The 115,017-nt window shown below is 37.9% G+C and overlaps 9 protein-coding genes across 13 annotated transcripts; 8 read left to right on the top strand and 1 right to left on the bottom strand.

Annotated features, from left to right (window-relative positions):
• Positions 1–32,267: 32,267 nt before the first annotated feature.
• On the top strand, positions 32,268–36,888 carry LOC104219552 (rho GTPase-activating protein 5-like). The gene is made up of 5 exons (XM_009770246.2): positions 32,268–33,073; positions 34,987–35,107; positions 35,488–35,607; positions 35,729–35,959; positions 36,055–36,888. The coding sequence occupies exons 1-5, from the start codon at positions 32,622–32,624 to the stop codon at positions 36,616–36,618; spliced, it is 1,488 nt and encodes a 495-aa protein (XP_009768548.1). The 5' UTR covers positions 32,268–32,621; the 3' UTR covers positions 36,619–36,888.
• An 828-nt stretch (positions 36,889–37,716) lies between these two features.
• Positions 37,717–44,270, top strand: LOC104219553 (uncharacterized). The gene is made up of 9 exons (XM_009770247.2): positions 37,717–37,789; positions 37,896–38,005; positions 39,991–40,166; positions 41,005–41,072; positions 41,159–41,260; positions 41,334–41,489; positions 42,319–42,438; positions 43,602–43,731; positions 43,808–44,270. Exons 2-9 carry the CDS (start codon positions 37,905–37,907, stop codon positions 43,915–43,917), a joined length of 963 nt encoding a protein of 320 aa, XP_009768549.1. The 5' UTR covers positions 37,717–37,789; positions 37,896–37,904; the 3' UTR covers positions 43,918–44,270.
• A 248-nt stretch (positions 44,271–44,518) lies between these two features.
• LOC104219554 (putative pentatricopeptide repeat-containing protein At3g11460, mitochondrial) lies at positions 44,519–47,574 on the bottom strand. The gene has a single exon (XM_009770248.2). The coding sequence runs from the start codon at positions 47,522–47,524 to the stop codon at positions 45,590–45,592; it is 1,935 nt and encodes a 644-aa protein (XP_009768550.1). The 5' UTR covers positions 47,525–47,574; the 3' UTR covers positions 44,519–45,589.
• Positions 47,575–49,511: 1,937 nt separating this feature from the next.
• LOC104219555 (signal recognition particle subunit SRP54, chloroplastic) lies at positions 49,512–56,405 on the top strand. Its single transcript, XM_009770249.2, has 15 exons — positions 49,512–49,750; positions 49,842–49,977; positions 50,928–50,995; positions 51,069–51,170; positions 51,486–51,638; positions 51,774–51,851; positions 52,025–52,150; positions 52,230–52,332; positions 53,352–53,452; positions 53,623–53,760; positions 53,846–53,989; positions 54,526–54,601; positions 54,723–54,808; positions 54,909–55,034; positions 56,047–56,405. Exons 1-15 carry the CDS (start codon positions 49,604–49,606, stop codon positions 56,152–56,154), a joined length of 1,692 nt encoding a protein of 563 aa, XP_009768551.1. The 5' UTR covers positions 49,512–49,603; the 3' UTR covers positions 56,155–56,405.
• Positions 56,406–61,261: 4,856 nt separating this feature from the next.
• LOC104219556 (uncharacterized) lies at positions 61,262–63,770 on the top strand. Of its 2 annotated transcripts, XR_011401138.1 has the most exons (3): positions 61,262–61,464; positions 62,516–62,997; positions 63,308–63,770. XR_011401138.1 is itself a non-coding variant. In XM_009770250.2 (2 exons), the coding sequence occupies exons 1-2, from the start codon at positions 61,342–61,344 to the stop codon at positions 62,666–62,668; spliced, it is 276 nt and encodes a 91-aa protein (XP_009768552.1). In that variant the 5' UTR covers positions 61,262–61,341; the 3' UTR covers positions 62,669–63,174. The 2 variants fall into 2 exon arrangements, 1 of the variants encoding a protein (XP_009768552.1); XM_009770250.2 differs by lacking the exon at positions 63,308–63,770 and having other exon boundaries at positions 62,516–63,174.
• Positions 63,771–65,083: 1,313 nt separating this feature from the next.
• Positions 65,084–68,042, top strand: LOC104219557 (FBD-associated F-box protein At2g26860-like). Its single transcript, XM_009770252.2, has one exon. The coding sequence runs from the start codon at positions 65,357–65,359 to the stop codon at positions 66,797–66,799; it is 1,443 nt and encodes a 480-aa protein (XP_009768554.1). The 5' UTR covers positions 65,084–65,356; the 3' UTR covers positions 66,800–68,042.
• Positions 68,043–68,654: 612 nt separating this feature from the next.
• On the top strand, positions 68,655–93,828 carry LOC104219558 (ABC transporter B family member 29, chloroplastic). Of its 3 annotated transcripts, XM_070151076.1 has the most exons (10): positions 68,658–69,373; positions 70,563–70,649; positions 70,746–70,853; positions 71,228–71,494; positions 78,690–78,773; positions 79,470–79,686; positions 79,781–79,866; positions 90,676–90,863; positions 91,436–91,565; positions 93,246–93,828. In XM_070151076.1, the coding sequence occupies exons 1-10, from the start codon at positions 68,780–68,782 to the stop codon at positions 93,390–93,392; spliced, it is 1,908 nt and encodes a 635-aa protein (XP_070007177.1). In that variant the 5' UTR covers positions 68,658–68,779; the 3' UTR covers positions 93,393–93,828. The 3 variants fall into 3 exon arrangements, with proteins under 3 accessions (XP_070007178.1, XP_070007179.1, XP_070007177.1); XM_070151077.1 differs by lacking the exon at positions 91,436–91,565 and having other exon boundaries at positions 68,655–69,373; positions 93,246–93,335; XM_070151078.1 differs by lacking the exons at positions 91,436–91,565; positions 93,246–93,828 and adding an exon at positions 91,187–91,429 and having other exon boundaries at positions 68,655–69,373.
• Positions 93,829–95,312: 1,484 nt separating this feature from the next.
• On the top strand, positions 95,313–98,917 carry LOC104245870 (replication protein A 14 kDa subunit B). Its single transcript, XM_009801567.2, has 3 exons — positions 95,313–95,500; positions 96,396–96,654; positions 98,583–98,917. Exons 2-3 carry the CDS (start codon positions 96,399–96,401, stop codon positions 98,645–98,647), a joined length of 321 nt encoding a protein of 106 aa, XP_009799869.1. The 5' UTR covers positions 95,313–95,500; positions 96,396–96,398; the 3' UTR covers positions 98,648–98,917.
• A 1,103-nt stretch (positions 98,918–100,020) lies between these two features.
• LOC104245871 (heterogeneous nuclear ribonucleoprotein Q) lies at positions 100,021–109,902 on the top strand. Of its 2 annotated transcripts, none has more exons than XM_009801568.2 (9): positions 100,021–100,185; positions 102,941–103,408; positions 103,488–103,604; positions 103,777–103,917; positions 104,144–104,317; positions 104,658–104,865; positions 104,959–105,134; positions 107,813–107,898; positions 109,592–109,902. In XM_009801568.2, exons 2-9 carry the CDS (start codon positions 102,977–102,979, stop codon positions 109,716–109,718), a joined length of 1,461 nt encoding a protein of 486 aa, XP_009799870.1. In that variant the 5' UTR covers positions 100,021–100,185; positions 102,941–102,976; the 3' UTR covers positions 109,719–109,902. The 2 variants fall into 2 exon arrangements, with proteins under 2 accessions (XP_009799870.1, XP_070006541.1); XM_070150440.1 differs by having other exon boundaries at positions 100,049–100,185; positions 102,357–103,408.
• Positions 109,903–115,017: the final 5,115 nt, after the last annotated feature.

Genomic DNA, 115,017 nt, shown 5'->3' with positions numbered 1-115,017 from the left:
GTCGTGTCATGTCCTGCCTGATCACCTCCCTCCAATACTTCTTAGGTCTCCCTCTACCTCTCCTCGTGCCCACCACAGTCAGTCGCTCACACCTCCTCACTTGTGCATCAGTGCTCCTCCTCTGAATGTGCCCGAACCATCTGAGTCTTGCTTCCCGCATCTTGTCTTCTATGGGGGCTACACCCACCTTCTCTCGAATATCTTCATTCTTAATTTTGTCCATCCTTGTATGCCCGCACATCCACCTCAGCATCCTCATCTCTGCTACTTTCATCTTCTGGATGTGTGAATTTTTAACCGGCCAACACTCGGTCTCATACAACATAGCAGGCCTAACCACTATTCTATAAAACTTACCTTTTAGTAACGGTGACACTTTCTTGTCACACAAGACTCTCGTTGCTAACCTCCACTTCATCCACCCTACCCCTATACGATGTGTGACATCCTCGTCGATCTCCCCGGATCCCTGAATAATTGACCCAAGGTACTTGAAACTACTCCTCTTAGGGATGACTTGAGGGTCGAGCCTCACTTCCACTCCTGCTTCAGTCGGCTCGGCCCCAAATATGAATATTAAAGTACGAGTTCAAAAAATAAAATATGAATAATTTAATAATTTTAATTTTTTTAAAAACTACCGAAATTTGATGGTGTCAAACAATTTTGGAACGTTTCAAAATGAAAAAAGTATAATAAGTTGAAACGAAAGGAATATTATAATCTTATGGCTTTACAATTTACAGTCCGTTGCAAAACAAAGTAGACGAAAGAATTAAAGGCATTTATTAGATTCTAATAAAAAGAGGTTTTTTGGACCAAAAAATTGTTTTGTATTGATTTGTTGGTTCAATTGGTCATTGGCCAAGAGACCGTTAATCATCTTTTTTGTATATTTTTCTGCTTCTATTTTTCCATTATCACTAGTAAAGTTTTCCATTCTTGAATACCAAATTTAATGTTTAATACTGAAATGAAATTTATGAAGTGAGAAGAAGAAAGAAAAAAGGCCATAAATTTTTACTTTTAATAGGGTTTTTTTTTTATTTTTAGTTAGCGCCAGAAACTATTTACGTTCGATAACCGAAAAAGTGTATAAAATTTTAATTTTTGTATATATACAAAATGTATATATCGGCTATTATTTTGAGAGCGACTATACAATGTTATTAAGCAACATTCATTTCCACAAATTATTTTTTAACGAGAACACTAAGCTAGAATTCTTATAGATATTCTTTATCATTTATTCATAATAAGTAAAATTTACTTTAGACAGAAAGTAAAATGTTGATCTCTCTTTCTACTATACAATTCAGTTATATAGACTTATGGGGTACCCCCCTCCCCCTCCCCCCACACCCCTCCCCCCCGCCCAGTGATGAATTTGAATTTCAAACAGTGATATTGTAACACAAACCCTAAAAAGTGTAAATTCTTCTTCAATTTCTAATGCAAAAAAGTATTCTCCCGTTGTACCATCTTTTGATGTATCTTTCCTTGTCTTCCTCTCCTTTTTGTCCCTCTGAATTAGACAATTAGGTATGCATAGAGGGTACATAAATCACTTTACTTTAAGCGGTCCTAACTCTATTGTTGTTTACTACTAGGTGGGGAACGGGCGGGTCGGGTCGGATATGGACGGGTCGAAAATAGATAATGTGAAAAAGGATAAATTATGCGGTTCGACCCATATTTAATACGGATAAAATATAGGTTAATCGGCAGACTATTTGGAGAATTCTTAGTAGGCGTTTGGACATGAATTCCAATTTTATTTTATTTTCAAATTTAGAATTTCACTAGAATTTGAATTGAAGATGAAGTTGTGTTTGGTTATAATTTTTGTAACATTATTTGGATATCTTTTTTAAACATATTTTGCAATTAAAAACTAACAACCTTCTCATTTTCAATTGAAAACTTTTCAAATTTGAAAATGTATTTTCAAGTGAGATTGGAAAAATTGTAAGATTTTGATAACCAAACATTGTTTTCAAAAAAAAAAAAAGGAAAAATTTCTTATGTCCAAACGGGCTCTTATATCCTGTTTGGCCAAGTTTTTTTTGGGCCAAAAACGCTTTTTTGGCCAAAAATTGATGTGTTTGACCAAGCTTTTGGAATGAAAAAAAGTGCTTTTGAGGAGAAGCAGAAGCAGTTTTGGAGAAGCAGAAAAAAATAGTTTCTCTCCAAAAGCACTTTAGAGAAAAATACACTTAGAAGCAGTTTTCAAAAACTTGGTCAAACATTAATTAGTGCTCGAAAGTGCTTTTCTAATTAATTAGTCAAACACAAACTAATTCTCACCAAAAACACTTTTTTAAAAAGTACTTTTGAGAAAAATACTTTTCAAAATAAGCTGATTTTATAAGCTTGGCCAAACGGGCTATTAGTCTCTCAAACTTGAGGAACCCCAATTTGAGGCTTTACAGATGTAAAAGTTAAATTCATTAGTTATCCATTGATAATCATTTTTTAAATGGACAATATGGTTCTTATCCATATTTGACATGTTTTTAAATAGTTCATTATACGACCTATCTTTTAATAGATAATATGGATAGATAACTATTTTCTTTTAATAATTTTGCCACCACTATTTACTACAAATCTGAAGGATGTAAACTATTACTACTATTTTCATTGATAGCGGTGTTCTTGATCACTACTCTATTATGGTATCATTTTCTCTTCACTTAGCTCATCAACATCATTGGCTGGTAAGCTAAAGTTTGTTAATGGCTTTACTATTTCCATTATTGGGAGTAGTACTGTGAAAGAAAATCATCTCGTGCTTACCCTTGAATTCGGGAGAAATTTAAAAATAGCCAGATTTATAATTGGTCATTCAAAAATAGCCTAGTTTCAAAAGTAATCGAAACTTAGCCATTTTTCATGTAAAGATAAATCTGAACGAAAATACTGTTCAAAACTCGGAAAATATGTCCGTATATTATACTGGAGTTCCAGCATAAGTATGTTTGAACTCCAGCATATTATACGGGAGTTCCAGGATAACTATGTTGGAACTCCAGCATAATATATTGGAGTTCCAGCATAAGTACACTAGAACTCTAGCATAATATACTGGAATTCCAGCAAGTATAAATGTCCAGTATAATATACTGGAGTTTGGAGCACCGGTGCTCCAGTCTCCCGTATATTATACAGGAGTCAGCAAAGTATATCGGTCCAACATAATATGCTGGAGTTCGTACACAGATGCATCGAACTCTCGTATATTATGTGGGATCGGTTTCTGTTGCAGCAAAATAGTGACTATTTTTCATTGACTTCGTAAACGATGACTATTTTTGAATGACCAGTCCAAAAAATGACTATACCGTACTATTTTAACCTTGAATTCTCTTTTATATATTCCGTCTTTTAATCTCTTGTATGTTAGCTCAATCTCATTCCCTATATTTTTTAGTGCACTGATTAATTGTCTTTTCTCCGTCCGAATTTAAGTACGAAAGGCCTATCCTTAAAAGTAAATAGTATTTTTTTCGCCACGCAACTTAATTTCGACCACAATTTTTAAGGCTAATAATAATAGAGTTTAATGTGGCTCCGCCACTGACTCCATCCGGTCCACAATAAGTGATATTTTCAAGAATGAATTAATTATTTTTTCCTACATTAACCTTGGAATAAATAGTGTTAGGAGTATTTATTTTCCAATGCAATTAAATTCTTCCATATGATAAGATTAACGTTTTCACTTCACTTCTCTAGTAGTCCATATCGTGTCTATGTGTATTTACTCTTCAGCTACGGAGTACTTTTGTTAGTAGAAAACCTAATGATCATTTCATTTTTTTGGCTCTATTTTATATTTTAACGACGTTTTTAAATTGAAATACATGACAAATTGAGATTTCTTGCTGAATTTTTTTGAAATAGTGTTTGAAGCTTACAAAGTTTTCAATGTGAGGACCGTAAAAATCAGTTGTCATACGGAAGCTAGCAAAGCAAATCTTGAGCGACGATAAATCATACAACAAAAGAGAAATATATCAAAAGAGACACAAACATTTAACGTGGTTCGGTCAACTGACCTACGTCCACGTGCGGAGATGAGCAATCCACTATATAAAAAGAGAGTACAAAATATCGAGAGAACAACCTCACAAAGAGGCAAACACAAGTGACACACTAACACTTGTCCCGTAAAGTTCTCCCCCTAAATACGACTCTCAAACCCCATATGATTACATTGTGGAGGCTACTGAATGAGAAGGAAGGATTCTCAATTTATAGAAGTCCAAATCTTTTCCTACAATAGGAGAATTATAATTTTCTTCTACAAAAAGGAAAACTCAATTAAGGTAATTATATTGCTCTTTCTTTCAACAAATAGGAAAACCAAATATGGTAAGAAATTATGGCAAACACCTAACACAATGTTCTGCCGGTTGCTTCGTCTGCCAGTTGCTTCATTCAATGTTTCGTGGGAGTTGATAATATAATCATATCCTAAATCCTAAAATGGTATTATATCAAATATAAAATAAAATAAAAAGTGTGAAAAGATAGTAAATGTTAATATGGTCAATTTCATTGCTAATTAATATGAAAATATGAATTTTTTAATTTGAATAAAAATAACCAAAAAATCACTTATTATGGATCGAAGGGAGTATTAACCAATGTGTATGTTAAACGAAAAGTGGAGAATAATAATGGAAATATGATTATATGGTTGAAATTGTCAGCTCTCCGCGGATTAAGGCCATTATGTTTACCACGAGTGCACTAAACTTTATGGACATAATTAGACAAACACACCTAATTTTTTTTGTATTTTGAGTCCTCAAAAAACTGTAGTAAAAACTAATGGTCCCTTTACTACTTTAATAGGAAATAATAAATATACTAATGGTCCCATTACTATTTCTAGGAAATCCTGCAGCTTTTTTAATAGAAGATTAACCTAAATAGCAGTCCGTTCAATTATTTAAAATAAAAATAATCGGTGAAAGTGCATATATATATATATATATATATATATATATATATATATATAATCATAATCAATGTATAATTTTTGTATACTGGCTTAAAAAAAATAAACAACAAAATATGCCGGCTATTTTTGTAAAGATCTATTTTTAGTAAAATATAGGAGTGAAATGAAGCTCAAGTTTTTTCTCAAAAGATCATTTTCTTGTGCTTTGTGATGGATACCCTACTACCTAAATCTAAGGTTTGATCTTGTTTTCTTTTTTATTTTAAGAGCCAGTTATGTTATTATCAAGTTAGGTCAGTGATAGCTTCAACTGAACCATTAATTCAAAAAAGACCAATGAAGAAAAAACAAATGGTTTTCTCATTAAAATTCAACATAAATCCAAGTCTTACCATAAAAAATTATTAGGTACTTGTATTTTGAAGATAGCCTAACCTAAATTGTTACAAAATGCATAAAAGGAGTAATCATTCTCAAGATCAGCTTGAAGTGTAAGATATACATAAAGATGAGATAGTGGAGTTACTCGGTTTGCATTTTATAATCTTGAAAAAAAAAACAGATACATGTTATAACAATTAAAAGTAATTTGATAACGTAAAAGAATATTAGTTAAGCTAAAATATTATTGTATACGGTCAAAATCAGGTATGCCTGATTACATAGGATCGAGGAGTCGCTTCGAGAATAAGTTCAAAGGGGACCGGGCTCGAGCCCGATGGTGAAATACAGAACCTGAATATCGAAGTGCTCGATGAATGCCGAGGCCGAGTATGACCAACCCTGAGGTCGATGCCGTTATGGTTTTGTAACAGAAAGAGCAAGATTCCTGCAATGGCCCTAAGATCACGGCGTAAATTCCGGAACAAATTTGTACTAGGCGGTTAGACAATTGTCCCAATAAGATTTCCTACTAAAAATGGAAATGTACCTTGTAAAGGACTCCCATATTATATAAATGAAAGCTCATTCATTTGTAACATCATCAATTATTGACAAAGGAATATATATTTTTCACTTTCTTGCTTACTACTCATCAGAATTGTCCTTTTAACTTTATTGTTCTTACTAACCTACCTCGAGGCCACCCTAACTCGAGGTCAAGACTTGACTTGCACACTGGTTTGACTTACTTTATTTTTTGATTTATACGTTTGATTCCTTGATTATAAATTGGTATTGGATTAAATCACATATCTTTAAGATCACAATATAAATTTAATTGTTACTCGGATTTCAGGGTAAACAATTATAAAATGTAATGGGTTGTCCCTTCCCTTTTCCCTTTTTAACTTATGGTGTAGGTGAAGTTGTCAATTCTTATAAATTGTATTTTTGATATCATGAATATGACTATCGTGTCTGAATTTATGTCGGATAACTTGTTGGATATATGCTACATATAAGGTATAAGAATATATTAAGGATATGAAATTATATTGAAAATTTGTGAGAGTTTAACACAAAGCGAACAATGTCATATTGTATAAATTACACTATCTTTGAACAATGCCCTGGGGACTGTCGTCTAATTATCGAGATTTGTGGTCGATGAGGGTCACGCCGAGATAAACTCTACAAGCTTGACCTAGAATTGGAGGAATAAATATATTGAATATGTAAAGAACGAAAAGCTCCTATCGGGCCCTAAAGAGTCAAGAGACCTACGAGCCAAAGCCGCCCGATTCACATTAGATGAAGATGGAACGTTATACAGGAGGACTTTCGATGGACCTTTGGCAGTATGCTTAGGGCCGGGGGACACCAATTATGTTTTATGAGAGGTCCATGAAGGCACTTGTAGGAACCACGCCGGCGCTGATTCTTTGATTCACAAAATCATTAGAGCATGGTACTACTGGGATAGCAGGGAAAAAGGCACTAAGGAGTTTGTTCGAAAATGTGATAAATGTCAAAGATTTGCACCGAAGATCCATCAGTCCGGAGGAAAACTTCATTCAGTCCTATCCCCATGGCCATTCATGAAACGGGGGATGGATATCGTCGATCCTCTATCAATGGCCCCAGGTAAAGCTAAATTCATTTTGTTTAGAACTGGATACTTTTTTAAATGGGTGGAAGCACAGGCCTTCGAGAAGGTTAGAGAAAAAGAAGTTATAGACTTCATATGGGATCACGTTGTGTGTCGATTCGGGATACCTGCTGAAATCGTATGCGACAATGGAAAGCAGTTCATCGGCAGCAAGGTAACGAAGTTCCTCGAAGAACAAAGAATAAAAAGGATCTTATCGACACCCTATCACCCGAGTGCAAACGGACAGGCCGAATCTACGAACAAGACTATTATCCAAAATTTAAAGAAAATGTTGAGCGACGCTAAGGGGAAATGAAGAGAAATTCTACTCGAAGTCCTTTCGGCGTACCGAACGACATCAAAGTCCAGCACGGGGGCAACCCCATTTTCCTTAGTATATGGCTCTGAGGCTTTAATCCCAATCGAGGTCGACGAACCTAGCACCAAATTTCGACATGCAACGGAGGAATCAAATCATGAGGCTATGAATACTAGCCTCGAGCTATTGGATGAAAAACGAGAAGTTGCTCTTATCCGGATGGATGCGCAAAAGCAAAGAATCGAGAGATATTATAATAGAAGGTCCAACTTTCGCCACTTCAGAATCAGGGACCTAGTTCTAAGGAAAGTCACCCTCAATACTCGAGATCCAAACGAAGGGAATCTAGGCCCGAATTGTGAAGGACCATATCGAGTCATCGATATCATTGGAAAGGGATCTTACAAACTTGGCATGATGGAAGGCGAACAATTGCCAAACAATTGTAACGTGTCACTACTCAAACGATATTACTGCTGAGGTATGACTCTTTCCTTTTTCCATTCGTATTTGCTACTAAATTATTGCAGGTGTTCGATCGAGGTGTCGATGAAACTTTTTAACACAAAGATCTTGGATTTTAAAGCACGCGTTGCACTCTTTTTCCCTTAGTCCGATATTTATCCCAAATGGGTTTTTCCGGCGAAGTTTTTAACGAGTTAACAAAAATGTTCTACCTGAGAAAAATTCAACAGTATCCAAGGCTTCTTTTCAATCAACCTCAAATACTGGGGGGCATCACCCTAGGAGGTTATATTTTTAAGAAAAATACTTCATGTCAAAGGGTATTGATAGAGAAATTTTGTAATGGGTCAAATGGTCGAGTGAACCGTGCCCATATAGATTAGTCGAGCCCTGATGGCAAAACATGTACGCATGTATCAATTATTCAAAGAAGCATTCTAATCAAACACTGTGTGTCTCAAAGAAAATTTGCTACTATACTCCATACTTATGATTTTATGAGAAATGGATCAAGGGCCAAGCATAAATACACTTCGAACACTCGGGGGTTGCACGAAGTCACAAGACCTCAAACAGGCACCCCCCGATGTAAAGGCCAATGCCATCATACTCGAGGACTAACATTTCAAACAAGTTCAAAATGTTATTGGGAAATAAGCCCAAGAGGCATACCCGTAGGCTACGGCCGAAATAACAAGGCCCGGAGACGTCTGAATTTCGAAATAAACAACATGCCTTCTAATACTTTGAAAAACCGGTTAAAATAGGCTACCCTCGGCAAATTATAATAGGGATTCGATAAAATCAGGCCTGGAAAAACCTTAAGAGGTATCAAAATTATCTTAACACAAACGTGCTAAGGCACAAAAAGCAAAAGGGTTTCAATCAACATTGAACCCTCAAAAAACCCAATGGGTAAAAGATACATGCTAAGGCATAAATAAATTTTTACTAAGTGTTTTAAGCCGAAAGAGGGGAATAATCCCATCTTATAGAGGCCATAACTGCCCGATCTAAAAAAGTCTAAGGGCTGATACACTGAGGGTTCGAGATATTATTCTCGCCCAATCCGAACCCAAAGGTTCGATTATCCCGAGCCCAAATAAACAATAACTTAATTATGGCTCGGGGACTCACCATTATCCGTCACATGCCCTTAAGGTTTTATGCCCCAAAATTGGAACCTTATTCGAACTCGACCATGGCAATTTCAAGGAAACCATTCGAGGCAAAGTCTCGAACGCATCATTCAAAGCATGAAACTATGCTAAAATTTTGCAAGGCAAGAAACATGTTCATAAAAATTAAGAAGGCATTCAAGAAAGTTTTTCTTTCATATACTGGAGAAAAGGTATGTATAAGAGACCAACAAGAGGTCTTACAAAAAGAAAAAATACAAGAAGAAAAGGAAAAAACCCTAACTATGTCCCTCGGGAGAAGCTTCCTCGTCGGGCCCCTCATCATTGTCAGACTCACCTTTGCTGCCTTCATCATCATCATTATCATCATCATCATCGGAGGAAACGAGAAATCTGGTATCGGCCTCATCCGCCTTTGCTTGAGCTATTTCTGCAGAGAGGTCGTAACCTCAAGCGTGGATTTCTTTGAGGGTCTCCCTCCGGGATTGGCACCTGGCCAGATTATTACTCCGCCTCTCTCGGTCGAAAACTTCCCTTAGTTGCATTTGTACAGTCTCGACGTCCCTAAAATACATAGCGATGGTTTTGCTAGTCGTGACCTTCGTCTTCTCGACCTTGGCCCTGGCCTCGGTAAGCTTGACCTCGAGCTCATCGATCTTTTTGGCTTGGGCCGAACTCTTTTCCTTAACACCTCGGAGCTGGGCCTTAGCCGATGCCAGTTTAGCCAAAGCAGCCTCTTTCTCCGCAGCGAGGCTGTCCATATTCTCCTTCCACCGATTGTAGTCGGCCTTGATCTGATCGAACTCCCCTCGAAGCAGCTCGATCCTCTCAAGTTTTTGTTGCAGTTAAGACACCAAAGTATTAGCCTCCGAAGTTGGGTCGAGTAAACCATACTCTTTCAAAATAACAGTTACCTGCTTGTCCAGCTCAACCTCATCCTTACGAGATTTGGCCAAGTCTGCCCGAAGGTCTTTGAGCTCCTCCTCCTTTTGACTTCAAAAGATATTCAAAGCATTCCTTTTGTCCGAGGTCTTCTGGAGCTCGGCCTTGCATTGGCTCAGATCGGCCTTGAACTTTGCAAGAGCCTACACAGAAAAAACGATACCAGTTAGGGTGAGAGGAAGAAGAAGAAGAAAAAGAAAATTGCAACAATAGGAATTAATACTTACTCAAGTGAAAAGGCGTTGAGCCTCTTCGAAGAGGGTAGATGCATCTTTGAGATCGGAGGCATCATCAACCCCGGTAAAACAATCCCGGAAATGATCTTCTTCTCTAGGGACTCCACTTAAGTCAGGCATTTGTAGAGCCTGAGCCTCCCTTATGGCCTCCTCAAAATAAGCCGGTAGAGGGGCAGAGTGACCTATTGTCGTAGCCCCGAGAAAATCACTTGGGGCGCTCTGTTCAGTCCTGGGGATCTTGGAACCCGTCCTCTTCGGTGTGCTTGTTGATGGCCGAGGAACAATCTCGACCTCGGGCAATTTCAGGGTTTTGCCCGCATCTTTCTTCGGAGCCTCCCCACCATGAGGCAGGGTCTCCGATTCGGAAGGCTTGGCAGCTTCAACCGGCTTCCTGGCTCGGGCCACCAGCGCCGAGCCTTTGCCTTCGTCTTCTTCTTCATCATGAAATTGGTGGACTGAGTCTATGTCTACGTGAATGAGATTCCTCCTGCGTGTTTGAGTAGGAGCCATTTTATTTTGGAGATCTTCGGGCTTCAAAACCCTTTTCCTCTTATTATCTTTCATCGATTTCGGAATCGGGGACTCGATCTCTTCCCCATGCGGGTCCGGCCTCATTTTATAGAAGTCTCCAATGCCTGCATAAATGAAAATTACGTATGAGTAAAGAAATGTCTCGAATAAAGAGGAAAGCATCAAAAACTTACAAGAAGAACTTACCGTGGTGTTTGGCTTCCCATATGCCCCTCGCCAAATTACGCCAGCGACATTCGTCATACACGGAGGTCACAACTAGTTTTCGGACCCAATATTCGAGGTCGAGGACCGCATGGGGCATCTAAACGACCGCTGCAAAAAGGATGAAGGCATCATACAATGCAAAAACGGAATAAAGAAGATTACTAGGGAAAAAACTTCACTTACAATCGGGGTTCCACTCCTCTAGGAATGACATTTTCTCCTCAGGGATGATATAGTTGGTCCTCAGTCGCACAAACCGGCTCATCCATCCCCGATCTTTATCCTTGTCGTTGCTAGCAAAGAAGGACTTGATAGACCAGCGTCAGAGCTTGATCAACCCTCGAAAAAGTTGAGGTCGGTACAATCGGATAAGATGATTGAGGGTGAACTCGAGACCCTCGGCCTTGCTGGAGAAATAGCGGAGCATGATCACTATGCGCTAGAAAAAGGGGTGGATCTGACCGAGGGTGACTTGATACCTTTTGCAGAAGTCGATCATGATTGGATTGACGGGACCCAATGTGAAGGGGTAAGTGTAAACACTTAGGAACCCCTCCATATGAGTGGTGATACTCTCATCGGGAGTGGGGATATGTACCACAACCTCATCCCCCCAGCCACAATCCTTTTTCATGGCCTCGGGGTGTTTCTCCGTTATCAGCAGATATACCTCGATACATGCTCACATCGGAAAGGAATCGCGGGGGAATTTTCAGCTTTGAAGTCTTTCTTTATGACACAGGGGCCGGGAACGATCTCGTGAAGGGTCGATGCTTTGTCACCGACTGAACGGGAAGATGAGGAGGAAGTTTTCTCCTTTTGGGGAACGGTTTTGGAAGTTTTCGCCATTGATTCAGGTTAGAGAAAGCGGAAAGAGACGAAGTTTGATATTTTTTGACACTGAAAGGGACGGAGCAACAAGTAATGAAAGAGAGAGATGAAGAGAAGGAGAGATAAGAGAAATTAGAAGATGGAAGCAAAGTCCTTAATTCAAATAAAAGCCCTGTATTTATAGGAATGCGGTGACGGTTTGGTGACGCTAATGGCCGACAGCCACTGGCAGACATTTAATATTTTGGGGGAGCGAACCGACTGGACGTTTTGGTCACCTCAAGTGCTCGCGTCACGGGAATGACATCATCATCAGGGGCTCCGGATAATCGAGGCTCAAATTGTTTCTTATCATCTTATTCTAAGAAACGGGGGGACTATCTATATACGGTCAAAATCAGGTATGTTCGATTTCGTAGGCTCGAGGAGTCGCTTTGAGAATAAGTTCAAAGCAGACCGGGCTCGAGCCCAATAGTGAAGTACAAGACCTGAATATCGAAGTGCTCGATGAACGCCGAGGCCGAGTATGACCAACCCCGAGGTCGATGCCGTTATGATTTTATAACAGAAAGAGCAAGATTCCCGCAACGACCCTAATATCAGGACGTAAAATCTGGAACGAATTTGTACTAGGTAGTTAGACAGCTACCCCAATAAGATTCCCTACTAAAAATGGAAATGTACCTTATAAAGGGCTCCCCTATTATATAAAGGGGAGCTTATTCATTTGTAACATCATCAATCATTGACAAAGGAATATACATTTTTCATTTTCTTGCTTACTACTCATCAGAATTGCCCTTTTAACTTTATTGTTCTTACTAACCTACCTCGAGGCCACCCTAACTTGGGGTCAATACTTGACTTGCAAACTGGTTTGACTTTCTTTATTCTCTGATTTATACGTTTGATTCCTTGATTATCAGTTGATATTGGATTAAATCATATATCTTTAAAACCACAATACAAATTTAATTGATACTCGGATTTCAGGGTAAACAATTATGAAATGTAATGTGTTGTCCCTTTCCTTTTCCCTTTTTAACTTATGGTGTAGGTGAAGTTGTCAATTCTTATCAAAAGGAAGATAAATTGTCTTTTTGATATCATGGATATGACTCTCTTATCTGAATTTATGTCGGATAACTTGTTGGATATATGCTACATATAAGGTGTAAGAATCTATTAAGGATATGAAATTATATTGAAGATTTGTGAGAGTTTTGTTTGTCTCAAAAGATTTTTAACTTTTTTTAAGCAAATCAATCAAAGATGAAGGGGTAAATTATAGTAAAACTTAATTAATACCATATTGAATGACAACAATTGCATATTAGATGAATAGAGCACCAAAAGATCTTATTCAAAATTGAGCGTTGCCTTCCCTCTCCGTAGAGGGGGAAGAAGAATTACAATTGTTTTGACCTTTTCGGGGTACAGGGATGGAGCTGTGACAACCCGACCCATCGTCTTGTGAGTTACCGCCCTGTTTTCCCCATTTCCTATTTCTTTATGTTTCATTATCAGTGTTGGGTGTGAACGAGTTGATTTGGATTGGTTTTAGTAGGAAATGAGACACTTAGTCTCTTTAAGGAAGGTTTGTTTTGGAAAAGTCAACCGGACGTTGACTTATGTGTTAGAGGGATCGGATTTGAATCTTGATGATTCGGTTAGCTTTGAGGGATGATTTGTTACTTAGGAGTGTGATCGGAAGTAATTGTGGAGGTCCGGTGTAGAATTAGGCTTGAATTGGCGAAGTTAGTATTTTGGCGAATTCCGGTTGATAGGTGAGATTTTGATCCGGGAGTCAGAATGGAATTCCGAGAGTTGTTGTAGCTTCGTTAGGTGATTTGGGATATGTGTGCAAAATGTCAGGTCATTCGGACGTGGTTTGGTCGGGATTTTGATGGAAAGTGTATTTCGGAAGTTTTTAGAAAATTAGGCTTGAATTCGATGAGTTTTGGGTAATTTGATGTTGTTTGAGGTGTTTTGATGATTGGAAGAGGTTTGAATAATGTTATGAATTATGTTGGCATGTTTGGTCGGGGTCCCATGAGACTCGGATAAGTTTTGGAAGAGTTTTTGGAAGATTTTTGTCGTTTGAACATAAGCATGTAATGATCCAAAGGTCAATTTTTAGTTCTAGAGATCGAAATTTTATTTCGAGATTTCCAGAATTTAAATAATGAATTATAGGAGTGATCTGGAAAGTTTGGTCTAATTTCATCAAGTCGCGATTGGGTTTTGACGCGAAACATGAATTAATTATTTAACGAGCGAAATGGGTATTTAACTGAGAAAATGAGCTCCGAATTTAGTTTTGACTAAAGGGCTATGTTCATATTATTATTTGAGACTCATAGGAACAAGAATCATCAAATTCCAAGGTCCCAGGCCCGAGAAATGAATTTTTGGGTAAAAATTGCTTTTTGAAAATATTTAAGGAAAATGGAAGTGAAATTCGATTAGAAAGTGATGGTATCGGGCCCGTATTTTGGTTTCGGAGCCCGGTACAGGTCTTATATATGGTATAAGCACTTTCGGTAAAGTTTGGTTGAAAACGGACGTCGTTTGACGTGTTTCGGACTCAAAATGGAAAATTTGATGTTGTTATGAAATTTGAAAGAATTTTTGGATTTTAAAGCTTAATTCGTGGTATATGATGTTATTTTGGCGATTTGATCACACGGTTAAGTTCGTAGGATGTTATTGAGTTAGTGTATGTGTTTGGTTAGGAGCCCCGAGGGCTCGGGAATGTTTCGGAAGTGCCTCGGAGTGATTTCGAACTTAGTAAAATTGGAGGAAATTGCAGAAATAGTACCCCGTGAACAGTACCGTGTACAGTACCCCATGAACAGTGATTACACACGTGAACAGTAACCCCACGCGTGAATAGTACTTCCGAAAAATTCTGGGCAGTGAGTTTATAAAACAAATCATCCGCGATTTTGGGTCATTTTTCCTCCATAGTTGATCATTTTGAGAGCTTCTTGGTGGAGATTAAAGAGGGATTCAAGGGAGAATGACTTAAGGTAAGTTTCTTGGACTTAGAACTCATTTTTATTGTGAATTCCACCTAGAGATTCATGAAATATAAGCCTACAAATCAAGAACTAGGGCTTGAATTTTTGGAACCAAACAGTTAGGATTTGATGGGTCATTTGAACTCGGATTTGGGAGTTCTTGGTATGTATAGACTCGTGGCGAGACAAGGAATCCGGTGATGTTAATTTTCTGATTTTTCGAGACGTGGGCCCGTGGCTCGGGTTTTGTCAAATTCGTGAATTTTGATATTTTTCGATTGCTTTCGATTGGGTATTCTCTCTTTAGCATAATGCGACATATTCGTTGTGATTTTGGGAAGATTCGTCACACGAGGAGGGTAATTTGAGAGGCAAGGGTATAGCGAGCTAGACTTTGACCGTCTTGAGGAGAGTAATTGATGTAAATGATGTCCTGAGGGTTTGAAACCCCAGAATTTCACATCGTAACGCTATATTGAGGTGACTTACATGCCGGATAATGGGCGTGGGGTAGAGCACCGTTGGGGATTGTGACTTGGTCCGCCCCGAGAGATGTTTTTACAGTGTTTTCTACTTGAACTAAATTGAGAATCATCCTTACTTGGATTTAATTGTTACATTTGGGCTTCTTGCCAATTATTTGAATCCTTCAGGGTTTGATATCACTGCTTTCGCATATTTTGCATATCATTTGACCTCAGTCCAAGGTTTTAAATATTGTTTTGCAAACTCAGCCATCTTTCTAAGATTTGAAAACTTAAATACAACAACAACAACAACAACAACCCAGTATAATCCCACTTAGTGGGGTCTGGGAGGGTAGTGTGTACGCAGACCTTACCCCTACCCTGAGATAGAGAGGCTGTTTCCAAATAGACCCCCGGCATCCTTCCCTCCAAGAACTTCCCACCTTGCTCTTGGGGAGACTCGAACTCACAACCTCTTGGTTGGAAGTGGAGGTTGCTTACCATCAGAGCAACCCCTCTTGAAAACTTAAATGATATTTCTAAATGATATTTCGGGCTGAGAACTACTGTTTTACAAATGCCCAAGGGGCTTATGATGATTTCTGGACTAAGCATGGATCGGGTTGCGTGCCGCAGTAGTGTTATATTGATATTGAGGCCGAGAGTCTGGTTGATTACATTGATATTGAGGCCGAGAGCCTGGGTGATTATACTGAGATTGATATGAGGCCGAGGGCCTAGATTTGATGCCACGAGATGACTTGATATTGCGCTTGGGCTGTAGGAGCCCCTTCGGAGTTTGCACACACCCCCAGTGAGCGTCGTCGACGATAAATAAATGGATGGCTCGGGCTGCACGCCGCAGTGGGTACTAGAGTGTACCATCATATGCATTGCCTTGCACTTATGCATTTGTTTTTATCTGTTATACATGTCTGAGTATTTGGTACTCTGACTTAATTGATTTGTTTCTTCACTATTTGTTGTTCTAAACTGTAAGTTATAGTTTACTTTATATTTTTCCATGATTTCTTATTCTCAGCCTTTATTTATGTTTATTACTCACTGGGTCGGAGTACTCACATTACTCCCTGCACCTTGCGTGCAGATCCAGGTACACCACAGGCTAAGTGAGGAATTGTTTAGCTGAGCAGGCAGTATCCGGGAGTATTGAGGTAGCTGCATGACGTTCGTAACCTTGATCTCTCCCCTCTATCTCTATCTTTTATTCCGTATTTTTCCTATACATACTTGTAATAGGTGGATATTCTGTATTAGAGGCTCATATTCGTGACACCGGATTCTGTTGGGCTATGATGTGGTATTTTAATTGAACTTCCGCAGATTTTATTATTAATTATACACTTGAATGTAATGACTTAGTAAATTCTCTGTGATATTTATCTATAATCTGAATAAGAATTTGGGATAATGTTGTTGAATGGTCGGGCTTGCCTAGCAGTGTGTTGGGCGCCATCATGATCGGGGTTGAGGTCGTGACAAGTTGGTATCAGAGCCTAGGTTAATTGGTCTCGCGAGTTATGAGCCGGTTTAGTAGAGTCTCGCGGATCGGTACGGATACGTATGTATTTATCCTCGAGAGACTGCAGAACCTTTAGGAAAACTTCACATTATTAAATTCTTATCGTGCGTCCTTGATTCATCTTGAAAAGAAACTTTTGAAATTCCTTCCACGCGTTTGTATGCGCGCATGGGCGCTTAGTATCAGATGTGCCTCGATGGCTTGTGATTCCCCGATCGAGGGGCGAGGTGTTATCTCTGTGAGTTTATGGTGGGCCAGTCTGGAGGACTTAAGGTTGGATCTTTGCCTATTGCGGGAGCGCCGCAGTGCTGATTGTGTGAACAAGTGTTTTTGAACTTATATGTTCGATAGTGTCCCTGTAAGTGGAAATGATGGTTGTGGCTATATGATGAGTATGTTAGTACTGCGAGGCGTAACTATATAATTTGGAAGCAACGAGAAGGGTCTGCTGAATGATGGAAGAACTAATAGATGCTTGAAGTCCAGATTCAAGTTATAGCCCGAGTTATGGGTGTGTGAAGAATCTTTTCATGTCTCCTAGTTGGGAGTGACGTAAATTTCATGTTGCGGTATGAGTACAGACTCAGGAAGATCAAGTGACTACGTAATGCTTATGGCGGTGGAAGGTATGCAGAAATGTTAGTTGGGGGAAAAGCAGGTGGGTCATCTCTTGCGGGGTGTTCTAAAGTTGTGTTATCCTTATGTTATCTATTAGAACACCTCAATTGCAAGTGAATAAAATGTATTGAAATCTAAATTGGATCGCCTAAAGAGTGGGCTTAACTGTTGTGTGAGTGAATGCGAGATTTACAGAAGAGTTAAAAATTCTAAATAATTTGTGTTTCCACAAGCTTATGAAGGATCGAGTTTAATCTCACTATGGTATTGAGGCAATAATGGAGTATATGCGTTATGAGTATAGTATGTTGTGATCTATGGCTTCGAGCCAAGTTGGGAAGCTTTCTATTAGTTAGCGGATTGTGCGGTTATGTACTATGTTAGTTTTGATTTGATGCATGCTGGTGAATCAGTTCTGGTTGTGGAAATTGGGCCGAGAATTGCACGAGTGAAGGAAATTTTTTGACAAGATGTCATGAGCTCTGATGAGCAGGAGATAAGTTTCGATGTTTATGGTAAGTTGGTATTGTCTTCAGCGTCACCTAAGATCGGTGTTTTGTATAAAGGGTTTTACGTCATGGTTAATAATTCTTGATCGCTCTTTAGCATTAGTGCGACCGGTGGTTTGGATGTACGCTCCAGATATTGTTGTGGTAGGTTGTGGGAGTATGTCCCACGGGAAGATTATATAAGTGCGGCATGTGATCATTTGATTGATTAAAGATGTAAACCAAGTATGAAGTTTGCAACAGTGTGATGTTGAGTATAGTTGTCTATATGCTATTTTGTATGACTTGCTTCTTGTTTTCTAAGGAAAGTCCGTATTAGTGCGTGGGATTGGTAATTCCTTCCAGAGTTCGTTTTTTTTTGTATCGCATTCGAATTGGTAGCCTGTTGGCATATTGGGGCATCATATGCGGCTTTTGATTATGTCTAGGGTGGCTTATTGCCTGAGCAGTTCGTAATGGGTGAGATGAGATCATTGAATTCGAGATCAGTGCAATCTAAGTATGTGAAGTAAATTAAGGGGTTAAGACCATTGTTTGGTTCAGAATGAGGTGATAGTTCTTGCCAGAAGTGTAGACCCAATGAATTGTTGATTCGGCGGTGTTATGAATTTATACAGATCTCATTCGTCGTATCGGTATTGTATGAATTTGAACAACACCTATGTATGCCATGCAGAGCATGGGATGTGTAACTATTTTTCTTCTAGATGGGATCAATGGAAGTTCTTGACTAGTTGAGTACGTAAACGTTCATGGTTCGGAAAGGAGGTGAAGTCCTCATGTTACCTTAGGATGGTATGGTATATGTGATATGTTGTGAAGGGTTGAGATTTACGTGTGTAAGGCTACAGTTCAGTTCTGAATGAAAATTCATAACATTCTTAGACGGTACGGGAAGCTTTAGGTGATTAGAGAAATGAGCTTCAGATGATTAGGGTGAATGATATTCAGATGATTAAGGAAATGGTATTGCTAATTGGAAGTGATTTGATGAGAGTATATGTCTCAGAAAAAGGTAATGTGATTAAACTGATGATATTTTGGTAGTATTGCGGCATGTTCTTGGTGGGTCCACTGGTGGTATTCGGGTTTGCTTGGTAGCACAGGGAAATTTTGAGTATCTGTCGTGGAATGATTGGGTATCAAAGGTGTGCATGTATTCGCACGGTGGAAACTGGAATCAGGTATGATGATTTGTGTGCCATATGGAGTTGGAGACTGGGAGTTCTCATGTACATACTAGGTTGTGGTAGTGGGTCGTGTGTATTCGGCACCGTTTAGCGGCAATCGGGATTTGGAGGCTCGAGTGGATCTTTGTTTGCTGGTATGTTAGATTTTGGATGTGATGTCGAAATTCAGACTGGTTGTCTTAATGTTGAGTGATTCTGAACTATTGCGCTACGAGCAATACCAAAAATGCCATTGGTTGAGTGATGAAGTGCATTGGATTGTCTAGCAGAGTGGTTTATATTTCAAAGGACCAGCAGACGGTTGGGAAGGATTGCTTTCTTAATTGGGCATTCATGATGGATGTCAGTGCAAAGGTTGCTATCATTAATTCAGTTCCGGTGTTGGGGGACTTTCTAGATGAGTTTCATATGGCTAGGCATGTCGCCGGGCGAGGTTGTTGATTTCAGTATTAATTTGGTGTCGGGAACCGGATCGTCTGGCTCCGATAGGAGTTGTAGTAGTGGAAGTCGAGCGGGATGAGTAATTGGGTGTTGCTCGGAGAATAATGTACCGGTTATGTTCTATTAGGTTTGTGTGTGTGTTATTTGTTTCACCATGGGTGTAATGATTTGCTTTGGCTCCAGACATCAATTGAGCATGGTTATCGATTTCAAGCATAGTGACTTGAGGTATTTCCTGTGGAGTAGTATTTGGATAGGAACGCGCGTTGCAGCAAAGCTGTGTGGAAACATGACATTGCAGGTCAAATTTGTGTGTCCTATTTCTATGATGTGAGACAGGGTCTCAGCCTTATGTTGTGGCAGTACTGGTGAGTTTGAGGTACAACTCTCTCAGTTGAGTCATTTTCATGAATTGAGTATGTTCGGACCGTTTCTTATTGGTGCACGTATTATGCAAGTTGTGGCTTAGGCATGTATTGATGTGTCATGTCACCTGAGTAGTGTGTTTGGTTAGAAGAGATCGTTGAAATCATTACTGAATGCGAACGGATTCGATTTCAGTATGTATGATGGGTAAATATTGAGGTTCGGTTCAAAATTTTCTATGGTAATTACCAGGAGAGAAATGACTTCATGAAAGGTTGACATAGGAAATGGTTATGATTTATTGCGTGTTTCCTTTATCATTGGCAGTATGTGAAAGTGTTGGAATGATGCTTTAGTTGTTAAGAGGTTTCCTATCGATATTCGATTATTATGTGCAACAACTGTGAATAGAAATTATCATTTCGAGTGTTTGAGTTATGTGGCATATCAGATAATTGCACCTGATGTTGCAGGTATGGGTTATTACAACTGGTTCGGGCTTATTCTGAGTATGGATGTGAAGTTCTAATCTTGTGTATGATTTCGGAAGGTGCAGTGTGGTTCTATGGTTTATGGACTAGATGGATTGTGAAATTTCAGCTATGTTGTGTTATTGGACCTATGCGAGATAGGGTAGTGTGGGATCACCCACGGGTATATTCTTGGTAAAGTCGTTCAACTATTGGTTGGCTTCTAGGACAACTCTAGGTACGCTCGAGGACGAGCGTTTGTTTAAGTTGGGGGGGATGTGACGACCCGACCCATCGTCTCGTGAGTTACCGCCCCGTTTTCCCCGTTTCTTATTTCTTCATGCTTCATTATTAGTGTTGGGTGTGAACGAGTTGATTTGGATTGGTTTTAGTAGGAAATGAGACACTTAGTCTCTTTAAGGAAGGTTTGTTTTGGAAAAGTCAACCGGACGTTGACTTAGGTGTTAGAGGGCTCGAATTTGAATCTCGATGATTCGGTTAGCTTCGGGGGATGATTTGTGGCTTAGGAGTGTGATCGGAAGTAATTGTGGATGTCCGATGTAGAATTAGGCTTGAATTGGCGAAGTTAGTATTTTGGCGAATTCCGATTGATAGGTGAGATTTTGATCCGAGAGTCGGAATGGAATTCTGAGAGTTGTTGTAGCTTCGTTAGGTGATTTGGGATATGTGTGCAAAATGTCAGGTCATTCGAACGTGGTTTGGTCGGGTTTTTGATGGAAAGTGTATTTCGGAAGTTTTTAGAAAATTAGGCTTGAATTCGATGAGTTTTGGGTAATTTGGTGTTGTTTGAGGTGTTTTGATGATTGGAAGAGGTTTGAATAATGTTATGAATTATGTTGGCATGTTTGGTCGGGGTCCCATGAGGCTCGGATAAGTTTTGGAAGAGTTTTTGGAAGATTTTTGCCGTTTGAGCATAAGCATGTAATGATCCAAAGGTCCATTTTCAGTTCTAGAGATCGAAATTTTATTTCATCAAGTTTGGTCTAATTTCATCAAGTCGCGATTGGGTTTTGACGCGAAACATGAGTTAATTGTTTAACGAGCAAAATGGGTATTGAGCTGAGCAAATGAGCTCCGAATTGAGTTTAGACTAAAAGGCTATGTTCGTATTATTATTTGTGACTCATAGGAACAAGAATCATCGAATTCCGAGGTCCCAGGCCCGAGAAATGAGTTTTTGAGTAAAAATTGCTTTCTAAAAATATTTAAGGAAAATGGAAATGAAATTTGATTAGAAAGTGATGGTATCGGGCCCGTATTTTGGTTTCGGAGTCCGGTACAGGTCTTATATATGGTTTAAGCACTTTCTGTAAAGTTTGCTTGAAAACGGACGTCGTTTGACGTGTTTCGGACTCAAAATGGAAAATTTGATGTTGTTATGAAATTTGAAAGAATTCTTGGATTTTAAAGCTTAATTCGTGGTATATGACGTTATTTTGGCAATTTGATCGCACGGTTAAGTTCGTAGGATGTTGTTTAGTTAGTGTATGTGTTTGGTTAGGAGCCCCGAGGGCTCGGGAGTGTTTCGGAGGTGTCTCGCAGTGATTTCGGACTTAGTAAAATTCGAGAAATTGCAGAAATAGTACCCCGTGAACAGTACCGTGTACAGTACCCCGTGAATAATAACCACGCGCGTGAACAGTAACCGCACGCGTGAACAGTACTTCCGAAAAATTCTGGGCAGTGAGTTTATAAAACAAATCATCCGCGATTTTGGGTCATTTTTCCTCCATGGTTGATCATTTTGAGAGCTTCTTGGTGGAGATTAAAGAGGGATTCAAGGGGGAACGACTTGAGGTAAGTTTCTTGGACTTAGAACTCGTTTTTATTGTGAATTCCACCTAGAGATTCATGAAATATAAGCCTACAAATCAAGAACTAGGGCTTGAATTTTGTAACCAAACAATTAGGATTTGATGGGTCATTTGAACTCGAATTTGGGAGTTCTTAGTATGTATAGACTCGTGGCGAAACAAGGAATCCGGTGATGTTAATTTTCTGATTTTTTGAGACGTGGGTCCGGGGCTCGGGTTTTGTCAAATTCGTGAATTTTGATATTTTTCGATTGCTTTCAATTGGGTATTGTCTCTTTAGCATAATGCGACATATCCGTTGTGATTTTGGGCAAATTCGTCGCACGAGGAGGTTAATTTGAGAGGCAAGGGCATAGCGAGCTAGACTTTGACCATCTTGAGGCGAGTAATTGATGTAAATGATGTCTTGAGGGTTTGAAACCCCGGAATTTTACATCGTAACGCTATATTGAGGTGACTTGCACGCCGGATAACGGGCGTGGGGTAGAACACCGTTGTGGATTGTGACTTGGTCCGTCCCGAGAGATGTTTTTACCGTGCTTTCTAGTTGAACTAAATTGAGAATCATCCTTAATTGGATTTAATTGTAGCATTTGGGCTTCTTGCCAATTATTTGAATCCTTCAGGGATTGATATCACTGCTATCGCATATTTTGCATATCATTTGACCTCAGTCCAAGGTTTTAAATACTGTTTTGCAAACTCAGCCATCTTTCTAAGATTTGAAAACTTAAATGATATTTCTAAATGATATTTCGGGTTGAGAACTACTGTTTTACAAATGCCCAAGGGGCTTATGATGATTTCTGGACTGAGCATGGATCGGACTGCACGCCGCAGTGGGTACTAGAGTGTACCATCATATGCATTGCATTGCACTCATGCATTTGTTTTTATCTGTTATACCTGTCTGAGTATTTGGTACTCTAACTTAATTGACTTGTTGCTTCACTATTTGTTGTTCTAAACTGCTAGTTATAGTTTACTTTGTATTTTTCCATGATTTCTTATTCTCAGCCTTTATTTATGTTTATTACTCACTGGGTCGGAGTACTCACATTACTCCCTGCACCTTGCGTGCAGATCCAGGTACACCACAGGCTAAGTGAGGAATTGTTTAGCTGAGCAGGCAGTATCCGGGAGTATTGAGGTAGCTGCATGGCGTTCGCAGCCTTGATCTCTCCCCTCTATCTCTATCTTTTATTCCGTATTTTTCCTAGACAGACTTGTAATAGGTGGATATTCTGTATTAGAGGCTCATATTCGTGACACCGGATTCTGTTGGGCTATGGTGTGGTATTTTAATTGAACTTCCGCAGATTTTATTATTAATTATACACTTGAATGTAATGACTTAGTAAATTCTCTGTGATATTTATCTATAATCTGAATAAGAATTTGGGATAATGTTGTTGAATGGTCGGACATGCCTAGCAGTGTGTTGGGCGCCATCATGACCAGGGTTGGGGTCATGACATGAGCTCACTCCTTCTTCTTCATACGGAAAAAAAACCCCTCTTTTCTTTTCCCTTTCCGGTGGGGTTCTGTTCATCTCTTTATTTTGTGAGAATTCTCCCCCAGCCGAAGACCCCCCCTTTGGGGCTTACTTGTGCTTGTATATATAGTCGAAAATCCCTCTTACCCTTGCCACGACCTTGGCGTGCCTGGGGTAGTCAGGTCTCCTAGTTGCTGTTATGCTGAATGTCTTAAAAGAGGGATTAGATTGACTCTATTGGCTCCTTACCCAGTGGCAAAAGTGCGGTCGTGACCCCCTTGATCGAAGTTGTTAGATTTTGACTAATACAGTTAGTCCCTCCATTGGTCGGGGTTATGCCTCATCAGGCCTGACAGACGGATCACATATGCGATGTAGTCGAGAGGAATCTGACCCATCGTTATGTTCTTTAGTTGTGTATCGCGAACGTATAGAAATAACGCCGTCTGAGTTCGAGCAAGGTCGAACCTTTCTGTTTCTTGGATGGCGTAGGCTCTGGCCTTAAAGTCATTTCAAACTTATCGAAATGATGGCGTTTGAGTTCGAGCGAGGTTGAACTTTTCTATTTCTGTTGACAGCGAAGGCCCATGGCCTTAGAGGTTATTTTGAACTTATCGAAATAACGACGTCAGAGTTCGAATGGTCGTAAGAATGTGTTTTCGGTATTCGCAAATTGTCGCGATGGTATCATAATTGAAACGCCGGTAGGTAAACGAAACGTTGCTTCGTGCGTGCCATCATTATGACACACGTTTTTGAGGAACTAAAATGTTTCGCGTCCTATCAGGTTCAAATGACGACTCTTGGGTTTCTAGCTTGGGGGATTTGTGTCTCTTATAAATAGGGGAATCTTGTTATTTGCTTTTCACACTTCAGTGTTCATTTTAAGGAAATTCCCCTGATATCTCCTTTTCGGATATATCGAGTTCTTGCTTACTTTCTTGCTTAGTGCAATCTTTAGTTTTTTTTTCTTTTTCCGGGAAGTTTTTTCCTTTTGGCTAAAAATGGCCAGTGCTTCTTCCCGTGATAATCTTCTTGTCGCCCCTCCGGTAACTGAGGACCTTTTTCAGGCTACTGGGGAATCGGGCATGGTGGAGGATGAGGAGGTTCCTTCGGTAGACGAGATCCTACCCCGCCCTGGGATGGAGGCGATTGACTTCAGTATCGACGGTGGAACAGAACCAGAGAACATTATTCCCGTTATAAGAGAGAGGGGGATCGTGGATTTGAGGGAGCGATGGGGAATCCCTAGCTTCGTCGAGATACAGCCGGCGGGGAGAAACGACTGAGTTCAATACATCCGCCCCAGTTTTTGTATGTTCTACACCTACCCCTTCATTATAGGGTACACGCTCCCGCTTCCTATGTTAGTGGTGGATTTCTGCAGCTACTATGAGGTGTGTCCTACTTAACTCTCTCCTTATTTATACAAGTTGTTTCTCATGCTACTCAAATACGCGGAGCTTGCCGGTCGTGAGGTTATTCTGGGCCATGTGCTTAGCCTTTTTGCTCCCCAATTGATTCGAGGCACGATGATTCATGCGCATCCTCGGGGATCGAAGGTACTAGTGGTGAAGATGGATGATAGAACGAATCATCGCTTTTACGAGAATTGTTTCTACCTACGGACCGAGCACATTATGGCGGACCCGACTGGGTTCCCCGAGAGATGGAATTTTTCCCGTAAGTTTGCATCGCTAATTAATAGAATGTTTGATTTCTCTTTTTCTCTTTTTTTGTTACGTTACGGGTACTGAATTGCCTTATTATTCTGCAGCCGAGAAGTTACCTCCACCGCCTATTGAAGGGATTCGCGAATGGGTAAAGGTCGTTCTTCCCCACACAGTGGGGGTTCGCACCTGGTCGACTTTTCACGAAAGGTTGGGACGTAGGCCCCCTACAGGTGAGATGGAGTCCTTATTTATTGTTCTCCTTTTCGTTTTTCTTCTCGTCTCTTATACCTCATTTGTCGCTGTTAGGGAGAGTGCAGAGAGCCAGGGCTCCTCAATTGGCCTTTCGCCAGCCGGCTGCATCCGCTCGTCTTGTCGCGGTACCTGCTACTCGTCCTTCGTCGAGGGCAGCTTCGGTCGAATCTGCAGCATTGGTTGCCCCAGCTAGGACTGCCTCTCAGGACGAGGTTGGTCTTATGAATGAATCACCTTCAACTGGGGAGGAGGAAGGGCCGTCGAAGAGACGTAGGGTAGAGTTCGAGGTGGCGCCTCCAATAGTGATTAACCTGGACGAGTCTCCCCCGACGGGCTCAGGGGACGGTGTTACTACACCGTCTTCCATAGAGGTAGAGCAAGTCGTTGAAGCAAACGACGGTGGTTGGTGCCTGGAAACTCCGGTTGTTACAATGGCTCAGCCAGAAGTTCCTGATATCACTGGTGATCAGTGCCCTGCCGTAGCAGAGAACCAGACCTCCGATGCCGCTATAGTGACTTCAAACGTGCCCTTTTTGTCTGCGGAAAGTCGGACTCCTCCTTCTGCAGTGGAAGGGGGAAAGGCATAGTGATTGACGAATATGAATCCGAGTCAGACCTGGATCCTGACGACGTTAGAATGTTCGAGGAGGGCCTTACTTATTCGGTGGTTCACACCGGGGGTTCTGCTCGAGTTCTCAGAAATCCTTCCGACGTGAATCTTTTGGTGCATTAGGATAACTTGGTGCCTCAATTTAGCCTGCTGTGCTCGGAAGCGGAGAACAAGTCTCTACGGAGTATCCCTGATGCCGAATTGAGGGATGAGGTGGTCATTATGGGCTTGAGGGTATGATATATTTTTGGCTCTTGTTTTGGACTTTCCCTTTGTTTGAAAGCATTAGTTTAATCGCTTTTATTTTTTTAGACATATATGGTGGAGGTGGAAAGCATTCGTAGGGCCAACACCCGATCGAGGATCTTCTTGCAGATGTTGGAGAAATACCGTCGCTACCGAGACAGGTGTCGTGAATTGCACGAACGGTTGAAGACGGACCCTCGCAACCGGGCTCTAGGCGAGGAGTTGGAGAGGAGGGATAGACGATCTGTAGTAAGAGCGAGCTCGAGGAGCAACTCCGCCTCAAGGACGAGGAGCTCGAATTGGGCAAGGGTGTTGCCGCAGAATGTGAGTATTTGCAGGGCAAGCTGAGGTCCATGCAGTCGGAGATGGACCAGAACTTGGTCCAGGTTAAGACGATAAGTGCAGAATGGAGAGGAAAGCTGACCGCATTGGAAAATAAGGTCACTGGCCTGGAGAATATTGAAGAGATCCTGGTCTGAGGCCTTAGCTAGGGCGGCGGATTTAGAAGAAACTATTCGTGTGCTCCAGTCTGAGCAAGAATTGGAGAGGGTGACAACAACCCTTATGGAGGTGAGGTTCGAGGAGCGGATTGGTATGACTGATCAGGAAGCTTTGGTCCTGTCAGATCGAGTCGCGACCCTGGAGGTGGAGAATGAGAGACTGAAAACTCAAGCTGAATCGTCTTACGCTATTGTTCCCCGCCAGACTCATGAGCTCGGAGCCTATGTCGAAGCTCAGCGTGACATTTATAAGAGTTTGTTGGAAGTGGGCACCGTGACCGAGGCTGCATATGAGGAAGCACGAGCGAAAGCTCATGAGGCTCGCATCAACTATGGTTATGACGCGGCGACGCCCAACGCTAATGGGGGCACAAATGGTGATAATGATGACCCTCGTGGGGACGGTGATGATGACGGCGATGGTGACGCCAAGTGAAAAATATTTGGACTTTGTTTTCATTTTCATTTCGTTGGTAGGCTGGTATCTGTTTGCTCCGTTGTTTTTTTTGTTGGCCTGGGCCTGTTGTAAGCGGCGATTGTCCGCACTCATGACTTTTCAATAAAAAAGAGTTCATCATCATTTGCCTTGTATCTCAATTTTCATTATTAATTATACGACTTTGGCGCGAGACGGGAGCTCGTCTAACGAGTCCCGATCTTTTTTTTTCTGATGACGAATGCCTTGGCCTTAAGGGTATTATTTCGAACTTATCGAAATAATAACCCGTCATGATTCGAGCGAGATCGAATCCTTCTTTTACTTTGATGGCGAAGGCTCTTGGCCTTAAGGGTGTTATTTCGAACTTATCAAAATAATAACCCATTGTGATTCGAACGAGGTCGAATCCTGCTTTTACTTTGATAGCGAAAGCCCTTAGCCTTAAGAGTGTTATTTCGAACTTATCAAAATAACAACCCATCGTGATTCGAAAGAGGTCGAATGCTGCTTTTACGTTGATGGATAAGGCCCTTAGCCTTAAGTGTGTTATTTCGAACTTATCAAAATAACAGCCCGTCGTGATTCGAACAAGGTTGAATCCTGCTTTTACTTTGATGGCGAAGGCCCTTAGCCTTAAGGGTGTTATTTCGAACTTATCGAAATAACAACCCATCGTGATTCTAACAAGGTCGAATCCTGTTTTTACTTTGATGGCGAAGGCCCTTAGCCTTAAGGGTGTTATTTCGAACTTATCGAAATAACAATCCCTCGTGATTCGAACGAAGTCGAATCCTGCTTTTACTTTGATAGAGAAGGCCCTTAGCCTTAAGGGTGTTATTTCAAACTTATCGAAATAACAACCCGTCGTGATTCGAACGAGGTCGAATCGTGCTTTTACTTTGATGGCGAAGGGCCTTAGCCTTAAGGGTGTTATTTCGAACTTATCAAAATAATAGCCCGTCGTGATTCGAACGAGGTCGAATCCTGCCTTTACTTTGATGGCGAAGGCCCTTAGCCTTAAGGGTGTTATTTCGAACTTATCAAAATAATAACCCATTGTGATTCGAACGAGGTCGAATCCTGCTTTTACTTTGATAGCGAAAGCCCTTAGCCTTAAGAGTGTTATTTCGAACTTATCAAAATAACAACCCATCGTGATTCGAAAGAGGTCGAATGCTGCTTTTACGTTGATGGATAAGGCCCTTAGCCTTAAGTGTGTTATTTCGAACTTATCAAAATAACATCCCATCGTGATTCGAACGAGGTCGAATCCTATTTTTACTTTGATGGCGAAGGCCCTTAGCCTTAAGGGTGTTATTTCGAACTTATCGAAATAACAACCCGTCGTGATTCGAACGAGGTCGAATCCTGCTTTTACTTTGATGGCGAAGGCCCTTAGCCTTAAGGGTGTTATTTTGAACTTATCGAAATAACAACTCATCCTGGTTCGAACGAGGTCGAATCCTGCTCTTACTTTGATGGCGAAGGCCCTTAGTCTTAAGGGTGTTATTTCGAACTTATCGAAATAATAGCCCGTCGTGATTCGAACGAGGTCGAATCCTTCTTTTACTTTGATGGTGAAGGCCCTTAGCCTTAAGGGTGTTATTTCGAACTTATCAAAATAACAGCCCGTCGTGATTCGAACGAGGTCGAATCCTGCTTTTACTTTGATGGCGAAGGCCCTTAGCCTTAAGGGTGTTATTTCGAATCTTAGCGAAATAACAACCCGTCGTGATTCGAACGAGGTCGAATCCTGCTTTTACTTTGATGGAGAAGGCCCTTAGCCTTAAGGGTGTTATTTTGAACTTATCGAAATAACAACCCGTCGTGATTCGAACGAGGTCGAATCCTGCTTTTATTTTGATAGCGAAGGCCCTTAGCCTTAAAGGTGTTATTTCAAACTTATCGAAACAATAACCCGTTGTGATTCGAATGCGGTCGAATCCTGCTTTTACTTTGATGACGAATACTTTTCGCAAAAGTCCTAGTTTGGTCAGCATTGCTCGCATCAGATGGTTCAATGCCACGGACACGAGTTGTCAATATTTTGCACAGGCTCGTGTTGCACGCGTGCTGGAGTTTCTCATTCGATTTTGGCCATTTTTTTTGAAGTCGCTGTTGACCGGGAGAGTTTCGGCTGTGCCGAAATGATTTTTGGTTCCTCAATCTAGGTACCCGTGCGCTCGTTCATTCGCATGGATTTCGTATACCCGGTTTGACGGAGTATGGGGAATGAGGATAAGATGTTCCTTGCCTCTGCCTGGCGGCTTTGAAAGAAGGGGAGAAACTGGATTGCAGCACCTTTCGCCTTGTCCGAGATATTCGAAGCCGATAGAGCGGGGAGTTCCCGACCTTGCGTCTGTTTGATTTCTTTTCCCTCAGCGCGCTGCCTCCAAATCTGGTGTGAGTTGGGCTCTCTTCTCGTGTTTCTTAGCTTCGATCCAGGAAAAACTAAGAGTTTTCACTAGGAAATACCCACAGATGTGCCAAATTATTTGTCTCAAAAGATTTTTAACTCTTTTTAAGCAAATCAATCAAAGATAAAGGGGTAAATCGTAGTCAAACTTAATTAATATCAGATCGAAAGATTGAATGACAGCAATTGCATATTAGATGAATAGAGCACCAAAAGATCTTATTTAAAATTGAGCGTTGCCTTCCCTCTCCGTAGAGGGGGACTAAGAATTACAATTATTTTGCCCTTTTCGGAGTACAAGGATGGAGTTCACTCATTCTTCTTTATACGGAAAAAACCCTCTTTTCTTTTCCCTTTTCGGCGGGGTTCTGTTCATCTATTTATTTTGTGAGAATGCTCCCCCAGCCGAAGACCCCCCTTTTGGGGCTTACTTGCACTTGTATATATAGTCGAAAATCCCTCTTACCCTTGCCACGACCTTGGTGTGCCTGGGCTAGTCAGGTCTCCTGGTTGTTGTTGTGTTGAATGTCTTAAAAGAAGGATTGGATTGACTCTATTGGCTCCTTACCTAGTGGCAAAAATGCGGTCGTGACCGTCCTGATCGAAGTGGTCAAATTTTGACCAATACAAGTTTAACACAAAAGGAACAATGTCATATTGTATAAATTAGACTATCTTTGAGCTGATGTGGTAGGGCGACGAGGCTGTTAAAGTTCGACTAGAAGCCTAAGCCAAGAAGGTACCAACGATGTGACGAGCCCCTTTAGAAGATTAGAGTAAGCTTTCTTGTGGTAGTAATTGATACGAGTGTCTCTCCACTTCTTTTAGCGTGCACTGTTTTCTTACATGTCGCCTTACGCATATAAAATAAGATTTTAAAAGCACCATTATCACCTTAATTATCTCTCTTAACCATTTTAAATTATTATAATTTAATATAAACGTCTGGTACAAATAAAATTTTAATTTTTACCCGCCCATGCCTCATTAAGATATTTACTACCTCCGTCTCAAATTATCTGTCATGTTTCACTTTTACATGCCTTTAAAAAATATTAATTAGGAGGGTTGGACTATTTTAACCTTTTTTATGTATTAAAATATAATCTGTCTTAATTGAATATCTATCGTATTTATGTGCTAAATTTTTTTTACCCGCCCCATGCCTCATGTGTCCAGGACATTAATTTAAATAAAAGGCAGTCCGATGAACTAAGCTCTTGCTATGCGGGGGTCTAGGTCCGGGGAAGGACCGGGTCATAAGGATCTATTGTACGTAGTCTTATCCTATATTTTTTTGTAAGAGACTATATTAATGGCTCGAACTCAAGGACATTAATTAAAACATTTATAAATATCTATTCTTTTTCTTCCTTGGATCTGCAACTACCTTACAAGTTGTCATTATGCTAGTTATTAAAATAAAGCCTTCATATTCCAAAATACTAAAGAAACCATTAATAATTCAACTGCTGATATCAAATGACCTGCTAAAGCAATAAATAAATTTAAAGAGTAGATAAGATCTATTCGTGATTAGGTCATGTAAATATTAGATTAGCCATATTAATTCTTCATGATTATACACTGGGTCCCTTTAATTAATTAAACATATCGAGTCATGTGATACAGAAATTAGATTGACCTTTCTTCTTTCTCTTTTCTTCTGCCTATTTGGTAATATGATAAAGCTATAAATTAAAGGTGACCTTCAACTATTGGAATATAGTAATTCTAAACATTTGCATTAGGTACTGTTAAATATTCATTATAATAAGTTCGAAATATTTTAAGGCATTTTATTAAATTATAAATAGAAATATGAAAAAGGACAGAATTCTTTTAAAAGATATTTGAAACTTTTCTAATCAACAGATTCTTGAAACCAACAATAAATAAGAAAAATTAAATTTTATTAAATAAATTTAATCCCTCTATACATAGTATTATTGTATAGAAAATATATTCTATTATCAATTACTCTCGCTGTCCCAAAAAGTTGATATTACTTTTTTGGTTTCTTATTTCCATTAGCCTAATAGCCCGTTTGGCCAAACTGCAAAAATCAGCTTGTTTTGAGAATTGTTTTTTTTCAAAAGTGTTTTTCTCAAAAGTACTTTTGGTAAGAAACAATTTGTGTTTGGCTAATTAGTTTAAAAAGCACTTTTCAGCAGCAATTAGTGTTTGGCCAAGCTTTAAAAAAGTGCTTCTAAGTATATTTTTCTCAAAAATGCTTATTAAAAAAGTGCTTTTGGAGAAAAATTACTTTTTTCTAGTTCTCCAAAACTGCTTCTGCTTCTCTAAGTCAGGGGATCAAGTACCTTTTGGTTTAATTTTTTTTTAAAAAAGTAATGGTGAACTCATCCGGAAATTCTGGATCTGCCTATGTCTGTCATTACTTACAATAGAAATTTATGAAGAGAAAATACATAGAAAGTGCCATGGGTAGAGGAGCCAATTCCAGCTAAAGCTAGCCTTCTTAGTCCCTTTTTGCTCTATAAACTCATTTCTCTTCTTCCTAAAGTTAGTCTCTCCTCTCTTATTTTTCTCAAGCTGCACTAAATTCTCCCTACATAGAAACAATAAATACTCCATAAAAATAGGTCCAAAAAAAAAGAGTGTATCAAATGAGAGAATGTATTGAAAGTGATGATGTGATATTAATATCTCACCTTCCCAAAACCAAACCTTTACTTCAATCCAACTCTTCTTCTTTGGTCTCTTTCTCTCTAATCTACTAATCTACCAAACCCCATTATAAAGAATTTTACACACCAAACTTTTCTTGCTTTTTTTTTTCTCTCATTAAAATCCCACCAAAAAAATTCATTTTTTTTTTGGTTTCTTGAAAATGACTGAAATTATACAAACCCCATCTCAGTTTACTTCATGTTCAAGCTCCATTACTAGTATACCATGTTTAGATAATGATGGGTCTTACCAAGAGAGTGTTATTAGTGGACCCAATGTAGATGTATACAATACAGAGGTACAAGAAGGAGGTATTTTTGGTAGAAAAATTAGAGAGAGAAAAAGGAGAGAAAGAGAAGAGGGAGATCAGCTGTCTCTTTTAACATTATTGGTTACTGGTTTTAGGAAATCTTTGGTTGCTTGTAGTAGCAATTTTGATATTCTTAGTGTTGAAGAACACCAGCTTTCTTCTTCTTTTTCTTCGTCAATGGAGATTAGTTGGCCTAGTAATGTTAGACATGTAGCTCATGTTACTTTTGATCGTTTTAATGGCTTTCTTGGACTTCCTGTTGAGTTTGAACCTGATGTTCCCAGAAGACCTCCTAGTGCCAGGTTTGTTTGTGTATTTTTTTTTTCCTCAAAAAAAAAGAATTTTTTCTCTTAACCTGCAGATTATTATTTATTTTATTGGTTCCCCGCTCGTGAGGTAGACTTGGCGTAACTGGTAAAGTTACTAGCATGTGACTGGAAACAGCTTCTTGGAGAAATGTGGTCCGCCCTTTCTCGGACCTCGTACATAACGGTAGCTTAGTGCACCGCCGAGTTGACTTATTCTTTTTTCGCTCGGTGTTCGGTGTAAATTTTATGCTGGAGGGACGTTTTCACAACTATCGTTTATATTTTAACCCCGTTAAGAATCTTTTTTGAAAAACTAGTCCCGCGTCGGAATTTTGAAGCAATTCTGGTAGTGTGCTTTAAAGTTCTGCCAGCTTGCTTTAAAATTATGGTTGGAGCACGACTAAATCCGGATTCACTTGTATCTGTTTTTAATTTTTTGGGTTCTAATGACATTTGATATTATAGTTTTTATATGTCACATTCATTTTTCAAATAGTTGAATGGGATTTTGAGAGGGGTTTTAGGCTTCTTTTAGATATATTAACATGTGTGTAGGTTCCATTAGAAAAGAAAAATAATTAGTTGTTTAAGACATTGACAGCCATGTCCAGCACATGTTGTGGCTTAAATTATAATGGGAAAGCTAATAATTTATGTTGTAGAATTCACAAGTATTTGATTAATCATGTTTCATGAATTGATGATTGGTGCATCCTTGTCTTCTTTAACAGCCTATATTTAGATTTGAAGTAAGCAACATGTTCTTTTGCTTTAAGTTGGTATTTTCCTTTCTTCAAGATGACTACACTTTCCATCTATGTTGCTCGGACTCTCCGAAAATGTCGATGGTTGCGTGTCGGATCTTCCAAAAGTAGTACATTTTTGGAGGATCCGGCACGGGTGCGGCAGCTGTTTTGGAGAGTCCGTGCAACATAGCTTTCCAAAAATTCGCTCACATATTAGGTTGGCAGGAAAAACTGGCTATGTTACGCATAATTTTCATGAAGTAAATGGAGAAATTATTACATATTAGCAAGTCAGTTTTTTGTTATGTGAAAATGGTTCAGAAAAGGATACAGAGAAACAGATGGAAGCTTAGTAGAGAAAATGACAAAATTTGTCCGTTAAATATGGAGCAATTTTAGCCCTTTATATTTATCAAAACTGAGCACTTTTAGTCTCTGTTGTATTTAAAACACATAGAGGTAGTTATCTTTGACGGAATTGGTTCATGAGAAGCATGTGACCCATTTAAAATGAGGAAACCATCGGGATAGACTTTTCATGATTTATTTCCCATGTTTGGTACGGTTTTCGATAACAAATGGATTGAGAGGTCGAAGGAGACATAAACGTTGATTCATTCGTTGTGTTCATATAGTGGAGGGCAGAAGGAAACGGATGGTGTGTTCAACTAGCTTGACTATGGGTTCTTTTAAGATGAATTGGGGGAAATGAATTGGAGAAGTCCGTCCTATGGTTTCTTCAATCTAAACGGCTTAGGTGCTTCTTACGAGCCAATTCCATTTGGAGATACATCGAGGTCTTCTGAACTTGTATCTTTCGACATAGAAGTAGCTCTTAAGTTTCTCCTTTTTGCTACAATAATAGTACGTTTTAATCTCAAACTAGCCAAGGTCGGCATTATGAATCCTCTATTTCCATTCAACTTCATGTGGACCTGTTACATTCTAATACTTTGCTTTTATTAATTTTTAAGATAAAACTCACCTAGTACTGAAAAGCCATCTCAAATATTGCACATGTTTTGTGATGGGACACTACTTGCGCGTAACTTCTTTTGTATTCCAGAACTTTAGATCATATCCTTGTTTTGAGCTTTTATATAGTGAGCAACAAGATGTTCAGATTGTTAGTCTAATTGATGGTGTTGTTGTTTTCTGCAGTACAAGAGTCTTTGGAGTTTCGACAGACTGTATGCAGCTTTCATTTGACTCCCGAGGAAATAGCGTCCCCACAATCCTTCTGATGATGCAAGGACGATTATATGCTCAAGGTGGCTTGCAGGTGTGTGGAAAACCAACTTCTTAATCTCCGTCATGTTGATCATTTAAACATTGACTAGGCATCAATCCCTTGTGTGTTATCCTAAAGGTTTCATAAGTTATACTCCTTTAGTCCCAATTTATATCACAATGTTTGACTGGGCACGAAGTTTAAGAAATAAAGGAAGACTTTGAAACTTTTGGTCTAAAACGAGCTATAGATATTTGTGTGGCTATAAATCATCTCATTAAGAGTAAATAGGAAAATTTGAAGTTGAATTGTTACTAAATATAGAAAGGTGTCATTCTTTTTGGGACGGACTAAAATGGAAAGAGTGTCGTATAAATTGGGACAGAGGGAATATAACTTTTCAGTGATGAAATTTGGTTGTCAACTTGTAGGCTGAAGGGATATTCAGGATCAATGCTGAAAATGGCCAAGAAGAATTTGTCAGGGAGCAACTAAATAGGGGAATTATTCCAGATAACATTGATGTCCATTGCTTAGCAGGTCTTGTAAAGGTAATAATATTCTGCATCTTTCTCTGAGAATATATTCGTCGACGTTGTCCGGCAATTCTTGAGAGAGCAAATTATTAGAGTGTTCTCTAGTAATTGACATAAAGTGATGATACTTGTATAGGCTTGGTTCAGAGAGTTGCCGAGGGGAGTTCTGGACTCTCTCTCACCGGAGGAGATTATGCGTGCACAATCAGAAGAAGAGTGTGTTCGGCTTGTGAGACTTCTTCCACCAACTGAAGCTGCTCTATTAGATTGGGCTATTAACTTGATGGCTGACGTTGCTCAACTGGAAAGTTTTAACAAAATGAATGCACGTAATATAGCTATGGTCTTCGCTCCAAATATGACACAGGTAGTTCAAAACTTCTCATCCAGTTTAAAAGAAACGCGATCAAAATCATATCGTTGCTCCTATTGCATTTCTTAGATAATCTTTTCTGCCTGCAGATGGCGGATCCCTTGACTGCTTTAATGTATGCGGTTCAAGTTATGAACTTTCTCAAGACTCTAATACTTCGGACCTTGAAAGACAGAGAAGAATGTATTGTAGAAGCTGGTCCTGCACCAGAACTGGAGCCATTCGACGAAAATGGACATCATAGTTCATTCCAACCAGTTGGTCAGAAGTCTAATGAAATTGTGGAGGAGGAGGAGGATATCATTATATCCAAAGGACGACCCTCAAGTGGTACTGCTAACTCTACCACGGGAGAGATTAAAGTTGTGAAGGAATCCCATGCGCTCGGTGATTGTCTCACTGAAATCTCAAACCTGCGTGACAGCAAAACGGATGAGGTCGGAGTTGGTAATGTCAATTTAGCAAGTGGAAGAATTCAACCAAAAATCCGTAGGACTAAAAGCGTGCATTCAAGTAGTTCTAGTCTGAGAGGATCGAAGAAAGGCAACGAATGGCCAATAGTTCATGTAGCTGGGAATGTAGAGAAAGGGAAGGGGGTCAGAATCATCGATAGGTTGAATTCAACGACAGAAAGGGTGGAAGCCTGGCGATGAATGACTCACCACAACAGGCATTGCTTCCTCATCAAGAAGTCAAATGGTTGTGATTTATATTTGAAAAAAAATACAATGTATTATCCAGTTTCTGTTGTAATGGAGTCATTTTTCAGTCTGTGCTTGCATAGTAGTTACTTCATTAGCAGTTCAAACAGGAATTCTGTCACCTTTCCCTATGGGCATGTTTGGCTGGGGAAACTAACAGGATGAATGTAATTTATGTGTTTGCTTCTAAGTTGAATACTGCTGTGGTTTTCAATTTTTCAACATTGTCTTCCTTTTGACGTAAAAGAAGTGACCACCACTCTATAGGGGAAAATTACTTGTGTGATTGCAATAGTGATTTCTGGTTCTTTGTGGCAGAGCTAGATCTACTATTTGAACTTTATGGGTTTGAGTTGGGAATTTTACTATAATTCATTAGATTTACTGGGTTAAAAGGGTAACCCGGTGCAGTAAGCTCCTGGTCGGACCACAAGGGTCTATTGTATACAATCTTACCCTTTGTTTTTGCAAGAGGATGTTTTCATGTCACATGACATCAACTTTACCATTTTTCTCATAACCTATTGGGTTCAAACTTAATTATTTATAGTTTATTAGTGAATTTTCTTAACACATATGCTATATTCGCGTCAAAATTACTGGATTCATATGAACTTATACCACACGTACCGATTAACTCTACGTCCAACATTGCTTAGTGGATATGGATGGTCTGAATGCACTACTAATTTCTACATACACCTAATAGTCACATAATACAACATTTCAAGTTTGATTTTGCAATTGAGTTGAGTTTAATTATAAAGTATAAAATTCATCCTAGTTGCTTAAGTAGTGAATTTTTTTTTGCAATTTTTCTTTTTAGAAAAAGTAACTTTTTCCAATATTTTTAAAAAATAATCTTTAAAAAACAATGTTTGAAAAACTAAAAGAGAAAAATTTGCAATGAAACAAAAAAGAAGAAAAGAAAAATTCAACCAGCTTTCCAACCAAAACGCCAATAACAATTCTTCATGGGTGTAAGGTATCACATCTTATACGCTTTAGGGGGTAAAATACAATTCATTCGAAAAATCCTATTTATCCGGTTCACCTTCTTAAAGAAAATCCGGATTTTCTTCTAAACTTTCAAATTCGTGAAACTTTTTGATTTATTGAATTGGTATGCTTATGGGTTTTTCATATTTAGCTCTTTTGAAATTGCTACATCAGCGTATCTGTAATGTTCATCTAAAAAAGACTCAATTTTTGCACTGTTTTATTTGCAGAGAACTTAAATGCTTAGTGGGTTTTCAAGAATGAGGATCCAATGCTGTATACATGGGAAATATTTCAGTTCTTTACCACCTTTAACTCCTATTAGACCCCCATCTCCAAAGTAAGGTTCAATTCTTCATTTTCTCCTTGTGTTAGTTTTCTGCAGAAAAAGATTACTGTAATGAACTTTTTACACTATCAAACAAGCTTAGTTTACTTTGCCAATTAACGCTATTAAATAGAGTTACCTGTAATTATCTTTTAATGACCTGTGTGCACTGACATTCTTTGTTAAATGATTTAAGTTATATACATTCTAAGTGTAAACACCGTCTTATAATCTAGCATGCGATAATATGTTATTCATCATTTAACTTATGTTACCAATAACAAACCCAGTATGTTCCCACCAGGTGGGGTGGGGTCTGAGAAGGTTAATCTGTGCGCATACCTTATCCCTACCTAACAGGTAGAGAGACTGTTTCCAATAGACCCTTGGCTCAGAAAGGTAATAAGTAGAAGTGGATAGCAAGAAAGGAAGAAAGACGGAAGAGAAAAAAAAAGGGAGAGATAAAGGATAAGTAGTACCAAATACTAGCAACAAGGGATACAATACCTGAGGCGAACAAAACCACATAATGTAATAAAAATCTAAGAAAATGAAGGGACATGCGTGCTACTAAGACTATAGGTGAGCAACTAAAAACTACCCCCTAACCTTCTACTTTAATCCTCGACCTCCATACCCTCCTATCAAAGGTCATGTCCTCAGTAAGCTGAAACAACGTCATGTCCTGTCTAATCACCTCTCCCCAGTACTTCTTAGGCCTACCTCGTCCTTTTCTCAAACTCACCATGGCCAACCTCTCACACCTCCTAATAGAGGCATCAATGCTTCTTCTCTTAACATGTCCGAACCATCTCAGCCTCGACTCTCGTATCTTGTCCTCCACGGAAGCTACTCCCACTCTATCTCGGATAACTTAATTCTTAATCTTATCTCTCCTGGTACACCCATACATCCATCTCAACATCCTCATCTCTGCTACTTTCATCTTCTGCACGTGGGAATTCTTGACTGACCAACACTCAGCCCCATACAGCATAGCCGGTTGAACCACCACTCTATAAAACTTGCCCTTAAGTCTTGGCGGCATGTTCTTATCACATAAAACATCGGAAGCGAGCCTCCACTTCATCCGTCCCGCTCCGATGCGATGTGCTACATCTTCGTCAATATCCCCGTTACCTTGGATAATAGACCCGAGATACTTAAAACTCGCTTTCTTGGGGATAACTTGAGCATCAAGCTTTACCTATACGTCTGCTTCATGGGTCCCGTCACAGAATTTGCACTCCAAGTATTCTGTTTTGGTTCTATTCATTTTGAAACCTTTAGACTCCAAGGTCCGTCTCCAAACCTCCAACCTCGCGTTAACTCCGCTTCGCGTCTCGTCAATCAACACTATATCATCGGCAAATAGCATGCACCAAGGCACCTCCCTTTGGATGTGTCGCGACAGTACATCCATCGCTAAGGCAAATAAAACGGGCTAAGAGCCGATCCCTGGTGCAACCCCATCACCACAGGGAAATGCTCCGAGTCACCACCCACAGTCCTCACCCGAGTCTTAGCATCATCATACATATCCTTAATCACCCTAATGTACGTTACCGGAACGCCACTAGCCTCCAAGCACCTCCACAGGACCTCCCTCGGGTTTTATCGTATGCTTTTTCAAGGTCAATAAACACCATATGCAAGTCCTTCTTCCTCTCCCTGTGCTGCTCCACTAATCTCCTAACCAGATGAATCGCTTCCATATTCGAACGCCCCGACATGAATCCAAACTGAATCTCGGAAATATTTAACTTATGTTACCAATTAATGTTATTAAATAGAGTTACATGTAATTATCTTTTAAGTGATTGTGTAAGTATTTTTTATGCTGTCAATGTACAACTTAGGCTCTTTGTTAAAAGACTTAAGCTATATACACTGTCAGCCGTATACAGAACTTAAACTCTTTGTTTAATTGTTCTTCATAGTAAGAATGATTCTTTGGTGATTCTTTTAATTATTTTGCTTAATGCCTTGATTCTTAGGGAGATACATTTATGGTATGTGCTACCCAATGAGGTTAAGGATGAACACCTTATGAACAAATATATGGAAATTTTATCCCCATGTGAGATTGAAAAAGTTTTGAGCTTTCAAAGAGATGATCTGAGGAAAAGTGCTATGCTTGCTCGTGCGCTTGTCAGAACTACCATTGCCAGATGTAAGATAACATGTTGTCTTTTTAGTATTGAATTGAATTTTCCTGGCGAGGTGTTGTTGCTTAAAAGAATTGAGTAGTTGCAAGAAGATAATTGATATAGTATGAACAGTTTGAATATTGTGTGTATCACATCTATTGTCTCTGTACTTTCTGTCTGCAGTTGTTTTAGTTATGTTCTTTTTATTCTCAGTGCATGCAAATAATGTGGTCGTTTAATGTATCCGGATCGAAATATAGATGACGGGAGAATGAGCACTGTTTCGCATATTAGTTCATGTTGTTGCAATTTATATATATCTGGTTAAAGGATGTATAATTTGGTCGGGATAGAGATTCAGCCGGCCTTCCACAAATGTAGTTATTCAGTTGTTCTTATGGCTGCTATCTGTTTCTTTGTGATTAATTTTGAAGTGTAAATGAAAATGTGTTTGTTAGCTGCTAATCTAGAATTCAAATAAATTGTAATGTCTTTCCATTTCATTGCACTTGTATTCCATTGTTGTTAGATTTAGTATTAGTTGATATTCCTTTCGCTTCATTTTCTTGCTATCTTGTTGTTGTTACTTCTTGGTGTTGCTACTTGTCTTTTCGTGAGCCAAGGGTCTATCAGAAACATTCTCTCCACCTTCAAGGTGGTGGTAAGGTCTGCGTACACACTACCTTCCCCAGACCTCACTTGTGGGATTATACTGGGTTTTTTTTGGTTGTTGTTGTTGTTTTCCATTTCATTGCAATATCACAACTCAGCTCAATTCTCTATAATAATCTGCTCGATTGCGACTTATCATAGCAGAGTAAGAGAATTTTACTGATGGCTGAAGGCATTGGTTTTTGCTAGATCAGATAAATTCTTCAGTGACACCCAAATCCGTCAAGTTTAGGAACAATGTTCATGGGAAACCAGAGGTTTGTCTTTTCATTGGTTTGCTCATGTTTTCCTTCCGGTATGTTTATAGTTGTGTATGATTAACTATATATGGATATATCAATAGGTAGATTGGCCGTGCAGTTACAATTGGGAGCCCCCTCCTTTGCATTTCAACATCTCACATACTTCATCTCTAATAACCTGTGGCGTGACAATAAATTCTCCTGTAAACATTCTTGCTCTCAAGTCAGTTTGTGTATAAATTCAGGTAAGTGGTAAATCACTTATTTTATTTATAGATTGGTGTAGATGTGGAGGAAAAGCAAAGAACTACAAAGCACAATATTTTGACTCTAGCTAGAAGATACTTCTCCAAACATGAACTTGAAGTGTTGACTGCTATTAGAGATCCCTATATCCAGCGCCAGGAGTTTATAAAGTTATGGACGTTAAAGGTAAGTCTATTTTGAGGTCTTGATATTTTTTTTTTCAAATTTGTGATGATATCGACATGTTTACGGTTGAATCATGTTTAATTGTCTACTCAATTATAATAATCTTTGCAATACGATATCCAGACCCTGCGGTGTGGGATAATACTGGGTATGTTGTTGTTGCAATGTGATATCCAGATTTTAGCATTCAGCAGATGCTGCTTGTTTGAACCTCATGCAGTTGCCTTAAATCTTGCCCCACTTTTAACATTTAAAAGATGCAAATAGGTCTAAAGACGGGAGTTCTCAAAATGAGGCAATTAATTTTTCAAAACTTCCATTGTAATCCTTTCTCAGGTGAGACAGGATATAAGAAACTGCTCGCCCAAATGTCTTTCGACCAAATGTCTTTCGATGGGGTGCTCGAGAGCACTTCTCTGACATATAATAAAAACAGATAACTTGAATGGCTCAGAATAATCTTTGGTAGTATTCTACTATTTTATAACGAGAAAAGGTTGAGGACCTTAGGCTATAAGAAGATCTGAAGGAGTTCCTAAAGGAACAGACTTTCTTAAGATGGAAGTATAATCTCTACTTAAGTAAGTGTTAATTGCGAGGGAAGGCATTGAAAATAAGCAAGCTTACTGTAGAACTTGTACTGATCCATTCTTGGGCTTTTATGCCTCATAACTGATCCATATTCTTGAACATGTAGTCTTCGCTGCTTTATCAACCAAGAACAAAGTAATTTCACTGCTTGTATGCTAGGTAAATGTGAAGCATGGATCAATATTTCCTCATAATTATCTGCTATGTTGAGTTCTCTGTGGAAATATATTGCTTGCAGGAGGCATATGTGAAAGCACTTGGGAAGGGTTTCTCCGGTGCACCATTCAAGACGTTTACCATTCGTCTTGGGAATGCTATTGGAGAATGCTTTCATCAGTCTCAGATTTCAAGTGCTGAGGTATGCCACTACAGATACTTTTATTCTAAGTTGCTCCGACATGGCAGTTTAGATGCCGCACCCATGTTGAGACGACACTAGTATTAGTGTGGGTATGAGATCCATATAGGATCTCGTTAAACAATTGTGGGTACTTTGATTATGGCAGACGGAAAAATTTGAAACGAGATATAATTTGATTCCCGAAATCAGAACGAAAACTAGGGTAAATTTGATGAAAATAGCATACCTTATCTAGGAAATTGATCATTTACTTATCTCCAACTTGAGAATAAAAATGAAACCCACACTTTACAAGCTATACGTAAGTATTTCACAAAATTTCTCATAACTTAGAGATATTTTTATTTTTTTGAATTATTTTTAGTTGGATCTCTGTACTCGTATCCGTACTAGGACCTGTATCCCCGAATCTTAGAACTTACATCTCGAAGGATCCGACTCTAGGTCCGCATCCGTGTCGGACACCTGCGACTGTGTCCGAGCAACTTAGCTTTTATTCAACTTTTACCACTACTTCAGAGGGGCTTATGTTGTGTTGGTGCAATATTGATGGTAAATGTCATGTTATGTCAAATTGTAATGGGTTCAATCAGCGCGATAGAGTTCTTTCTATGGGTTTAGCCATGATTTTCGGAAAAAGTGGTCAAGCTGGACTTTTTGAGAGAATTAAATGTGTAATATCTGCAAATATTTCTTCTCCAGAAACATCCAAGGTGCACTCTTTAGCGTTGTCCAGACAGAGCAATTTCCTCTTACTGTTTCTTTTTTCTCTGTTTCAACTAGTTTTTTCCTGAGTATTACTCCGTGTCAACTTGTTTTTTCCTGAGTATTACTCCGTTTAAGTTTTGACGTAACTGGTAAAGTTGCTGTCATGTAACCAGGAGGTCACGGGTTCAAGCCGTGGAAACAGCTTTTTACAGAAATGCAAGGTAAGGCTGCGTACAATAGACCCTTGTGGTCTGACCCTTCCACGGACCCCGCGCATAACGGGAGCTTAGTGCACCGGACTGTCCTTTAAACCCTTTTAACTTCTTAAACAAGTGTCTGCTCCCCCTTCGCTGCTGGAGCAAGTACTAGCTAACTTATACTCGTAGAAGATAGCATACTTTTATCTCAAGGTACATTGGATGCTTTTGTTAATATGCATACTTTTCTTTCAGGCATGTGAAATAGTAGTGGATTCTCTTGACAATCCGAAGGACCTTACAAGTAATTGGCAATTTATGCTCCTGGAGTTGGCTAGTTCTCATTATGCTGCCATTTGCACAGAAAAGGATGTCAAAACCAAAGGTTAGAAAAGTTCTCTTTCTCAATGAATTGAGAATGGCGATGGAGAAGAGTGCTAACCATGTTTAGATTACTTTAGGTGATTGGAATAATCATATGAAGTTGACAGTTTGGAAGACAATTCCATTTGTTGAAGACAGATGTGTTTCTGGAACAGAGGCAGTCCTTACAATTTGCGGCTTGAGATAATGACTGTTACAATGGTCATGGTGTTGACTCTGAGAATGTAACATTAGAATCATTAGAGTGGAGCTCATGCTTCAGAGTAGCAATTCAGCAAGTTTTTTTTTGAAATGGGAAATTCGGCAACTTTTATGATGACAGGTCTTCTTACAATCCAAACCTGTAACATAGTTGTGAACATAGTACCTTTCTGCTAGCATAGTTTCTGGCTGCCATTGGCTATTTTATTCGTCAATTCACCATTCTTGTCTGTAAAATGGTCAGTTCGGTTTTCTTTTGAGGATACCAGTCTTCTGTAATATTGTGTGCTGGGAGTTGCACTACTCTTCGTTCAGTTTGTTATTGATTTTAAGCCGTTATTACTTTGTTCTGTTACACACCTTTTCTCTTTATTTTTTCTTGAGGCAAAAAAGTGAATAAAAAATCTTTTATCTGCGTAGTAAGAGATAAAATTGGAGGAAATTTCAATCCCTCCCTCCCTCCTGAGTTTGTGGATTGTCATTCAGTAGAAGGAATGCTATGCGGCAGCATTCAAGAGTTTGTGCTTACACACATTTATAAGGGTATAACTGAAAGTAAGGCACTAGTATTGCACAAAATAGAACAGAACAAAAACATATATTAAAGATTCTCCAGTCATATTACATTAGAGAGATTAGCAGACTATTCAAACTCATGACACATGTGGCATCACTTGCAAATCTTGTTTCATTTCTCAAGCTCAACTTGAATTGTGCACTGCCCACTTTGATCACGATCAGTCAGTCTTCCTTAGACTTAGCTTTCCAGTAAAACACATGAATTTCATGATCAATGAATATTTTGTAGAATGATGTAACTAATACAGTTCTTTTATCAATGGCTATCCGAAACACTGCTTTTCAATAGGAGGTGAAATAGAGACTAGGGAGGAGAGATCTTGAATGTGATCAAGCATTTCATATTTTCCTTTCAGTTTTCCAACAGTATGTATCTATTCTCAGCCGTATCTGTCCAAGTAGATATTCAGGTAAAGGAATGTGAACATATGCAATCTTAATGGATGTAATCTTTACTCATTAAGCTCCAAAGGTGACTATCTCACACCTGTTAGGATTCTTGAGTTCAACCAAATTCCTGTTCCTTAAAGGTAGACAAGAATAGTAAAAGTCAACATGCTTGCCGCTGATGTCAAACTTGTGCTCAAGGAAGCTAGAAATGCCTCCATCAAACATCCAAATGCATTTCTTCTCAAAAGCTGGTCCCTTGTTTGCCCTTATTTGCTTGTGATGCGAACTTTTGAAACTGGATAGAGTCAATCAACTACGAGGCTTGTATTAATGATGACAGTAGATCACTTTCCTGCTAAGGGCCAGCAGCAAGGAACCAACCTATATCCACTTTCATCTGCTATGACAATTCATATCTCATGGTCACTCTAACTGTTCAACTTTTCAACGTTTGGTGAATGCATGCACTTTCTTATATATGGACAACATAGATCCACTCGGAAGAGGTGAAACCATTGACACATGTTATGATCCCTTGTATGGGGCTTGTAAGTTGGGTTCTTGATGAAAGCAAAGTTGCAGCATACTGCCCACTGGCTTCAAGATTTGGAGAGCATACTTCATTATATTCCATCTCTGTAATGAGCTTCACTGCTAAGTCCTTGTTATCATTTGTCCAGTCTCACAAGTCACCAGTAATCATTACAAGAACATGTACCGTTTCTAAAATGGTGGAAACGAGTGGCATCTCTGACCACAAATAAACGATCCACAATTTTGCTAACCCGCTTCACAAACGAGTGACAGTCACTGCATATTCTCAAGTTCTTTATAACAAGAATGTCAGTCCCTATTTCAGTGTTCAAGAGAGCAAATGCAATTGCCAAACGTTCACTATGCACACCAATAATACTAGGAGGTTCTCGATTTATTACATCTTGACCATTTCTCTTTGCTCCTCCATGCTCACTTACAGTATCCTCCAATCTATTTAACATTTTGTATATCTCTTTTGTTTGAGGATGACCTATATCGCCAGCAACGAAGAGGTGGGTTTTCCCTTTACACTCAAAATAGCTATAACCTGGATCTTTTTTTAGCTTTCGTTCTCTCATCATCAATCGGACTCTTAATATACCTTCTGAATCATTTGCCTCTGTGTAGATATTGGAAAGTAGCACGTAATAGCCTATGTTTGTGGGCTCAAGCTCAACAACCTTGTTAAAAGCTAATTCTGCGAGTTCAACATTTTTATGGATTTTGCAAGCACCCAAAAGGGCACCCCATACGGCACCATCAGGTTCAACTTCCATCGATTCAATAAGTTTGTGAGCTTCCTCAAGTCGACCAGCACGACCTAATAGATCCACAACACAAGAGTAGTGCTCTGAACCTGGCTTCAACCCATACTCCCTCTTCATTACATCTAAATAATTTAAGCCCTTTTTAGTCAACCCTGCATGACTACATGCAGACAGAACACTAACAAAAACTGTACCATCAGGTTGAATGCCAGTCTTAATCATCTTATCAAAAAGCTCGACAGCAATGTTTCCAAGCCCATGCATTCCATACCCGCCTATTATTGCTGTCCAGGACACCAGGGTTTTCTCTGGCATCTCATTAAATATAATCCGAGCTTTCGCCAAATTACCACATCTAGCATACATATTTATTAAAGCATTCCTCAAAAATACATTACACATCATTCCACTGGACCTTATTTTCTGTTCCACCTCAAAACCAATCTTTTGAGCACCAAGATTAGCACAAGCTGAGAGAACCCCGACAAATGTAACCGCATCAGGATCCACTTGCAACAATTCCATCTCACGATAAAGCTCCAAAACTTCAGCAGCCAACCCATTTTGCGCATAACCAGAAATCATTGCATTCCAAGTGATCAACCCCTTTTCTGGTATGTGATCAAACAACCTCCTCGCTAACTCCATCGAACCACAACGCACATACATTGTAATCAAACAGTTTGCAATAGATAAATCATTCTCCAATCCACACTTAACGTTCAAACAATGCAAGCACATTCCCAACCACATATGTCCCGGAACAGTACAACCCGGAACCAATCCTAAAATCGTAACCGCATTGAATTCCAGTCCTCTCAGCCTCATTTCACTAAACAAATAAAACCCATTTAAGAACTTATCGTTCTGAACGTACCCAGAAATCAATGAATTGTAACAAACAGTAAGATTTCTTTGAGTAACTTCATCAAACACCTTCTGTGCATGTTCAGCTAACTTACATTTACAGTACATAGATATCAAAGCAGTTAAAACAAAAGGCTCAGATTTGCACCCAAGCTTTACAACATGGCAATGGAGTTGTTTTCCAGTGGTGGGAAGGGAAAGAGAAGCTGAAGATTTGAGGATAAAAGGGAAAGTGAAGGCATTTGGGGTAGCTCCAAATTGGAGCATTTGACGGTAAAGAATAAGTGCATTGTAGTATTGACCATGTTTTGAGAGATCTCTCAACTGTGTATTCCATGGGGTAGTAGTAGTAATAGTAGTGAAGCTTGCGGATTTGGTGATAATGGTGGTTTTGTTATGGAAAAGTGACAAGAATCTGGTTTTTTTGTAGAGAGGTAAGAGGTGACTGGTCATTAGTTGGACAAAAGGGTGACTGATTGGTTTTATGCAATTTATAATAGCTTGATCATCTTGCTAGCAATTAGTAATCTTTGTTTTTTCACAAACAAGAGTGTTTTGGAGCGGTACGTATTACTTCATCCTTAATTAAAGTGTTTTGGGTTCGAGCCTTAGATAGGGAGCCATCTTTGTTAGGAGTGCTTTACCCCAATGTGGAGCTTTTTGGCACAAATCTGGATTTAGTTGCCCTAATTCGGGTACCGGACACCGGGTGAAAATCACAAAAGAATCTTTATTTTTTAATTTTTATTTATTTATCTATAACTTTAGTAGGAATACTTTAAAGCAATAGTAAAATTATATTCGTGTGACCTATAATTCACGAGTTCGTAAGCGACCTATATTATACCCTTCGAGGTACGACTCTTTTCCGACCACTGCGTAAACACGGGATGCTTGGTGTTATCATTCTTCTTTTAAAAAATTGAGTGGATCATGAAGGAAAGTTATTTAAGTTAGTCTTCAATTAGATATCTTCTTAGTGGTTTAATGTTAACCTTTTTAGTTTGAATCCAACCACTCATTAGATGGAGTAAACCATAAAAAAGATCTAACAAAAATATGAAATGAACTTAAATTAGAAATAACATAAGTATTGAGAAAGATGAAAAAAATAAAAACTCATTATATATAAGGTTAGTTACAGTAAACATCTATATAATATGATTCAATTTCGAATATACTTTCTATATTATTAAATCAAATACCTATATTTTCTACAATATGAAAACCTAACACTTATACCTCCTATGAGGTATATTCATAACTAACTGTATTAAAATATAATTATTAACAGTTAAATTGAGATTATAAATAAAAAGATTTACATATTTATTTTTATAAAAATTTAAAAAGAAGATAAACAAGTGCTTGAGCCATGATTTTTTTTTTTAAAAAAAAACTTTTAACCATAGAAGTGCTTCTCTTTTTACGGAAATGCGCGGCGCGAATCCGAATTTAATAGTGTTAATACCCTAAAATCTCCCTAAACTATCACGTTTTTGTCAGTTTCCTACTTAATCTGTTCGGTGTCCCTGTAATCCCCTGAACTATATCTCTTTAGTTATTAAAAACCCCCTCGTTACTTTTTTGGCAAAATGTGTGAAATAACTCGTTTAAAGGCGCGTGGAAGATGAAATTATCCATAAAATGGCCCTACCTGGCCTACTTCTAACGACTAATTAGTGTTAAGATATTTAATTTCTATTTTCTTTTTATTCCAGATTTTTTTCTTTATTTTTACCCACTTTTTTCATTTTTTTACCTTTCTTCTTCCTTTCTCCCTATGGGTTCCATTTGAAACTTTTCTCTTCTCTCATTTCTTCTGAAATTACCTTTCTTCTTCATTTTTCCTTTATTTATTTCTCTATAACTTCTCTTTCTTGTCAAACCCTAGCTTTTTTAAATCCCTAATCTCTGGCTAAACCAAAAACTACAGTGAAATCAAAGGTTAGTGTGAAAAAAACTACAGTGAAATCAAAGGTTAATGGTGAAATCCAGATTGATAGAAGGGGTAACCATTGTTGGAGGAGATGGAAGAACAAAGACTTTTACTCATTTTTTATTTTTGATTATTAGTTCAAATCATTAAGTAAAATAATAATTAAATTATGGTTAACTAAGTAGCCACGTGTTGTAAACTCACAGTTTAAAGTTAATTGGGAGCTTGCATCATACACAGATGGAAAAAATCGACCAAGGGGTTTTTAGTAACTAGGGAGATATAGTTCAAGGGGGGTTTTGAGGACACTGGATAGTTTAAGTAGGAAACTGACAAAAACATAATAATTTAGGATGATTTTAGGGTATTTACTCAATTTAATACTAAAAAAACACCTTAAAAAAGTTGATGGAGTAGGACACTAGGATAGTCCGCGATGCACACAATACTGCAACTTGAATAGTAACAATAGTAGCTACTAACAGATAGACCAATTAGATAACACCTTTTCTAATGGATAAGCCAACAGTCTGAGTGTAAAGAATAACAAAAAGAAGAGAAGAAATCTTCAATTTTCAATCCTCAATTTCTCAATGGAAACCACTGCTTCTTTCTCCTCAACTATGTCTTCCCACCATTTCTTTCCACTTTCCAAAGCCACCCTGTCAACTTCCAAACTTCCATTTTCTTGGACTGGTTCAACTCATTCTCTTTCATTTTCTTCAAGAAACTCATTCACTGTAACACCCTTTTCAGTTTTCGTTACTTTTTTATTTATTTTTTATTTTTTTATTTATGCATTTTTATTATAAAGATTCAATTTTTGTGTAGAGGGATACATGGAGGGTGATCAATTCAAGGAATGTGGTTATCTCAAGAAGAGAAATGCGTGGAGTTATTAGAGCTGAGATGTTTGGACAGCTTACTAGTGGACTTGAATCTGCTTGGAATAAGCTCAAAGGAGAAGGTAAATGAAAACATAAAAAATCATAATTGCATCTATATTATGAATTGATTGGATTTTCCCTTTTTTATTTTCAAAGAAACCATTTTTATGAAAAGGAATATTGTGTAATGTATTTACTCAAAAAAAAAAAAAAAAGATCTGTAATGTATACTATGATTTAGTGAACAGTGGTAAATAAACTGCTTTTACTGCAGTATATAAGATACATCTCAAAAAGTGTTTCAATTTGTGAGTGATTGTCCTAAATTCTACAGAAGTTAAAATGCATTGCAATTTATGAGCTCATTGTGATGGCTGAAGAACAAACAACCCTTACATATCACTGCACAAGAATTCATTCTGTTGTGGCCTTTTGTGTGTGTGTGTGTGTGTGTGTGCTTGTGCGCGCATAGCTCCAAGAACTTTCTCGGGTTTGCTGAAATGGTGTAGCTCTAAGTGAAAGAGTAATCTATGGAATTTACTTCTGTGTTTGAGATTTGTTGAATTGATGTGGATCATTTGGTTTCTATTTAACAGGGATATACTTCTTTGGTTCTACACGTTATTGATTGATACTATAAAAATTTTAGGAATAAATTTATTGGAAATGTTTAATTGTTAAAAACGTAAGTTCGTATCCAAAGACAAATGGATTGAGTACTTATGTTACAAAAATTTAACCATAATTTCTATATCCTCAATCTTTCACATTTAAAAAGGTTCTTCTCATTGTTCGTGCTACTAAATATGTAGTTATCCATAGTGATGAAGTGACTTAGCCTTAAACTTTCGAACTCTTTCTTTGCTATCTTTTTGGTGCAACCTGGTATGTGTATAAGATGTAGATGCCCTGTTAGATTTGATAGGGGATGTGCACAATTTGTCAATATGCTTTGAGGCACAAATATCTTTTTTTACTGATAAAAGATATAACGATGAAGTGACTGTTGTTTGAATTCCTTGTGCTTCAGAGGTTTTGACCAAGGAAAACATCGTGGAACCTATGAGAGACATCAGGAGGGCTCTTTTAGAAGCTGATGTATGTTGCTCTCTAATTTAGCAGCTAATCTTTATACATCAAATTTTGCCTCTCATTTAACTTTAATTGGCAGGTTAGTCTCCCTGTTGTCAGAAGGTTTGTTCAGTCTGTTAGTGAAGAAGCCGTTGGGACTGGCTTGATTCGAGGAGTAAGACCAGATCAGCAACTAGTTAAAGTATGTATTATCGGACTGATTACTTTGAACAAAACACATATGGGTAAAAGCATTTTGTAGCAGGAAAAAGTTAAATATTTCTGGTCCTCAATTTTGCCTGCACACGGAAACTCATGTAACGACTTATGCATACAGGTGTTGGATTTCTGAAGAGATGTTTAGTGATAACTAGATTTTGATTTTTGTCTTAATCAGTTCTTTCTGCTTTGAAGTTTATGACCAGACTGCCTCCCTTCTGTGTTAATTTTATTTTGCTTGCATAATTGGCTATCAGCTCGAGCTGAACTTTTTCTTTGTATCATTTGGTTGGTGTAGATTGTACGCGACGAGCTTGTGAAACTGATGGGTGGAGAGGTCTCTGAACTGGTGTTTGCTAAATCTGGACCCACCATAATACTATTGGCCGGTCTACAAGGTGTTGGAAAGACAACCGTTAGCGCAAAGTTAGCTTTATATCTAAAGAAGCAGGTGCACTTCCAATCTTCACCTTCTCTTAACCTCGTCCTGACATTCCTTTCCCCGCTCTCTCATGCTATTATCACTTATGTATATGGTCGTAGAACCTGCATTTCTCCAACTACCTTCTAATATTAAAGTTTGCAGGGCAAGAGTTGCATGCTGATTGCTGGAGACGTGTATAGACCTGCTGCTATTGACCAACTTGTTATTTTGGGTGAACAGGTAGGCCATGTCACCTTAGCAACAATAAGATTGCTTGTCGTTTCGTTGTAGATGCTTTTTCTGTTCTTCTACACATTAACAATCTTCACCTATAAATCATTTTCTCTACAAGAATGCCGAATATCTAAATGCAATGTTATTCATTCTCATGTTCACTGATAAGTGGGAAACAGGTTGATGTGCCTGTTTATGCAGCAGGAACAGACGTAAAACCTGCAGAAATAGCCCGTCAAGGATTAGAAGAGGCCAAAAGAAGGAATGTAGATGTAGTCATAATGGATACAGCTGGAAGACTTCAGGTCATATCATCTTAGTTTTTGGAGTCCGCTATTAACTTTTTCTAGTTGTTTGTATTTAAGTCTTTCTTAACTCTTGTAGATAGATAAAGCTATGATGGATGAATTAAAAGAGGTGAAACGAGCACTGAACCCCACAGAGGTGTTGCTTGTTGTGGATGCAATGACTGGCCAAGAAGCTGCAGGTACTTCTACGCTTGTTAAACATGCGAACATATATATATGGAACTTTTACCTTAAATATATATTCATTCACCAGCTCTTCTTGAATTTAAGATCTGACTAAAAGTGTCACTACTTCGAAGATATTGGTATATTGTTAGATAGTGAATTCATATATCCTGGGTCAAACACATGTCATCAGTTCATGGCTTTTTTACAGTGTTTAGCTTTGCAAAAAATGGCTTTTGAGTAGTGGTCACGTGACTTTTCACATATTTTCTTTCTGTGTGGCTTCTGTTATACTTTGTTGACCGTGTCAATTGTAATTCCGTATCTACAAGAAGGGTTCGCTAATCTTTATGCTTCGTGATGAGATAATTGAGGGACGTCTCTTTTACCTTAACTATGGACATCCATGTATATATTGCCAAAGCAGTGTGTCTTGGCATGCATGTTTTCTAACTTGCTCTAATAAATGCATATAGCAGCACCTCTAAACTTACTGAAATCATGGCCTCCGCCACCTGCAATAGCACTTCCAACTTTTCCTCTTCAGCCACCTCGCGGCATCCAGCCATCTTTTTCCGCCATCAACATCCACCTAGTAATGCCACCATAACAACCCACTACAGCTTTCATCTCGTCTTCTCCAGTTCTTCACCACACACTTCCCTTTTTAGTCTGTCCAAAAAGAATGACATATTTCTATATTTGGAAAAAATTAAATTTAAACTTTCCATTTTACCCTAATGAAATGATTAATGGACAAAGAAATGTCTGTGGCATGTTTTAGACCACAAGTTTCAAGTCTCTCTCTTTCTTAAACTCCGTACCCAGCCAAACACCATCATACAAGTTAGGGACGGAGGGAGTACTAGATAGTGCAATAAAAGTCTGTAACATCTCAAAACAAATAGCATGGTCGTTCACTTTCTTTGAGTTATTAATGACATAATTTATGCCCTTTACCAATCATTTCATGTTGAAAACGGAAATTTCCTGCTTGTTCTCTCTCTTACCATTCACATTGATGAAATTGTAGCTTTGGTCACAACATTCAATCTTGAAATTGGAATTACTGGTGCCATTATGACAAAGCTAGATGGGGATTCTAGGGGTGGAGCAGCTTTAAGTGTCAAGGAGGTGAGTTCTTAATACCAGATTATATCTTTATAAGTGATTGTGTTGTGTCAAATGTTAATACGATCGTATGTTATAGACAACAAAATCATTGGTTTGCTCTTTTACTGTCAAGTTTTTCATGTTGAAGTAAATTGCAATTTTGCATCACACTTATATGTTCACTACCACAGGTATCAGGAAAGCCAATTAAGCTCGTAGGAAGGGGTGAACGTATGGAGGACCTTGAACCTTTCTACCCTGACCGCATGGCTGGACGTATTTTAGGGATGGGAGATGTTTTGTCATTTGTTGAAAAAGCCCAAGAAGTTGTAAGTAACCAACAAGTATTTTTTTCGTCTGTTTTCTTTACTTTGATTCAACTAGTTTCGTTTGACTCCTTATAAATGATTTTAGATGAAACAAGAAGATGCTGAAGATTTGCAGAAGAAGATCATGAGTGCAAAATTTGATTTCAATGACTTCCTGAAGCAAACTCGTGCAGTTGCTCAAATGGGTACCATGTCCCGCGTTCTCGGAATGATTCCTGGCATGGGAAAGGTAATATACCTGCTTCTTATTGAATCTATCTCTCCATTTCTGTGTAATAAGTATTCTATGATGCAATTCATGTTTCAATAGGACATGACCCTTGATAGGAGGGTGTGGAGGTCGAAGATTAGGGTTATAGATTAGTTAGTAGTCAAGTTTATTTCCTTTCCATGCCTGTACTTCCTTCCCTAGCTGTAGTACTAGTGTTATCCTTGTGTTCCTTATTCTTAGATCGATATTTTTTTACCTGAGGTTCTCTTTGATTTGCTGGTTGTTGTTTCTACTCGTTTGCCGTGGTTCTCTGTCGTAACTGCTGTGATTTTGTTGTATTGAGCCGAGGGTCTTTCGAAACAGCCTCTCTACCTAGGGGTAAGGACTGCGTACATACTACCCTCCCTAGACTTCACTTGTAGGAATATACTGGATATCTTGTTAATAATTCATGTTTCAATAGTTACTGCACATACCTTGTATCAGCTATATTCTTTTCTTTTTATTTATGTGACGAAGCGGGAACAAATTCCATCTTGTTCATGCAAAAACAGGTTACTCCTGCACAAATTCGAGAGGCAGAGAAGAGCTTAATAATAATGGAGTCAATGATAGAAGTCATGACACCAGGTTATTAATCTTACCTCGGGTTTCTAATAACGACGTCTTGCTATGTTTAACATGACCATATAGTAGTGCTACTAGTTCAATTCGTTGAGGCTCAATTTGTTATCTTTCATCTTTTTCTCAGAGGAGAGAGAGAAACCGGAATTGTTAGCAGAATCTCCTGCTAGAAGGAAACGTATCGCTCAAGAGTCTGGGAAAACTGAGCAGCAGGTAAAGTTAATGTGCTAGGGATGTCATAAAAAATATATTCTACGTTGAAGATTGTTCGGTACTCCTTGTGTGCTCACCTATAACTTGATTGCCATTGTAGGTGAGTCAACTTGTTGCTCAACTTTTTCAAATGCGTGTACGTATGAAGAATTTGATGGGCGTTATGCAAGGTGGTTCCATTCCTGCACTAAGTAATCTAGAGGAGGCACTGAAAACTGAACAGAAGGTGCTTATCTTTCTATATTATTTTTGGCTGAATTATTTTTTACATATTTATTAGAGCATGTGGATATAAATGCTGTGTTTTCTTTCTCCTCAAAATTTTACTTGCCACAAATAAATAAATAAATAAATGAAAGAATGTATGAACTTTAAGCATCTGTGAGGAACTAGCTTGATTAAACTGAGTTGATTCCTTTCAAAACACAATTTTCTGAATTTTTGTTTGTTTCAAAATGGTAAACCGAGTTCTGTTCAAATATTCTAATAAATAGGTGAAAAATTCTCTACTTGCACTATACATCTTATGGGCTTAACAAAGCCAAAACAATTATTTCATGTAGTTGAAGAGTTTGATTGATTTCTTACCATCCTCTTCCTCAACCCCTTGCAATAACAGAAATAAAATGTACCCCCTAAGAATTAAAATCATTAGTATATTCAAAATTAAATTTATTTTTCAAATAAAAAGTACCCCATAAAATTTAGTGGATCTGTACATCAATGATTATACCGATCTCCAGAGTTACCTGGTACCTCTTGCTGGTGGAGGTAGCAAGTATCTTGTAGAGTTAGTCGAGGAGCGCTCAAGCTGACCTCGACACCATGGTTATGAGGTTACCGGAAAAAGGAAAAAAGATTATGCAGATCTCTAGTAGTAGTTAGTGACTTAGTTCTAATTTCGGGCTCCTCACCTTATTACAGCCAAATCTCTTGGAATATGTAGTATGCATTAATGCATGTCTTCGTCCATTTTTCTTTTCTCTTCCAATCTCCCTTCGAGATAGTTAAATCGAGGATTATCCAATGCATGTTTTAGTTCTAATTCACATTTCTACTCTATGAGATGGAAACACCTATTCTACTATGCAGTTATAATTTTGTCAAGTATTCTTACCAAAAAAGTTGCATGTCCATCATGCAGATTTATATTTGCACTTGTTTCATCTTATCAATTTATTGGCTTTAACTCAAGCTGATGGTTTCGAATTGTCATCTTGTTACATTCCTTACTCCAGGCTCCTCCCGGTACTGCAAGGAGGAAGCGAAGGTCAGAATCAAGAAAGCAATTTGCAGACTCGGGATCAACCAGACCTGGCCCTCGTGGTTTTGGGGCCAAGAACTAAAGTATAGGACTATTTGTCAATCAAATTTTTGAAGAGCTAGCTATTTATGAGTACTCACTGAATACAGTAAATGATCAGGTGGTCTTGGATTGAGATAGGAGATGAGAAGAATTCCTTGTTTGTAATGTAGGAAATGGAAGTTCTTGACATGATTATAGTACATTGTATGTATTCTCAACAATGTAGTGTTATCCCCCTTCTTGTGTAACTCTTTGCTTTCCTACTGTATCTACAGATTTGATTTCTTCACATATCAACCTTTGGTCTTGGATTAGAGGTGGTATTATGTAAATTTGGAAGAATTTAAGATAATAATTTAAAAGAATACATTAGCTTTCACTTCTTTTTTTAAGCAAAACAAAATAGAAAAGGGCAAGTTAGCTCAATATTGGACGGGTAGGCTTATGACCTGTTATTTGACCCATTTTGACCCAAGTAAACTTTGAGCGGTTGGGTATGACGCGACTCACTTATTTATTTGACATGAGTGAAATACTATGCTTTTTAAAAGGCAAAACAATCGTAAAAAATCATTAACAAACTTCAGGTGCCATATGTCCGCTCCTACAATCTACTTCACTGAAGCACACGATGCTTTCACTAGGGTCATGCAGCTTCCAGTTCTCGTCCCAGCCAAAATTCTCATCCGAAAACAAATTAAGAACCTCCAAATTAGGAGAATGCTTGAGCAATAATACCATAGCTTGCATGCAAGCTTCATCTGTTCCCACTGTCAATTTTAAGGACTTGAGCTTATAAAACATCTATTTCGTATTTCGTATTTTGTATTTCATATCTCTTATATTGCTGTTATTTATTATGCATTTTTATGGTACTAATATATCGGCTCCTATTACCTTTTTGAGCTGAGGGTCTCCTGGAAATAGTCTCTCTACCCTTCGGGATAGGGGTAAGGTCTGCGTACATATTACCCTCCCCAGACCCCACTTGTGGGATTATACTGGGTCGTTGTTGTTGTTGTTGAGCTTATAAAACATGACCGGAGAGCTACTTATTTCATGAGCCATCTGATATACACCCCGAACAGAAACCATGCATAATTTCAAAGCCGACGTAGAAGGAACATTCTTGATGATGGTATATGTAAGCATGCCAATTTCCTTTAAGGGGTTACACACATCGAAAAAGAAGATGTGAACAACTTCTATAGACAAGAGAATCTCTATAATTATATCCTTTGCCATTAGAGCACCATATTTCAAGACTTTGAGATTTGGGCAAGAAATTTTGACATTACAATTGCTGTAACTTAGTCCAATGCTAACATAGTTTACTAGATATACATAAACCAGAGACGTCGAAGCAATCTCTGTTGAGTTTTTGTTTAAGATGAAATAGCCTTAAAATTAGAGTGAATGGGAAATGGGATTTGGATTCGGATTTGGTCAAATGATCGATCGATTGATTAATTTTTTGGACTAAATTTATTTGTTAATAGTGAATATTAACGTGATATAATCCGTGTTTGTAACGGATGTTTTCCAATCCGTGTATTGTGTTGCAACACTAAGCAATAAGCAGTCTAGTGCACCTCCCACAATGGTGCAAGTGCTCCTCCCACCATGCAAGTGTATATACCACCATTTAAGTGCTTTCTCCATGATCTAGTGCTTGTTGCACCATGGAAGGGGCGGATTTCTCTCAAATAACTGCTATAAATAGAGCATAAGTTGGAGAGAAAGAAGAACACATCGGAAAAAACACTTGAAACACTCTGTATACACTTAATATACACTCTGTATACACTGGATATACACTCTGCATATACTGGATATACACTCTGTATACACTGCGTATACACTGGAAAAACGAATTGCAATTTGATATTCTCTTCAGTAAGAATTCAACATTGGCTATACTTTGCATTCCTTCCTCTCAGAATTTCCATTCGACTTCTGAGTTGTCCTCCTTATTCTGCATTGTTTTTAACTACAAACAAAGCATCCATAAGTGTGATTTGTTGCCGAACTTTGTGTTCGTTGAAACACTGGGGTTTGAAGTACCGCTACACCAGTGTGTAATTCGTTCTATCCTGGGAGGAAATAATCTATAACCTTGGGTACTAGGAGGGGATTAAATTCCTTAAGGAAACACTGTGAATTCAGTGGGCTCGAATTAATTTCTGTTTTTTATTTATATTTACGTTTATAAGCTAACGTTCTAATTTCCAGAATCATTATTTACAAGTACAGAGGAACAACAATCTCAAGCACAGTCATAGTTCCAAAAGTACAATCTCCTAGTATTAGTTTTTCAAGAAGAGGACACGTTGAGAACAAGCAACTCGTCAAATGCTCGTCCGATAACTCAACCTCCAAAAGATGAAGCAATTTGAGCTGACAAAATCCCAAATGACAACCTCCAAAAGATAACTCAACCCGTTCATTACCAAAGCGTATAACATCAAAATGCAAGTAAGGCATTGTCCTACATATATAGTTCCATCTTTTCGACAATATGCTTAACTGAACCACATCAAAAATGTAGAGAGATGAAAGGATATTGTGGAGTATTTCATCAGGCAAATAACTTATTCTGTCAATTCCTTCACCTGTACTGGTAATAGATGCACCTAACAACTTAGGTTTTGTTGATGATGTTTCCATTAATTTTATTTTGTTTTTGAACAAATTAAAAAGTTCCCTCGCTAGCTGTTCTACATTCCTTGCTTGATCTTCAAACACCCTACTGTTCCTACAATAACAACAACTCAGTATAATCTCACTTAGTGGGGTCTGGGGAGGGTAGTGTGTACGCAGAGCTTACCCCTACCTAGGGTAGACAGACTGTTTCCAAATAGACTCCGACATCCTTCCCTCCAAGAACTTCTCATCTTGCTCTTTGGGAGACTCGAACTCACAACCTCTCGGTTGGAAGTGGAGGTTGCTTACCATCACACTCTATTGTTCCTCTCTTTCCAAATCACATAATTGTATTATGCATACATTATCTTGAGTATCTTTGCCTTCACTGACTTACCTTTGGATTGGTAAAGCAGTTATTAAAATACTTGTTGTCAAGAATTAGTTGGAGCATTCGATAGTTGTAACCATCTCAGTAATCTCATTCATACTGCTTTGGAGAAGCTACACTCACCAAAGAGATGAAGATGAGATTCTTCCGCAGCCATACACAGAATGCACCTTGAGTTCACTTGAATTAATTATTATAACCATTGCATATTTAAACTCGAGCTAAATTGTACTTATGAGATACAATGGATTGACATGACACAAGAGGTGAGTCTCACTTCTCATGAGGTGTGGATAGGTTCCAAGTAGTCGTGTTAGGTGAGGGTGGTTCCAAGTGGCTATGCTAGACACAGGTAAGTTTCAAATAGTCGTGCCAGACGCGGGTATAACAACAACAACAACAACAAAAACCCTGATAATCCCTAGTGTATACGCAGACCTTACCCCTACCCTGAGGTAGAGAGGCTGTTTTCAAATAGACCTGCGATATCCTTCCCTCCAAGAACTTCTCACCTTACTTTTGGGGAGACACGAACTCACAACCTCTTGGTTGGAAGTGGAGGTTGTTTACCATCAGAGCAACCCCTCTTGTCAGATGCGAGTATATTATTATAAAATATGCTTAATGTAATGTCATGACTAAAGTAAAATATTATTTGGAATAAAGTAAATTGTTGAATTAATGAAAGAAAAATATAACTAATAATAAAATATTATTAATATGAAAAACAACTATATTAATAAAATAATAATATAATATAATATAATATAGTAAAAAAATAAAGACAAATAAAAATATATAAAAAATAGTCTGTTGTATAATGGTAAATAAAATTATAATAACTAGTGATATAGTTGACAATTGCAACGTATTACTTAAAATCCTAATATTTACAAAAAGATGGATAATTAAGTTGTTTTGCAATTTAGAAAAAATGCGTAAAAATAGTGATAGTTTTAATATTGTGATAAATTGATAAAACCATCAATATTTATAAAAATAATGATACAGAATTATCAATAAATTAATCTTAAAGTAGATAAAATGTAAAATAGTATATTATGCTATTTAATGACTAGAAAGTTAAATAAGTTAACGTAGAAAAGAGAAGTTCTTGTGCATTGTATGTATTGTCAACTATGTAGTATGTAGTGTTGTTGCCCTTTCTTATGTAACTCTGGGCTTCAATATTATATCCACATGCTTAATTTCTTCATATACACACTTGTGATCTTGAATATTTTTTTATTTGTTTTTCCTAGTCCATTAGATTGTATACCCAGAGTTTTTCTTATCATTTAGTTTTGATGGCTAAAATTTTAATGGTTAAGACAAGAGGGGTTGTTCTGATGGTAAGCAATCTCCACTTCCAACCAAGAGGTTGTGAGTTCGAGTCTACCAAAAAGCAAGGTGGGAAGTTCTTGAAGGGAAGGATGTCGAGGGTCTATTTGGAAACAGCCTCTCTACCCCAGGGTAGGGGTAAGGTCTGCGTACACACTACCCTCCCCAGACCCCACTAAGTGGGATTATACTGGGTTGTTGTTGTTGTTGTTGTTGTTGTTGGTTAAAATTTTAATGCTGGTATAGACATTAGAAAATCCGATTTTAATGCAGCGTGTTATTAACAACAACAACAATAACAACCCAATAGTAATTCCACTACAGGGGTTTGGGGAGGGTAGGAGGTTGTTTCCGGGAGACCCCAGGGGGTTTGGGGAGGGTAGGAGGTTGTTTCCGGGAGACCCCAGGGGGTTTAGGGAGGGTAGGAGGTTGTCTTACAAGTAATAATAAAAATTGAAAATTAAAAAAAAAAAATGTGATGGGGGTATAACTTGTAAGACAAAATATAAAGATAGATGCTAAGTAAATAAATAAAAAAAAAACAAAGAGAAATGGTAAAATTGTAATTTGTTGTAATGAACTTTTTTTTTCTTGTAAAACATAATCATCAACATTTTCTAGGCAGTTGAAGCAAAGAATAAAAAGTAGTTGAGATCCTCTATTGATGATAGCATTTTAAGGAATGTCATCCATGTGTTAGGTGAGGTATTTTTTTTATCCTACTTTTGGAAGCAAAAGCACATATTTTCTGTGTTTTAATAACCTTCCACAATTACATAAACAGAGTGAAGTAAAGCAACAAAAGAGAGAAAAAAGAGTTATTTCAGGTTAAATATTTTTTGTATAAAAGAAATGGCAAGTGGAGGTGAAAGTTTTCCAACAGTTGATGCTGAAAAAGAGTTGAATCCACAGAAGAATAATGACTTTCAGGTTGATCCAGTATCATCACAAGTTTCTTCCTCACTTGAAAAAGAGGTAGTGATTTCCTTGTTCTCATTTATGATCTGCAGTCCGGTGCATAAAGTATTCGGTATTCGTGCAGGGTTCCGAAAATGGCTGCATCCTAAAGGGTGTAATATAGACAACCTACCACAATGCAAGCATTAATGACTGCTTCCACATCTCGAAACCATAAATCGTTTATGATCTACAAAAAAAAGGTGTTTGTGAAGAAAAACGATAACATTGGATCTCCATCTTTTTTCTGAAAAAATCAGAGACTCTTGATACAGTCTACTAAACAGATAATATATATATATACCAATTAAAAGTACCTAATAAGGAAATTTTGAAAATATTTTGCCTCATTTGTCTGTCCTTTTTATGCATCAATTTTCTTTTCAAGAAAATATCATACCTTATTTGCATCTCATTCAGCAGATTCGCTTCAATAGTAAAACTTTGATGTTCAGGGGCGGAGCTAGTGTACGTGTTACTGGTTCTGCCGAACCCATTAACTTTGGTTATAATGGGTTCAAATCCAGAATTTATCTTAAGAAATTCATTGAATGTGTACAAATTCTTAATTTAGAACCTAGTAGCTTAAAAGAACTAAAATCCGAACCTACTAACTTTAAATCTTGGTTCCGCCTCTGCTGGAATTCATCTAACACATAAACACATCTATAACAAAAAATTTAACCCTATCAATATTATACCTGTTGTAGCAAAGAGACATGTTTTATTTCAAGATTACAAGTTTTACTTTATAGAGGTTTATATGTAGATTTTTAAGTAATCTGATAGTGTAAAATAAGTTTTTACTCCATCAGTACTGTATATCAGTTAAACTTATTATTAGGTATCATCTTGGCAAGTTTGTAACAATCTTTCACAAATCAAAATAACTAGTTCTGGCTTACAAGCAATATAATATTTGTCTCGATAAAATCTTGACAGAAGAATAATTTGCATGCATGGGAAAAATTAAACCATGGTATTTTTCTCTTTTTCTTGAATAAAATGTTGTATTTTTTCCCTTCATATTTGTGATTTTTTCCCCCTTGTAAAAACATTTCTAATGCAGGCAAAGGAAAAATTGGAGAAAATGAAAAAAGAAAAAGATAGAAAAGATGCACTACAAAATTTCAAGACTGCTATGATTATCTCAGGAGTTGTTGTTGCTGTGGCTGGTGCTATCTTTGCCATTACCAAGAAGCTCAAGGAGAGATCCAATTAGCATGGAACTTATATATTTATTTTATTTTATTTTATTTTATTTTATTTTGGACTTTTTTAATCTCACTCCATTCATACATATCAAAATTTTGCGAATATTTTTTTTTTTTTTTTAGGTTTTATAGTGAAGAGATGTTTATTAATTTGTCCTTGGATGTGTATGAGGACGATTTTGAGTCATCTTGAGAGGTTTACACATTGATATTGTGATGTTTAAACTCTCATGGATTGTTGAGTTTTCTTTTTTTATTCTGAAGCTATTTCTATTTTTTTATTTATAAAGCTTTTTTCGCGACTTCTTGAAATTTTGAACCCTCCATCTCAACTGTGGTAGATCACTAATTTCCTTCAATTTCTTTTTAAGTTGTTGCTAAGCAGCTATTTTTTAGTTATAACGTCATCACTTATTTTCATTATAAAAATTACAGACTAATGGGTGATAAAACATAAATAGATGTTAGTGTTAGTCCCTAAGATATCGACAAATTCTAATTTTAATCATTTTCAGTTAAGTATATTTAACCTTCAGTTAAATGTGAATCTAGTTAAAAAAGATTTAACATCCAATTAATTGACATGAACACTTTTGATTCTTCAGCCTTTACAAATTTGACGACTTGTGACATTTTATTATTTTCAGGCCCAAAGTCCATTTCATCTTAAGGCCCAAACTCATGCCATGTGACATGGCATGTCCAGTCAAACTCCAGGCCAATAAGGTGACGCCACGTGTTAAATGATGTGGCAATCCAAGTAAAAAAGCAAGAACCAACCACAAGTCGCCAAATGGCTAAAATGACATGGGCCAATCAGAATCAAGCAAGAGAGTTCTTATGTAGTTGGACTGTCCATCCTCTACAACTATAAATAGAGGGGTTACATAACTCTCAAGGGACATTCAGAGTTGGAGAAGAACACTCCGCAATTGGTGAAGGCATCCACAAATAGAGAGATCAATTCAACCCCGTAACAACAAAGTGCTGCTCGACGTTCTTGGCGATTAAATACATCACAAGTAGGTCTACATCATCCTACATTCGAGAAAGACGTTTCTCAAGCCCTCGAATCACGGAGAATTTTAGAGAGGAGAATCAAGGGATACATAGAATTGTACTCACAAATATTTATCAATAAAATCACTTTTTTCATATTATTTTTGTTGCAGTTTATTTTTCGTCTTACGAAAATTTGTTGGGAACAATATCATATGTCAATTAATTCAAAATTAAAAAATTTTAACATTGAAGAATCGAAAGTGCACTTTCTCCAAAAATTTTAATTTTTTTTTGAGTGGAATGCACTTTATTTTGTATGATCGGAATACTTAAAAAAAAAAACAAATGGACCGAAATAATTCCTCCTTCCATCCCAAAAAGATACATTTTTCGAATTTCGGGAGTCAACCTTTTTAACTTTGATCATAAAGTCGGACATAGAAACTTTAAATTTTTCTAAATAATTTTTTGCAATTACATATAAGTCACAATAATTTATAATTTAAAATATTTAAAGGGTATATAAAAAAGTTATTATAATTATAGAAAATTATCGAACAACAACTCAGTGTAATTTTATTAGTGGGATTTGGGGATAGTAGAATATACGCACACATAAAGAAAGTAGAGAGGCTGTTTTCGGAAGACCCTTAGGGGTCGTTTGGTCGTGAAATAAGTTATTCTATGATTAATTATTCTGGGATTGGGTATTTTGGGATTAATTATCCCACCCTCCCATAGGGATAAAAAAAATTACTACAATTCCAATATAACTAACTCCAACATTAATTATACCCCGATTTTATCCCAACCAAATATAAATAAACTCATCTCAAATTTAATTACAATATTGGTTATCCCTTATTACTTGTACCAAACAAGCCCTCATAATTTGGCAAAGAGGGAGGACAAGATGCGGGAAGTGAGACTCAGGTGATTCGGGCACATTCAGAGGAGGAGCACTGATGCACCGGTGAGGAGGTGTGAGCGACTGGCTGTAGTGGGCACACGGAGAAGTAGAGGGCGACCTAAGAAGTATTGGGGAGAGGTGATCAGACAGGACATGACGCGACTTAAGATTACGGAGGGCATGACCCTTGACAGAGAATTATGGAGGTCGAGCATTAAGGTTGTAGGTTAGGGGAAAGTTGTGAATATTTCTACAGCACAATAGAGTGAGACTAGTCAGTTAGGAGTTAGACTAAGAATATCATTGGTCGGTTATTGATGCAGGGCTTTACCCGCTAGTTTTACTATACCAGCCATCTATTTCGTATTTCGTATTCTGTATTTCATATCTCTTTCTACTGTTGTTATTTTATTATGCATTTTTATGGTACTAATATATTGGCTCGTGTTGCTTTTTTGAGCCGAGGGTCTCCTGTAACAGCCTCTCTACCTTTTGGGGCAGGGGAAAGTTATGCGTACATATTACCCTGCCAGACCCACTTGTGGGATTATACTGGGTTGTTGTTGTTGTTGTTGTTGTTGTTGCAGGGAGTAATTGGAAACGGAAAATAATTTGGGAAACCCTTATACAGACCCACAAAAATGGCGCCTCTCGGTCGCTCTCATTCTCTGTAAGACCGGCGGTATTCGCCTGATAAAAACTTCCGGCGCAAAGGTAATCTCACTATTCATCGAAAAATCAGTCTGTTCTCTGCTTTTTAATTTGTTCAAAACGAAAGTTTTTAATGGAAACATCATTAGCAAAACCCAAGGTTTTAGGTGCTTCTATTACCAGTACAAATGAAGGAATTGACAAAATAAGTTATTTGCCTGATGAAATACTCCACAACATCCTTTCATTTCTTTACATTTTTTATGTGGTTCAGTTAAGCATTTTGTCGAAAAGATGGAACTATATATGTAGGACAATGCCTTACTTGCATTTTGATATTATTCGCTTTGGTAATGAACGGGTTAAACGGCTTTGGGATTGGCAACTGGCTGAGAAATTCAAAGATTTTATCAATTGGGTCTTAATTTCCCAATGCGCAACCAACACTAGTCTTGCTTGCTTTAAACTCTGTTCTAGCAATTTTTTTGATAAGATGGCTATTTTCCGGTGGATTCGTGTGATAACAAAGCGAAATGTTCGAGAACTCGTGTTAAGTATTTGTCTCGATGAGCCATTTGAGTTGCCATATTGTGTTGTCACTTGTGAATCTTTGCAAGTTTTGAAATTACAGTTGTCTGGGGATATGCTTAAGTTGCCTAATCATTTGGGATTTTGTCAGCTCAAATTGCTGCATCTTGAGAAAGTTGAGTTATCAAACGAGCATTTGACAAGTAGCTTATTCTCAACATGTCCTCACCTAGAAAAATTGATATTGGGAGATTGTACTTTTGGAGCTATGACTGTGCTTGATATTGCTTCGACATCTTTGGTTTATGTGTATCTAGTAAACTATATTAACAATGGTCAAAGTTACATCAATTGTAGTGTCAAAATTTCTTGCCCAAATCTCAAGGTCTTGAAATATGGTGCTCCAATGGCAAAGGATATAATTATAGAGAATCCCTTCTCGATAGAAATTGTTCACATCTTCTTTTATGATCCAGACGACCATATAAAAGAAATTGGCATGCTTGTGCATAAGATGATCAAGAATGTCCATTCCACATCAGCTTTGAAATTATGCATGGGTTCCGTTTCGGGTCTTTATAGTGTATCTCATGAAGTAAGAAACTTTCCGGTCACGTTTTATAAGCTCAAGTCCTTAAAATTGACAGTGGGAATTGATGAATTTTGCATGCAAGTTATGATATTATTGCTCAAGCATTCTCCTAATCTGGAGGTTCTTAATTTATTTTCTGATGAGAATTTTGGTTGGGATGAGAATTGGAGGCTGCATGACCCCAGTGAAAGCATTGTGTGCTTGGAATCTCATCTAAAGTTGATTAAGTTGGCTGGTTTCAAATATGAAGAAAATGAGATGGAGTTACTAAGGTTTTTCCTAAAGAACGCACGAGTACTGGAAAAACTGATAGTTGTTTGGGCCGACTATGCTGACATATTAGAAGAGGCATCAGAGGTGGTTTTGAAGTATCCTAGAACTTCTTCACATGTTGTTGTGACATTTCTTGATGTCAATCCCAAATCGAAATCTCATTACCTGCACAGTGTATTTTAAAAAGGTTTTGATTGCACCTCAAGTTTATGAATTTCTACTGACCGTTTTGGCTGTCAAAAAGCTAGGAAAATACAACTTGACAGCCCTCAGCCCCTCACTGAAGCATGTTTTGCTCAGGACAACATTGAAGGAAGAAGCATTCAACTTGTCCAACAGATGTTACATGTGTCTCAAAAAATTCGGAAAGTATCAGTCATCTCTTTTTACACATTGTACAATAGTTGCTGACTTTGGAACCAGAGGCGGACCCACCTAGTGGGTTAAGGGGTCACGGGACCCCGCTAGCCTCGGCAAAAATTCCATATATATATGTTCACGGGACCCCGCTAGCCTCGGCAAAAATTCCATATATATATGTTATATATATCTATACATATATATGAGACCCCTTAAATAATTTACTTGTGCCCCCAAATACAAAATGTTGTACGGGAGAAGTGGTGTTCCGCGCTAAAGTTCCCGTCTTAGCTTGATGGACGCGTGATCGAAACCAGCTTCCGCTTTTCTCCTCCTCTCTATTTTAGTTCTTACTTTTTCTTCTATTTTATATTTTAATTCTTTGAATACAAGGTAATTTATACTTAGCAAATTACTTTATTTTATACTTTTATATTTTTTTGGAATTTAATTATAGTTTAGCACTAACACATAATAGTCTACTTAATTAATCTTTCTTTTTCAAATTCCTCCCTTAAAATTAAAACCCTCAAATTGATTATTAACATGCCCTTAATATTGATTTCTTTAGTAAGTTTTTGATAATTTAAAGTTTGAACGTCCTTTTGATCACTAACCCCCTTTTTAATTAAAACTAGAAAATTTAAAGTGTGAGACATGCTTAATCAAATACCTTCCCTTTTTATAGCACCCATTTGACTTTATTTTGTTTATATTTGGATGATAAGTCATCATAATCATTAAGTTTTAAAAGAGTTTCGCATCGAATTTTATCGTTAGTAATTAACATACATTGGTGCCACCGTTGTACTTAAATCCTGGGTCCGCCTCTGTCCGGAACATGTTCTATTCTATTTTTGGACTCAATGGGTCATGCCACACAATTAAAGATGCATATGAGAGCTGGTGCATGTGAAGTTTTTTTTGATGGAATTTCAACTCCAAGTCACTCCTTAAAGGCTAGATCTTTGCTTAGGTTATTTAGCTGGAGCAACTTTCATATTAATAGCACTGATCAATTCTTGGACTTTGTTAGTAACATAATCAAATCATAGTCTCTTCTCATGTACGGGAGCTACACAACCTCTTTTGTATATTCTGCATCTCTTTTAATGAAACTTTTTTAAAAAGTATGGAAAATAACTTCACTTCGATCGTATATTTATATTTTATATTATTTAATTAAAGAGTATTTTTGATTGACACTATTGATTTGTCGTCCGCTGGATGAAAGTATTAAGGAATTATTTTGGGTATAACGCACTATTAGTGTGATTACCTATTCTAGCATATTATTTGGTTTATTATACATGTAATTAGTTTTACTTATATGAGTCATTATATTTTATTAATTTTTAAGTGATCTAATTAATGTATAGAAACGTGATGTTCATGAGGACTACTTCGTCCTCTTTCATTAACTTTCCCCCCCCCAATAGTAGGGCTTTCCTTAAATAGTTAACCATGCATAAAGAATGACTAATTGGATTCTAATTATATAATAGTTCGAATTGAGAAAAATAACCACACTCAATATTTGCACCAACTAGATGAGTGCAAAATTTGTGGCATATAAACATATATATATATATATATATATATATATATATTCTTACTTTAGTTGGTAATTTATATCATTAAAATATTTAATATATTGTCAATGTATAAAAAGAAAAAAGAAATAGTTAATGAAGCTTTAGAAGGCGGCCAATGTGAATATTAAGGGGAGCAACTGCCACGCAAGCGCGCGAATCACCTTCTAACGGTGAAATTTTCATTTGAAAATTCCACCGGCAAAACGAAATGTCCCTAATTCACCTGAAACCGCCGTATCACCGCCATTGGCCGCCCGTTCGCCACCACAAACTCACCGTTCCCTACCAATTCACCAAACCAATTAACATCATCTTCAATTTCCCCATTTCCACCTCCGCTTTATCAATCAAATCGTCATCCACACGCGCCGCTGCGAACTCCGGCAAATTCAGCTCTTTAGCTCCTCTTAAACCTTATCTCCTGTCGGAATGGCAACCGATCCTCTGCGGATGGCTCTGTAGTGCAATTTCCGTTTACTCTCTATCCAAAATTGTTCCCAAAGTAGGGACATTTTCGTCTCTCATGAATCCTCCGTTGGATGTTCTGAGGCTGAGAGAGGAGTGTTTGGGTTTAGGCGTTTTCTTTGTCGTTCGACTCATTGGTAATTATCTGCAGCAAGCGTTTCTATGGGAAGCTGCATTGAATTGTGTGTATAAGATGAGGATTTCTGTTTTCCATAAGGTTTTGCAGAGAGATTTAGGGTTTTTTGAGGGAGGGGGTGGGATTGCTGCTGGAGATGTTGCCTACAGGATTACTGCTGAGGCTTCTGATGTTGCTGATACAGTTTATTCTCTCTTGAATGTGAGTTGAGAACGTTTGATGCTTTAGTACTCCTGTGCCATTCGAACTTAGTAGCTTTGGCTCATACCTTGTACACATGAAACTAGTACTTTCAATGCTGAGTGTAAATTTATGTATAAAATTTCATTACCTTGTGCCATTCGAACTTAGTAGCTTTGGCTCATACCTTGTACACATGAAACTAGTACTTTCAATGTTGAGTGTAAATTTATGTATAAAATTTCATTAAAATTGAATAAATAGTATATATGAACTCATAATTTCAAAAATATAATGGGTTCAACGTAAAAAACCTGAAAGATTGAACTCATAGAGCTTAAATCCTGGATCCGCCTCTATCGTGTGTGACTTTGGTAAATAAGTATAAATAATAGATTTCAAACTCGAACCCAAAAAGTTCAAAGTTTGAATCTGCTTCTGTAAGGGTACTCCCAACTAATTATCAAAGCCACGGGAGCATCCGGTTCTATATATTTTATATTGTTGAACTGGGTGAACTGCATTAAGACAATGATACTTTGGTACCCCCAAGTACCAAAGCCCTAAGCCCTGGGAGCATCCGGTTCTTTATATTTTATGCTTTTGAACTTGTGAATCATGTTATCTAAAAATTTAAACGGCTAGAAAGGGACACTTTTACTTATTTGTTGTGCTTGTAACCACCCTCTTACGATTTAACTATCTTGGATCAAGCATGTGAAATATCTGTTTTTTGGGTGGAGTGTCATACATAGGATTTGAACATGTGACCTAAAGCATTGAACCCTTTAGTACTACACTAGACTAGAATCTTCACTTATGTCAAAGGGATTCAGCAGTTTATATATAACTAAAGAAATTTGTTTTTCCTATTTTAGTAGTATAATTTTCCGGAGAAAGAGATTCAACTGAACCCCCTTGCTTGAACCTAGCTTCGGCCCTAGTGGCCATAAGATTTGAACTCAGATATTTATTTTATGTTTGCAAGATGTCCTTTACTTGTGATGTGATTCTTTTTCCTAGACTGAGCACATAGAAATATTTTTGTTGAGAAGTGTTTGTGGACTCAAAACTCATGAGTGATATTAGTACCATATCGAACAATTATTCATGAAAAGTTTGAGCTGTTAGAGAAAGGACACTTGTACTTTTATGTCTTCAATAAACCCCTTCCCTCCTCTTTCTAAATCTTGTGCTTTGTGATTTACAGACGATTGTTCCAAGTAGTCTTCAGTTATCAGCACTGGCAATTCAGATGTTGGTCATCAGCCCTGTTCTATCATTACTTTCTGCATTGGTGACAAAAGATGCATTAGTTCTTGTCTTCTATAATTATGAATTATTTATGAGTGTTGGATGAGTTTATATTGAATTTTGATGGGTGTCATTTAAGGTGATTCCATTGATGGGTTTTATGATTGGTTACTTGGGCGAAAAACTTCGTAACGTATCAAACAAGGCACAACTTGCTGTTGCTTCTCTCTCTTCCTATCTGAATGAGGTAAGTGTTTTTGGTTTTGTTTTCCTTTTCCTTAAGCATATCAATGAATCTATCAACTAGCTTCAATTCAAAACTAGTTGGGTTTGTCCATATGAATTCTCTATATCATTCTGCGTTATTGAGGGCCATCATCTCATTCCAATACGATTATTCGTCAAGTGCAGTAGCCTCTTAGTTTTCGTGTGTATTGGTTTGGTATACCTCTTTGGTTTTCCAAAATGTACATATGCTCGCAGACATTCCAACACATGGAGAAAACTTCTTCCACCTTCTACCCTCTTTTCGAGCTTCTTTTGTTCTATATTACTCTCTTCCTTATATTCAACGAATCAAGCTTTCTATGCCAACTGAAGCCAAATTGCTCTTTGTTACAGATCCTCCCATCAGTTCTTTTTGTGAAGGCAAACAATGCAGAGTCCTGTGAAAGCAAAAGGTTCCAGTCACTTGCTTTTGCTGATCTATCCGCAACTATGGGAAAGAAGAAGTTGAAGGCATTTATTCCTCAGTTGGTACAAGCAATATATTTTGGCGTCCTATTCACATTTTGCGCTGGCACGCTGGTAGTTTCAAAAGGTTCTTTTGATTGCTCTGCCATGGTTTCTTTTGTAACATCCCTAGTTCTGCTGATCTCCCCAATCCAGGTAATGCTTCATTTATTGGAAGGATTATGTTTCTGTATTTTCAATTGTTTGAAATTTTGATTTGCCTCCTATCTTTGGAATAAGATGAATAAGGTTATATTACCTCCATCCAATGTATATAGCACACTTATAATTTTCCTGATTAACTTTGACGAATTTCAAGAATACAAATTCGAACTTTATGTGAATTTTTCCCCTTAAACCAACTTTCAAACGGCGACTTCATATTTTTCTTATAACATTACAACTAATGAAGTAACAAACCAACATAACCTCTTAATTTAGGTGCCTATCAAATAATTGTAGCATAACTTTCTTATGAGGGTGGTGTTCGGGCCAACTGACATGCATCTCGGCTATTTCATCGAGTATTTGCTACCTTCCATCAGCACAGGTACCAGGTACTCTGCCTACCAAGGTTTAGGCAGATGCAAAGAAATTACCTAGTGATTTTGCCTAGCTGGGATTGAACCTGTGGCATATAATTAGATGCAGCATGTTCAAATTTTCAAAAAGCAGTTTCTGTCTGCACTAGTTTGACTTATTTGCTGCTTTTCCGTCACCTTTGCTCTTCTCTTCTGCCAGAGTCTACCTCCAACCATTTGACCTGTTATGTGTAAAGCTTTGGAGCCATAGATTGTGGTTGGCTCTTTGCAGATATGGGACAAATGCTGCTGGATGGGGTACTCCTGCAAAACGCTTTGTGATGTTTATTTACTTAGAAGTTTTATTGGGCATTAATCAACATTTATTTCTCTTTAGGAGACCCTTTTGTTTCAGATCTGATCTCTTTTGTGTTAAGAATTGATTTTAGCATGTTTTCTAATATCAATTGATAAGTTCAAACATCTAACAAAGCTTCAAGAGTTCATAAAATTTGTAGAGATCTAATCTTTAATTTCCTCCAAGTAGACTGAAGTATTAGTACTTGTGGTAGGGTCCAGGCTGAATTTCCTATATGAACTAAGGATAAGGCTAAGTAATCATGAACTCTAACTTGCTCAAAAAGGCTTTGAAGCTGGTAAATCCATGAATTAATTAAGAAGAAATAAGGCACTCCAATAATAAACAGATGTAACCAATGACACAGTTTCAGAGGTTGGAATGCGATAAAGGCTCTAGAGGGGAGCCCAATACAATGAAAGGAATTTGTGTTAGCATGATATTCTTATTTTCCTTCCAAGTCATATATTGGATGTTGTACGATCAAAAGGGGGAGTTTGCAAGGAGATGAGTGAGTAAGTGGCTTAATGTATAGTTGTATATGGATTGTATACGCTGGATGCTTTTTTGTCTGCTTGAGCCGAGGGTCTATTGGAAACAACCTCTCTACCACTTGGGGTAGGGTAAGGTCTACGTACACTCTACCCTCCCCAGACCCCAATTGTGGGATTTTACTGGGTTGTTGTTGTTGTATTTATTATAAGAATAAATAAAGCATGCTAATGATATTTTGCTTCTGTCAAAACTCAAAACTAATGGCAAGTCACTGTATGCTCTCTTTTGTGCCTGCTGGTTTGAGTGTGTTTTCACGTGGGCGACTCTTTCCCTGCATTGCCTAGTGCAGAGAATACCTCTAAAAGATTGAATTGGAATGGATTGCGACAAATTTAGTCAGCTCAAATGATCAATCAATAGATATTCTTACAAAATCACTCCGTGGATCCATAATTGAGTATATCTGCAAGTTAGGAGCATACAGGATGTATTCTTTAACTTGAGGACGAGCGTTGTGAGAAGGCACGGGAGAAAATATGATATATTGATATTGTGTGTTGAATACAATACAAGAGGTCCTTATTTATAGCTATACTATACAAGGACATACTACTCCTATTCCAATGTGGGACAAGACTACATTATGTACATATCTAACACTCCCCCTCAAGCCGGGGCATACACATTATATGTACCGAGCTTGTTACACATGTAACTAATACGAGAACCAGTAAGAGAATTAGTGAAAATATCTGCTAGTTGATCATTCGACTTTACAAACTTTGTAACAATATCTCCTGAAAGTATTTTTTTCTCTGACAAAGTGACAGTCGATATCAATGTGTTTAGTCCTCTCATGGAATACCGAATTTGACGCAATATGAAGAGCAACTTGGTTATCACACACTAGTTCCATCCTGCTGATTTCTCCGAACTTTAACTCCTTGAGCAACTGCTTGAGCCAAACTAACTCACACGTTGCCATAGCCATGGCCCGATATTCCGCTTCGGCGCTAGAGCAACTACATTTTGTTTCTTGCTCTTCCACGAGACCAAATTACCTCCTACTAGAACACAATATCCAGATGTAGATCGTCTATCAGAAGGTGATCCTGCCCAATCAGCATCTGTGTACCCAACAATCTGCTCGTGGCCTCGATCCTCGAATAGTAATCCTTTGCCTGGAGCTGACTTTATATACCGAAGAATACGAACAACTGCATCCCAGTGGCTATCACAGGGAGAATCCATAAACTGACTTACAACACTCACCGGAAAAGAAATGTCAGGTCTAGTCACTATGAGGTAATTCAATTTTCCAACCAACCTCCTATATCTCGTAGGGTCTCTAAGAGGCTCCCCTTGTCCAGGCAGAAGCTTAGCATTCGGATCCATAGGAGAGTCAATAGGTCTGCAACCCATCATTCCAATCTCCTCAAGAATGTCTAAGGCATACTTCCGCTGTGAAATAACAATACCTAGCTAGACTGAGCGACCTCAATACCTAGAAAATTCAGTCTGCCCAGATCCTTAGTTTGGAAGTGCTGAAAGAGATGTTGCTTCAGATTAGTAATACCATCCTGATCGTTGCCAGTAATAACAATATCATCAACATAAACCACTAGATAAATACACAGATTTGGAGCAGAATGCTGATAAAAGATCAGCCTCACTACGAGTCATGCCGAACTCCTGAATAATTGTGCTGAACTTACCAAACCAGGCTCGAGGGGACTATTTCAAACCATATAGTGACCTGCGCAATCTGCATACACAATCACTAAACTCCCCTGAGCAACAAAACCAGGTGGTTGCTCCATATAAACTTCCTCGTCAAGATCACCGTGGATAAAAACATTCTTAATGTCTAACTGATAAAGAGGCGAATGACGTACAACAGCCATGGACAAAAAAAGACGAACATATGCTACTTTAGCCACAGGAGAGAAAGTATCACTATAATCAAGCCCAAAAATCTGAGTATATCCTTTTGCAACAAGACGAGTCTTAAGCCGATCAACCTGGCCATCCGGGCCGACTTTGACTGCATAAACCCAACGATAACCAACAGTAGACTTAGCTGCAGGAAGAGGAACAAGCTCCGAAGTGCCACTCGCATGTAAAGCAGACATCTCGTCAATCATAGCCTGTCGCCATCCAGGATGAGATAGTGCCTCACCTGTAGACTTAAGAATAGAAACAGTGGACAAAGAAGATATAAAAGCATAATGAGGTGACGACAGACGATGATAACTTAGACCAACATAGTGGGGATTAGGATTAAGTGTGGACCGAACACCTTTGCGGAGTGCAATTGGTTGACTAAGAGGAGACAAGTCCGCAGTAGGTGCAGAATCTGTTGCAGGACGTGAATCACCTGGGCCTGATGCTGGATGTGGACGGCGATGATAAGTCAAGAGTGGCGGAGCTGCAGAAGGTTGAACTGGATTATGTGGAGGAATTGGACCTATAGGTGGTGGAACTGGAGCTATAGATGGTGGAACGGGAGCTATAGGTGGTGTAGCTGGGGATGTAGAGGACGATGGATGTGAGATAGTGACTGAATCTCCAAAAGAAGAGACTGGTAGTACCTCAGAAATATCTAAGTGATTCCCTGGACCTGTGAAGTATGATTGGGTTTCAAAGAAGGTAAGATCAGCGGACATAAGGTATCGCTGGAGGTCAGGAGAATAGCATCGATACGCCTTTTGCGTTCTCGAGAAACCAAGAAATACGCACTTAAGAGCACGTGGAGCTAACTTATCTGTTCGTGGAGTAAGGTTATGGACAAAACAAGTGCTTCCAAAGACACGGGGTGGAGGAGAGAACAAAGGTAAGTGGGGAAACATAACAGAGAATGAAACTTGGTTCTGGATAGCTGAAGATGGCATACGATTAATAAGATAGCAAGATGTAAGAACTGCATCCCCCAAAAAACGCAACGGAGCATGAGTAGGGTACGAGTAGTTTCAATAAGATGTCTATTCTTTCTTTCAGCTACCCCATTTTGTTGAGATGTGTACGGACAAGATGTTTGATGAATAATCCCATGAGATTTCATAAACTGCTGAAATGAGAAAGACAAATACTCTCGGGCATTATCACTACGAAATGTGCGAATAGAAACCCCAAATTGATTTTGAATTTCAGCGTGAAAGGTCTAGAATAGAAAACAACTCAGATCGATTTTTTATCAAAAATATTCAGGTGCACCTAGAATAGTCATCAATGAAACTAACAAAGTAGCGGAATCCTAAGGTAGAACTGACTCGACTAGGACCCCAAACATCTTAATGGACTAAAGTAAAAGGTGACTCTGCTCGATTAATAATACGTCGAGGAAAATGAGAGCGAGTATGCTTACCGAGCTGACGAGACTCACACTCTAGAGCTGACAAGTGAGATAAATCAGGTACCATTTTTTGAAGTTTTGACAAACTAGGATGTCCCAATCGTTTATGTAATAAATCTGGTGAATCAGTAACAGGACAAGTTGTTGAAGGAAGACAAGATGTGAGTCCATGTGATTTAGCAAGGATAAGGTAATAAAGTCTATTTGATTCACGTCCGGTACCAATGATCCGCCCTGTACTGCGTTCCTGTATAAAAACATGGTCATCAAGAAATAAAACGGCACATTTAAGTGATTTGGCTAGGCGACTAACAGCTATGAGATTAAAAGGACTATTAGGGACATAAAGAACTGAATCTAAAGGTAAGGAAGGAATTGGGCTTGCTTGACCTATTGCAGTTGCCATGGTTTGAGACCCATTGGCCATTGTGACTCTGGGAAGAGATTGAGAATACGCAATAGTAGTGAAAAGAGATTTGTTACCAGAAATATGATCCGATGCACCTGAATCAATGACCCAAGACTCAGAGGATGAAGATTGAGAGACACAAGTCACGCTATTACCTGTTTGAACAACGGAAGCTATCTCAGAAGATGTCTGCTTACCTGCTTTGTACTGAAGAAACTCAAAATAATCCACTAAAGAAACCATCCGACTATTTGAAGTATCGGTTCCCATGTCGCTACAATTAATAGTAGTAGGGTTAACTTGAAATAGTGAAAATTAGAAACTCCTTTGCGAAAACTGAAGAAATCGCCGAGAAAACACTGTTTACAGCAGGAAAACAGAACACTGTTCTGCGCCGGAAAACACTGTTCACGCCAGAAATACTGTAGCTCTCGGAATATTACTGTAGCAGCCGGAAAAAGTCAAAGTGGTCAGAATGAAATAAAAATAGTAGGGGTAGGGATCGGAATTACCAGACGACCCAACTGTTCTGAAGAAACGTTTTCAAAAATGGCCGGAAGTCCACTTCTGAAGTCACTGTTCACGCCGGAAAAATATAAAAGTGGTCGGTATTTGGTGTAACCTGGATGGGTAGGCTCGGAATTGCAAGGGGAACAATCTGTCCTGAAGAATCGTCGCCAAAAAATGGCCGTAAGGTGGCCCACGCGACGTCAGAACTTTGCCGAAAAATTTTCTTCCGACCGCTACACTACCGCCGGAGACTTTCACTGGGGTTTGGTCGCCGGACAGTGACTACTCTTGTGGTAGTGTTGGATTTTGCACAACATTAACCGAGACAAAGTAGACGCAAAACAACTTTGAAAAGTTGCCGGAAAAAAAGGGTTCCGGTGACTGATTTCACTCCCCAGAATCGCTGGAATTTATGCACAACGATAAATCTCTCACGATAGCTCTGATACCATGTGAGAAGGCACGAGAAAAAATATGATATATTGATATTGTGTGTTCAATACAATACAAGAGGTCCTTATTTATAGCTATACTATACAAGGACATACTACTCCTATTCCAATGTGGGACAAGACTACCTTATGTACATATTTAACAAACGTTAAGAATGTCAATATTAGAAAGTGGGTGCAAATCTTGGAGACTAAAGTTCGAATCCCAGAAGAGACAAAAAAGCTCTTTGTGATTTCTTCCAATCCAATTAAGCCTTGGTGGGCTTAATTACTCGGTTCCTGTACTGTTAGGAGGTAGAAGGTACCTAGAAGAATAGTCGATGCTCGTACAAGCTTGCCGGACTCTATCTTTATCACAAAAAAAGAATGTCACTGTTAGGAAATTGAAAAAATGCAAGATACCTTGTAAATGTGGAAATGTTGAGAATTCATGTGATTATGTATTAGGTGTTGGAATCACATATTTACCCCTTTTAGATTACTTGGAGTCACTATTTCAACCCAACATGATTGAGGGATTGAAAAGCAATTCTTTCTCAATATCTCTTCTTTTTCACATTCTTTACAAGGCTACATTATGAAAAATGACGATATACTAGCCACATTTTCCTTTTTCCTAGTAAAATGCTGTGCGCTTGAAGAGTTAGAATGTTTGTATCAGAAGGAGAAACTTAAGGAGCTCGAGATGAGATCAAGTCAGAAAGTAGCTAAAAGATAAAGGAAACAAGGACCAAGTAATTACAAATGTCCGATGTTCTTATAGAATAAATATACAGAGATTTACTTGAGAGTCTAGGAATGTGTACAATAGCTTCATTCGTCTTTGGGCGTTAGGATAAGAATAGAGCAGCACAACCTTCAAGTAACATCAACCACGAGATAATGTTACCTTATAAATTGCAGATATAAGTACCAAATTATCCAGGTACCCGAAAACGAAGTAGAACAGAGTTACTCAGGAGGCTGTTTTCACATCAGAAGGCATCTATAGGTAGCTTTGAATAATACTGTCACTCAAAACTTTCCTTAAGCGAAGAAGCTTCTTTCGAGCCTGAGACTTCATAATTTGATTAACTTCTCTCACCATTTAAATTGGAAGTGACTTTACTTTTATGTTTCTCTTTCCTCTTTGACTGCCTGTTGTTGTTTCTACTTCTTGTTCGGCTAGACTTCTCCCACACTGCTGCATTTTCTTATTATTGCTCAGCAAGTGGAGCAGTCTTAGCTATCAATCTGAATCTGAGAGTTGTGCAGGATGTGGGGAAAGCATACAATGAATTAAAACAAGGAGAGCCAGCAATTCAGCGCTTATTTAGTTTGACAAGCTTTGAACAACAGGTAAATATATAACTTGTTGATTTCTAAGGAAATGTTTGTACTCGTGATTCTTTTTCTTTAGATATGATGGTCCAATGCTTGTTATGACTTTGGTCATGTAGGATGGAGATCAGCAGAATTAGAATTAGGCTCCTGCATCAGTTACTGTTCAGAATAACTTGTCCTTCCACCCTTGGACCTGAAACCAAAATATAGACACTGTCAGATTTAAGAGTTGAATACTTACAACTGCTACCATCAACGTGGTTATTGCAAGATAGATAATTATCATCTTATACTCATATTATGCATTAATTTCTGAAAAAAGGATTGCTCTCCAATGGCCACCAATTTCAGTTCTATCTATTTTTCATATATATTCTTAGAATTTAGAAAGCTCCGTCCTATTAGGTGGTCTGTTTACGCTTTGATTCTTTCACCTTCTACATTGTATCAATTGGAATCTTTTTTTTTCCTTGGAAATTGGAAGCAGTTTTTGAATATTATTCAAAACAAAATTGGATTGCCCAGTATTCCACCAATTAGTAACCTAAGATTGATTGATCTTGGCTAACATAAATTTCTACTTTCCTTTAATATAGGTTGCTTCTATGTTAAACATCATTGCAATTAGTATTGGTATTGTAACTTTCAATTAGAAATTTAGAATCAGGCTATTAAGGTGTGCCTGAATATCTACTATGCATAAATGTATAGGAAACTGTGAACCCAAATGCTGTTGACTTAGATTGTGTTGCTGGAGAAGTAAAATACTATAATGTCTCTTTTCGATATGGGGATAATGGACCTCTTGTATTGAAAAACTTGAACTTGCATATTAAATCTGGAGAAATCGTTGCCCTGTGTGGACCATCAGGAGGAGGAAAAACGACTCTAGTAAAACTCCTGCTTCGCCTATATGATCCTTTACAAGGTTAGCAGTTTTTGTTATTACAATTGGTCGTCAATGATGAATACAGGAGTTATCTTTTGTTGTCGCATGACAAAGTTTAGTTACTCACTGACAGGTTCCATTCTGATTGATGGTTTGGATATTAGAGGCATACGATTGGAGAGTTTGAGGAGACATGTTGGTCTGGTCTCTCAAGATACAGTGAGTCCAAGCCTCTTTCCCTCTTCGCAGCCATGATATGATGAATTCTTTTGCCTTAATTATTTCCACATATTGCTAATCCTTTATTTATGGTTAGTTGCTGTAGTGTTGAAGACGTGTGATGCTTATGCATTTCACTGTCGAGAAGCAGATGGTGTAGCCGTGTTAAGTTTTTTCCATTTTCTTTTGTTGATGTGCAATTATATTTGGTGGAGTTGGGGGTTGGGAGAGGAGATTCATTGGCAGTTACTAGTTTAAGAAACCTACTTCTTAGCATGATCCTCCTGTTTGATTCCTTGATTTGAGCCTTTCACCTTAAAAGTTTCATGTTCTCTAAAATAAAAAGCTGCCATATTTGTGAATAACTAGCTACAGGGTTTTTCACCAGAATCACCTGGCAGTACTGGGGTAAAGCAGTTGATTGCTATCCTCGACGTGGAGGGCAATAATTGGAGACTCGAATATATTAGTAGAGCCGATAGAGGTTCGATGATCAGATTGTTGCTAAAAATGAGGTTTTTACACTCCAAGGATCTAGTCAAAGGAGAGGCTTTTAGACGAGTCATCTGAAGATTCTCCAAAGAAACAATTTTCCATGGCTTTGACCTAAATTTTAATTATTTACTGCATAGTTTTCAAGTGAGGAGACTGTTTCCTCTAGTTAGCTATAGTCTCTGATTTTGCTCTAACATTTATTTCAAAATTTGATTATTTGGTCTAACATTTGTTCCCCGAGTCATTAAGAAAAGTTGTCGCATTGATTTTAGAGAACTTTCTTAGCAAAGGAAGCACAATGTTAGAAGAGTGCTTCTCGATTGATGTGCAGTCCAAGTTCTCTCTCTCTTCCCCCGGGCCCCGGTTCTCGATTGGGAATGAACCCCGTAAAAATAATATTCACGGTATTAGTGATAAACGCGGATCACTAAGTTATGGTTAAATCAGCAAGAATAAAAATGCAGCAAAAATGACACCAAGTTTTTACGTGGAAACCCTTCCGAATAAGGGAAAAACCACGGCAAGAAGAGCAACTGATATCACTATAGCGAGAATTTTACACTGTGTAGTAACGAGTACGAATACTCCTAAGACCACTACACCCTCAAAAGAAAAACTATTCTTTTGCTTTTTCACCTCGCTACAATATCTCTTACTCTATTTTTCTTCACAGACTATTTTCTTATAGTCTATGGCATACCTTGCTCTCTCTCTTTTCTCTCTTTGTTGGTATGATGAAATGAGAGTTGAAGCTCTCCTTTTATAGCCAAAACTTCACTCTCTAAAGCCTACAATATTTGACAATTTTGCACACACTTTTCACAATTTCAACAAGGTTGGCTACCAAACCAAACCAATTCAACAAGGTTGGCTACCAAACCAATACCAATTCAACAAGGTTGGCTACCAAACCCTTTGAATGATATGGACACCATCAATCTCCCCTCCAGTCTCATTCATCTAGAGGAGGTAGCACTGTCTTCTAGTTTGAGTGCATGCCGACAAGTTCTTTGCATAACTCGAACTTGTCTCTTGGTACCACCTTGGTCAACATATCTTCAGGATTTTCACTTGTGTGAATCTTTTTGAATTGAAGTGATTCGTTCTCCACTTGCTCACGAATCCAATGATATCTGACGTCGATGTGTTTTGTTCTCGCGTGGTACATGGAGTTTTTGCTCAGGTCTATTGCACTCTGACTGTCGCAATAGACAACATACTCCATCTGTCGCAATCCAAGTTCTTGAAGAAATCTCTTGAGCCATATCATCTCTTTGCCAGCTTCAGTAGCTGCAATATACTCCGCTTCAGTTGTAGATAGTGCGACACACTGCTGCAACTTTGTCTGCCATGATATAGCTTCCATTGAAAAAGTAAACAAATATCTAGTAGTGGATTTTTTGTTATCAAGGTCACCTGCCATATTAGAATCTGTATATCCCTTCAAAATTGGATTTGATCCTCCAAAACATAAGTGTTCATGTGAGCTTCCTCTTAGATACCTAAGTATCCACTTTACAGCTTCCCAATGCTCTTTTCCTGGATTTTCGAGAAATCTACTAACAACACCGACTGCATGAGCAATATCTAGTCGAGTGCATACCATTGCATACATCAAACTTCCGACAGCAGAGGAATAAGGAATCTTGGCCATTCTCTCTTTTTCCTCCGTTGTTGTAGGACACATCTTCTTACTCAACTTTAGATGACCAAGAAGGGGTGTGCGAACCAACTTAGCACTTTTCATATTGAAGCGCTCCAGTACACGTTCTACGTACTTCTCCTGTGACAAGTAAAGCTTTCTTTCGTTTCTCGAACGAGTAATTCTCATGCCCAAAATCTGCTTAGCATGACCCAAGTCTTTCATTGCAAAAGACTTATTCAACTGTTTCTTCAACTCGTCAATCTTGGAAGCATTCCTGCCCACAATCAACATATCATCCACATATAGCAAGAGGATGATAAAGTCATCATGAGAAAATCTTTGTTCCATATAAATCTCCTCTTCTAAGTCACCGTGAAGAAAAGCAGTCTTCACATTCATCTGCTCAATCTCCAAATCAAGACTGGCAGTCAAACCAAGAACTGTCCGAATGGAGGACATTTTCACGACAGGGGAAAATATTTCGTCAAAGTCAATACCTTTCCTCTGACCAAATCCCTTGACAACCAATCTAGCTTTGTATCTGGCTTCAAACTATATTCTTCAGCTTTAACTTTGAACACCCACTTGTTCTTCAAAACGGCAATTTCACCAGCTCACAGGTATGATTCTCATGCAGAGATTTGATCTCATCCACCCAATGAGTATGTATTACTCACTGATGAGGGAGAACCTGAATGTTATGAGCCGGTGAAATTGCCGCTTTGAAGAACAAGTGGGAGTTCAAAGTTAAAGCTGAAGAACATAGTTTGAAGCCCACATATAAAGCTAGATTGGTTGTCAAGGGATTTGGTCAAAGAAAAGGTATTGACTTTGACGAAATATTTTCTCCTGTCGTGAAAATGTCCTCCATTCGGACAGTTCTTGGTTTGACTGCCAGTCTTGATTTGGAGATTGAGCAGATGGATGTGAAGACCGCTTTTCTTCATGGTGACTTAGAAGAGGAAATTTATATGGAACAACCTGAAAGCTTTAAGGCAAAAGGTAAAGAAAATCTTGTATGCAAACTTAAGAAGAGTCTATATGGATTAAAGCAAGCTCCCAGACAGTGGTACAAGAAGTTTGAGTCTGTTATGGGGGAGCAAGGCTACAAGAAGACTTCTTCAGATCACTATGTGTTTGTACAAAGATTTTCTGATGATGACTTTATCATCCTCTTGCTATATGTTGATTGTGGGCAGGAATGCTTCCAAGATTGACGAGTTGAAGAAACAATTGAATAAGTCTTTTGCAATGAAAGACTTGGGTCATGCTAAGCAGATTTTGGGCAGGAGAATTACTCGTTCGAGAAATGAAAGGAAGATTTACTTGTCACAGGAGAAGTACATAGAACGTGTACTGGAACGCTTCAATATGAAAAGTGCTAAGTTGGTTCGCGCACCCCTTCCTGCTCATCTAAAGTTGAGCAAGAAGATGTGTCCTACAACAACGAAGGAAAAAGAGAGAATGGCCAAGATTCCTTATTCCTCTACCGTCGGAAGTTTGATGTATGCAATGGTATGCACTCGACCAGATATTGCTCATGCAGTCGGTGTTGTTAGCAGATTTCTCGAAAATCCAGGAAAAGAGCATTGGGAAGCTGTAAAGTGGATACTCAGGTATCTAAGAGGAAGCTCACATGAATCCTTATGTTTTGGAGGATCAAATCCAATTTTGAAGGGCTATACGGATTCTGATATGGCAGGTGACCTTGATAACAGAAAATCCACTACTGAATATTTGTTTACTTTTTTAGGGGGAGCTATATCATGACAGTCGAAGTTGCAGAAGTGTGTCGCACTATCTACAACTGAAGCGGAGTATATTGCGGCTACTGAAGCAGGCAAAGAGATGATATGGTTCAAGAGATTTCTTCAAGAACTTGGATTGCGACAGATGGAGTATGTTGTCTATTGCGACAGTCAGAGTGCAATAGACCTAAGCAAAAACTCCATGTACCATGCGAGAACAAAACACATCGACGTCAGATATCATTGGATTCGTGAGCAAATGGAGAACGAATCACTTCAGGTCAAAAAGATTCACACAAGTGAAAATCCTGCTGATATGTTGACCAAGGTGGTACCAAGAGACAAGTTCGAGCTATGCAAAGAACTTGTCGGCATGCACTCAGACTAGAAGACAGTGCTACCTCCTCTAGATGAATGAAACTGGAGGGGGAGATTGATATGGTGTCCATCTCATTCAAATGATTTGGTAGCCAACTTGGTTTGGTAGCCAACCTTGTGAAAAGGGTGTGCAAATTGTCAAATATTGTAGGTTTTAGAGAGTGAGGTTTTGGCTATAAAAGGAGAGCTTTAACTCTCATTTCTACACACCAACAAAGAGAGAGAGCAAGATATTCCATAGACTATAAGAAAATAGTTTGTGAAGAAAAATAGAGTGTGAGAGAACCCTCAGGGGTTGGCCCGGTGGCAATTGACTTGGGGTTTGCTCCCTTTCAAGGTCTCAAGTTCGAAACCCACTGGGTGCAAACAATTTCTGAGGGCCATCGGATTGGGTAAAACCTGAATTAACCGTGGTGCACTTGCGGAAAACTCCTTGCCAAGGGCCTGTACACCCCCGGGATTAGTCGGGGCTCGTAGAGACTTGGACACCCGGTGCAAATAAAAAAAAAATAGAGTGAGAGATATTGTAGTGAGGTGAAAAAACAAAAGAGTGTTTTTCTTTTGAGGGTGTAGTGGTCTTAGGAGTATTTGTACTCGTTACTACACAGTGTAAAATTCCTCGCTATAGTGACATCAGTTGCTCTTCTTAGCCGTGGTTTTTCCCATATTCAGAAGGGGTTTCACGTAAAATCTTGGTGTCATTATTGCTGTATTTCTATTCTTGCTAATTTAACCATAACTTAGTGTTCCGCGTTTATCACTAATACCGTGAATATTATTTTTCGGGATTTATTCCCAACAGCCTTCTGTGTGCTTCAGTCTGATTCGAGGAGCAGCTACTTATTAGCCAACTAGAACATAGCTCGAGAAGCCGTCTTACAAAGTGCTTTCAGGTTCTCTACAGACAGAAAAATTGCAGTAAATATATTCCAATTAAAATGTTTTGCCCAGTTTATCCATTCTCTGTGAAATTTTCTTAAAAATTGCAGTGTGGCTCGTTCATGCATTTTTTTAGTAAGAAGAAATTGCAATTACTAAAATTCATATTTCCTAGATGATGCTAATTATCATGTTCTGCTTTTGTCTTTGTAAAAATATTTGCTACATGCTTATTTTATTAGCTACGGAGCATCAGTTTTTCTGGGATAATGCTTGTCCTTCTGATTGTTCTTGTTACCTTTTCGGTCCATCTCAACTTATTTTACTTCCGTATTTGGCGAAGCTCCTCATCTCGAAGAAGTCGAAATGATACTCCCTGAATTTCTGTCATTTTTGTGCTCATATAATATTAAAGATAAAAGCTTCCTAAAATAAGCTGAACTACTATTTATATGCCAGTTTAAAATACCTGGTCTGAAAGAGGGGTGATATTTCTTTATCCAGAAGTTGGTTGAAACATTTTTAGTGATTAAAATTTAAAAGTAGACATTAGACTCAACACGGAACTAAGATGCTCTATTGGAAACTGTAAACCTTTGGTTTTTTAAGTTTTAGCGAAGAAATCGCATCTTGTTGAACCAACTGCTCGCTTTTCACACTTTTCGGGCTTATACTCTTCAAGTCCATGCTAGTCAGGTCAACTAAGAGGGATTTCACGGCTAAATTGTTTTCTACTGAAAATGTTGGTTTATGTTTAGTCAACAATGGCATGCCAATTGGAAGAGTTGGTGGAAAGAGTTGGTGTGGATGCTAGGAGGAAGCTTCCTCCTTTGATGTCACCCATGACATCAAGAGGAGGTAGTTTGATGTCAGCAATGACATCAAGAGGAGGTCTTTACCTCTATAAATAGATGCACTCCTTCACTTGTAGAAATCATCCCAAAATAATACAATACATTGTAGTGAGTAGAGAGTTAAGAGAGAAATTCTCTTAAGTGTAATTGGGAAATCTCCCCTTCCTTTGTTAATATTAAAAGGACAATTGTTCTCTGGTGGACGTAGGATTATTTTGATCCGAACCACGTTAAATCTTGTGTTCTTTCTTTTACGTTTCCGCTAACAATTGGTATCAGAGCGACAGGATCCTTTAACGATCCAAGGAGGAAGAACAAGCAAATATGAGTTCCATGAAGTTTGAAATTGATAGATTCAATGGACGCAACAACTTCAATATCTGGAAGATCCAGATGATGGCGTTACTGCGGAGGGAAGGTTCAATCCATGCTATTGACAGAAAGTATCCTACGGATATATCAGCTCCCGACAAGGAGAAGATTGAAGGGGATGCATTGAGTGCAATCCAACTATCCCTTGCACCTAACGTGCTTTGTGAAGTGAGTACAGGTACCGAAGAGACGGCCAAACAGTTGTGGGAAAAGCTAGAAGGGCTATACCAAGACCGATCAGTGACAACAAGAATGTTGTTACAACGGCGTCTTCACACATTTAAGATGGGGCCAGGTACTTCGTTACAAGATCATTTAGATGCGTTTAATAAACTTGTCATGGACTTACAGATTGCAGGAATTAAAAGGGAGGAGGAGACGCTTGCATGTGCTTTGCTATTTTCATTGACTTCAGGATATCGTGATATTGAGAATTCAATGATGTATAGCAAGGAGCCTATCAAGCTTGAGCAAGTGCGGCAGGCACTTAACTCTAGTGATGTGCGGAGGCACATTGAAGGAGATAGAGATGACCAGGCAAGTGGCCTCTTTGTAAGAGGCCGGACTAGCCAACAGGGAAAGACCAAATCAAAGCACAGATCAAAGTCTCGTGTGAACAAGAAGAATACAGAGTGTTGGGGTTGTGGCAAGAAGGGGCACTTTGAACGAGATTGCCCAATGTCAAAGTCCAAGGAAAAGGCGAGTGCATCTACAGTTGAACAGGTACATAATTTTGATAATGATTATGTACTAACAACATCGTGTAATAATAATAGTAGTTATGAAAACAAATGGGTGTTAGACTCTGCTTGTACTCTGCATATGACGTTCCGAAAAGACTGGTTTAGCAGCTACGAGAAAAGTGGAGGAACCGTAGTAATGGGCAATAATGCAACTTGTGCAATAGTTGGCATTGGCTCAGTTCGGGTTCGCTGCCATGATGGAATCGTGAGGACTATTACACAAGTCCGTCATGTTCCTGATCTGAAGAAGAATTTGATCTCCTTGGGTACTCTGGATGAACAAGGCTACAGGTACATGAGCGAAGCAGGAACTATGAAGGTGACTAAAGGTTCTTTAGTCATGCTGAAAGGCAAGCTGGAGAATGGCCTTTACACATTGGCCGGAAGCACCATTGTTGGCTCTGCAAATGCATCTACAGTGCAGTTATCTAATGATGACAAGGCAAGACTATGGCACATGAGACTGGGTCATATGAGCGCACGTGGACTGGAGATGTTGAGCAATCGTAAACTTTTGGAAGGTGAGAAGATCAGCACGCTTGACTTCTGTGAGCACTGCGTTCTAGGGAAGCAGAAGAAGGTCAGCTTCAGCACTGGCAAACACAAGACAAGAGGAGTGCTAGACTACATCCATTCAGATTTATGGGGTCCTTCTAAACTTCCATCGAAGGGCGGAAAGAGGTATCTTCTCATTTTTATTGATGATTTCTCACGAAAGGTTTGGGTGTATTTTTTGAAGGCAAAAAGTGATGCTTTTGAAGCATTTAAAGAGTGGAAGATTTTGATTGAAAATCAAATGGAGCGGAAAATCAAGTATCTTCGCACAGACAATGGCTTGGAGTTTTGCAATGAAGAGTATAATGAATTCTGCAAGGTTCATGGGATCTCAAGACATAGGACTGTCAGGCATACCCCACAGCAGAATGGAGTTGCCGAGAGAATGAACAGAACTCTTCTTGAAAAGGCTCGTTGTATGCTCCTACAAGCCAAAATGTCCAAAGTATTTTGGGCTGAAGCAGTTCACACTGCTGCTCATATTGTCAATCGATCTCCAGCATCGGCAATTGACTTTAAGACTCCGAATGAGGTATGGTCAGGTGAACCCTCTAACTATTCATACTTACGAGTATTTGGGTGTCCAGCTTATTATCACGTTAATGAAGGAAAGCTTGAACCAAGGGCTAAGAAGGCCATATTCGTAGGGTATGTGGATGGAGTAAAAGGGTACAAACTTTGGTGTTTGTCTTTACTCAAATTTATAGTTAGTAGAGATGTCACCTTCGATGAATCCTCTATACTTGATTCCCGTAAAGTTTCCGTGGAGTTTTCAGGAAACAAGAACAACGAGCAGGTGGAGCTTCCGGTGGAGCTTGCCAAGGAAAAGGATCAAGAGACTCAGGTTAAAGATGAGTCAGAAGATGTAGGCGTTGAAGAACTTGCTGTCAATGAACCATACACAATTGCGAAGGGGAGGGAGAAGAGGCAAACACGAGAACCGGAACGCCTTATAAATCAAGCAAACTTGATTGCATATGCGTTCGTAGCTGCACAAGAAGAGATTAAAGATCTGGAGCCCTCCTCGTATATTGAAGCAACTTCTTGCAAGGATGCCGCACAATGGCGGTTAGCCATGACTGAAGAGATGGAGTCTCTTCACAAGAATCAGACATGGGTCTTAGTGAAAAGACAAAAGGGGAAGAGGACAGTTGGATGCAAGTGGGTCTACCGAAAGAAAGAGGGAATTTCTGAAGTGGAAGATGTTAGGTTCAAGGCGAGATTGGTTGCAAAAGGTTTCAGCCAAAAGGAGGGAATTGACTACAATGAGATTTTCTCTCCGGTCGTGAAGCATAGCTCAATTCGCGTGCTACTAGCATTGGTTGCACAATTTGACTTGGAGCTTCAACAGCTTGATGTCAAAACTGCTTTCTTACACGGTGATCTAGAAGAGACAATCTATATGGATCAACCTGAAGGTTTCCTAGCTGAGGGAAAAGAAGATCACGTATGCCAACTAAAGAAGTCTTTGTATGGTTTGAAGCAATCCCCTAGACAGTGGTACAAGAGGTTTGATGCATTCATGACTACACATGAATTCTCAAGGAGTGCATTTGATAGTTGTGTGTATCACAAGAAGATGTCTGGTAACTCAATGATTTATTTACTGTTGTATGTTGATGATATGCTTATTGCTGCTAACAACATTACAGAGATAAATGCTTTGAAGAAACTATTGAGTAAGGAATTTGACATGAAGGATTTAGGAGCTGCAAAGAAAATCCTTGGTATGGAGATTTCAAGAGAAGACGATGTTGTACATCTTTCTCAGAAGAGGTATATTGAAAGGGTTCTCGAGAGATTCAATATGCAAACGTGCAAGCCTGTAAGTACACCATTAGCTCCTCATTTTAAACTTTCAGAGTCACAAATGCCTCAGTCCGAGGATGAGGTGGAGCATATGTCAAAGATTCCTTATGCCAGTGCAGTTGGTAGTATTATGTATGCTATGGTATGCACACGTCCAGATATTGCTCAATCTGTAAGTGTGGTAAGTAGATACATGTCCAACCCAGGAAAGAGGCATTGGGAAGCTGTCAAGTGGATATTGAGATATTTCAAAGGAGCTTCTGGTGTTGGTCTTACCTTTCGAAAAAGTGGTACAGGTATTTCAATTCTCGGTTATGTGGATTCTGACTATGCAGGAGATCTTGACAGAAGAAGGTCCACAACTGGATACATCTTTACCCTCGTTGGCAGTGCCGTCAGTTGGAAGTCGACTTTGCAGTCGATTGTCGCTTTGTCTACGACAGAAGCAGAATACATGGCAGCAGCGGAGGCGGTAAAGGAAGCTATCTGGTTGAAAAGTTTAGTAGCGGAATTGAGTTTAGTTCAGCTGGAATCAACTCTTAGATGTGATAGTCAGAGTGCTATTCATCTAATGAAAAATCAGAGATTTCATGAGCGCACTAAACACATTGATGTCAGATTTCATTTTATTCGAGATGTTATTGATGAGGGAACTATCAAGGTCGTGAAGGTTATCACAGATGATAATGCTGCAGACATGTTGACCAAGATAGTCCCGCTCGCTAAGTTTGCACACTGCAAGGACTTGGCGGGGGTGTGCATCAACTGATGCAACTCCGAAGAGAACAGTTGCTAGGTGGAGGTGGCATGTTCAACAATGGTTTGATTCTTCTTGTTTCTTACAACGGGGTTGCCCAGTAAGCTTAGAAGTTTTGGCCAGAGTTGTTCACACGCTCGAAACGCAAACCAAGGTGGAGATTGAAAATGTTGGTTTATGTTTAGTCAACAATGGCATGCCAATTGGAAGAGTTGGTGGAAAGAGTTGGTGTGGATGCTAGGAGGAAGCTTCCTCCTTTGATGTCACCCATGACATCAAGAGGAGGTAGTTTGATGTCAGCAATGACATCAAGAGGAGGTCTTTACCTCTATAAATAGATGCACTCCTTCACTTGTAGAAATCATCCCAAAATAATACAATACATTGTAGTGAGTAGAGAGTTAAGAGAGAAATTCTCTTAAGTGTAATTGGGAAATCTCCCCTTCCTTTGTTAATATTAAAAGGACAATTGTTCTCTGGTGGACGTAGGATTATTTTGATCCGAACCACGTTAAATCTTGTGTTCTTTCTTTTACGTTTCCGCTAACATCTACTTTGTTTTAAAAAAATTCAGACATTATTTTCTGGAACTGTTGCCGAGAACATTGGATATCGGGATAGAATGACTGGTATTGATATGGAGAGAGTGAAGCTTGCTGCAAGAACTGCAAGTGCAGATGAATTTGTTGAATCGTTTCCTCTTAGCTATGAGACAAATGTTGGACCTAGGGGCTCAATTTTTAGTGGAGGGCAGAAGCAAAGGTATGAAACCTTCCCCAGCAATACACTTTGATTTTCTGAATTTCTTTATCTATCTTGGTCATGCACAATCAATCAGTAGTATGCCTTAGATTTTTAGAAAAAGTTTCCCCCTCTTGAGAACTTAGTCACTTACTAATCAAATGAAGGGAGTAACAGAATCACACAGCAAGAAAGTTTTCTGTCAATCCAAAAATGTTAGAAAAAGAATTAGATCTAATATCGGAAAGTTCATGATTCTTAGGTTGGCTTTAGGTCTTCCTCTACAGCTGTGTTTTCTCAACAAATTAATGTTTTGCCAAATTCATTTTGGATCACCTTTTCAGGCACTAGAGCTTCTTTTTTTTCTTCAATTTTTGGTGGTCGGTGTTAGTGGATCTCGGGTGTGTTTGAAGTCAGCCTCTCGTTAGATCGGTACTGAAGGATTGTCTGGGATAGCCGTTAGGGAAGGCAACATGATATCTGATGCTCCTTGTTCCCAAAAGACTTATTGCTTGCAAATATAGGGGCTGTAAAAGCTGACCTTTTGGTTCTAGGGAAGTTCCTCTCATTCCTTTTTATTGTTTTCGTCCCAGAATAGCTATTGCTCGGGCACTTTATCAGAATCCATCTATTCTGATTTTGGATGAAGCTACTTCAGCATTAGACAGCAAATCAGAGTTGTTGGTGAGACAAGCTCTGCAGCGCCTTATGCAAAATCGTACTGTAAGTAAAAGAAGCTTCTATAGTTTTGTATACAGTTCAGTACCATGGCTTCTCCACCTCCCCTCTGTCCCTCGTCGTTATTTTACAAGACAAGTTAGAACTCAGGTCCTCTCTATTACCTTATCAAAAAAAAGTACTCAGGTCTTCTCTATTAACCGTGATAAAGCATATCGACTGGAAATAAATACAAAAAAGAAAAGGCCTGTTTTGATAAAGGCAGGGTTCCTCCCACAGTAGATGAGTGATGAGACATAGGTTAACAGTGTCCACAAGGTATAGAACCTTGCAATACATCTGGAAGGGGGGGAGTAAATGGCTTTTAATTCCTCTTTTCTGTGGTGGAGAAACCAAGCTTCCAACTCAACACCATAAGGCTATGATTTGAGTGACCCAAGACTTTTGTAGACCTCTTTGGAAGTCCTTACCAAGTCCATGTGGGTCAACTGTGTAACTCAACAAATGTTAACTTGTTCTGTCGGGTGTATGTAAAGCAAATTAAACCGATTAACTGACACCGAGAAGGGAATCACTAAGAGGTTGGAAGGTAGACAGAGGAGCATTGGGTCTGCTCAATCAATCTTCTGAGCAGAGATGTTTGCGAAGGTTTGAAATTCTCTCTTTTCCTTTGCCCACTTGCCCCTCGTAATCATGAAGGCTGGCAAGGTTTGTAATTCCAGATTAGAAGCAAATCATGATGTCTGGAGATAGACTAACTGAACAAACATCTCTCCTATCATTTGTGTTTTCCTCAGTATGTCTTCACATCTTCCATGTTGAGATGCGATAAAAAAACAACATAAACTTGTTTGCACCCAAACTTTGGTGAAGACCTCTTCTTTTCCGTTCTCTTCCTTTTTGGTAATAGGCATCCACAAAGGATATTGTTGAACTGGTATAAGCGCAGAGTGGAAAACACTTCCAATTATTATATGTTATGTTATGCTTTTCAAATCAGGACCTATCATTTCAGAAATTTAAGTAGTGCTATTATCCCAAGAGGGGTGGGTAAAAGTCGCACATACTTAGGATTTGAACTTCCAACTTAGAGGAATGATGTGGAGCCCTTCCAAGAGCCTAAACTGGTATGACGCTGATGTTCTTAAATCTGTCTCGGCTGGATGTTTGCTTTACAATAAAAATTTCCTGCTTTGCGTGGTACTATGCGATCCAGGTGACACAGCTACTTATTGACACAGTCTGAAATTTTATTATTATTGTTTTATGTACCGGAGAGTAAGATTTGGGTGGATACCTCTTAATGAAGAGCTTTCTGGACCTTGTCCTCTTTGCTTTTACTTTCTTTGTTGTATAAATTTTTACATCTGAATGGAAGAACTGAATTTGTGGCTATTTTTCAATCCGACAAGCATCATATGTAGGCAAAGAATCATGTCATTCTTGTCGATCAAACATCCTTCACGAATGCTGTTGAAAATGTGCATGGAATGCGACAAATTTGCTGTTGAAAACGTGCATTGGATGTGACAAATTTGCTGTTGAAAACGTGCATGGGATGCGACAAATTTGACTTTGTTGGCAATATAATTGTCTTATGATTTTGATTTGAGGTTTGCTAATTGATGACACATTTTATTGCCAAGAAAAATGGCCGATAAGTTTCGCATATGCACGTCTATCCTTTAGGGCAATTCTAAATGTTGTCTAAATCTTTACATGCAGGTACTAGTGATTGCTCACCGCTTGGAAACAGTTCTAATGGCTGAACGAGTTTTCCTTTTAGAGGATGGGTACTTGGGGGAGGTTCCTCGCTCCGCTCTTTTGGACGGTCAACATGGCTCACTGGGATCTATGACTTTAACGATATGATGTTTGTATGAAGCTGAAGGTCTGCCTCTTGGAAACGATCATGCATTTTCGCATCAGCCCCCTTTTCTGGGCTACATCCATGAACGCCATAAACCACAAAGAATTAGCCAGGGGCAATATATTTGGTAGTCTGTAAGTAGCTGTTTATGGCACAGGAGCTCAATGATGTTCAACTTGATTAGTTTTTTCTAGTTTTTCTGTTTTACATGCCAAAAGTGTAAATTGCTTGAAGTGGATACGATTTAAGATCCGTGCTTCTACACAAATTAGTTGTTTCTAGTTTTTCTATTCTACATGCCAAAAGTGTAAATTGCTTGTACAAGTACTCTCTATATTTTTATGACGTTAGAAAAAGTATATAAACCAAAAGTGTAAATTGCTTGTAAATGATTTGTTTGCTACTGCCGCGCTTTCAAGTATCAAAGCTTTCTAGTAAAATCATCCAAGATTCTTATTCAATTAGCTTTTCTATTTGTGTGCTAATATAGCTGTCGACTTTGATATAACATAACATTGTTTCCTTTCTCACATATTTTGTAAATGGCTTACCGAACAGTTACTGACGCTATTCTGTAGTTCTAAATGTAGCTTTTAAATTGTAATCATAATCGAAGACCATTTATGTTAATTTCTTCCTAAACCATTATATTCATTTATTCCTAAAGCAGAGTCCACAAAAGAACAAGTGATTGACAGAAATCTTCTAATATTGTCCTGAAGTTTTACTTGTATAAATTTCAAAATTTTGGACAATGTCCTGGACTTCCACTTGCAGCACTTTTTAATTGTAGGAAAATTTTCTAAAGTTCATGTGCTTATTTTTCAACTACTTTGCCACATTTTAAAGTTTTTTTTTTTGTCAGAAAGATAACATATATTACTAATCAGTGAAAACGTACTAGTGCAAGAATTTTGCTGGCCTAATTGATTATGATCCATACAGGCCTTGTCTCTTTCAAAAACTGGTGCAACAAAAATGGGAACAGCTTCAAACACTCTTGGCAACCATGTATCTCCAAAATTGTGGCCTACTTTAGCTAGTTGGTATGCTACCATATTTTGCTTTCTGTACGCATGTTTAACTGCTGGGTTACCTAGTAGGCCCAGATAGTACATGCAATAAGCAATTAAGTTAGAGAGGGCAAAATTTTCAGTATGAAGTAATAATATAATATCCTTTGCATCTACCTCCACCTCAAGAGGTGTGATATTTCTTTCATATGCATATCTCAAACCCTGCATCAAAGCATAAAGTTCTAAAAAAATGGCAGATTTCATGGCACATTTTAAAGTTGTGATTCATTATTTTTCGATTACCTTGCAAATAGAAGTTATATTCCAATTAGCAGCACTAAAAGTACAGAAATAATATCCAATAACCTTGAAAATGGATGGTCTTTAACTTTTTGATCAAATATTTAAAGTCATAAGTCATAAGTGTTACTCATAGGGCAAGTGAGAAGCAACACTTGTTGAACTTGAAGTTCCGCCCATAAGCCAACAACAACAACAAGAAGCCAAGTGAAATCTCACAAATTGGGTCTGGGGAGGGTAAAGTGTATGCAGACATTACTGTTACCTTATGACGATAGAGAGGCTGTTTCCGAAAGACACTCGGCTCAAGAAAAGTGAAAATGAAGCAATAAAAAGACAGTAGCAACAACAAGGTAATTAGACATGAGCGCAAATGAAGATACGTGCAATAACACTCCATTAATAAAATAAAGAAAAAGAAAAAAAAAAGAATTAACCCAAATAGTCGTTCACCCAACCATTTAAACTAAAAATAGCCGATGGAGGTATGATATATACATATTTTATATATTACATGTATATAATTGTATATAATTTATGTATATAGCTAAAAAAGTAAACAATGAATATGATCAGCTATATGTGTAAAGATCCCTGCCTAGTCATGGGCCAAAGGGCGGCAAGCTTGGCCCAATAAAACTGGACGGGGCTGCAAAAACGCGGGAAGTTTTGCCGCCACATCAAGAGTAAATAAAAGTCTTGACTACTCATTTCCCCAATTTTATTCAAACTCATCAGCTCTATTCACTCTCCCCAGTTTCTCCTCGATCCATTAATTATCATCCATTGCCAAGGTTAGATTTAATAATGGACCAACAACTTGGTGTTAATTGATGATTTTGTAAGATTTGGGTCGTTTTGATTTGTTGAAGTTGTATCGCTGATTGCAGTTTTCTTGTAAAAATGACTTACTGTTTTTCAGTTAACCCTTATAATTCTCGAATTGGTGCGAATAGGACATTTACTTTGGTTCTTTTTTTAATTTTTTAGTTGATGTTTGATGTGAAATATGCAGCTGGAAGTATTTACTGTTAATTGTCATAGTGTTATTAGAGAGTGTACAAAAGTGTAACTAACAGGCTTCTGATTAGCCGTCTTTAAATTTTGAGTAGCAAGAGCCAATGAAAATGTAAAATGTCTACTAATTCTGTTTACTAGAGTTCTGGAACCAGAAACATAATTTTATATAGAGAAAAAAAGGTTCGAAAAGTGTTTCTCAGTTACAAATTTTAATTCTATTCATTGGTATAACTAGTTATTGGCTCTAGGTTTGATTGTTAAGAGTGAAATGCTTATAGAAGTCATATCTCACTCAATATTCCTAAATTTAGTGTGGCAAATGAGTCTAAGATATTAGTGGAAAATTTGGTATATTTTAGTCAATTTCTGTTGTTCATCGCAAAGTGAATGCTAGATAACCATTAGATAGGAAATGCTATTGTTGGGCTAAACCACCCCAAGGATATTCTTAACATGACGTGATATCGTCTGCTTTGAGCCAAGCTTGCACGGTTTTCCCCAAAAAACCTCACACCATTAAGAGTATCCATATGTTGTATATGTAGCTTTCCTATCTTTTAAGCTACCAGTGTAGGATTTTTTGTTCGTACACCCAATGGTTACCCTATAATATGGCATATGACATCAAGAAATACAATGTCGATTAAATTTTTATATTTTGTTTTGTAGGAGATGGACACGTCAAATCCTGCAGTCTTTGTCAATGCTGAGTTCCTCAAGGAGCATGTAGGAAGGAGGGTTCGCACAGTGGTTCAGGTTATGCAATCTGATGGTGATACAGTCATTGGAAAATCCACAGATGAAAAACAGCTAGTTGTGAAAGGATATCCACCTAATCCTCTTTCAACTTTTGTTGAAGTAATTGGTATTGCTGACACTACCCAGTCTATTCAAGCAGAAACTTGGACCAATTTTGGTGATACACTTGGTATGTCTTACTCATGTTATTCAGATAAATACTCTTGGCTTTTCTTATATCAGTTGCATTTGAATGTTAATTTTGTACAATACATGTTCATGCTTTCATCGGCAATCACTTCCAAAACTTTCCTGCTGAACTGAAAGAGCTATTGGTAAAGATGGAAATGTAAATTTCCCCCGAGATAAATAAACTGTATTTTGCTCATACTCATAGATGAAAAGGGAAAGGAAGGCATTGTAAAGATTAAGTTCATAACTATATAATTGATGATGCAGTTTTCAGTACATAAACTTTATTGTTGCCAAGCAAAAGTATCATGTAGCGGGAAATTTAGGATCTATAAGATACTCCACGGATGAGTTGGTTGTATTCAATTAAGTAAAGGACAGCCTGGTGCACTAAGCTCTCGCTATGCGCGGGGTCCGGGGAAGGGTCGGACCACAAGGGTTTATTGTACGCAGCCTTAGGGCATCTCCAAGGGTGCACTATTTTTTGCACCAAATCTAAATTTGGTGTGTTTTTGCTCCAATGGAACACCAAATCTTGCACCATTATAGTGTGTGAATAGTGTCGCACCAAATTAGGTGCGACACTATTCATCAACACCAAATTTGATTTATTATTATTTTATTCATCTTTTTATTTTTTTGGACTTTTAATTTATCATATATTGTGTATATAATTAATTTTTATATTAAGATCTTTATAATTTTAATTTTATATCCTATTTTTTTGATATATTAATTTTTGTATATATTATATTTATATAAAATTATAAGTTAATTTTATTATTATTATAATTGTATAAAAAGAAATATAACCATTATTTAAAAATAAAAAATGCAAATGTAAGATATCTAATGTTGCTAAAATTGAAAAATATATGATGAATATGGAAAAAAGATTATATAAGTGGTGAATGTGAATTATATATGATGAATATGGAAAAAAAGAAAAAAGATAGAATTTGCTTGAAGGAAATAAAAGATGAAATTTAAATAGAAGATAATAATATAATATAGAAGAGAGAGAAGAAATATTCTTTTTTGATATAAAAAATGGTGTAATGGTTGGAGTAAATTTGGTGTTACACCATTTTGGTGTGAAATTTGGTATTAGGATTAGAGATGGTCTTACCCTGTATTTCTGCAAGAGACTGTTTCCACGGCTCGAACCCGTGACCTCCTGGTTACATGGCAACAACTTTACCAGTTACGCCAAGGCTTCCCTTCATTGTATTCAATTAAGTGAATTGAATAAAAGATGGTACAGTCATTCGTTGCCTGTCATTTATCTTCATTCTGTTACTTCTCTGAATTTTTCCTATAAGAAATTCAAGAAGTAAAACAAATGGAATTTTGGTTAGTTTAACTGATCAGGTTGTTATGATGTTTATAATTTATGGTAGTTTTCTACCTTGTCTACACTACTACCATCTGTGATAGCTGTTATTATTCTGACTTTGTCAAACATTTCAAGACCGATGTAATTTACAACAATAACATACCGAGTATATTCCCACAAGTGCGACTAGGGAAGGTAGTGTGTACGCAAACGTTACCCCTACCTTGTGCAGGTAGAGAGGTTATTTACGATAGACTCTCGGCTGAAGTAAGCACAATATCAGCAGTACAGAAATACAATATAAAAGATGAACAAGCCATGGAAAAGAGACATAGCAATAGCAGGATATTAACGGACCGAAACACAAGCAATATCGATGTAGTAATCTGACCCTCAGAATAAGTGATTCCAGACTGCATATAACTTGATGCATGCTATGGGCATTATATGTAGGCATAGTTTGATTATGTAAAATTCTGCTAATGACTTGAGGTTTTTTAAAACTTTTGCTATATACATAGTGCTTTCCCTCTTGATTATCTTTACTTGCTAATCTTCTTCTGAATCCCAAATTCTTGCATATGTGGCAGATATTACTAGCTATGACAAGGTTTGCAGACTGGCAAATGGGGACCATAAGCACTTGTTTATCTGAGAAATGGCGATCGAATGCTATAGTAGTGGATGTAATCTTACTTCTGCTGCATTTTTGCAGTCTTTAAATGTATAATAATAGTTAGAAGTACTTTGAACATTTGGATCTTCAGCTTCTGTTAGGTAGTTTCATCATCAGAAGTTTAGCTCTGTGTTAGAGGGAAACTTGTTTAGTTTTCAACTTATGCTATTTGGTATTGAACCTTAATATTTGTAGTTTCCCCAGCTAGTCAGTTTGACTTCAAATGATTTGTGTTACATAAGTTGGACACTCATGTGTGAAAAAAATGGTACAACTTTGCCAATCCCTAATCTAGAACTTCCATCCCTATCCAATGCAATTTCATTCGACATATATTGGATAGCTTCATAGGCGGATTCAGAATTTGAACTTTATGATTTAAGTTTCCTTTTTGTTTAGACGAAAACAAATAAGCGGGAAGAGAAGCCATAAAAATCAAACTCATGTTTGTTATGTGAAATACTTCTGTTGGTATTTCAATAGCTCCACATTTGTATACTGAAACACCATATTCTAGTCTCTACTTTAGTAGCCCATGATCTCCTAATCTTTTCATTGTGCCTTTTGAATTCTTTAAAAATATTACTTCACTTTATATTTTTGTATTTTATGACAAAGTAACTAATTTTGATTGAAATATGCACATATATGAAGATGAATTTAATAACTACATTAGTCTCTCCAAAATGTTTGTATTTTATCATTGAGTTCCTCTAACTCCAAATAACATAAATTTAAATTGTTTTTGCACCATACTCTACGAAGGCTCATTTTTCATCCAACCATATAAAGTATTCTATGATTTTTGTGGTTATTGTATAAAAAAAAATACTTTAAATAATTTAAATAGAGTGTACTCTCAACTTTAGAAGAGTTTTGACATATTGACGTGTCATTAAAAAGAGGTACAAATTATACACATTTTACCGAGTAATCTGATTATTATATGATAACTCAATAGAATATATGCCTAATTCAAGAATATTTGTCACATAGAATTTTTTTCTAAAAATTATAATCTAGGAAAAATTATCCCCTATGCATCAAACAAATTATAATAACAACCTCTTATTTTTTCCTTCCGAAAAACAATTAAATTTAAAAATAAAAAAAAAAAGGAAAAAGTTTTTTTGGTTCTCAATTCATATACGTACACTTACTAGGGTCTATATGAAATTGTATATACAAAAAAGAAAATTCCAAGGATTATCCTCGTGTCCCCACAGTTTGAACACTTGATCTCTAATGACATAAATACCCTTATAGATATTTACTTACGACGCAAAGGACATGGGAATATAGGGAGAAAACTGTCAATACGTAACAGAACAATCATACAAAATAAAAATATACCCAAATCAAAACCCTAACACCAAATCCAGCTGGGTCGTCAAAATCTAGGGTTTATAAATTACCCTCAAAACACAGCGCAGATTACTTTCACGGGAGCTAGTTTTTGGTCTCGGCGTTTGCTTCCACAGCTAAGGAAAGAAAGAGGGTTCTCATTTCATTTCAGGGTAATAATTTCTTCTCATTTTGCTTCTTCTTTTGTTGTAATTGCTGTTTTAATATGTTTTTCTATGTATACATTTCACCATTCTCTTTCTGTTTTTTCGGGGTGGGAGGGGGTGGGTGATAGAATGTGCATATTTTGTTTGGCTTACTCGGATTAGATTTGTTCTGAATAATTGGGTTATTTTTATGTGTGGGTATACCTACATGGATCTGTGTGCAATAGCCCATGGACGTCTGTTGAAATTTTGTTTCCTTAGAAGGTTTAATGTTGCAGCTTTAGAGGTTGAAGGGGAGACTTGGAGCAATGGTAAATTTGTCTCCGTGGTCACAGGTTCTAGTCGTGGAATCAGCCACTAACACTTGCGTTAGGATAGGTGCAGCCCTTTCCAAGACCCTGGGTGAACGTGGGATGCTTTGTGCACCAAACTGCCCTTTATTGCAACATTAGAGGTTAAATGGGAGGATACATTGAGATGGTACAGCTATAGATGTGGGTCATTTACCTATATAAAACAATTAAAATAAAAGAAAAAGCTAAGTGGGTCATTTACTGACAGGTGAAAATTGCAGTATTAGGTATCAGGCTGGTTAATGGTGGGTTGTTGTATTAAAGTATTAATGATTGATAATAATGTCCAAATGTTGGTTAGAGTAGTGATATGAAGTTAAAAATTTGAAAATGCTGGGGCAAGTAAATGACTTCCGCTTATAAGTTAGTGAAGTCATTTTCCTCCTTTTCGTTGGAAAGTATTTGCAAGAAATTAAACACCAAAACATGATTTTAGTTTCGGTAAAGTACTTTCCGTCTTGCTGAAACTACCTAGTTTTGACTTTAAACTCACTTATGTTAATTGTATATGTACATGCAAACGTTACAAGTAGTGTTCCTAAGTTAGAGGCAGTGCATGATCCAGATGCATTGGTCCCATCTTATGCTCTTGCATCTCATCTATCTGTCTTAGGCAAAAGACTGTCACTACTTGTCGACAAGGTTATATTTGTTCTTGTTTTCCAGCCCCTTTCCCAACACAGAAAGCTTGTCAGAATCTTGATTGTTCAAGAATGACTGTATTCAGTGGTTGAGAATTAATGTTGAGCTTCAGAGATGATGAAGACTTATACTAGGCGTGCCAAATAGTGTCTGAAGCCTTCGAGGGATTGTTTCTGACATTTGGTAAAGGGGCTAACACCTTCTTTTGTATAGTGGAAGCATAAATGTTAGAGGCTATCTTTGCTATTGAACCTTCCAAAATCTTAGTCCAAAATACAAAGAAAAAGTAGCTATAGCATTATTATATCTTCCAAATTAGGGTATGACGCAACCTAAAATTGAGAGCCTGGGTGCTTATAACTCATATAATTCAAATTTTGAACAAGACCATTTAATTTAGGTTAGACAATTCAAGTGGAATTTAGAAGCATTTTGATAATTCGACTCTATATTTTAGACTACTAATTTGTACTTAAGATCAAGAAAAATAAAATTTGGCTCTTCTTTCTTAAAAACAATAAAATTTAGCTTTTACCTTGTGACGCCATGTGGTGGTCATGGTGCATTTATAAATGGGATTAACTAAAAGATGAAAAGGTCCACGGTCTGAAAAGAATGAATACATGTTACCATGAAGGATCTTTTTATGATAATGGTAGAGTTGGGGCCAGGTCGTGCGCACCTCGATGTTTCCACTAGGAAGATTTTGTCATTGACTTTTTTATGTTTTAATCGTTTAGAAATAAAGAAATCAGTGGAGGATTAGTAAGACTTCACGATGCTGATGCTAATGGACTTAGGAGATGATAATTATGGTTAACAAATAGTTTTGATTTCTAATAGAAAAAGCTTTACGTGCAATATAGGGGAAATGCGTGATTCTAAGCTTTTTATTCAAGTGCTAAGGGTGATATCCCTTTTACCTTTTTATTCCAAGCTCGTGAGTGTCAGCTAGATTTGCTTACTACTTCAAATTTACAGTCTTCGTCATTATGAGACTGATTAGACTTCTGGTTAAGCTAGCTATAAATTAATCTGCTTCTTGAGGTCAAGTGCTAACTCCAATGGGCTAGCAAAACAACTTGTGGACTGTTCTGATATTGAGCAATGGTTATTTAAAAAGTGCAGTCGAGATTGCTCCTTTATCAGTGCATTCATTGTATGTCCATTAATTTACTGCAGGGAGGTCTCACTTACAGAATGGGACATGTATTTTGGAACTGGAATTATGTTTTACGGGGTTGGGTCTGGTGGGATCAAAACCTTGATGACCAATCCGTTTAGCATTCTATTTCCCCTGCTACTGCATGGGTTAATACGAATAGATTAACCCTTTCAAAGTTTCGCTCTTCTATCTCTTTTCTCTTTCCTTGTTTTCTTTTATTTTCTTTCTTGGCCTTGTTCCATTGTTATGAATGCATTGGTCCTGTTTATAGTGTAGACTAAAGGCTGACTTCCCTTCAGAAATCAATCAGTATCTACCTTTTAAGGAATTCATTGATTCATTATTTTTGCACCTGATGGAGGATATTACCCTCTTGATCATTCAGTATTCTTCTCTTGCCTGTCTTTGTTTGTATTGGTAAAATTTTGTCAGCCTTTTACTGAAAATTGACATTGGAACTCCTTGGGCCATTTCTCATGGAACAAGTTCAGTTGAGATATTCTTTACTCTGGAAATCCTCTTGGCCTTTCATTTTGGTTCAGCCTGTCCACAATTTTCTTCTTTCTTTTGCAAATGCTTCCGGCTTCTGTGGTTCCATCAGAGTTGCAGTGCCAGCTTATCTTCCTAGATATATAAGATGCCGAGGACAAGGGCCAGTGCTGCAGCTACTAAATCTGAACCTGAGAAGCCTGTTGAGGCTGAAGAGCAGGTTGACTTTGAAGGGGATAATGAAGAAGATGAAGAGATTGAGTATGAAGAAGTAGAAGAAGAGGTGGAAATGGAAGAGGTGGAAGAAGAAGAAGAAGAGGTAGAAGAGGAGGTGGAAGAAGAGGAGGAGGAGGAGGAGGAGGAGGAGGAGGAAAATGAAAGCGATGGAGCTGGGGAAGCAAAGGGTTCGAAGGATGTAAAAATGAAAGTTGATACAGATGCTGAGGATGTGGAAAAAAAGCATGCTGAGCTCCTTGCACTTCCTCCTCATGGCTCAGAAGTGTACATAGGTGGCATTACTCAAGATGTGTCTGAGGCAGATGTGAGGGATTTTTGTGAGACAATTGGGGAAGTTACAGAGGTAAATTCTTTTCCTGTTCATTAGCTGTTCTTTATTGTTATCCCATAATTTACTAGGATAACATGAATGAAAATCGCAGGTAAGAATAATGAAAGGGAAGGACTCAACACAGAACAAGGGATACGCTTTTGTTACCTATAGAAACAAGGAATTGGCATCCAAGGCTATTAAGGAGCTCAACAACACTGAGCTGAAGGTAGGCAAAATGCTATTCTCCTTAACTGTACTCTTTTTTTGTCTCATCTTGCCTACTTTATCAGTCACTTATTAAACAGTTTACAGCCCTGATGTACATTTCCATAAGTGTGAATGGAAATTTATCTATTTGCTCGACTCTTTGGGTTCTCTAATAGCTGTTCCTGTACCAGGGAAAAAGGGTAAAATGTTCTCCAGCTCAAGCTAAACATCGGTTGTTCATTGGTAATGTTCCTAGAAACTGGGGGGAGGAAGATATGAGGACAGCTGTGACGAATGTGGGACCTGGGGTTATTACTATTGAGCTGGTGAAGGTAAGATCTGGCTCCTTTTTTGACATATGTTTATAGTTATTCCGTTTCTCAACCTTTTGCTACAGTATCTTTGTCATCGGTTATATATTTGCAGCTCCACCTTTGTTACTCTTCCACTTAAATCCTGTTATTCATGCGAAGAAGATTTAAGTTCATCCCCCAATATATATGCAAGGAGAAACCATTTTTGTTGCTTTAATTTCTTTTTCCAACTCCTATGATACAGGATCCTCAGAACTCCGGTAGAAATCGTGGATTTGCTTTTATAGAATATTACAATAATGCATGTGCAGAGTATTCAAGACAAAAGATGTCAAATTCTGACTTTAAGCTTGATGATAATGCACCAACTGTCAGCTGGGCAGATCCCAAAAATGCTGAAACTGCTGCCTCTGCACAGGTTCTCCTTTTAGAACTCTTACATATTTTATCTTTCCTTTCCATGCAAACTAATGTGTTTGTTTGGGGGTGGGGGTGGGGGTGGGGGGTTCTAAGATACTTGCATAGTTGGTGATTTGGGCTTGACAGATTGGATTTTTGTTTTGATTTGCTTTATGGATTGTGTTTTGCATATCTTATCCTAAGTTGGAATACTACCAAGTAGCTATATTTCTTGAGAATGATTTATCGCTTGGTGCATAAAATATTGTCCGTCATGGTCCAGCTTGGTTAATTAACAAAAGTTCTGAAGATGTTGAATTGTGATGTAAGCACCTTTTGTCTCCTTTGGGACTATATAGGTTAAAGCAGTGTATGTGAAGAACTTGCCCAAAAACGTTACTCAAGACAAGCTAAAAGAGTTGTTTGAACATCATGGGAAAATTACGAAAGTAGTTCTTCCTCCAGCTAAACCAGGGCAAGAACAGAGCAGATATGGCTTTGTTCACTTTGCTGAGAGGTCAAGTGCTATGAAGGCGCTGAAGAACACTGAGAGATATGAGATAGATGGTATGTCTGTTTCCTACTTCTTTCTTTGGATTTGATTTCATTTTCATAGAACAAAATGTATGATGACACTGATGCATCGGTGCTCTTATACAGGAAAAATACTGGAGTGTTCACTCGCAAAGCCTCAGGCAGATCAGAAATCTTCAGGAGGATCAAGCTCACAAAAGGGGCCCACACTTCCAACTTACCCTCCTCGTATTGGCTATGGCATGGTTGGGGCTCCCTATGGTGCTCTAAGTGCAGGATATGGTGGTGCAGGTGTTGGCCAAGTAAGAACTTTTTCATGTTTTTGATGGTGACTGTTTGTCTTTGCATTCGATGTTCTAGCCTTTTCAATCAACCAACTATACCTTAATCTATATTAATTTTTAGTATATATTAGTCCTCTATATAAATTATGCTATATTTAAGGCATTGCATTCTAATACTCCCTCCGTTTTAAAAAGATTGTCTTAGTTTGGTTTGACACAAACTATAATAACGAAGAGAAGGCTTTTAAGATATGTGGTGCCATAACATTCGTGAGACTGTAGAACTTTTGAAACTTGTGGTCTGAAACCTGCCATAACATTTGTGTGGCTATAAATGCTTTCTATCAAGGAAACATTGAAAGGTGCCAATCTTTTTGGAACAAACTAATAAGGAAATAGTGCCAAATCTTTTTGAAACAAAGGAAGTATTAAATAATTTGTCTTCTAAGGTACATTAAGGTCTCTAAAACTAGATATTTTATTCAAGAACTCATACTGAGTTTTAATATCAATGAGTTAATAACTCTTAGGGGTTGTTTGGTTCCAATCTGGGATATCCAGGATTATAATCCTGGGATTATGATCTCACATCTAATGTGTGATAGGTAATACCCAGTTTTGGGAATAGGACTTATATCGGTATTAGCTAATTCCTATAACCAAACATGTGATAAATGTAATCCCAAATTGTATCACGGGATTAATATCCATATTCCGATAACCAAATGACCCCTTATATGTATCATTTGCTTCCATTGTGTTTTGTTCCAGTGTTTTATTCTTAGCTAAGTCTACATTGGTTTCAAGAGGTTATACGTCTTTTGAGGCAGATTTGTCGCTGTGATTTTAGGTCTACCTTGTTTCTTTTAATCACCTAATTATCATATTGTTGCACTCATGTTAGCGGTGCATACGAAAGTTAGCACTTGGCACATCACATTACAAAATCTTCTCTATTTGTGCTACTTTCGACTTTGGTCAGATGTGATCAATTTGTATTGGTTAATGCTACACTCATCCCTCATTGGTTGTATAAGGATTTCCAAAGGGATTTATAATGTCGTGGGTCACTCCACACATTGCTTTAAAATTTTGGGTTGGATGATCAGTTTATTGTAAATGGTATCAGAGCCAAACTTTGTTGGGCTTGTCTGCACATCCCTTTTCTCTCTTCATGCTCTCTCTCTCTCTCTCAAAAATCAGCCCATGGAGCTGCTTTGGGCTTCTTTCTCTTTTTCTCTCTCTCAATTCAACAGCTCATCGAGGTAATAACATTTCTCCAGGCCTACTCATTAGCTTATTGAGCCTAACCTGACTCCCTCTACTCCAAATCCAGTCCTGTTGAGCTTCCTCTGTCCTCTCTCTACTTCAGGAAAAAAAGGTAGACAAAGAAAAGAAAATCAAATTCACGTGCAAACCGTATAACTTGGTTACACAAGCGGGAGGATGTTAGAGAATGCTACACTTGCCTACGGTTGGGTAAGGGTTTCCAAATGGGTTTATAATACCATGGGCCTCTCCACATCCCTTAAGGTTTTGGGTTGGATGCTTAGGTTATTTCACATTTTCTCAAATGTTGTCTAATCTTGTATGACTGTGAATCCTAGTCTTTATTTCAGTAAAATGCATCTAACTTTTTTCCAGAAACGCATTAATGTTAACTTTGCCTCAAATATATAGATTCCTAAAGGTGGATTTTGCTGTTCTTGATACATATATTCAGTGTTGGACCTCCCCCCCCCCCACAAAAAAAAGAAAAAAAAAGAAGAAATTGAGTGTTTCGATAATTCTTACAATTGGCGTTCCATTTATTTGTAGCTTGTAAGCAAGCTTTCTTTTGTTAACTGCTCCCTTCAGTTTCTAGGTTTCCGTTGGGTCATTTTCTTGTGGCGATTTGTACAGGACTTCTATTAATGAATATGATTACAACAACAACAAACCCATTGTAATCCCACATAGTAGGGTATGGGGAGGGTAGAGTGTACACAAACCTTATCCCTACCTTGTGAAGGTAGAGAGACTGTAGTAATGAATATGATTTAATCATCTAAAAATTGTTGCTAATTATACTCCTTATCAAATTGTTGCTAATTATACTATAATACATAAAAGCAAAAACTTTGAGGAGATAACCAGTTCCAATCAGAGTAGTCAAAAGGGCAAAAGAGCGCCAAAAATTTCCTGGAGCTTTAAGCGCAATGCTCAATTAAAGCGTGGGCTAAGGGAATAAAAGTGCTGATGAAGAAAAAACGAGGAATAGAACTGCGATGCACGAAAATGTTACTGTAAACACAAACAATAATTATTTGGACAAAAGAATGGAAAAACTATAATTAAGCAATATATATGTTGTGCCCTTTAAGATAGACCTTGACGTCTACGCTTTACTGATTAAGCAAGGCGAAGCACACAACGTGGGCTTCATCGAGCTTCACGGCTTGGCAAGTTTTAATTAACTCTTTAACAACATTGTTTCCCATGTGTTGATATTACATATGCAGGATTTTTCTCCAAGACAAGAAATATCTATATTACAAAGTTGCAATGTATACTGCAAGATTCCCGTGTTAATTAAATCTAAATTGGATGAGTTGATGGGCCTTATATTATCATAGTATCATACTCATGTGTAGCTTGTGTTCAGGTAAATTTGTGAATCTGCAGCTTTACTAACACTCTTTTCCGTCACTTCACAGCCACTGGTCTATGGAAGAGGAGCTTCACCTGCTGGCTTGGCGATGATGCCGATGCTTTTACCTGATGGAAGGATTGGATATGTGCTGTAAGTATAACTTGTCTATAGCAGTCGCTTTGGAAAGGAAAAGTCCAATCTGATTTCATGATATAAAGGAAAACTAATGTCCAGAGCAAAAGTTAATTATCAATTTCTGCAATTTCAGAATCCCAGTTATCACGATTCATGGCTGAAATTCAAGAAATGGAATACCATTAATGCATATTATGTAAAAGAGGCGCTTCTAAGACAAAAGGCATGCAATCCATATATAACACTGGTGAACCTCTAGTGAAGCATTAGATTCTATGATATTAGTAATAGGGTGTTTAATTAGGTTCCTATATACCTGGTTGAGTAGTAAATGCATCATGGTTGGTTCACTTTGTTCCAGAATATTCATCAGAATAAGCATTCTGCTGATAATTGTCACTTGTGACAGTTAGCATTGTGTAGACACTTGGTCAATTCTAGGAAGCATTTGTCTGTGAAACTGTTTCTTTTGGGCAAAAAAGTGAAGATATTCTATTAACAAAGGTGCTTGTCTAGCACCCAAGGTGTGGCTTAGTGGTCAATGATGTAGGAACAAACCTTGAGACCAGAGTTCAAATCCTGGCAGAGCTGGCTCGGACACCATCATATCAAAAAAGAAAAAAGGGTGCTTGTCTTTTTCAAATTTCTGAAAGAAAGTTTTTACAGAAACTCGAAGAAATGTTTATAAGTTGTAGATGTGCTAACAGGCTGCTTTTGGATGAAAAAGTGCCTTTTATGGACCTTGCTTAATAGCAACATGGTCCCTAAAGTTTTTTGACTAATTTTATTTCAACCCAGCATTAACATCGTTTTGCAGTGCAACCATGAGATAGGAGGATGCAATTTAATATAGAAATTTAATTAAGTTGGACACAAATGTGGTAATTTTTGAAGATAATTGATGGTTCTTATAATAAACTAGATAAAAGTTCATGTTTTTGTTTTTTGAAGATTTACGTCCATACATCAAACTTGCAACAACATTTTCTTTGTAAGTTGCCCTTCTTTCTGTGTTTAACAGTTTAAGTAACTTAGGATCTAAAAACTACTTTTTTGGGACAAGTTATCTATGCACGGGTTTGTCTTCAAAAAACTTCTCAAGATACTTTTGTAAAGTTTGTCCACACTGCTCCTTAGACTCTTTGAGTGTGGGGATACACGCAGGTTGCATCAGACCATGATCTTGGAGTTGTGTTCTTTTCTTTATCTTTTGTTATTGCATCAGATCATTTTACTTAACAGCTGTTTGGGGGGAGGGGGTTAGGAGCTTAAGTTAAAGTTTTGGTCATCTAGAAGTCACCTGCCTCTTAGAACTACTCGCTCCTGCAGAATGAAACATAATTTATTGCTTGCGCTCGGTGTTCCATGTTTGCAAGTTTTGCTTTTTTGGTACAGTTGAATATTGGTATTCTGTCCTTTCCTCTAGTTTTTATTGGTAATACAGAAATTACTGGACTTTCAGCTGAGAATTATATCTTTTTGAACTGATTGACAAGGTTTTCGATATGCTCATTTATTCCTTCCAGTATTCTTCTTATCTGATGTCGCCTCACGTTCAAAATGTTCAAAGAACTCATATTGCATCCGAGATGTTTGGATGATGACAGGGTCAAATGATTGTTCGTGTTAGATGTATTTGTATTTGATTGGTTCAAAAATGACGAAGAAAAGTTCTCTATATCATCTCTGATCTCTTTTCCCTGTCCAGGCAACAACCAGGTGTTATGCATACCCCACCTCCAGCATCACGGGGTGGCCGTAATGGAGGAGGAGGTTCAAGTGGTGGAAGGCGGGGTGACAGTGGACGAGGGCGTTCCCGATACAACCCTTACTAGGTGTAAATGAGAGCCAGCAATGTTTTATTAAAGAACAATATTTGAGGTTATTCACTTTGACAATTTAAGTTATTTGACTGATGTATCTGTAGCCTGTTTAAAGAATGGACCGTCGTCTCTAGTCTCGCTTTAACAAACTCTCTTCATGGCAATTTGCCCCTTTTAAAGTAAATGTTTGCACATCTATCGACTTCTTAACATTGGAGTTCAAACAGAAAGGAAAATTCGTGTGCATTTACTCTAGTAGATTCCTTGTGTAAGAACACACGTGAGTCATGTACTGCTCGAGAAATTTTCCATTAATATGAACAGATATCACATCAAATTTCAGCAAGTATCTGTTCACTTCAGTTTACGGCAAATTAATCAATGTGCCTTGTTGATACTTAGGGGCTAATGTCTTTTGTTGTTAAAGTGATGTGAGGGCTTAGTTTATGTATGCTTCAACTATTTCTTCAATGGGTATTGGCTAGTTTTACCAGCCACAGATATTGTATTGCTATGCCTAACATTTTGTTTGTTCCTTTCTCGTTGGGATTTGAACTTTATTTTTTAATGATTTTCACGAACTTCGTTAACGGGTAGGCCACACCCTTAGGTGACTATGTCCTATGGAGTATGGACCTACAAAAATTTAGGCCAATCGAAATCCGTCAAAAAACTTCTACAAAATCAACACGTAGTAATACACATAAAAAAAAGAAGAAATATAATCACAAATTCGTGTAGCATGACCATGAAACACCATAAAATGAACCCACAAGTCATGGCAAAGCAATAGATATTGGTTACTAGGTCGTTTCCTATAAGACTATGAAATTTCAGGCGAATCGAAGTCCATTAAAAAAATTCTACAAAATCAGCAAGTACTAATACACGAGGAAAGGTCGTAGCGAAGCTATGACTATTGTTCATTAGGTTGTTTCGAATGGACTCCTAAAATGCAAAAAGAAAGAGGAACGATTATGGCGAGGCAATGAATATTGTTCATTAGGTCGTTTCTAATGGGTCTATAAGCTTTTAAGCAATTCGGATATTGTCGCCCAAATTTATGGAGATGACATAGACATTAGCACACGAAAAATTAAAAACCATTGTGAATTCCTATTTTATGGCTCTAAATCTCAAAAAACGAGGAATGGTCATGACGAAGCTATGACTATTGTTCATTAGGTCGTTTTGGATTTTTAATTTTGGATTCATGCATCCGGAACCGAATCGCCTAAATTTAGCAGGTCCTTCAAAAACGACCTAAGGAGCAATAGTCATCACTTCGCCATGACCGTTCTTCGTTTTTTTGGCATTTTAGGGTCATAAAACTTGAATTCCGTCCGTTTTTCAAATTTTCGTGTGCTATAGTCCACGGCACGCATCCAGGCTACCAGACCCGAATCGCCTAAAATTTTGCCGGACCATAAAAAAAGACCTAAGGAAAAATAGTCATCGCTTTGTCATTATCAGTCCTCATTTTTGACGTTTTAGGACCACAAAATTGAAATTTCGCTCGATTCCCAAATTTTCGTATACTACAGCTGTTGTTACCAATTTTTTCCTATATATTTTTTATATGCATAAATACCTTTGAAATAGCATATATATGCATATATAAGCATGCACAAGGTTTTTATATTTTTTTCATAATTTTAAGGATTTAAATTGATTTATTTCCTACCTTTTTATTCATAAAATCCCAATAATTATTTCCCAAATTATTGTTATGATGATTTATTCATTTAATTTCTATACTTATGCCAAAATATGGTTAATATATTTATCATGCATTTTTATAATTGCATTTGGTATTTTTAAGCTAAATTGCATATAATTGCAATGTTAGCCCATTTAATGTATAATTACATTTTATATGCGTAAAATTGGTCCCTATATTTTAAAATGATAATTAAATATTTTAAATTATTTGGTATAGAAAATTATTTTTCACAAATTGTTTATTACTTATTATAAATTAAATAGGGAAAATGGCTATTTAAATTATAGCCGGATTTGGCATTTCAATTGCAGCCCAAATTGGACCCAACCCCAACCCAATTTCTTATTAAAATACCTGACCCAGACCCTATATATGCTTACCCAAACTTGGAACCCATCTACCCGATCAAATCCTGGCCGTTGATCTCCCAGATCAACGGTCCATACAATCTCTTTCCTTTTTTAATCCTAATACCCCCTCTAACCCTAGTCATTCCTCACAGCTTGCCGCCTCTGAAACCTCTCGTCTCCTCTCGCCTCTCAACCTAAACCTAAATCCTTTTCAATTGCCTCCCTTCTACGGTCTTCTCCGACGACCACTCTTCAACCCCAAGCCTTCAATGGCTCCTCCATTGCGCTGCTCATCCTCTCTGAGGCCTTCAAGGGCCCTAGGCCATGCCGACTTGTATCTAGGGTTGCTATTTTGACTGTTCATGGCTTCTCCAGTGTGATTTTGGGAAAAGTCACACTATGTTTGTTACAATCTTTGAAGTTTTAAGCAGGTTCTTCCATCTCTATTTAGGTTTCTATTGAAACCCTAATTTTAGTTTGTATCTCTTAGATCTGGACCATTTTTAAACGATTCGAGTTTGTTCCTTCTATATTTTACACTGTTCTCGAACCTCTTTTGAAAAATCATAGACTTCAAGTTGTTTTTACGTTCTTTAAAGTTAGGGTTTCTCGGAGTTTCTTCTACACTTGTTTAAACCGATTTTTCTTTATGTTTAAACCTTTATCCTTTGCATATCTCGATTATTCTGTGTTTCTACTCCTTTTTCAACTCGTCTATGTGAAAACCCTAGCTCTTGGTCTTAACCCTGGGTTCTGTGTCTGTATTTGATGATTTGTTCATTTAATCTATATTGCTTGCTTGTTTCTCATGAATCCTTGAGTTTTCTGTGATTTTACCCTACTATGCTCATTAGGGTTTCTAATTTTTTGCTTCTTCCGCCTCTACTTTGCTTATTCTGTTAAACTCCTCTAATCAGTACTATGTTTCATGTGAATCCCTGATTTTGTGTGATTTTTACCCCACTATGCTATTAAGGTTTCTGAATTTTGCCTCTTCTTGCCTATCGTGTGGTTATTCCGTTTATTCATAGAAATTTATAGTAATTCCCCCCTAAATCAGTACTATTGTCCATCGGAATCCTTGATTCCCTATGATTGATATCCTTCTAATCTCTTGTAATATTCTCTACTGATTTTCAGCCTCTAAGTTGTTTTCCTTGCCTTATTTTATGGTCAACTATGCTGTCAACCGACTCTTATGTTATTTCCTTAATTGGGATATTATGTACTTAGCCTTAATTACATGTTCTATACTTGCACTATTCTGAAACTATGTCCTTGTGTGTTATATTCCAGTCTTATGTGATCTCTTTCCTTCTTTGTCTTTACCGTTTGAAATTAACTCTCTTAATTAAGGGAGTACTTCTACTAATTTTATACTAATTGATACCTAGTTCCATAATTACTACTTGATTTTGATTCTTACCTTATTATTCTACCTAGTTTCAAACTATATATATGCTCTCTCATTAACACACACAAACACGAACTCTTGGTTCAAAACTATCTCCCATACTTAAAAATTTCTGCTCTCTCTCTTGTGCTACTTGCTATTGCTTTAAGTTAGCCGGCTGCAAACCAAGGCTAACCATTTGTGTGCTCTTGTGCTTTCATTCTGCTTACTATCCTCTTTACTGGTATGTCCTAGTTTCAATTCAAAGTTCTAACAACAATATGATTCTCTTATTGTTTCAGTTCATTTTGTTTCTAGTTTGCTTCTATTTGTGGTTTTGTTGTGAAACTTATAGTTGAGGGTTACATTATTAGCATGTCATCATGTCTTCCCCTCCATTGAGATCAATATATTTCCCCTTCTGTTTGTTTCTGAGTATGTCTACACCAATCATCTCTTACTTGTTATACGTTTACCACCATGAATTCCCCAAATCCCTATCCCCCTGCATGTGAGTCTGTTCTTTATGTCTGATTTTGTGACTATGCCTAGTTAGCTGCTTCTGGGCATGACTATACTAATTCCCAGGTCTTTGCTTAATTATGTGTCCTATGTATTCCCAAACCCCCTTTACCCATGTTTGTGACTATCAAACCTGCCTTGATGTTGTGATTCCTGGCTGTGTATGAACTTATCCTAAGGTGTTTGGACTTTGTTAACTACTCCAATCTCTTTTTCAAACAGTCTCTATTGCTTTACTAAATTACTTTCAAAAAGACTTTTTGTTTTAATACAGTTTTTACTAAAACCTTTCAACTTGTGTAAATCACTCTCACTCTACTCTTAGTCAATAAGTTCTTCTCCCTCCAGTATGTGTACTGCCTTGGGATCCTCTTGAGAACCCTATGAACTCTGGCATACTGAGGTTGTCCCTTCCACACTGCACTTGTTCAATTTCGGTTACCAAGTCTAGGTGTAAGCACTGCCCGGGATCCTTGAGATCCTTATGGAACTTTGATGCACCTAGACTATGTCATTGTCTATGGAATTGAGGCATATGAGGTCATTGGAGGCTTTGGGGAATCTGGGCCTAATTGAAGGCTCCCTATAGAATAGCTTCTTGGCTTTTTATTTATTGTGTAATTCATTCATTGGTCTGTATTAACTTGTAAACAGATATTGGGGTATTTAGTGAAAAGGGTAGGTAGATACATGTTTTATGGGGTAATACGGGTAAAATCATGCTCCTTGGATCTTACTTTTAAATTTGTTTGATCTACTAAGTAGAAATCATGCCTATAAGTTTCTACACCTTGTCACGTCTAGAAACCATGCCTATAGGATTTGGATAATTTCGTAATAAGAATCATGCTTTTAATGTCTTAAAAAAAATCGGATTAACTTATAGATGTCATGCCTATAGGACTTAATTCGGATTCTGGTGCAACGAGTGTTATGTATGTTTCCATGCCTGCAAATCGTTAAAATCAGTATTATACTTAGATATCATGCCTATAGGGAATCATATTGAAATTCTGCCTTTCAATCTAATTTAGTCTAAATAAGTCAACTTGATCACGCTTAGTTCATTTCTGAATTGGTTTTTATTAAGTATTAAGTATTTCCTGAAACAAGTTCTTTCAAACTGCCTCAATCTCATTAGATATCATGCCTATAGGTATTAAAGGAGTCCGTTTCAAAACCTGCTTTGTTCTGTATTAATATAGACATCAATACTCCGCGTATAGGCAAGCCCTTAAGGCGTTTTCAAAACTGCATCTCTGAAACTGTTTCTATTGCTTAATGATTTCTGATTCCTCACAGGCTTTAAAAATCCTTAGGCAA

This window comes from Nicotiana sylvestris, chromosome 7, assembly GCF_000393655.2.
Source record: "Nicotiana sylvestris chromosome 7, ASM39365v2, whole genome shotgun sequence".
Taxonomy (NCBI): Eukaryota; Viridiplantae; Streptophyta; class Magnoliopsida; order Solanales; family Solanaceae; genus Nicotiana; species Nicotiana sylvestris.
The sequence above is the reverse complement of the archived record's forward strand: the minus strand, read 5'-3'. Positions and strand labels throughout refer to the sequence as shown.

What these genes read in the sequence shown, in the direction of transcription:
- LOC104219554 (XM_009770248.2), bottom strand. Translation starts at nt 47,524, where the DNA reads ATGACCAGTCACCTCTTACCTCTCTACAAAAAAACCAGATTCTTGTCA.
- LOC104219552 (XM_009770246.2), top strand. Translation starts at nt 32,622, where the DNA reads ATGACTGAAATTATACAAACCCCATCTCAGTTTACTTCATGTTCAAGC. An exon ending in ATGCTCAAGGTGGCTTGCAG is followed by an intron (nt 35,108 to 35,487) that starts GTGTGTGGAAAA and finishes GTCAACTTGTAG; the next exon opens with GCTGAAGGGATATTCAGGAT. An exon ending in TCGCTCCAAATATGACACAG is followed by an intron (nt 35,960 to 36,054) that starts GTAGTTCAAAAC and finishes TTCTGCCTGCAG; the next exon opens with ATGGCGGATCCCTTGACTGC.
- LOC104245871 (XM_009801568.2), top strand. Translation starts at nt 102,977, where the DNA reads ATGCCGAGGACAAGGGCCAGTGCTGCAGCTACTAAATCTGAACCTGAG. An exon ending in GTGGTGCAGGTGTTGGCCAA is followed by an intron (nt 105,135 to 107,812) that starts GTAAGAACTTTT and finishes GTCACTTCACAG; the next exon opens with CCACTGGTCTATGGAAGAGG. An exon ending in GGAAGGATTGGATATGTGCT is followed by an intron (nt 107,899 to 109,591) that starts GTAAGTATAACT and finishes TTCCCTGTCCAG; the next exon opens with GCAACAACCAGGTGTTATGC.
- LOC104219553 (XM_009770247.2), top strand. Translation starts at nt 37,905, where the DNA reads ATGCTTAGTGGGTTTTCAAGAATGAGGATCCAATGCTGTATACATGGG. An exon ending in ATTAGACCCCCATCTCCAAA is followed by an intron (nt 38,006 to 39,990) that starts GTAAGGTTCAAT and finishes CTTGATTCTTAG; the next exon opens with GGAGATACATTTATGGTATG. An exon ending in AAAGGATGTCAAAACCAAAG is followed by an intron (nt 43,732 to 43,807) that starts GTTAGAAAAGTT and finishes AGATTACTTTAG; the next exon opens with GTGATTGGAATAATCATATG.
- LOC104219555 (XM_009770249.2), top strand. Translation starts at nt 49,604, where the DNA reads ATGGAAACCACTGCTTCTTTCTCCTCAACTATGTCTTCCCACCATTTC. An exon ending in GACTGGCCAAGAAGCTGCAG is followed by an intron (nt 52,333 to 53,351) that starts GTACTTCTACGC and finishes ATGAAATTGTAG; the next exon opens with CTTTGGTCACAACATTCAAT. An exon ending in TTGAAAAAGCCCAAGAAGTT is followed by an intron (nt 53,761 to 53,845) that starts GTAAGTAACCAA and finishes AAATGATTTTAG; the next exon opens with ATGAAACAAGAAGATGCTGA.
- LOC104219556 (XM_009770250.2), top strand. Translation starts at nt 61,342, where the DNA reads ATGGCAAGTGGAGGTGAAAGTTTTCCAACAGTTGATGCTGAAAAAGAG. An exon ending in CTTCCTCACTTGAAAAAGAG is followed by an intron (nt 61,465 to 62,515) that starts GTAGTGATTTCC and finishes TTTCTAATGCAG; the next exon opens with GCAAAGGAAAAATTGGAGAA.
- LOC104245870 (XM_009801567.2), top strand. Translation starts at nt 96,399, where the DNA reads ATGGACACGTCAAATCCTGCAGTCTTTGTCAATGCTGAGTTCCTCAAG. An exon ending in CAATTTTGGTGATACACTTG is followed by an intron (nt 96,655 to 98,582) that starts GTATGTCTTACT and finishes CATATGTGGCAG; the next exon opens with ATATTACTAGCTATGACAAG.
- LOC104219557 (XM_009770252.2), top strand. Translation starts at nt 65,357, where the DNA reads ATGGAAACATCATTAGCAAAACCCAAGGTTTTAGGTGCTTCTATTACC.
- LOC104219558 (XM_070151076.1), top strand. Translation starts at nt 68,780, where the DNA reads ATGTCCCTAATTCACCTGAAACCGCCGTATCACCGCCATTGGCCGCCC. An exon ending in TATCATTACTTTCTGCATTG is followed by an intron (nt 70,650 to 70,745) that starts GTGACAAAAGAT and finishes GTGTCATTTAAG; the next exon opens with GTGATTCCATTGATGGGTTT. An exon ending in AGTGGAGGGCAGAAGCAAAG is followed by an intron (nt 90,864 to 91,435) that starts GTATGAAACCTT and finishes TTTTCGTCCCAG; the next exon opens with AATAGCTATTGCTCGGGCAC.